Source organism: Lithobates pipiens, unplaced genomic scaffold, assembly GCF_037356315.1.
Source record: "Lithobates pipiens isolate NorthernLeopardFrog02 unplaced genomic scaffold, aLitPip1_a1.2 Scaffold_27, whole genome shotgun sequence".
In the NCBI taxonomy this organism is placed as follows: Eukaryota; Metazoa; Chordata; class Amphibia; order Anura; family Ranidae; genus Lithobates; species Lithobates pipiens.
In genome coordinates this window covers 177,878,576-178,022,754 of record NW_027507788.1, presented here as the reverse complement: position 1 = coordinate 178,022,754, position 144,179 = coordinate 177,878,576, and the positions used below count along the sequence as shown (strand labels likewise).

At 45.3% G+C, this 144,179-nt stretch overlaps 1 protein-coding gene and 1 long non-coding RNA gene across 2 annotated transcripts in view; both read left to right on the top strand.

Moving 5' to 3' along the window:
- LOC143933274 (uncharacterized) overlaps nt 1-2,116 on the top strand; it is a 2,821-nt gene extending 705 nt beyond the window's left edge. The window contains exon 2 of the long non-coding RNA XR_013263076.1: nt 1,931-2,116. This is a non-coding gene — a long non-coding RNA (uncharacterized LOC143933274). The remainder of the gene's footprint in view (nt 1-1,930) is intronic.
- A 25,731-nt stretch (nt 2,117-27,847) lies between these two features.
- On the top strand, nt 27,848-129,781 carry LOC143934382 (indolethylamine N-methyltransferase-like). Its single transcript, XM_077457951.1, has 3 exons — nt 27,848-27,998; nt 48,466-48,673; nt 129,269-129,781. Exons 1-3 carry the CDS (start codon nt 27,848-27,850, stop codon nt 129,690-129,692), a joined length of 783 nt encoding a protein of 260 aa, XP_077314077.1. The 3' UTR covers nt 129,693-129,781.
- Nucleotides 129,782-144,179: the final 14,398 nt, after the last annotated feature.

The window sequence follows — 144,179 nt, the reverse complement described above, 5'->3', positions numbered from 1 at the left end:
TACTCTGAATTACTCTGCCAATACTCTGAATTACTCTGCCAATACTCTGCATTACTCTGCCAATACTCTGCATTACTCTGCCAATACTCTGCATTACTCCGCCAATACTCTGCATTACTCTACCAATACTCTGCATTACTCTACCAATACTCTGCATTACTCCGCCAAAACTCTGCATTACTCCGCCCATACTCTGCATTACTCCGCCAATACTCTGCATTACTCTACCAATACTCTGCATTACTCCACCAATACTCCGCCAATACTCTGCATTACTCCACCAATACTCTGCATTACTCCACCAATACTCCGCCAATACTCTGCATTACTCCACCAATACTCCGCCAATACTCTGCATTACTCCACCAATACTTCGCCAATACTCTGCATTACCCCGCCAATACTCTGCATTACCCCACCAATACTCTGCATTACCCCGCCAATACTCTGCATTACTCCACCAATACTCTGCATTACTCCGCCAATACTCTGCATTACTCCACCAATACTCCGCCAATACTCTGCATTACCCCGCCAATACTCTGCATTACTCCACCAATACTCTGCATTACTCCGCCAATACTCTGCATTACTCCGCCAATACTCTGCATTACTCCGCCAATACTCTGCATTACTCCACCAATACTCTGCATTACTCCACCAATACTCTGCATTACTCCACCAATACTCTGCATTACTCCGCCAATACTCTGCATTACTCCACCAATACTCTGCATTACTCCACCAATACTCCACCAATACTCTGCATTACTCCACCAATACTCTGCTATACCCTGCCAATACTCTGCAATACATACCCTGCCGATACTTACTCTGCAATACTTACCCTGCCAAGACTCTGCAATACTTACCCTGCAATGCCCTGCCAATAATCTGCAATACCCAGCAATAATCTGCCATACCCTGCCAATACTCTGCAATACCCTGCCAATACTTATCCTGCCAATATTCTGCAATACCCTGCCAATACTTACCCTGCCAATACATATTCTGCTTATACCCAGCCATACCCATCCATGCTCAGCCAAAATATTATTGGGGGAGATGACGTGGATATTACAGTAGGGGAGATGTATATTGCAGTGGGGACTATATGGTGGTGACATTTTTCACAGGTTTTTGCAAATTCAATTATTATTTGCTGATCCGAAAAAAGATCCGATCTGTGACTCAGATCCAAGGAATGATCCGATCCGTGAGTTTTTTGATTCGTAGCCGATAATCTTGCACGGCAAGGGCAACGTTATTCCAGTTTGTGTGATATTTTCTAATTTGCTGTATTTGAATTTGAAACAGGGTGTATTTGTGTTAGAAATCCCTGCGAGGGAAAGATCATCACCCATTGTGTTGATTATTCTGTTTGACAAGTTAACTTATTTTGTATTTGTAAACTGGCACTTTACAATAAATGTACTGTATTTTCTGTGAAATATATATGCATATGAGCGTACCTTTATTTATTTTTATTTTGTTTGGTGGGGGAGTGGATCTTGGGTGAGAGTTCCCACACTTTTTTCCCCAGCACTTGACCCCTGCTATCTTCCCTCATCTGCTTTAATGCTTTTGTGCAGGATTTTTTTTTTCAAATCTGCTATCTTTACTATTGTTTTCTTTTCTCAAATAATGGACGCCTTGATATGGGGATATATACCCTTGTTGCTTTCTACAAATATTTATTACTTTTTCCTATTATTTTTTTTCTGTTTTTCTTTGTTTTCTAATTGGCACACCCCCACGTTCAACCTCAAATCGCCTGTTGCCTGTCATTTATGGGTATCTGCTGCATGTTTACCTTTTGGATGAATTCTGCTAAAAAATGTGCACACACTCTACCAATGTATGTTGTTAGATTATGTATTGTTTCTTGTATTTGTATATGCTTATATGTCTCTCCCCCCCTCTTTTGTAGAACAGCTACTAAGCTCCAGAGGAACCATTCATATGCGAAACATGTAGAGCAAGCATGTTACTACATTCTATACACTGTTGCAGGACTAATATGATGTTTGGTATCATTTTTCTGCTGTTTTAGAGAATTAAAGCAACAACACAGTTTTGCATGTATTGACTTTGCTAAATAAAATTTTAATGAATATTCCCTTTTGTATTTTGTATTTAATAAACGATTATGTTATTATTATAAGGGCCGGTTCACACAGCGAGGCGAGGCGAGGCGACACGGCTCGCCTCGCCTCGCTCCCGCAAGTCGCCCCCATTCAGTACTATGGAACCGTTCTGAGAGGAGCGACTCGAGTCGCTCCGACTCAGAAAAAAGGTTCCTGTACTACTTCGGGGCGACTTCGGGGGCGACTTGCATTGACTTCTATACAGAAGTCCTCTGCAAGTCGCCGCTGAGCTCCCCGCAGGTCGCGGCGAGGTAAGTCGGAGACGCCTCGCCGCGCTTCGCTGTGTGAACCGGCCCTAACTGTATGATACATTGCCGTATGGTAATTGTATCCAACTTATCTGGTAAGAGTGTTTTATCTCTCTATCTGATTTCCACCTGTGAAGCTACCGAGATTTTATTCAAGACTCACTCTGACTTCAATTTTGGGCAATTGAATCACAGATCACTTGATTGGACTATTCACTGTGTGGGACTTTTTATTTTAATATAATTGTGGGTTATCCCCTATACAGTTTATGCATGCATATTTGTTTATATACACTGATTTCTGATCTGGGATAAGCATTGCATATACTGCTGCTATTTACACATTGTCACTGTCTAAGCACATTGGCACTTCATTATTATTTTTTACAGTATTCACCATTTTATCATATCATCACTGTTTGAGTACTTTGAATATATTGTTTCCAGTAATTAGTACTACACTTTTTTTTGCTCTTGAATTTTTGAACTTTGTGCTGCTTTTTTCTGATATATTTCTTTGGGTTTAGCACAGTTTTTTCTATTTTAGTATTTGCCTGTTTAACAGGGGCCTGTAATTACAATTTTAGATGCAATACTTTGCAGCAGGGCTCATTCCTGCTCTCCAACCAGAGTATCTGTGAGGGGTTGCAGAGTTGTGGCACCAGTGTCTAAGGCCCAATTCTTCTGCCCCTGTTCATCAGGGACATGCAATTACAATTCTTGATATAATATTTCACAGCAGGGCCCGTTCCAGCGCCCACCAAGAGTAACTGTGAGGACTTACAGTGTTATGGCACCACCACCACCAAAGGTCCAATTTTTCTAACACTGTTCGACAATGGCATGTAATTACAATTCTTGATATAATAGTTCACAGCAGGGCGTTTCTGCGCCCACCAAGAGTCACTTTGAGGGCTTACAGTGTTGTGGCAACACCAACACCTTAGGCCCAAATTTCTGTGGAGCATATAGGGCAGGCCCCTATTTTCAAACATCCAACTTACAAATGTCTCCTACTTGCAAACGGAAGGGGACAACAGGAAGTGAGATGAAATCTACCCCTAGGAAGGGAAATTCTCTCCTGTAAGAGTTGATATGGGAAAAACGTCTCCTCTCCACTGATGCTTTATCCCAATCCTTGTTTTACAGCAAACAAAATGTCACAGGGCTGATAACCCCTCCCTATGTTATCCAAAAAGCTTAAAAATAGATTTTTTGACTGGAGCTACACTTCAAAAATGTACCAGTTCAAAATTACAAACAGATTCTACTTAACAACAAACCTACACAGTCCCTGTCTTGTTTGCGCCGCCTGTATATCGGGCCTGGGGGCCCCATGCCTTTCCCTTTTTTCATTTGGGTATGGGTTTCCCCTTAATATTCATACAAGACCCAAAGGGGCTGGTAATGGGCAGGCGGGGTACCCATGCCATTTTTCTCAATGATTTTCATACATATTGCCGAGACCAGACATTACATTAAAACTGCAAGCAGTTTTAAATTACCTTTTTCCTTTAGAAATATCATTTTGTGCAGGGACTGTTCTAAACAGGGGAAACACGTACCACTTCACAGGCATACTATAGACACCCCCCACCACGCCACACTATTTAAAGGAATATTTCACTTTTTTTCACTTTAAGTTTCATTAAAATCAGTGCTCCCAAAAAAACTTCAGTTTTTAAAACTTGATACATGTCCTCAAAACCCTTTTTAGGACAATAACTTGCATATTAGCCTTTAAAATTAGCACTTTTGATTTTGAATGTTTGAGTCCCATAGACTTTACTGGGGTTCTAAAGTTCGCACAAATTTTCGGTCCGTTTGCAGGAAGGAAGGGGTTCCTTGAGCTGTGGCTGATTTACCTCCTGTTTGATGGAATCTACATAGTTCTGAGTCAATGTGTCAGGGCTGGCTTAGCCCTTCCTCCTCTGGGCTGGCCGCTCAGCTGTCGGCTAATTGCCAGCTCTCTTCTCTTTCCACAGTTACCAGCTGTTTCCGATGATGCTCATCTGACCTGCCTATTTTAAGGCTTCCAGCTCACTCTTTCCTTTGCCTTTGCGTTGGTCACATCACAAGGAACCCTCTCCTGCTGTTTGTTTCAAGACTGGCTTGCTGACATCCCTCCTGGCTTCTTATCCTGCGTGCAGTTGCTCTCATTGGATCCCTGACTTCTGGCCTGGCTGATTACCCAATCTGTTTAATGAACTTTGGACTGGCTGACTACCCCATCTGGCTATGCTTGACTACGCTTTTTTGTATTTACCTTTTTATTTTTATTAATAAACAAGTGTGATTTGATTGTACTTCGGTCTCAGTCTGTTTCATGGTTTCTGACACAATGCCACTTTGAGAAGCCAGGGGTATGACACCAATGATCTTTATAGCTCTCTGTAAGGGGCCATTCTTACCACCACTGTAAAAAAAAGGGCATTCTTTTCACTGAAAACCAAAGTAAGGGACTTTGTTATCAATGACCCCCAATGAATGGGTTTTATCAGGGATTCCCCGAGACCTGAAAATTATTTTTAGGGTTTCCCTGGGGTAAAAATGTTGAGAAAGGCTATCTCATTGAGTTGGTCATGTCTGAGGTACTGCATTCAGCACCATCTTAAAAGACAGCACTGAAAATAAAAGCTACAGTCTTCGTTTTCTATAACCTATGGCGAGGCACAGGAGGATAAAAAGGCCAGCTAGGAAATGCAACACGAATCCAACAGTGTGGCCAAAGGAGTCTTGAGGAAAGAGGCTGACCATGCTGCAGCCTTTTCATAAATTGTGAACTAGCTCACAGCGACCTACCCACCCCTTGTCCCTGCTGTACTTATGGGTTGTGGGAACCTTCTCCCGTAGCCCACAACAGGTGGTGTAACAGCCCCACAACAAAAAAATGTCAATGGAGAGGCATCATTGGTCAGAACTTTGCCTATCCTGGTGGGAGGGTCATCTGGATGAAAAAAAAGATGATGGAAACACCCTCTCTGTTTCTTGGCCCTACTACAGATAAGAAGAACAAATCAGTAGGGATGAGCCCAATGTTTGAGTTAAACATAAGTTTGAGTCGAACATCAGGTGTTCGCCTGTTCCCCAAATAGCAAACATTAAGCAGTGTTTGCGGCAAATTCGAAAACCGCGGAACCCTGTTAAAGCCTATGGGACACTAACACGAAAAAACAAAATTTTAAAGGCTTACCGGTATATGCAAGTTATTGCCATAAAAAGTGTTTGGGGACCTGTGTCTTCCCCAGGGGACATGTATCAATGGAATAAGAAAGGTGCAGTGCTTAGATTATATGTATGATAATATCTATATAATCTTACACCAGTGAGAATAATATATAATGAATACAGTCAACTTCAATAGTGATTTTAAACTTCTTGTAAATTTACACCATTTGATAATTCTGTTTAAAACAACACTATATCAAATATATTAAATAAACAAATATATACATATATCCACCAAAGTGAATGTGTTAAAGTCCATAAATAAAACAAAATGGTGACGAAGTGCAATATCTTGAAAGATTATAGTGACTTCTGTGAACACTTTGCATAAATCCACCACCACTTGAGGGGAGGCTTACTAGATGTTATGGACCCAGTTAGGTATATACCTAATGAGTGACACGAGTTTATTGGTGTAGATCCACCCGAAAAAACAGCTGGCAAACTTGCAACTTCTCATGGTACTCACATAGTTCTAGGCAAATACAAGCATAGAGGTAAAATCTGGCAACGCAGTGGCATCAACAAGCCCTTCCCGACGCGTTTCTCCTAAACAGGCATCATCTGGGGACCCCCAGATCCTGCCCCCCCCCATGTGAATGGTTATCGGGTACACTGTACCCCTACCAATTTGCCAAAAAATCATCAAAAATATGAAAATAACAGGAGAAACTTTGGGACAAGTCCTTAATTAAAGAATAAAAATGTCCCGCGATGTAAATCCATCTTCGATGACAGCGCCCGATGGACCGAAAAAAAAGCCTGCACACTGCATCCTACCGATGTTAAGGGCATGTGGCCTGGTATGGTCAGGAGGGGGACGCTCTCTCATCCCCCCTCTTTACCTGCTGCCTTCCAGGTTGCGTGCTTGGATAAGGGTCTGGTATGGATTTTGAGAGGGACCCATATGCCTTTTTTTTACATTTTGGCGCAGGGTTCCCCTTAAAATCAGGTCTGATATGGATTCTGGGGGGACCCCTATGCCGTGCCCTGAAGGGTCTGGTATGGATTTTGAGGGGGACCCAATACGCCTTTTTATTTTGGTGCAAGGTTCCCCTTAAAATCCACACCAGACCTGTAGAGCCTGTTATGGATTTTGGGGGGACCCCCACACAATTTAAAAATTTGCTGCGGGGTTCCCCTTAATATCCATACCAGACCCAAAGGGCCTGGTAATGGACTGGGGGGGACCCATAGCATTTTTTTTAATGAATTTTATGTATATTGCCAAGATCCGACAATTCGTTACAGCCATCAGTTTTAACCACTTCACGACGGTAGGACGTCCAGGGACGGCCTTGGCTTTTGGTGGTTATATCTGAATGATGCCTGAGGCCACAGACATCATTCATATATCGGCATTTTCAGCCGGCGATTCCCTGCACCATAATAATGATCATAGTGGCTGTTTCGGTGCTTCTACCGACTCACCGCTTCCATCAGTGAGTTGGTCGCAGGATCCGCCGGCCCCCGGATGATACCATAGAGATTTCCGGTGGACCAGATGGTCCCCGGAGTCTCTATGATCGTGCGGAGGCCGGGTGCGATGTTATGATGTCAAGTCCGGCCTCTGCATTCAAAATAATGGCGCCGATTTGGCTGGGAAGCCATGATAATTTTTTTATTTTTTTTTAGGTTTCCCAGCCTAGAGGTGAGATATGGGGTCTTATCTCACTGTAAATAGGTCTGATCGTGCCATATTCCTATTACAAGGGATGTTTACATTCCTTGTAATAGGAATAAAAGTAATCCATTTTTTTTTAAGTGTCAACTAAAAAAATAAAAGTAAAATTAACAATAAAAAAATTAAAAAACTAAATCTCCCCGTCTCCGTGAGCTCGTACGCAAAAGCGAACGCATAGGAAAACGGTGTGCAAACCACTTTTTTTTTTGCATGAAACTGTTTTTTGTTCTGAAAAAAACGCGTTCGAAAAATTGCTGCGCAAATACTGTGCGAGCTAAAAAGTTGCAACAACCGCCATTGTATTCTCTGGGGTCTTTGCTAAAAAAACATATATAATGTTTGGGGGTTCTATGTAATTTTCTAGCAAAAAAATGATGAATTTTACATGTAGGAGAGAAATGTCAGAATTGGCCTGGATGGGAAGTGGTTAAATAACTTTTTTTCCTTTAGAAATGTCATTTTGCTGTGGTATTGTTCTAAACATGGGAAAATGAGCTACTTTACAGGCAGACTAAGGGGACCACCAGGCACGATATTTAACCACTTGACCACTGGGCACTAAAACACCCTTAATAACCAGACCAATTTTCAGCTTTCGGTGCTCTCACATTTTGAATGACAATTACTCAGTCATGCAACACTGGGCCTATATGAAATTTTTGTCCTTTTTTTCACACAAATGGAGCTTTCTTTTGGTGGTATTTAATAACTGCTGAGTTTTTTATTTTTTGTACAAAGTACAAATTGGTGAATATTATTTGGTCTTTGTGAAAGTTATAGAGTCCACAAGCTATGGTGCCAATATCTGAAAATTTATCACACCTGAAGTACTGACGGCCTATTTGAATTTTTGAGACCCTAACATGCCAGAAAAGTACAAATACCCCCCAAATTACCCCTTTTTGGAAAGAAGACATTCCAAGGTATTTAGTAAGAGGCATGATGAGTTTTTTGAAGTTGTCATTTTTTCCCACAATTCTTTGCAAAATCAAGATTTTTTTTTTCCTTTTTTTTTTTTCCACAAAATTGTCATATTATCAGTTTATTTCTCACACAGCATATGCATACCACAAATTACACCCCAAAACACATTCTGTTATTACTCCCGACTACGGCGATACCACATGTGTGAGACTTTTACACAGTGTGACCACATACAGAGGCCCAACATGCAGGGAGCGCCATCAGGCGTTCTGGAGCACCCAGGACAATTCTGACATTTCTCTCCTACATGTAAAAATCATCATTTATTTGCTAGAAAATTACATAGAACCCCAAAACATGTTATATGTTTTTTTAGCAAACACCCTGGAGAATACAATGGTGGTCGTTGCAACTTTTTATCTCGCACAGTATTTGTGCAGCAATTTTTTGAATGCTTTATTTTGGAAAAAAAACAGTTTTGTGCTTAAAAAAAAAAAACACAGTAAAGTTAGCCCAATTTTTACATAATGTGAAAGATGAAGTTACACCGAGTAAATCGATACTCGATACATGTCACTCTTCAAAATTGCACAGGCTCGTGGAATGGCGCCAAACGTCGCTACTTAAAAATCCCCATAGGCGACGATTGAATTTTTTTTTACTGATTATATGTTTTGAGTTACAGAGGAGGTCTATGGCTAGAATTATTGCTCTCGCTCTAACGTTCGCAGCGATACCTCACATGTGTGGTTTGAACACCGTTTTCATATGTGGGCGGGACTTACGTATGCGTTCGCTTCTGCATGCGAGCACATGGGGACAGGGGCGCTTTTAAAAAAAAAATTTATTGTTCATTTTACTTTATTTATTTTAGTTTGCCATTTTTTTCCCCAAAAATAATTTTTTTGATCACTTTTATTCCTATTACAAGGAATTGTTGCACGGTATTGGCGGGTGTTGCAGAGCATTGCAGAGTGTTGCAGGGTATTGGTGGGTGTTACAGAGCATTGCAGAGTGTTGCAGAGCATTGCAGAGTGTTGCAGGGTATTGGCGGGTGTTTCAGAGCATTGGCAGGTGTTGCAGAGCGTTGCAGGGTATTGCAGAGCGTTGCAGAGTGTTGCAGAGCGTTGCAGAGTGTTGCAGAGTGTTGCAGAGTGTTGCAGGGTATTGCAGAGTAATCCAGAGTATTGCAGAGTAATGCAGAGTAATGCAGAGTATTGCAGAGTATTGCAGAGTAATGCAGAGTGTTGCAGAGTAATGCAGGGTGTTGCAGAGTAATGCAGAGTGTTGCAGAGTAATGCAGAGTGTTGCAGGGTAATGCAGAGTATTGCAGAGTATTGCAGAGTATTGCAGAGTAATGCAGAGTATTGCAGAGTAATGCAGAGTGTTGCAGGGTATTGCAGAGTAATGCAGAGTAATGGCAGGGTATTGCAGAGTATTGTCAGGGAATTGAGGGATTAATTTTCGGTGAGCAGCGATGTGGGCACTGCAGATGCAGCCCACATCGCTGCTGACACCGATCTCTTCCCCCTCCACTGTTCCGATCGGTAGAGAGTGGGGGAGTGGGGGAGGGAGTGATCACTCCGTCATTTGACGGAGCAATCACGTGGTAAACGGCCGCTATGAGCAGCCATTTACCGTGATCTGTGATGCGCCGGGTCCATAGGACCCGGCGGTCACGGATGCTCTCAAGTGCACGCCCCAGGGGGCGAGCAAGAGCGGAATTCTGGGAGGACGTCATATGACGGCCTCCCAGAGTTAAGAAACCGCCCTGTAGCCGTCATTCGGCTATAGGGCGGTTGTTAAGTGGTTAAAGGAATATTTAATTTTTATTGTTTAATTTTAACCACTTGCCGCCCGCCCTATAGGGAATTGACGGCGGCAAAGTGGTTTCATAATCCTAACCGGACGTCATATGACGTGATTAGGATTATGAGCCGCTGCGCGCCCCCGGGGGCGCGCATCGCGGCGATCGTTGTTGCGGGGTGTCAGTCTGACACCCGGCAACTACGATCTCGGTAAAGAGTCTCCGACTGAGACTCTTTACCATGTGATCAGCCGTGTCCAATCACGGCTGATCACAGTGTAAATGGGAAGAGCCGGTGATCGGCTTTCCCTCACTCGCGTCTGTCAGACGCGAGTAGAGGAGAGCCGATCGGCTGCTCCTCTGACGGGGGGTCTGTGCTGATCGATTATCAGCACAGCCCCCCCGAGGATGCCCACACTGGACCACCAGGGACACCACTAGACCACCAGGGAAAAGGTAATAAAATCCATAATCCTCCCTAGACCACCAGGGATGCCAGTCAGCACAATGGGTGCCAATCAGTGCCCATAATGGATGCCAATCAGTGCCCACAATGGGCATCACTGATTGGCATGCATTATTGTTTGGCACTGATTGGCATCCATTACTATAACACCGATGCCGCCTATGAGTGCCCACCTGTGCCGCCTATGAGTGCCCACCTGTGCCGCCTGAGTGCCCACCTGTGCCGCCTATGAGTGCCCACCTGTGCCGCCTATGAGTGCCCACCTGTGCCGCCTATCCATGCCCACCTGTGCCGCCTATCTATGCCCACCTGTGCCGCCTATCCATGCCCACCTGTGCCGCCTATCCATGCCCACCCGTGCCGCCCATCCGTGCCAGCTATCAGTGCCAATTTGTGCCACCTATCAGTGTCCGTCTGTGTTGCCCATCCGTGTCGCCCATCCGTGTCGCCCATCCGTGTCGCCCATCAGTGCCGCCTATCAGTGCCACTTCATTGGTGCCACATTGGTGCCCATCAGTGCCACCTTATCAGTGCCCATCAGTGTAGCCCCATCAGTGCCCATCAGTGAAGGAGAAAACGTACTTATTTACAAAGTTTTGAAACTGAAACAAAAAAAACATTTTTTTTTTTTCAAAATTTTCGGTATTTTTTTATTTGTAGCGCAAAAAATAAAAACCGTAGAGGTGATCAAATACCACCAAAAGAAAGCTCTATTTGTGGGAAAAAAATGATAAAAATTTCATTTGGGTATAGTGTAGCATGACTGCGCAATTGTCATTCAAAGTGCAACAGCGCTGAAAGCTCAAAATTGGTCTGGGCAGGAAGGTGTTTAAGTGCCCTGTATTGAAGTGGTTAAGCATTCTTAAAATCGCTGCTCCCGAGAAAAACGCCCATTTTTAAAACTTTTTGTATTGATTCATGTCCCCTGGGGCAGGTCTCGGGTCCCCAAACACTTTTTATGGCAATAACTTGCATATAAGCCTTTAAAATTAGCACTTTTGATTTTTCATTTTCGTGTCCCATAGCCTTTAACGGTGTTCGCGTGTTCGTACAATCTTTTTCCTGTTTGCAAGTTCTGGTGCAAACCGAACCAGAGAGGTGCTCGGCTCATCCCTACAAATCAGACACACATATTTAGTATCACTGCGATTGTCAGGAGAAGGAGAATATATTTTGTGGGGTTTTTTGGTGGTAGATCATGGAAATAGCATAAAAATATGAAGCTAAATTTTTTTAAAAAATGTGTCAAGACCCTCTCGTCTCCTCCTCCCATGCTCATCTCCTGGGTTTCTCCAGAGCCTCTCCCATCCTCTGGAACTCGCTACCTCCACTGGTCCAGCTATCCACTACTCTTAGATTAGATAAGTGGTGTTGCGCTCCTAAAAACAATTTTTTTGCTGTCAGATACTTTAAAATATAAAATACGTAGGGTATCCAGAGGTATGGGCCACATACTATCTAAAATAAGAAGCTATTGCAGAATATATAAAAACATATAAAAGGGCAAAAAGTGTATAAAAAGCATGTATATAAATTATATATCATAGACAATAATACACAGTGTATAGAAAGTACCATAAGATAAATGTGCAAAAACGCAAACAGGTGCAAACAAATAAATCACTAGCTGTGCAACATATGCAATGTGCAAAAATATATATATAAATCCCAAAGTGGGATGTGGAGATTTAAAGTAGTCCACGGTTGTGAGTGGTGCAAGTGTGGCAGTGTTTCCAAAGACACTGAGTGTAGATCTAAAGCTCTCCAGGTGATACTGTGACTTTTGTGTGAAAATACACTCTTCAGTGTCAACTCACACTCGTGGCTGTACTAGATTATTACCTTACTGCTGTAAGGTAAACAGCATGTAGAAAAGGAGGAAGGGGTTAACACTCTTTCTCGCTGTGGTGTTGCTGCGCGTCCCTTATTGGGTATGCAGTAAAAGCCTGGGGGGTCCTTGAGCGGTCCTTCCGTTTTCTCTCACGCTGTATTGGTCTCATATATTCAGTGTGGTAAGGTATAAAAAAGGGAATACAGAGCCTACCATGGTGTAGTATTTTTCAAGGTGATAGCGGTTTATTAAATAAAAACAGTTGATTACTCACATTTCATATAAAAAGTAAATGCAATGTAAAAACGAGCGCCGAGCTCGTATCTGACCATCTCTTCTGGCTTCTCTATGCCTCTGTATCCTACACGTTACGTCACAACACACGTGACTTCGACTGGGATGAGGCTTATGGGCAATGTAGTGTGTTTATATGGACATGAAGGGTGGTGCTTCACATTGGTCGGCCATTTTCTAGAAGCCTGTGATTGGGATATGAACGGCGGCCATTTTCCTGAGGATCGTTGCGTGGGCTACGATCGCGGCCATTTTTTTGTAGATGTGTTGAACATGGTATATATGGATACAGTCCGAACGTGGACGTGGCGTACTGCTCCGCTGGCTAATGCAGAATAGACATATTTATATTTTGTTTGGGTGTCAGCAGAGGTGATTCAAACGCAGAAGCTGTATGTTAACAAGAGATGGCAATTATTAAATAAATACTGGGATTAGTAAAGTTAATATAGTTACCGGCGCCAGTGACTACAGTTCAAATAAATTTATTGGACATATTGCCACGGGTTGGTAAATAGAAAAAAGGAAAGGACAAAGTTTAAATTGCAGTAATCTCTTAGCACTATGAAGGTAGGAAGAACGGGGAGATGGATTTTCTTAAAAGTAAATTTCCCAGACGGTATAATTAAAAAAATGTAAAAATAGATTAAAACATTTTCCTAATTGGAAGTTAGATATATATATGGACACAGTGGTATGTATATGTGTAATGATATATACATAATAAATAGACTCCGGAAGGGATGTTCAGATACTTAATATACATAATAACCCAGAGATTGTTTCAAGCCAATGTGAAGAAAGAAAGGGATATACAGATTTATATAAAAATTAATAAAATTAATAAAAATACTAATAAAAAATAACAAAAATACAGGAGGAGAACAAGGGTCTTTAAAAGGAATGGTAGACGCTATATGGAAAAGGAGAGAATATAATTGGTGTTGGATACATTTTGTTTAAAAGTCACTAATGAAGCAATTCAAGTCAAATTCTATGTTTAGGCCGTGGGGGGTAAATGTGTCTAGAATAAAAATCCATTTTGATTCCATTTGGCTTAAAGTTCTGACCTTATGCCCCCCTCGTCAGTGTTTTTTCTATGGCTCGATCCCCCAAAATTTAAGGTGTGTGGGGTCTTTTTTATGGTGTGTTGCAAAGTGTTTGGACACACTATGCTTATCGAAGCCTTTTAGAATGTTTTGTACGTGTTCTTTAATCCTTACTTTTGAGGGGCCTTTTGGTGCGTCCAATGTACTGTAGGCCACAGCTACATTCCAATGCATATACTGCGCCTTCCATGTTGCAGCACACAAAGTCGCTTACTTCATATTCATTGCCCGTGCTAGTGGAAGTGAATTTAAATACCTTTTGTACTGGCTTTTTTGTTTTGGTGCAGGCGAAGCACCGTTTGCAAGGGTAGAAGCCCTTACCTGTGAAAAACGTAAAATTGTTGGTAGGCGGATCCGGTATGTTCTTTACAATTTTGTCTCTGAGCGTCGGGGCACGTCTGTAGATAAACTTTGGCATGGACGGAAGAATGGTTTTAAGTTGTGTGTCATTTAGTAGGATGTACCAATGTTTTTTTATAATGTTCTCAACTTTTTTATGTTGGGCATTATATTCTAATATGATTGGTATGTTGTTTGGCCTTGAATCTGTTTTTTCTTTGTCTTTAATCAGTACTTGACAGTTCATCTCACTGACTTCACGGATTTTATCTTTAATGTAGTTGTTTTTGTATCCCTTTTCTATAAATCTTTGACCTATTTTGTTAGCCTGATCAAGGAAATCATCTTTTTTGCTGCAATTTCTGCGTAGTCTCATCAACTGGCCCTTTGGTATGTTGAATAACCAATTGAGATGATGGCAGCTTGTTATCGGTAGATAGCTGTTTTTGTCCACATTCTTAAAATGCGTTCTTGTGCTGAGGGTGTTGCCATCTTGGATGATGTCCAGGTCCAGAAAGGTTACCTGTTTTATGGCTTATGTCCCACGTCAGGGTAATATTGCGGTAATTTTTATTTAAATTTTCCAGAAAGTTCACTAGGTTATTTTCTTCTCCTTTCCAAAGGATAAAGATATCGTCAATGTAGCGTTTGAACACTAGTAACTCTGTAGGTGTATCCGTGAAGACCGATTCTTCTTCCCATTTGGCCATAAATAGCCCTGCTATGCTGGGCGCAAATTTTGCGCCCATTGCTACACCTGTCTTCTGGTGAAAGTAGTTTCGGTTAAACCAAAAGTAACTCTTTTTTAAACAGAAATCTAGGCACTTGATAAGAAATTTTCTTTGAGAACAGGGTAGGTCTGAATGTTTCTTTAGGCCCCATTTGGTAGCTTCACAAGCTTGATGGTGAAGGATAATAGTGTATAATGAAGACACGTCTGCAGTGGCTAGAATAAGGGGACCTTCATAACTGGGTAGTTCCTCTATGATCTGCAATATTTGCTTGGTGTCTCGTAAATAAGCCTTGGTGTTTTTCACAGTAGGTTGTAGAAAGTTGTCTATGTATGCACCCATTTTGGAAGTAAGAGAATCTATTCCATTTACAATGGGTCTTGGTGGTGGATTGTCCTTGTTTTTGTGTAGTTTAGGTAGAGAATAGATTATTGGGGTGTGACATGACTCTGGGATGAGGTACTGGGCTTCTTTTTTATTCAGGATGTTTTTCTTCAAGCCAAGGTGTACTACTAGTTCTAATTGTTTTCTACATCTAAAGATAGGATTACTTCCTAGTTTTAGGTAGGTGTTGGCATCATTCAGTAAGGTCTCCATACTTTCATTGTATTGGTGTTTTGATAGAATAACGATTCCTCCTCCCTTGTCCGCTGGGCGGATGACAATATCATTTCTTTTGCTCAATTTCTTAATGCTGCATTTCATTAATTTGGGTTCCTCTCGCTTCCTAATATTGAGTGACTTGAGATCTTCAACTATTACTTTTTTTAAAACGTCTACATATTTGTTATTGTTGATCTGTGGGTTGAAGATGGACTTATTCCTCATTGAGCTATGCACTATTCCTTGTTCGGATGTGGTAGCTTGAGTTTTAATTGGATTGCTTGCAATGTATTTCTTTATGTTTAAATTTCTGACATATTTCTGTATGCCAATATAAGTTTGGAATTTATCCAGATTTTTAATCGGGGCATATTTCAGGCCTTTATCCAGAACAGCAATTTCCTCTTTTGTTAATGGTAGGCCACTTAGGTTAAAAATGCCTTCTCCCTTTACTCTCTTTTTCTCTTGTTCTCTCTTGCCTGCTTTTCTTCCTCTTTTCTTCCTGGGCTTCTTCGTATTTCTCTCTGATCCTCTGTTCGTCTTGGGCTCTGTCTTGTGTTCCTCTGGTCTTCCATCCGTCTCGGTGGATAATGTTCTGGTCCTCTGCCTAAAAAATCCCTGTTGTCTTGTGGTTCGGGATAATTTGTTCTATTATTTTTATCTTTCTGTGTTTCCTTTTTAGTAGGAACTGAATCAGTTCCAATCCTTTCTCATTGAAGAATTTTAACCCCTCCTCTATTGATTCCTGGTCCAGTAAACCATCATTTGGTGGGATGCCCCATCTGAGTCTCCTGGGCACTAGATCATCTTTAAGATATTGGTCAAAGGTGGTCACTCCCGCCGCCATCATGGAAGTATTCACTTTTATGGATAAAAGAAATATTAACCTTGACGAGGTTTTCAACATCACAGAACTTTGCCAAAAAAATGTAGATATAGAAAGCCTAATGAGAAAGTTAGGACAACATGGAAAAAAGAATTAGTTTATGGTGGGATACGACCACCTTTTGACCAATATCTTAAAGATAATCTAGTGGAAGAGTTAGATGGGACATCCCACCAAATGATGGTTTACTGGACCAGGAATCAATAGAAGAGTGGTTCAAATTCTTCAATGAGAAAGGATTGGAACTGATTCAGTTCCTACTAAAAAGGAAACACAGAAAGATAAAAATAATAGAACAAACAATTGGAGATATAAAGAAAGAACTTGAGGTACACAACGAGTCTACAGAGTTCATAACATTGACCGCACAACTAAATAAAGACCTGACAAAGAAGGATAAAGAAGTTCAAAATAGAAAAAGCAAGAAATATGTGAGAGATACTAATGACTTCAAAAATGACCAAGTTTTTAAGTGGCAAAGTAAATTGGGCCAACTGGACCCCATTTCTACCTATTCCACACCAGAGAAAATATCTAGAACAGGAAACCAGATCGCACAAAAAGAGACGGCCCAGAGTCGCAATGTCACATACAAACCCATTCAACCGGATGCACAAACCCACGAATCCCCAAGACACAAAGGACCGGCAGATGGATATAACAACCCCAAACATTCAACACCGCAACCTGAGAGAAGAGCACCGCAACATAACCAAACACCACGAAAAGATGGTAAGAAACCATACTGGAAGAACAATAGGAAACCCTCATATGCAAACAACTGGAATAGACCCCCATATGAACAGAGAGGCCCTCAATATGGTAGACAAGAAATCATACTCCATATCAAGAAAACAATTACAAAGATAGAGACTACTGGGGTCCCCTTCAAACATATAATCGCCCATATGAGCAATATCACATACCCACTTATAATCATTATGCCCCACTACGACATTACCCGGAGGATGCCAGAGACGACAGATACTACCAAACCTATTATCCCGAACCACAAGACAACAGGGATTTTTTAGGCAGAGGACCAGAACATTATCCACTGAGACGGATGGAAGACCAGAGGAACACAAGACATAGCCCAAGAAGAACAGAGGATCAGAGAGAAATACGAAGAAGCCCAGGAAGAAAAGAGGAAGAAGAGCAGGCAAGAGAGAACAAGAGAAAAAGAGAGTAAAGGGAGAAGGCATTTTTAACCTAAGTGGCCTACCATTAACAAAAGAGGAAATTGCTGTTCTGGATACAGGCCTGAAATATGCCCCGGTAAAAATTTTGATAAATTCCAAACTTATATTGGCATACAGAAATATGTCAGAAATTTAAACATAAAGAAATACATTGCAAGCAATCCAATTAAAACTCAAGCTACCACATCCGAACAAGGAATAGTGCATAGCTCAATGAGGAATAAGTCCATCTTCAACCCACAGATCAACAATAACAAATATGTAGACGTTTTAAAAAAAGTAATAGTTGAAGATCTCAAGTCACTCAATATTAGGAAGCGAGAGGAACCCAAATTAATGAAATGCGGCATTAAGAAATTGAGCAAAAGAAATGATATTGTCATCCGCCCAGCGGACAAGGGAGGAGGAATCGTTTATTCTATCAAAACACCAATACAATGAAAGTATGGAGACCTTACTGAATGATGCCAACACCTACCTAAAACTAGGAAGTAATCCTATCTTTAGATGTAGAAAACAATTAGAACTAGTAGTACATCTTGGCTTGAAGAAAAACATCCTGAATAAAAAAGAAGCCCAGTACCTCATCCCAGAGTCATGTCGCACCCCAATAATCTATTCTCTACCTAAACTACACAAAAACAAGGACAATCCACCACCAAGACCCATTGTAAATGGAATAGATTCTCTTACTTCCAAAATGGGTGCATACATAGACAACTTTCTACAACCTACTGTGAAAAACACCAAGGCTTATTTACGAGACACCAAGCAAATATTGCAGATCATAGAGGAACTACCCAGTTATGAAGGTCCCCTTATTCTAGCCACTGCAGACGTGTCTTCATTATACACTATTATCCTTCACCATCAAGCTTGTGAAGCTACCAAATGGGGCCTAAAGAAACATTCAGACCTACCCTGTTCTCAAAGAAAATTTCTTATCAAGTGCCTAGATTTCTGTTTAAAAAAGAGTTACTTTTGGTTTAACCGAAACTACTTTCACCAGAAGACAGGTGTAGCAATGGGCACAAAATTTGCGCCCAGCATAGCAGGGCTATTTATGGCCAAATGGGAAGAAGAATCGGTCTTCACGGATACACCTACAGAGTTACTAGTGTTCAAACGCTACATTGACGATATCTTTATCCTTTGGAAAGGAGAAGAAAATAACCTAGTGAACTTTCTGGAAAATTTAAATAAAAATGACCGCAATATCACCCTGACGTGGGACATAAGCCATAAAACAGGTAACCTTTCTGGACCTGGACATCATCCAAGATGGCAACACCCTCAGCACAAGAACACATTTTAAGAATGTGGACAAAAACAGCTATCTACCGATAACAAGCTGCCATCATCTCAATTGGTTATTCAACATACCAAAGGGCCAATTGATGAGACTACGCAGAAATTGCAGCAAAAAAGATGATTTCCTTGATCAGGCTAAATAAATAGGTCAGAGATATATAGAAAAGGGATATAAAAACAACTACATTAAAGATAAAGTCCGTGAAGTCAGTGAGATGAACTGTCAAGTACTGATTAAAGACAAAGAAAAAACTGATTCAAGGCCAAACAACATACCAATCATATTAGAATATAATGCCCAACATAAAAAAGTTGAGAACATTATAAAAAAACATTGGCACATCCTACTAAATGACACACAACTTAAAACCATTCTTCCATCCATGCCAAAGTTTATCTACAGACGTGCCCGGACGCTCAGAGACAAAATTGTAAAGAACATACCGGATCCACCTACCAACAATTTTACGTTTTTCACAGGTAAGGGCTTCTACCCTTGCAAACGGTGCTTCGCCTGCACCAAAACAAAAAAGCCAGTACAAAAGGTATTTAAATTCACTTCCACTAGCACGGGCAATGAATATGAAGTAAGCGACTTTGTGTGCTGCAACACGGAAGGCGCAGTATATGCATTGGAATGCAGCTATGGCCTACAGTACATTGGACGCACCAAAAGGCCCCTCAAAAGTAAGGATTAAAGAACACGTACAAAACATTCTAAAAGGCTTCGATAAGCATAGTGTGTCCAAACACTTTGCAACACACCATAAAAAAGACCCCACACACCTTAAATTTTGGGGGATCGAGCCATAGAAAAAACACTGGCGAGGGGGGCATAAGGTCAGAACTTTAAGCCAAATGGAATCAAAATGGATTTTTATTCTAGACACATTTACCCCCCACGGCCTAAACATAGAATTTGACTTGAATTGCTTCATTAGTGGCTTTTAAACAAAATGTATCCAACACCAATTATATTCTCTCCTTTTCCATATAGCGTCTACCATTCTTTTTAAAGACCCTTGTTCTCCTCCTGTATTTTTGGTATTTTTATTAGTAATTTTATTAATTTTTATATAAATCTGTATATCCCTTTCTTTCTTCACATTGGCTTGAAACAATCTCTGGGTTATTATGTATATTAAGTATCTGAACATCACTTCCAGAGTCTATTTATTATGTATATATAATTACACATATACATACCACTGTGTCCATATTTATATCTAACTTCCAATTAGGAAAAATTTTTAATCTATTTTTAAATTTTTTAAATTATACTGTCTGGGAAATTTACTTTTAAGGAAATCCATCTCCCCGATCTTCCTACCTTCATAGTGCTAAGAGATTACTGCAATTTAAACTTTGTCCTTTCCTTTTTTCTATTTACCAACCCGTGGCAATAAGTCCAATAAATTTATTTGAACTGTAGTCACTGGCGCTGGTAACTATATTAACTTTACTAATCCCAGTATTTATTTAATAATTGCCATCTCTTGTTAACATACAGCTTCTGCGTTTGAATCACCTCTGCTGACACCCAAACAAAATATAAATATGTCTATTCTGCATTAGCCAGCGGAGCAGTACTCTGTTCAACACATCTACAAAAAAATGGCCGCGATCGTAGCCCACGCAACGATCCTCAGGAAAATGGCCGCCGTTTGTATCTCAATCACAGTCTTCTAGAAAATGGCCGACCAATGTGAATCACCACCCCTCATGTCCATATAAACACACTACATTGCCCATAAGCCTCATCCCAGTCGAAGTCACGTGCATTGTGACGTAACGCGTAGGATACAGAGGCATAGAGAAACCGAAAGAGACGGTCAGATACGAGCTCAGGGCTCGTTTTTACATTGCATTTACTTTTTATATGAAATGTGAGTAATCAACTGTTTTTATTTAATAAACCGCTATCACATTGAAAAATACTACACCATGGTAAGCTCTGTATTCCCTTTTTTATACCTTACCACACCGAATATATGAGACCAATACAGCGTGAGAGAAAACGGAAGGACCGCTCAAGGACCCCCCAGGCTTTTACTGCATACCCAATAAGGGACACGCAGCAACACCACAGCGAGAAAGAGTGTTAACCCCTTCCTCCTTTTCTACATGCTGTTTACCTTACAGCAGTAAGGTAATAATCTAGTACAGCCACGAGTGTCAGTTGACACTGAAGAGTGTATTTTCACACAAAAGTCACAGTATCACCTGGAGAGCTTTAGATCTACACTCAGTGTCTTTGGAAACACTGCCACACTTGCACCACTCACAACCGTGGACTACTTTAAATCTCCACGTCCCACTTTGGGATTTATATATATATTTTTGCACATTGCATATGTTGCACAGCTTTACTAGAGATTTATTTGTTTGCACTTGTTTGCGTTTTTGCACATTTATCTTATGGTACTTTCTATAAACTGTGTATTATTGTCTATGATATATAATTTATATACATGCTTTTTATACACTTTTTGCCCTTTTATATGTTTTTATGTATTCTGCAATAGCTTCTTATTTTAGATAGTATGTGACCCATACCTCTGGATACCTTACGTATTTTATATTTTAAAGTATCCGACAGCAAAAAATTTGTTTTTAGGAGCGCAACACCACTTATCTAATCTATTCCTTTTACACATTTGGGCACCAGTTTGGCCCTGACGGTGTATGCAGCACCCATAGAAACGTATATAGTTTTTTCCCCCTTCCCTCTTAGCACAGGAGCACCTACCCTTACATACCACTACTCTTGCTACCTTCAGGCGATCCCTAAAAACTCTTCTCTTCAGGAGAGCCTATCACATCTCCAACTAATCTTCTACAACTTTCAACAGCTCATTCCCCACAGTTACAACCTTTTGTACCACCTGCCCCTCCCTATTAGATTGTAAGCTCTTCTGAGCAGGACCCTCCTTATCCTCTTGTATTTTATTGTATTATAACTGTATTGTCTCCTTTTTATATTGTAAAGCACTGTGTAAACTGTTGGCGCTATATAAATCCTGTATAATAATAGTAATAATAATAATGTCTTTACTCTTTTGAGACAGTTTTCCTTTCATAATAAAAAATTAACACTTCATACCAAAACCCAATCTGTCCTGAAAAAAACAAAGTATAGTCCACCTGGATACACGTAGTTGTGATGACAGTTTTACTAACACATGTCAAACTTGCAAAAATTAGGTTTGGGCATTAAGGTTTATTTTGACCCTAGTCATGAAGGGGTTACACAAAGAATACACATCAGTATCACATGCTTACCAACAAACTCAGAAAACATTGAAGAGATGACAGTGTATAAATATCAAGTTGACTTAATAGGCTTCAATATAGTCACATGCACATGCCCTGGGCAAAACAAATGACTCGCCTTTAAATATGTCATGTGAATAGATATTTACTTGCATCTTACTTGTGTTTTTGAATGTTATTACTGAAAAATAATGTATAAATGCAACATGGGCAACATAAGACCAGAGAAAGCATTTTCAAAAAACAGGACAGGCCAAGGACGTCAGACCCCAGTAAAAGCAATTTTCATAAAGGGCACAAAGAGGAACTTTTTTTGGCTAATAGAAATTACAGCAGGCATTCTGCGGTGTCTGCTTTTAGATAGGAATTTTAGGGCAAAAAGTTGGCATTACAAGCTTGCATTATGCCTAGGCACACATATATGCGGCACGGGAAACGCAGCGATCCCTTTGAGTTTTCAGCCCCACATTGCAACCGTATGGTGTTTGTTATCCGCTGCTGGTATCAATACAAAGTTAACCACTTAAAGAGGGGTTCCCATTTAAAGAAAAAATAAATTAAAAGCCAACAGCTACAAATACTGCAGCTGCTGACTTTTAATAATCGGACACTTACCTGTCCCAGGGTTCAGCGATGCGGGGGATCGAAGCCCCGCTCATCTCCCCCTCCGTTCAGCAGCACCAGCATTGTAACTGTGGGCACCCGGCTGTGACTTCACAGTCAGGCATCCACTGCACATGAGCGAGCGGCACCATGTGCTGTGATTGGCCGCGCAATCATCTGGGACCTGCCACGTGTCCCAGATGATTGACTAGAGGGAGGGGGCAGAGCTGAACCCTTCCTGCGCCGAGGGGAAAAAAAACCTAGATCTCTCCTCTGCCCTCAAAGCATCTGACCACACCAAGATCAGTGTAATAAAACGCTTTCCCAATTTCCCAATGGCGCTGTTTACATCCGGCGAAATCTAAGTGATGAAATGCTCTTAGCTTCTGGTTTCTTAGGCCATAGAGATGATTGGAGCCATTCTGGTCTCTGATCAGCTCTATGGTCAGCTGGCCAAATCAGGAGAGCCAGAGAAAAACATGGAAGATGGTGGGAGGGGAGGGGCATTCCCTCCCACTGCTTGTAAAATTAGTGTAGAGGACAATTAGCTGCTAGGATTGCATTTACATGAAAGCCGACCGCTGGCTGAAAAGAATGATACCAAGATCATACATAAACCTGCGGGCATCATTCTGGTATAGCCACTCAAAGTCCAGCAACATACAGTATGTTGCTGGTCCTTGTTGGGCATATATTGTAATCTTTTTTTTTTCATGCAGCCTGTGGGCTGAACGAAAAAAAAGAGATTGATCGGTGGGTATGCCCACCATTAGAATACCTCCCTTCAGCCATCTACTTCTAATTATGGGCATACATGCACCATTTATATATGCCGAAGCGTGGGGCATCCTCCCCAAAAGTTAGGAGCAAATCATTCCTCCTCCCCTGCTGCCCCCATGAGGACGTACACCCATTGGTCGGGGCCACTGTAGGACTGTTGAAAGTTTCTCTGGGTCTATCGAAAAGCCAGCAATGGAAATTACATAACCCAGGAATTTAACCTGTTCAAGATGGAATTCCCACTTCTCCAATTTACAATAAAGATTGTTCTCTCTTAGTTTCTAAAGCACAGGACAGACATCTGTGTGGTGGCTCTCCAGGGACTTGGAAAACATCGAGATAAACCACCACACATAACTGCAACAAATCTTGGAGGACATCGTTAATAAATTTCTGGAAAATTGCCGGGGCATTACAAAGGCCAAAAGGCATTATGAGGTAATGGCCTGTTGTGGTATTAAACGCAGTTTTCCACTCATCGCCCTCCTTAATCCTCACAAGATTGTATGCCCCTCTCAAATCAAGCTTTGTTTAAACCGTTGCTCCCTTAAGGCGGTCAAATAACTCCGCAATCAATGTACTTGGATAGGTATTCTTAATTGTGAAAAGATTGAGACCCCTATAATCAATACAAGGTCTCAGTTCACCACTCTTCTTCTTCACAAAGAAGAAACCAGCACCAGCAGGAGACAAGGATTTGCAGATGAAACCTTGAGAAAGTGTGTCTGCAACATACTCCTCCATGGCCTTGTCCTCCAAGACTGAGAAAGGGTAAACCCGGCCATGAGGGGGTATGGCACTAGGTTGAAGGTCAATTGCGCAATCATACAACCGGTGTGGAGGCAAACTACCGGCTTGACCTTTGTCAAAGACATCTCTAAAACCGCGGTACTCCTCTAGCAGGGAGGAGAGTGAAGAGGTGCACAGAACCTTGGCTATCTCCTGGAAGCATGTCTTACTGCATTGTGGCGACCAGGAGAGAGCCTCAGCACACAGCCAATCAAAAGTGGGGTTGTGCCTCTGTAACCAAGGATAACCAATAACCAACAGAAACTTAGATGAGGAAATAACTTGGAATTGTATTATCTCATGGTGAAGAGCCCCTATGGCCATGGACAATGGAACAGTCTCATGAGTCACATGGGCAGGCTGATGAGGTCTTCCATCAAGAGCCTCAATGGCAAGTGGAGTGTCACACAGCTGCAGCAGAATCGAGTGCTTTGATACAAAGGCAGCATCAATGAACAGGCCTGCAGCCTCAGAGTTGATTAGAGCCTGTATCTCAATGGATTACTCATCCCAAGAAAGGGTAACCGAAACCAGGGGCTTATCCTTCTGGATAACTGGGGACGAAACAACGCCAGCTAAGGTCTGTCCATGACAGGACCTCAAGGACAAGACTTCAAAAAGTTACCTGCCTGGCCACAATAAAGGCACAATCTCTCCCTCCTCCTAACGGTTCCCTCATCCACAGAGAGACACGTGAAGTCCAAGTGCATGGGTTCAACTTCACAGACCGACACGGTACCAGGAGGCATGGGAGGTGAGGGAGGCAAGGGTGGGACTGCAAAGTTCAGAGACAAATGTACAGGAGGCTTCCACAAGCACTCCTTAAAAGGGAGTCTCTCTGAGTCTGGAGTCAGTGAGGATGGCAAATGTGATCAACCTCTCCAGCTCAGTGGGTATATCTCGGGCTGATATTTCATCCTTGATGGTATCCGAGAGACCATGAAAAAAAGCCATGAGGGCCTCATTGTTCCAAGCAACCTCTGCTGCCAGAGTACGGAATTCAATGGCGTAATCAGCAACAGTTCTCATACTCTGTTTGATGGACACAGCCACACAGGCACTTGGCAGCAGAAGCGGGGTATGCAGGAATGTCAAATACCCTTTTAGAAGAAGTCGCAAACTCGCAAACCCCTTTAGAAGAAGTTCGCCCAGGCCAATGCTCTCTCAGAAAGCAAAGATATCACTAAATCTACTTTTCTTCTTTCCGTGGTAAATGCCTGGGGCAACATTTCAAAATATATCTCAACCTGGTTGAGAAACCCTCTGCATTGGACTGGATCACCCCCAAATCTCTGGGGAAGCGGAGCGGAACTAGACATACCTCTTATAGAGTTGGGTGCATGCCTGCACAGAGACTGGAGCAGCAGCAGAGATGGCCTGCAACACAGGCTGTATTGGAGCAGCCAGAGTGGGAGATTCCAGGTGAGTCGTGCGACTCAGGACTGTTTGTAATGCCATGGCAAACTGATCCATGTGGTGATCCTACTCATCCAATCTTGAAAAAATACTACCAAGTGGATTGACTGCATCTTCTGAATTCATGGCCTGAGGGTCTGGTATGGATTTTGGGGGAACCCCTATGCCATTTTTTTATTTTGGGGCAGGGTTCAGCTTAATTTCCATAAGGTATTGCATGGATGTGGCCCAGGGTACCTGAAGGAAAAATTCATCAAGTATGTGCCTACCTGATCCTTGAGATCAGCAAACTTGGCCATAATGAAGATTCCAAAATTCAAAAAGAAAATATGCGGAGGGAGAACAAGTGAAGTACAAGGAGCTGAATTTTGGACCTTCTTGCCTCTTTAACTGAGACATAAGAATGACTTTCTGAAATGCCAAAATAAATTGAAAACTGTACTTTTTGTACAAGCATTTGACGTCACCTAATTTTAATGGGGTGTGATGGACAGACCCCCAGGCTTTTATTCTGTATGTTGTCATGATGTTGGTTCTCCTAAGGTCTTTTAATGTCAATGTATTTTGTTGTGCACATCGAGGCCTTCGGATAAGACTGCGTAGGTTAAGCATTTTAATAAATAAATACATTTCCATACCAGACCTGAAGGGCCTGGTATGGATTTTGGGGGGACCCCCATGCAATTTTTTGGTCTGGGGTTCCCCTTAATATTCATACCAGACCCAAAGGGCCTGGTAATGGACTGGGAAGGGGGGGCCCATGCCATTTTTTAAATGAGTTTTATCAATATTGCTGAGACCCAACAATTCATTACAGCCGCGATCAGTTTTAAATGACTTTTTCCTTTAGAAATTTCATTTTTCTGTGGTACTGTTCTAAACACGGGAAAACTGTGCCACTTTACAGGCATACTATAGACACACCCCAGGCACAATATTTAAAGGAATATTTCATTTTTATTGTTTCACTTTAAGCATTAAAAAAATCACTGCTCCCCAAAAAATTGCTGATTTTTAAAAAGATTTTTGCATTGATACATGTCCCCTGGGGCAGGACCCGGGTCATCAAACACTTTTTATGACAATAACTTGCACATAAGCCTTTAAAATTAGCACTTTTGATTTTTCATGTTCGTGTCCTATAGGCTTTAACAGTGTTTTTGTGTTCTTCTGAACTTTTTGCCTGTTCGGATGTTCTGGTGCGAACCAGGGGGTGTTCAGCTCATCCTTACCTCACAGGACCCATGTATCGTGGATTGGTGAGCGGGCAGAATCCAATCTCTCTGACACTTAAACCTCAAAGATACCAGATAACCGAAAGGGATAGTCAGACAAGCCAGAAAGTCAAGAATTCAGGGAACAGCATAGTGGAACAGCAAGCAGGATCTGGAGGCAGAAGGAATGTCAGCCAAGCAAGTCTTTAACAGGAACGCAGGAGATAGTCTCTGTGATGTTGACCAAGGCGAAGGCAGAGATCATCTGGGCTGGATGGCTTACGTAGGTAGGACTGACGAGCAAAATATCATCAACAGGTGAGTCACTGTGGAGAGATAGGATTTGGCAATTAGTTAACAGCTGAGAGGCCAGCTGAGAGAAGGAAGGGCTGAGCCTAGCCCTAACATACATAGTTTGTATGTACAGCATTGTGTTTAGTACAGCACATTAATACACTACAGAGGTATTATTGTTTCTTTGCTTTTACCACAAAGAACCTCAAAAGACGCAAAACAAAACAATTATATATGTTTCTTTTTATTTTGTCCTGACACATACTTTAAGAAGTCTAGTCATAAAAAATGTGCAGTGCAAATGTCCCAAGCATTTGCACAGCCATCACAAAATAATTTGCTTAATACGTTTATTTCCTATGATCGTCGGCTCCATCTAGAGGCTATAATGCGGTATTTTTTGATTGAGGTACAATCATAATATAAATATTTTTTCCTTTTCCTTTCCTTTCCTTTATCCATTATTTAACATATGCAAACTCATATGGCAAACATAGTTCAGTCAGCTGTATCCCCATGACTGCTTTGTAAATATGTTTGTGATTATATTGAATCAAATGTAAAAACTTTATTTCGACTGAATATAAATTGAGCTGCGACATTAGTAAAGTTTAGTGGAAAGTAGAAGTCAAAGAGGTGACGTGTGGCTTGTTCAGCATTGCAAGACGATGGATTCCACAACACATCAATTCTATCACATACATGGAATGGATTCTAGAGATGATCTGGATTTATATTACTCTAATAAGGAGGAAATGGTCTTTGGAGAGGATTCTGTAAAATTTCCAATGGCAGCTCTTCACTATCAGCTCAGCAGCGGTATGTACAGCATATATTGATATTTTTAACAAAATATTAATTTTGTTAAAAACTAATCAGAGTATCGCTACCAAGTAAAACCTCCTACTTGTGTTTGGAATTACCTGGAGGAGCCAGGCAGGAGTGGGAGCCCCCATAGCTCTGTTCTCACAGCTTCCTATTGCTGGTAGAGAAGGAATGCTTTATTTATTGCTCAAAAATCAAACTGTTTCTATGGAAAAACATATTCACCCCACTTTGAGTTTTTCCACATTTTGTTGTTACAACCTGCAATTTAAATGGATTCGATCGAGATTTGATATCACTAATGTGCATAAAATAGTCTGTAGTTAAATAACAAAGATCAACATTTAAACAAAAAAGTTTGGGCTTCATCTGGAGCAACGAATGACCCTCTGAAGTTGTATAATTAGAAGTAAGAAATCTGCTTTTGGATAATTAATGTCCCTAGTATACACAAGTCCAGAATAAGGTTTTAGAAAAGTACTAATGAAGGTCTGGTTCTAAAAATAATTTTGAAAAACTTCTTCAGTGGGCTTTTAATAACATTTGTTATGGCTAATTTGCCTACCTCACTTATATACTTACCTATACATAAAATAAGTGATTAAAAACCTTTTATCTATATGAATCAAACCATGAAATTAAGAATGAATGATACCTGTGCGACAAGGGTAACAATCTAATTTATTTAAACTTACTGTACAGAAAAGAAACGTTGGAGATTACCCCATATAATGTGCAGGATACAACCTTAAAAACAACGATGTTAACAATGTTACCAAATATGGCTATAATGGTCATACACATCCTTTCAAGAGATTAATATTATATTAAGGCAAAGTCCTATGGCAGAAACGGTTACAGAAAAGGAAAGAGACATAATAATAATACAGACACATTATCTAGTTTTCCCCTAAGTTACCATTTTTGCAGGGGGGGGGGGGGGGCACACCGGGATGAAGAGAGATAAGGGAATACATTACACAGGAATCTTACGTGTCCAGGCCATGAGAGCTTAAGAGATTTAGCATCTCTAGGGATATTGGTTTTATGTTGTTAGAATACCCAACTCCTACCAATCAGAACTCAGGGTCACCTCATTGGTTCAGAAGTGGCATTGAATCCTGATTGCCTACCCCTGCAGCCTAATGTTTATTGGTTGAGTTGCCTCAAATTCTGATTGGTTTTATATATATATATATATATATATATATATATATATATATATATATATACAGACATATAAATACCTACACATAAACCTGAAAATATTAAGTCATACATTCATATATATATATATATATATATATATATATATATATATATATATATATATATATATATATAATGGGGCATGGAAATTTAATTAGAAAGTCCTCACAGTGGTTTCCTTGAGGTTCCTGCTTTAAATATTATATTTCAGATCTCCACCACAGTTCCCCCTGAAGTTCATTCTTTAACTTATATCCTTCTTCAATGATTTTGTACCCACCCACAACAGCCCAGAAGTCCCAACCCTTCCCCACCACCATGGCCTCCTCTTCCTTTCTTGAACACGCCGGAACTCCTCCAGGTAGGCTTGAGACAGCAAAGAAATCCTGGTGCCCTTGAGACTTCACATCAAAACCATGAGTGTCTGTACTGCAATGTTTCATCGCCCCTCTGCCTTGGAAGAGCAGAACTCCAACATTGATGGCGGGAGCCTGGCATATCTGGTCCTGTAACTTGGTAAAACCATGTAATGGTTGCTCCAATTGGATCGGACCGCGAGACAGCACTTTTCAGCATGGTGAAGGACAGTGCAGGTGTCAGGAAAGGTTCCCTCCATTGGTAATATCGATCATTTGGCGTGCAGTACTGAGATCCACCAGCAGGTGTCTCCTGCCAGTTTGGAGCTGTCAGAAGAGTTTTTCCCTGCTGGAATTATGTCATCTTTGGTCCGCAGTACTGGCGTCCACCAGCGGAGGGATCCTGGCAGTGTGGAGCAGGTATTACCTTCTGCAGTCAGGCATCACATGACTAATAGCAGCCATTGTAAAAATACCCGGCAAGTGCACACACACCTTGCCCTGGTATTGTCCTTGTGCCCTGACCTGCAGCCTGTTTACCTGATCCTGAACCTTGATTCCTGCCTCCTGAACCTGTTGTACCTGATCCTATCTATTCCTGCATCCCTGGAACCTTATCCTGCAACCTGATCCCTTTCTCCTTGTCCCCCTATCTGCTGACCTCCTATTTATGACCCTGGCCTGGCTTGACTACGATTCTGGTAGTCCCTTTTGCTACATATGTTGGTTGGTTTGTTTATCTTCACTGTTTGTTTGTTTGTTTGTTTGGTTTGTTCACTCAGTTTGTATTGGTGGTGTATTCACATGTATATGCATTTACTTTAATAAACTTACTTTCACCTATTTATGTCTGGTTCACTCTGTCACAGTCACATAGTTCCGGTCACTTCTAGTTCATGACAGAATACCAGGGCCATCCCTGACCAGAAGTGACTGCACAGGGGAACCATTTTGCTTCAGTTTGGTTGCAAACATGAATGCTGATGAGGTTATTTATTTTTCTCTGCTGGCATCTGAAAGTAGTGATTATTGCCACCAGGCTTTGAAAGGATGGTCTAGTGACCAGTTGTTTGCAGCTATTCGTTTGGCTCACTCCCTGGTCAATCAGGGTTATATATTGTTTGGGGAGGTGCAGCCTTTGATCAAGATCTGTACTGAGCTGGCCCTGCCCTGTATCCCAGGTGGCCATGATGATTTCACTCCTCCTTTTATGAATCAGGTTGTATCTTTAGTATGGCTTTTTGAAGATGATCCTGCTGATTTTTGTGAACACTACTCAGCCTGTTCCCCACAGGTGATTGCTGAGTGCATTGTGTCTGCTCAGTCTTTTTTTAGACAGGGGGACTTAAAACAACAGTTTATACAACCTATACTTTCAGCATGGTCTGACATGGTGCAATCAGCCCCAGCCAAACAATCTACCTCTGCCATCAGATATGAGCCTACCCAAAAGTATGTTTCCCCATCAGCCATGTCAACTTTAGTTGCAGCCCAGTATACGCTACTCCCAACCAAATACTCATATCCAGTCTCTGCTCCCTGTACTTATTCTGCATTCAACCCACCTGCCTCCTCTCTGCTGCCTACAAACCCACTAGATCTTCCCCCAGCTACTGTTACCTCTTCTCTGCCATATTACAATCCTCCTTTCCAGTCTGCTGCACCCCTTACCTACAGTCCTGCAGTCATCTTCAGAGCTTCAGTGGCTAAGCCAAAGAAAAAAATAAAGTTTTTCCCAACCAAAATGATCCTACCATTAACCCAACCTGCCTCCACACCCACCAATCTATCCCAGCTTGAAGTTCCAGAGCCAGAGTTCCAGCCTGGAGTGCCAGAGCCAGAGTTCCAGCCTGGAGTGCCAGAGCCAGAGTTCCAGCCTGGAGTGCCAGAGCCAGAGTTCCAGCCTGGAGTGCCAGAGCCAGAGTTCCAGCCCGTAGAGCCAGAGCCAGAGTTCCTCCCCGGAGAGCCAGAGTTCCAGCCCAGAGAGCCAGAGCCAGAGTTCCAGCCCAGAGAGCCAGAGTTCCAGCCCAGAGAGCCAGAGTTCCAGCCCAGAGAGCCAGAGCCAGAGTTCCAGCCCAGAGAGCCAGAGCCAGAGTTCCAGCCCGGAGAGCCAGAGTTCCAGCCCAGAGAGCCAGAGCCAGAGTTCCAGCCTGGAGTGCCAGAGCCAGAGTTCCAGCCCTGAGTGCCAGAGCCAGAGTTCCAGCCCGGAGTGCCAGAGCCAGAGTTCCAGCCTGGAGTGCCAGAGCCAGAGTTCCGGCCCGGAGTGCCAGAGCCAGAGTTCCAGCCCAGAGTGCCAGAGCCAGAGTTCCAGCCCGGAGTGCCAGAGCCAGAGTTCCAGCCCGGAGTGCCAGAGCCAGACTTTGCTCATGGCCCAGCTTGACGCAATGGACTTTCCCCAGCAACCGCTAGTTGGAGTGTCACTCCTTCGGGGGGGGGGGGGGGGGTACTGTCAGGAAAGGTTCCCTCCGCTGGTAATATCGATCATTTGGCGTGCAGTACTGAGATCCACCAGCAGGTGTCTCCTGCCAGTTTGGAGATGTCAGAAGAGCTTTTCCTTGCTGGAATTATGTCATCTTTGGTCCGCAGTACTGGCATCCACCAGCGGAGGGATTCTGGCAGTGTGGAGCAGGTATTACCTTCTGCAGTCAGGCATCACATGACTGATAGCAGCCATTGTATAAATACCCAGCAAGTGCACACACCTTGCCCTGGTATTGTCCTTGTGCCCTGACCTGCAGCCTGTTTACCTGATACCTGATCCTGAACCTTGATTCCTGCCTCCTAAACCTGTTGTACCCGATCCCTTTCTCCTTGTCCCCCCATCTGCTGACCTCCTATTTATGACCCTGGCCTGGCTTGACTAAGATTCTGGTACTCCCTTTTGCTACATATGCTGGTTGGTTTGTTTATCTTCACTGTTTGTTTGTTTGGTTTGTTCGCTCAGTTTGTATTGGTGGTGTATTCACATTTATATGCATTTACTTTAATAAACTTACTTTCACCTATTTATGTCTGGTTCACTCTGTCGCAGTCACATAGTTCTGGTCACTTCTAGTTTATGACATCAGGAGAGTCTTATTTGTTGCACATTTGTCTCAAGAGATGACTTGGTTGTCTTCCGGTGGTGGTTGGGTGGGCCTCCGGACAGTCGTGCATGAATACAAAAAAACAACAAAAAAGGGAGAATGTCAGTGTGCAGATAGTGGAGGAATGCCAGACAGGAGCAGCGGGTTGCCCATTAAGACTTAATACTTATAAGGAGTGCAATGTGGGCGAGTAAAGTGGGCTCCCCACATGGAATAGAGTCCGAGCAACAGCAAGTATCATCCATGGCCCTTGATGGTAGGGATAGTCAACACTGCCTGCTACTGCCAGGTCCCTGGGTTCACCACACCTGCTCGCGGGGCTCACGTTAAAGCAGGAGGTAGAATTACATTAAGTCAGGCAGAAACGGTAAAGCCATACAATTCACAGTTCATCTCTGCTATTCAAACTAAATTTCCAGAAGACTAATACATTTACTTTTAAAGATATAGAAGAACATTATCAGCTAATGGACTGGTACCATCACTTAAAGTAATTAAAGATAAGAATATGAAATAAAGAAAGTAGGAACAAGAAAGAAGAGGAAAAAATCAAATAAGCAAAAAAAAAAAAAGAACATATACAGGTTTAATGCTACTTCAACCCAGATGTCAAAGAACATTGAATCTGCATTCATAAAAACAAATGAAAAATAATACATTGCCGCTGTTACCGCAGCAACTTAGCAAAAAATTTAAAATAAAGAGGAACAAAAAAATAAAATTAGGTAACTCCTCTCCCATATTAGTGATCATCAGGTGAACAGGATCACTGTCACTAAAAACTTACAAGTCGGGTACAAAAACATAAAAAAAAAAAAAAAAAAGAGAGAGAGAATAAAACAATGGTTGCCAAAGACTTTTAGAATTTAGTCAAACCTGACTGCACTTTATTGCTAAAATTTTCTTAGAGGCTTTTTCCCAAACTAACAAAAAGAGAAAAAAATATAGTTCTAGGGTTCTCTTTTAAATGCGCACAGTACTCTACATCAGTCTCTTAATAGCTACTCACATCAGGACAGCAACAGGGGGGAGTTTACTAAAAGCTGTGGCCCCAAGACGGTACCTGAATAAATTTTTCCATTAAGAAACCATAGTTGGAGATATTTAGATTAACCTATTTTGATTGTGAGCTCACCCAAATCGTCCACTTCACTCCTCCTAAGACATCCTGATTTCCAGCTCTCTTGTTAACTCCTCCCATACTCAACATCAGGACCGCTCCAGAACCTCTCGAACTCCCCCACCCACATATGTCCAGCCAGCTCCTACCCTGACCACCACTAGGTGATCCTTAAAAAACATTTATTCTGGGAAGCTTACCCCGCCTCCACCTAAAATGTTACCTCAGCCAGCTCCATATTCCCAGCCGCTATTATTTTTGTACCACCCTCCTCTCCTTAGATCATAAACCCTTGAGCAGGGCCCTTCTATTTACACCCTGCACAGACTGTTGGCACTATCTAAATTCTGTTGCCCAAACTACCTAACTACCCAACTTTTAACTCCTCCTGAATCCCAATGGAAGTTTCTATAGGGGATGTCAGGTTTTCTACAAAACCTTTTCTTTGGGGTAATAGGGGTCCGCCCTTGTGGCCTGCTATATCTATTACCAGGACAGGGGAAGATGTGCAATAGACTCCCTGAGGTAGTGTACCATGCTGAGAACAGTTCAACCCGTATGCAGAATATAGGGCATCACTGGACGTTCGATACCAGCACCAATACCCTTGTCTCAGGTCTCGATTATTTTTAACTTTGTTTAAGACCAGTTGGGACACTACCCCGGCATCCATTGGACATGACCCCCTCCTGTGCCAGTATTGTTGTCTTTTCCCATAACACAACACCTTCCTTTCTCCAGCACTCATCAGTACCAGTCGTCTGAGGCTGTCCAGACTCAAACCATTAGAACAAGATGAACTCCAGGGTGTAACACAGTAGAGTCTCATAGGATAGCACCCAGATTGACCACGATATCTGCACAACTTTTCTCCAGACTCAACCAAAACTATACAATATGAGGCCAGACCTATACACTTTGAAATGGTATGCAATCTGGCAGGTCCTCGTACTTCACATCTGAAGGTAAAGCTACAGGAAATTGAAGAACAAAAAATTGTATAATGTGTATCCGGCTTGAGGAACTGCTGCTACCAGACACAACTGGCCAACAGCTGATTGGTGTGCCTTGAAACCCCCAGACACTTGGGGACACACAGACTGCTAAGGGACATTAACATACCTTAGCATTTGGCAATGAGCAGAGCTGGAACAGCCAGGCATGGCTGGGCGTGTAACTAATTACAATAACAGCAGGGGGGTGAAGCATCAACATGGCTAATCAGTGGCGCAAAGAAACTCCTTCACACCAGAGTTTCATACATGTTGGATCAGAACATACCACACACACTTACCTAGGTAGTCCAAAATACAGCCGATTGGGTTCACAAATAGAAGCACCAACTAGATAATGGTGCTGAAACCAGTAGAAAGAAAAAAATTGTCTATGGAGACGGTGATATTCTTTGTTCTATAAGCCACAAAACCCAATTATTGAATCTGAGGGATAAAACACCAATAAAATTTAATAATAAACATTACATTTTTCACCTGAAAAAAAAACAAAAAAAACACTGGTTATATACCTGTGATAAGACATTAGCGTGTGAAACAAATATACATTACATTACATAAATAGTGCACTTATTTAAAATACCAAAAATTATTGAGCTCAACTTATTATTAATACGTATTACTTAGTATATATTAATATCACGTGGATTTTTGTTTTATGGTATACCAATAATTCTCCCCAAAAAAATGTATTCACCACGGTGTGAGAAAAAAAACGTGTAATAAACCTTTTAGGGGGTACCATTTCCTCTCGCAGAACTGTCTTCTCTGGAAAACAAACACAATTTAGTAAATGCATCTTTCAATTCATTAGCACAGATCTTGGCTCAGGTCATTTGCATATCAATACAGTTTGCTTTACATTCTCACTGACCTGGTCAGAAAGAAGGGGGGTCATTTGGGTGGGCTGTCAGCAGCTGAGAACAAACTTCACATGACACAATCTATATTGCATACTCCACACCCACACTCACACAATTAACTAGGTCAAAGAGGACCTCTAGACATCACACATATCAACATGTTTTCTATCATAACCAGTACTTCTTGGTAAACCCATAACATCTGTTGATAAATTTGAAATTCTTTCAGAGATCCATCCCATTTCATTAGCCTCTTCTCCGCCCTTATGGGGGCAATTAAAAAAAAAAAAACTCTTACCTTCCCGGGATTTATTCTTGCAGAAACACCAGGGATGGAACATTGTTGGTACATAACTTAAGTGTGGAGGATGTCCCTCTGAATTCAGACATACCCAAATCCCTTGCTCTGTTATCTCCTCTATCTGACTGGGCTGCTGAAGTCATATGACCGTGTCTTGTTAGTGTGATGAGCACGGTACAGATCTTCCCGTACGTTAAGTTTCTTACAATACCTCTTTACAGTGCAGCGATCCCAATCTTGCATATATAACCCAGGGCCCATATTTATTAGACATGGGCGCCGTCAATAAATTTGTTTCGTTTTGTTCCGTTTCGATTCGTAATAAAATAATTCGTACTTCGTATTTCGTGTCCGAAATTCCGTTCTGTTTCATACGAAATACGAATTGTCGTTAGGTTCGTTAACGCGTACGAACGTTCTTTACGATGAATTTAAAGGCAAAAACATTGCTCATTATGCTTATTATGACTTGCAAAAGACTTCTGTAATAGAAGTCAATGTAATTTGCCTGAAGACATCAGTGAAGGACTTTCCTCCTCTCTGGGCAGGCTGCCAAGAAAAGATCAGAGTGATACAATGTTTCTTCTTCAATGGGCTGAACTCCCTGTGTAGAAGTTCTCAGTGTAACCATTTAAAGACTAAATCTTTTCTGACACTTGTTGCTTACAAGTAAAAATCCAGTATTTTCTGCTAGAAAATCACTCAGAAGCCCCAAAAATTATATGTATTTTTTTAGCAGAGACCCTAGGGAATAAAATAGCGGTTGTTGCAATATTTTTGCGCAGAGGTCTTTCAAACTCAAGTTAGCCCTTTTTTTTCGGTCGACCATTAGCAGCGTGACATACAGCAATGACACCTGCACCGTGATAGAGTGATCTGACACCAGCACCGTGATAGAGAGCACTGACATCAGCAGCGTGACATACAGCAATGACACCTGCACCGTGATAGAGTGATCTGACACCAGCACCGTGATAGAGAGCACTGACATCAGCAGCGTGACATAAAGCACTGACACCAGCACCGTGATATACAGCACTGACACCTGCAACGTAAGCAGCCCCCAGGACGAAGTCAGCATAGCACAGGGATGGTGGGAGCCCCTCATAATAAGCAGCCCCAGGAGGAAGTCAGCACATCACAGGGATGGTGAACTTTACAAACCTACAGGTCATATTTGCAGCCACAAAATAATTACTAGCTGTGCACACATAGTCCCACCACATGGCCAATGACATAACACATGTATGAGGTGAATCTGGGATCGACAACTACAAGCATTCTTTTTTTAGATGTGAAATTCTGAAAATTCAGGAATCTTGAGACAATGGAGGCGAGGGAAGGTGAGGGTAGGCAAAGAAGAGGGTGTAGGAGATGATCACCAGCACCAGCACTGTGATATAGAGCACTGACACCTGCACCGTGATAGAGTGATCGGACACCAGCACCGTGACATAACACATGTATGAGGTGCATCTGGGATCGACAACTACAAGCATTCTTTTTTTATATGGGAAATTCTGAAAATTCAGGAATCTTGAGACAATGGAGGCGAGGGAAGGTGAGGGTAGGCAAAGAAGAGGGTGCAGGAGATGATCACCAGCACCGTGATATAGAGCACTGACACCTGCACCGTGATAGAGTGATCTGACACCAGCACCGTGACATAACACATGTATGAGGTGAATCTGGGATCGACAACTACAAGCATTCTTTTTTTATATGTGAAATTCTGAAAATTTAGAAATCTTGAGACAATGGAGGCGAGGGAAGGTGAGGGTAGGGAAAGAAGAGGGTGCAGGAGATGATCACCAGCACCAGCACCGTGATATAGAGCACTGACACCTGCACCGTGATAGAGTGATCTGACACCAGCACCGTGACATAACACATGTATGAGGTGAATCTGGGATCGACAACTGACACCTGCACCGTGATAGAGTGATCTGACACCAGCACTGTGATAGAGAGCACTGACATCAGCAGCGTGACATAAAGCTGGTTTATCACTATAACCGGCCCGCATGAAATTAGCCTGGAGATTTTCCAAACTATAATAGTTCAATCTCCCCCGTGGACTTTTCTGAAGTATTCTAAAATAAATGCTTAATGAAGGGCTATTACTTTTGTTATCTCAATGATTAGCACAAACTTAGATAATCAGAACCCTGATGATGCTTGTAGTACAGGAGGCCGTCCACTGAGACACACCTAATTTCAATTTGATTTGTAGCATTTACAATGTTTACAGGTCTAATTACAAAGCTCACTATCCACAGTTTACAAAAATACAGATTCATACTAGGGCTGAAACAACTAATTGACAACCAATCGACCATGAACTCAATTGACTACTACCTTCACAGTCGTTCAATCGGCCAGTAACACAATGGGGTCAAAAAAACAAAATGAGCCCTCTATTGTACAAAAAAACAACAATCGCAAACGTAAATATAACTTTCACAGTTCTACAGTAAAAAATGAACCCCTTACAGTAGTGACTATCTGCTCCCCCTGCACCACAAAGGGCCAACCCTAGCCTCCTCAATAGTGATGGCCAAACGGTTCGCCCGGTGGTCGTTTTGCGGCGAATTTCGGCTGTTCGCAGTCCGCCCGATCGGTGGACTATTGCCGCCGTTCGCCCGGCGGACTTTCGTGTTTACTGTGTAAAAGAACTTTGACCTATGATGACACATCCATCATGGGGTACAGGACAGCCAATTGAGACATTACAGCACATGGACACTTGGAAATTCCCCCTAACTTATAAATAGACCCGATCCGGCGGCCATTTTACATTCTTTCTTCTGTCACTATAGGGAGAGGTTGCTGTGTGGAGCAGGGAGAGATTGCAGTGACCCAAATCGCTAGCTATTTGGTACACAAAAGTTATTTTCAGGACTGGTATAGGTGTTAGGTGTAGTTCAGGATATAGGTTTGAGGCAGTGCTGTGCTAGTGATTGTTGCAGCAGCCTAAGTGTCTTTTGTCAGTTTAGAGAAAGGGACAAGACGGTGTGTGCTGCAGGTACAGTTAGTTTAATCATTAGCTGTTACTATCAGGTCCACAAAAGTGCTATTCCCGTTATTGTTCCAGCAGCCTCTGTTTTGTCAGTTTATATAGGGACAGGCAGGAAGCTGTGTGTGAGGCAGTGAGGGTCAGTTTAATCAGTAGCTGTTACTATATTAGGTCCACAAAGGTTCTTTTCAGGACTGGTATCAGTGGTATGGTAATGGGCTTGTACACGTATAATATTCTTTCTTCCAAATATAGAAAGAATATTATACTTGACTGCTGCCTTTCTGCTGCAGTCTGCTAATCAGTCACAACCTACTTGTTCCACAAAGGTCCTTATAAGGACTGGTAATCTAGTGTAGGGTGCTACAGTACATAGGGTTGAGTGAGGTACAGTCTGCTATTCTATAAGGATTGGTATAGGTCCACAATACATAGGGTTGAGGTGCACTACTGCTGACCGCTGCCCTATACTGCAGCAGTCCTTCAACAGTATAGGGACTGACGTACAGTCTGCTAATCAGTCACACACAACCTACTTGTTCCACAAAGGTCCTTATAAGGACTGGTAACCTGGTCTAGGGTGCTACAGTACATAGGGTTGAGTGAGGTACAGTCTGCTATTCTGTAAGGACTGGTATAGGTCCACAATACATAGGGTTGAGGTGCACTACTGCTGACCGCTGCCCTATACTGCAGCAGTCCTTTATCAGTATAGGGACTGACGGTACAGTCTACTAATCAGTCACACACAACCTACTTGTTCCACAAAGGTCCTTATAAGGACTGGTAACCTGGTGTAGGGTGCTAAAGTACATAGGGTTGAGTGAGGTACAGTCTGCTATTCTGTAAGGACTGGTATAGGTCCACAATACATAGGGTTGAGGTGCACTACTGCTGACCGCTGCCCTATACTGCAGCAGTCCTTCATCAGTATAGGGACTGACGTACAGTCTGCTAATCAGTCACACACAATCTACTTGTTCCACAAAGGTCCTTATAAGGACTGGTAAGGTACAGGGTACTACAGTACATAGGGTTGAGTGAGGTACAGTCTGCTATTCCTTAAGGACTGGTATAGGTCCACAATACATAGAGTTGAGGTGCACTACTGCTGACCGCTGCCCCATACTGCAGCAGTCCTTTATCAGTATAGGGACTGACGTACAGTCTGCTAATCAGTCACACACAACCTACTTGTTCCACAAAGGTCCTTATAAGGACTGGTAACCTGGTGTAGGGTGCTACAGTACATAGGGTTGAGTGAGATACAGTCTGCTATTCTGTAAGGACTGGTATAGGTCCACAATACATTGGATTGAGGTGCACTACTGCTGACCGCTGCCCTATACTGCAGCAGTCCTTCATCAGTATAGGGACTGACCTACAGTCTGCTAATCAGTCACACACAACCTACTTGTTCCACAAAGGTCCTTATAAGGACTGGTAACCTGGTCTAGGGTGCTACAGTACATAGGGTTGAGTGAGGCACAGTCTGCTATTCCTTAAGGACTGTTATAGGTCCACAATACATAGGGTTGAAGTGCACTACTGCTGACCGCTGCCCTATACTGCAGCAGTCCTTCATCAGTATAGGGACTGACATACAGTCTGCTAATCAGTCACGGACAACCTACTTGTTCCACAAAGGTCCTTATAAGGACTGGTAACCTGGTCTAGGGTGCTACAGTACATAGGGTTGAGTGAGGTACAGTCTGCTATTCTGTAAGGACTGGTATAGGTCCACAATACATAGGGTTGAGGTGCACTACTGCTGACCGCTGCCCTATACTGCAGCAGTCCTTCATCAGTATAGGGACTGACGTACAGTCTGCTAATCAGTCACACACAACCTACTTGTTCCACAAAGGTCCTTATAAGGACTGGTAAGGTACAGGGTACTACAGTACATAGGGTTGAGTGAGGTACAGTGTGCTATTCCTTAAGGACTGGTATAGGTCCACAATACATAGAGTTGAGGTGCACTACTGCTGACCGCTGCCCTATACTGCAGCAGTCCTTTATCAGTATAGGGACTGACCTACAGTCTGCTAATCAGTCACACACAACCTACTTGTTCCACAAAGGTCCTTATAAGGACTGGTAACCTGGTCTAGGGTGCTACAGTACATAGGGTTGAGTGAGGTACAGTCTGCTATTCTATAAGGACTGGTATAGGTCCACAATACATAGGGTTGAGGTGCACTACTGCTGACCGCTGCCCTATACTGCCGCAGTCCTTTATCAGTATAGGGACTGACGTACAGTCTGCTAATCATTCACACACAACCTACTTGTTCCACAAAGGTCCTTATAAGGACTGGTAAGGTATAGGGTACTACAGTACATAGGGTTGAGTTAGGTACAGTCTGCTATTCCTTAAGGACTGTTATAGGTCCACAATACATAGGGTTGAAGTGCACTACTGCTGACCGCTGCCCTATACTGCAGCAGTCCTTTATCAGTATAGGGACTGACGTACAGTCTGCTAATCAGTCACAACCTACTTGTTCCACAAAGGTCCTTATAAGGACTGGTAAGGTATAGGGTACTACAGTACATAGGGTTGAGTGAGGTACAGTCTGCTATTCCTTAAGGACTGGTATAGGTCCACAATACATAAGGTTGAGGTGCACTACTGCTGACCGCTGCCCTATACTGCAGCAGTCCTTTATCAGTATAGGGACTGAGAGTTTTGTCACAGGGTCATTTAAAAAATGACAGGCAGAGGAAGAGGCAGGCCCTTCCGTAGGGGTGGTAGGGGTAGGGCAGGAGCAACAGGCTTGAGCCAAAGTGGGAAGTTGCAGAAGGTGCATTCTGTACTTTAAAGGACGCACCAGACTTGGTTGAGTGGCTCACTCAGCCTTAGGCCGCGTACACACGGGCGGACTGTCTGACGGACTTGGTCCGCTGAAACGTGTTTCAGCGGACAATCCATTCGTGTGTGGGCTTCAGCTGACTTTTTCAGCGGACAGTCTGGCGGACTAAGTCTTTCGGAATTTCCGTAATATTGTCCGTCCAAACTTGGTTTCAGCGGACAGTCCGCTCCTGAGTAGGCAAGTTGGACGGACTAAGTATGGCGCATGCTCAGAAAGGATTTACACGGCCGAAGGTTGCATTGCAGTGTATTGGACGTCGAATTTCTAGTCCCGTCGTACGTGCCGTACATGTCAGCGGACTGTCTGTTCGTCGTGTGTGGTCAAGTCCGTTCATTCAAAAGTAGGACGGACTGTCTGTCGGATTGTCTGATGGACTTAGTTGGACGGATAGTCCGCTCGTGTGTACGCGGCCTCACTCTTCTGCACCCTCCTCATCCTCTCGATCTGCACCCTCTTCTTCACTCTCTGCTATGTGCACCCCCCGGTGTTGCTGCCTACTCCGAGATCTCTACTTATAGCGTTGGGGAAGGTGACGTCGATGATGATGTGTCTAGTGATGTCACGTGGGTGCCCACAAGAGAGGAAGAGGAGGGGAGTTCAGTGGGAGATATGGACCAGCAGATAGGGAGGAGAAGCAGGAATAACTTACATTGCACAGGAGGGAAAAAGCAGACTGCAAATGTATCAGGAGCGAGTCATCGACCATGTACACATCTGGCGCTCCCAGGACACCGGCACATGGCTCCGCAGTGTGGGCTTTTTTAACGTGTCCGCTGCTGACAATAGCGTTGCCATCTGCAATCTTTGCAGTCAACGCATTAGTCGCAGTAAGCCCAACACTCACCTAGGGACGACCGCCTTAAGAAGGCACATGAGCAGCCATCACCGAGCCCAGTGGGAGCAATGGAACACACAAAGCCACACTCCAGGCTCTCACCGTCCAGCCTCGTCTTCTCCTTCTCCTCTCTGCTCACAATTGTCCTCCACTCCACCTTCCATCACGCCAAGCTCACGTTTTTCTGCAAAAAGGCAGGCTTCCGTGGGCCTAATGTTCGAGCGTAAAAAAATGATGACGCCGGATAACCCTCTTGCCCAACGGTTGACGGCTGGCTTGTCAGAACTGATAGCCCGCCAACTACTGCGATATAAACTGGTGGACTCAGAGGCCTTTTGAAAATTTGTGGCCATTGGAACACCACAATGGAAGGTCCCTGGAAGGAAGTATTTCTCAGAGAAGGGCATCCCAGAGCTATATGGCCATGTTCAGCGGCAAGTGAATGTATCTCTGGCACACAGTGTCGGTGCCAAGATACATCTGACCACAGACACGTGGTCTAGCAAACACGGACAGGGAAGGTATATCACTTTTACTGCCCACTGGGTGAACCTTCTGACGGCCGTCAAGCATGTAACCCGTGGCATCCGTGTAGATTTGGTTTTACCGCCACGGATTGCATGCAGGCCTGGCTCTTCTTCTCCTCCTCCTCCTACTCCATTCTCCTCCCTCTCCTCCTCGGCTGACTCCTCCTTTTCCGCTGCTAGCGTCTCTTCCGCTGCGCCGCCCAAGCTCCCCAGAACCTATTCGACATGCCAGGTGAGACGTTGCATTGCCGTGCTGCGTCTGTTGTGCCTGGAAGCCAAGAGCCACAGTGGCCCAGCACGCCTTTCAGCTTTGCGTTCACAGGCAGATCAGTGGCTAACACCGCTCAATTTGACAGTTGGTAAAGTGGTGTGTGACAACGGTGCCAATCTGCTTAGCACATTGAAACAGGGCAAAATCACGCACGTGCCATGCATGGCACACGTCTTAAACTTGGTCATGCAGCGATTCATTGTCAAATACCCTGGGGTCCAGGACATCTTGCGGCAGGCAAGGAAAATCTCGGCCCATTTCAGAAGATCTTACACGGCCATGGCTCACCTTGCTGACATTCAGCGGTGACACAATCTGCCGGTCAGATGTCTTATTTGCGATTGCCCGACGCGATGGAACTCAACCTTCTATATGCTCCAGCAGAAACGTGCAGGTAATGTCTACCTGTATGAACTCTGCGGCAGAACGGGTTCTGGGGAGCTGGGGTTTTTTTACCGCGCCAGTGGCTGCTCATGCGCGATGCAGGCAGACTTCTGCGGCCATTTGATGAGATCACCAAACTGGTCAGTCGCAGCCAAGGCGCCATCAGTGACATGGTACCTTATGCCTTCTTTATGGAGCGTGCATTACGGCGTGTCATTGATCAAGCTGTGGAGGAGCAGGAGCGGGAAGATGAGGAAGTCGCAATGCCCAGGGGGGGCTACTCTATCTGAGACAAGTCAAAAACAGGAGTCTGAAGAGGAGTCAGAGGAGGATGGTGCCGGGGCGGATGAGGAGGAGCAAGAAGAGCATGCTTTAAACCTTTCTGGGACCCCTGTTGTTGTGTGTGGATGAGGAGAGGAGAATGAAGAAGACGACATTATCCTGGATGATGAGCAGGAGCCAGGCCACCACACCGCTTCCACTTTAGTGCAAATGGGGGCCTTCATGCTCCAGTGTTTTATAGGGACCCCCGTATAAAAAGCATAAGGGTCAAGGACCAGTACTGGGTGGCAACGTACTTAGACCCCCGGTACAAACACAAAATGGCGGAAATGCTACCGCCGTCACAGAGGGCTGTCAGAATGCAGCACTTCCAGGCCTTGCTTCGAGAAATGCTGCATTCTGCTTTTGCGTGCGCTGGCAGAGGAGCACATCCCACTCCCAGAGAAGGAGTTGCGGGTACCAATCGAACAGCGCCTGCAAGAAGAGGCCGGTTTGAAGATGTGTTGGTGACTTCGGATATGAGGTAATTCTTTCAGCCGACCCATCGACAGGTGACATCCAGATCCAGCATCAGGGAACGCCTAGACCGTCAGGTGTCCGACTACATCGGGTTAACGGCCGATGTGGACGCTCTGAGGAGTGATGAACCCCTGGACTACTGGGTGGGCAGGCTTGACCTCTGGCCAGAGCTTGCCCAATTTGCAATCGAACTGTTGGCTTGCCCCTCGTCCAGTGTCTTGTCCGAAAGGACGTTCAGTGCAGCAGGGGGGATTGTGACTGATAAGCGTACTCGCCTAGCTCACGACAGTGTTAACTGCCTCACATTTCTAAAAATGAATGAGGCATGGATCTCGGAGGAATTCAACACATGTGACCAGTAGACCATGTATATGTCTATAAACAATTTTTTTAATCGAGCACACAGACCTTCTTTCTTCATTTGGCTCACTTCCTTGTCCAAAAAAAGCACACCGTACTATATGCCCATACCCTCCTGTTTGAAGAGGTTGAGCGGTGTCATATTTCTACTGGGGCTGCTTATTATGAGGGGCTCCCACCATCCCTGTGCTGTGCTGACTTCCTCCTGGGGCTGCTTATTATGAGGGGCTCCCACCATCCCTGTGATGTGCCGACTTCCTCCTGGGGCTGTACCTCTGCTGTGCATATTATGAGGGGCTCCCATCATCCATGTGCTATGCTTATTATGAGGGGCTCCCACCATCCCTGTGCTGTGCTGACTTCCTCCTGAGGCTGCTTATTATGAGGGGCTCCCACCATCCCTGTGCTGTGCTGACTTCCTCCTGGGGCTGCTTATTATGAGGGGCTCCCACCATCCCTGTGCTATGCTGACATCCTCCTGGGGCTGCTTATTAGGAGGGGCTCCCACCATCCTTGTGCTGTGCTGACTTCCTCCTGGGGCTGTACCTCTGCTGTGCATATTATAAGGGGCTCCCACCATCCCTGTGCTATGCTCATTATGAGGGGCTCCCACCATCCCTGTGCTATGCTCATTATGAGGGGCTACCACCATCCCTGTGCTATGCTCATTATGAGGGGCTCCCACCATCCCTGTGCTATGCTGACTTCCTCCTGGGGCTGCTTAAGGTGCAGGTGTCAGTGCTGTATATCACGCTGCTGATGTCAGTACTCTCTATCACGGTGCTGCTGTCAGTGCTGTATATCACGGTGCTGGTGTTAGTGCTTTATGTCACACTGCTGATGTCAGTGCTCTCTATCACGGTGCTGTTGTCAGATCACTCTATCACGGTGCAGGTGTCATTGCTGTATGTCACCCTGCTGATGTCAGTGCTCTCTATCATGGTGCTGGTGTCAGATGACTCTATCACGGTGCAGGTGTCATTGCTGTATGTCACGCTGCTGGTGATCATCTCCTGCACCCTCTTCTTTGCCTAACCTGACCTTCCCTCTCCTCCATTGCCTTCATGCGCTCCACAGTCCTGAATTGTCACAACAATTTCCCATGTAAAAAAAGAATGCTTGTAGTTGTCGATCCCAGATTCACCTCATACATGTGTTATGTCATTGGCCATGTGGTGGGACTATGTTTGCACAGCTATTAATTATTTTGTGGCTGCAAATTTGACCTGTAGGTTTGCAAAGTTCGCCTCCCATTGAAGTCAATGGGGCCCACCATGAACGTTCCGGTTTGTCAACTATCGGCCGGGTTCGCGGTCCGCGTTCGCGAAGCGTCCCGTTGGAAGTTCATCCATCACTACTCCTTAACGCCATTATGTTAATAAATGTCCTAGACCTGGCTCACATCCATGTGCCCTCTCCCTCTGGTGCTTCCTGAAGAAAAGCACCACAGTTCACCTACATGGCTTCCCATGAGACACATTCACATCTATGCTCTCTTCAGCCGTAGCATACCTGAAAAGGGTCAGGGACTCCTCCCTCAACGCAAAAAGGTCCCTTTTGGTTTAACACACTTTAATGGAGAGGCAGCAGAAAAGCATGCAATGCGCCCCTGCAGCAACCCGTGTCCTCCAAGCTGACCTACAACAAACTGGCAAAAAGAAAATGCAAATCGCAGCAAAATCACATGCGTAAAAATCTAAAACATACAGCAATCATAGCTCAGGCTGTGCAGTACACGCCCCACACTATATAAGCCCGCCAACGCGGAAGCCTTGTGTATTGTGTTGACGTCTGTCATGTCTCTCCTCGCTACCGGCGCTGTGATTGGCCAAGCATGTGGGGTCACAGTGCATGCTTGGCCAATCATGAGCCAGCAATGCACTGTGATGGCGCAGTGCATTGTGGGCCATGAGCGCCACACGAATTTGATGCGAACGGCCCATAACGTTTGGTATTCGCCAAACGTGTTAACAGCCGATGTTGGAGTCGAACGTATGTTCGAGTCGAACATCAAGCTTATCCCTGCTCCACATTATTTGGGGTAATCTCTAAGGCCGCGTACACACGCGGGGACTGTTCGCCCAACTTTGTCCGTCAAACAGTTTCGGCAAACAGTCCGCTCAAAATTAGCATGGACGGACATGGCCACACACGACGAACGAACAGTTTGCTGAAACCGTGCGCGATGACGTGAACGGCACGTACGACGGGACGGAAAATACGACGTCCTATACACTGCATTATAACTTTCGGCGTGAAAATCCTTTCTGAGCATGCGCGCAACTTTGTTTGACGAACAAGCCTACACACGAGCGGACTGTTCGCTGAAACAAGGTTTCAGCGGATAGTTTTACGGAATTTCCGAAAAACCTTGTTCGTCAAACTGTCCGCTGAAACTGTCCGCTGAAAGCCCACACACGAGCGGACTGTCCGCCCAAACACTGTTCAGCGGACAAAGTTGGGCGAACAGTCCGCCCGTGTGTACGCGGCCTAACATTTCTTTTCTGTACAATAGTAAGTTTAAATAAATTAGATTGTTACCCTTTTCGCACAGATATCATTCATTCTTAATTTCATGGTTTGTTTCATATAGATAAAAGGTTTTTAATCACTTATTTTATGTATAGGTAAGTATTTAAGTGAGGTAGGCAAATTAGCCATAACACATTTCATTGTGAAAAATTGTCTAGGCCAGTGATGGCGAACCTTGGCACCCCAGATGTTTTGGAACTACATTTCCCATGATTCTCAAATACACTTCAGAGTGCATGAGCATCATGGGAAATGTAGTTCCAAAACATCTGGGGTGCCAAGGTTCGCCATCACTGGTCTAGGCCATGGCCATGGGAGGCAAATGACAAGATTAAGCCTCTTTGCCATTTACTCCATCCAATGGCACAATGAAGGGATGGAAAACTACAACTTGAGGTGGGGAGGTTAGCAGTGGCAGCCTGATCCAAAGAAAATTATTTTTTTAAACGATCAATTCATAAACTGTTACCACATCATGATGAATCAATAACAAAAGATAGCTGATTTTCTTGACTCTTATTTGGTGAATGTGTTACTCTTTTTTGTTATATTATAATATTATAACTCTGTATGCATTAGCTTGTAAAGTTCATTTCACAAACATTTCTATCTTTAAATGATCTGAGAAAAAGTAGAGCAAAGTGCTTATGTGTCTGCAAATAGTCCCCTGCCCCCTTTATACTCACCTTATCTGCACTCCCTTTCAGCTTCTTACTCATCTGGGACTTTTATATATGGAGGATAATGTAAAATATAATGGTGGCTGAGCCTAGCAACCAATCCAATGGCCATATCAAACATTGGAGGGGAACAATTTTTTAATCTATATTCGCCATTAGATGCCCATTTTAATGAAAAGGTAAAATCTCTTTTTTAGTGGTGAAATTAAGTAACATCTGAATCTCCTGCAGGTCAAGTGAAGGGTACATTTATGCTTGACATTAGCCTTGGATCCTTCATTCACCATCTCCTTTCCGCCTCCAATTACTTCCAAAAAATAATCGTATTAAAAATGCAAGAGAAATGTATCATGGAACTGACCAAATGGCTACATGACCGTACAGGAGCATATGATTGGACACACGCATCAGGAGCTGCAGCTGAGTTAGAAGGAACCAGGTACCTGTTCCCTTAATGATTCTTTAGCTTTTAAGTTGCAGAGGATTGTTTCCGTACAAGCAAATACAATTGTTTTGTTTTTGTGTATATTTAATGCATTGGGTTGTTTAATAAACAAACATTTTTTTCATTGTTTTAGTCAGGTAAATTTGAAATATTGGATTTGAAAATTTCAAATCTATATTTTCAGCTGGCAGATAGAGCTATTGGCTTCCACTAATGTTTTATTCAGGCTGCCTGCTATGCTGGAAAAAGTCTGTTCACAGAGTTTAAAGAAGTCCAGTCAAATCTTATCTAAACTTAAACCTGCTCCCATCCCCATTCCATGCCCTATACTTACTGCCCCTTAAAACAGTGGTCCCCAAACTGCAGCCCTTTTCTTGCCTTTATCTGGCTCTTGGGGTACTATTTCTCCCACTGACATTAAAGGGGTTGTAAAGTCAGAAGTTTTTTTTAGCTTAATGCATTCTATGCATTATGTTAAATAGCTTCTCGTTCAAAAGTTTTTATTTTATATTAAAATAAATTACATGTACAGAATATAAGACAAATTATTTGATACCAGAAATAAAAAGTAGACATATTGAAGTACGGATGATACAAAGCAAAGAAGAATTTCAAGATATTCTCGTGGTAATGACAATAAATGGCCTTATATATTTTAGAATTTGAAAACATTCTGATAGCTGAGTTTTAAACATTTTAATCCCAAGAAAATATAAATATGTCTAAAAGAAAATATATGATTTTAAAGTTTTGACCATAACTTCTAAAGTATGTTTATAGTAAGTATTATATAGTAGGGGAAGAACATAAAAGGTATATAGGAGGGGAAGAGGATGGAATAATTCTCCGGAGGAGGTTTTATATATCAGCTAATGTTGTAATTCTATAAAAAATCTTAATCACCATAACAACCAAAACTCAGTTATCAATATTATCTAACGTATAATATTTAATCCAGGGTTTCCATATGATATCAAACTTTGTCATCTTTTTTTTATCTATAGCGTCCATTTTACCATGGATGAAAGATTGATTCATTCTACGTTTGGTTTCTGCAATATTCACCACATCTGTTTTCCACGCATTGGCTATAGTCTGCTTTGCGGCTATCAGGAGTGTAAGAACTCATTTGAATTGTTTCTGATTGAGAAAGGCTGGTTTTAAATTAAGGAGGGCTATAATTGGGTCTGGAAAAATTGGACGATCAAAAAATTTTGTAATTATCAGAAAGATCTTTTTCCAAAATGATTGTACAATTGAGCAATGCCACCAGGTATGTATATAGGTACCTTTTTCTGGACAGCCACGAAAGCAGAGGCCAGTGTTGTCTGTTGAGAATTTGGTGATTCTCGCAGGAACCAAATACCAGCGTGTGAGAACTTTATATCATAAATACATAAAACATGAAACAAAAACTAAAAAGTCCACTTTTTATGTATAGCAGCGCATGCACATTTTTTCAGAATATGCGTAAGAGTTCAGTTCAGTGTTCAGAAGATAGGGTGCTTTATTCAGTCGACTTGCGTTTGTGATTAAAACACAGCTTCCACCATACAGATCACCACTTGTGGTACCAAGGCCGACCCCCTATGGGAATGCACTCACCAAACGTATGAAACCAATAAGCCTTCAGAATGCCATTGCAGCTCTCTCCTTTTACCACCAGTTATCTCCTTTGTGGGAAACGGCTTTCACATATAGGAAACAAAAATGCCCAGACATAGCATAATACTGTATAACAATATTTATTATGTAAAAGCAAAATCCATATATGCGTACCAAATAAAAAACTGTTTAAGCGTTTAAAAATACTGTGCTTTATTCCGCTGTGTTGAATCCGTCCGAGGAGAACCGACCGTTTACAACGTGCACCTAAAAAATATGTGCTTCCGTATTTCCTCGGATCGTTGGAACGCAGGGATTGAGGCGCACTTGTCACTTCCGGTATAGTTACGCTCTGACGTGTTTCGTCATTTCCGACTTCATCTGAGGGCGTAGCTGTAGATACCGGAAGTGTTCTTTTATTACCATCATTAACCAATCAAAACTCGATGCAACATGATCTGCGGGGCACCCCACCAATCGTCAGCCACCCATAGGACTTAACTATACCTCAGGTAGCCACGAACGGTGCAGACCCATCGCAGAATGCAGTAATCTGTAGACTCATCTGCATCGTGTCTAGAACAATATGCATAAAATACAATGTTACAATAATAAATACACACTGCATAAAACACCGAATCACAAATCGATCGTGATCAAGGATAATTGAGAACTGTTAATAAAGGTACAATAAGTTACCGTATACAGTTATCCATGTACCATTATATATTTATCCCCATACAGATACAATCCGAACGGTTAATATAATAGATCATCTTATGCGGGAACAAAAGACCATTCCCCAATCACTATTAAAATTCTCAACTGATTGTTACGCAAATATAAATATATTCTTATGTGTAAAACTTTAGGGCAAACATGAATCAAATTAGGTAGATCGATATTTTCGCGGTACCATACACGTCCGATCCGCACGAACGGATCCGATTTCGTTTTTTTTTTTTTTTTTTCCACTAATATTATTTCTTTATTTCAAAAGAAAAATTATGACACTTACTACTGATGATTGATCATCTAGAAGCTTAAGGATCCAATGTACGTTGCGAAAATATATGTACACAAAATTATATATATTTTAAAAATCTATATATATGTTTAAAAGATGTATACTTTTAGAAAAGATATCTTTAAAAATTACACAAACAACTATGTCAGAGATCTGTATATATTAGGCTTGACCAAAAAATATAATAAATTATATATATCTGAAAATTATAAAAGATGTGTATATTAAAAAATGTATCTATTAAAAAATATATATATATAAAAAAATCTCTACATATATATATATAGTGTGTAAACAACAGGCACCGACCGTGCATGGAGTTACTAATAAATATGGTCTTTATAGCTTGTTTTAAAATTAATTAGTACTAAAATGAAATGAGATAAAATGCGACTTCAATGTATGATTTTAAGTATCACTTATAAAACAATTAATGTCAAGTTCTATGTTTAAGCCTTTTGGACTGAGAGTATCTGTGGAATATATCCAATGAGTTTCACGTTTGGATAATTCACGTACTAAATTCATACCCCTCCAGTGTGGTTTAACTTGTTCAAGTCCCCAAAATAGAAGGCCGGTAGCATCCCTATTATGTTTCAGCTTAAAATGCAATGAAACATTGTGATCCTTATATCCAATTTTTATATTGTATATGTGCTCTGCTATTCTGACTCTTAGTTTCCTTTTGGTTCTGCCGATATATAATAAACCACATGGGCACATTAATGCATATACAACATGTGTACTATTACAAGTAATAAACTGCTTAATCGGGAAACTACGATTATTGGACGGTGAGCTAAAATTGTCCAGGGATCTAATTGGTTTTGCTACCTCACGACACGCCTTACATTTACGGCAAGCGAAAAAAACGTTTCTGTCCCAAAAAGTGGGAGGAGGTTTTGGAGGGTCAATGACTTTTTTTTACGATTTTATCGCCAAAATTTGGAGCCTTTCTGTATAAAAACTGGGGTTGATCGGGTAATACGGAATGCATTTTTTTATCTAATAACAGAACATGCCAATGTCGTTTGAAAATAGTTTCTACTTCTTTATACTGTGAGTGAAAGTTGGAAATAAAACCCCATTCTTTGTCAAATTTCCCCTTTGTAATACTCTCACCATCTGCACACGATTCTTCTTTTCTTTTATCAACCAAACAAAGTGCTCTGGGCATATTACCGACTTCCTGAATCACTTTCTGTAATTCCTGATAGTCGTACCCCTTTAAGGAAAACCTTTCAGCCAAGACATTGGCCTGCTTGATATAATTCTCAAACACTTCCGGTATCTACAGCTACGCCCTCAGATGAAGTCGGAAATGACGAAACGCGTCAGCACGTAACTATACCGGAAGTGACAAGTGCGCCTCAATCCCTGCGTTCCAACGATCCGAGGAAATACGGAAGCACATATTTTTTAGGTGCACGTTGTAAACGGTCGGTTCTCCTCGGACGGATTCAACACAGCGGAATAAGGCACAGTATTTTTAAACGCTTAAACAGTTTTTTACTTGGTACGCATATATGGATTTTGCTTTTACATAATAAATATTGTTATACAGTATTATGCTATGTCTGGGCATTTTTGTTTCCTATATGTGAAAGCCATTTCCCACAAAGGAGATAACTGGTGGTAAAAGGAGAGAGCTGCAATGGCATTCTGAAGGCTTATTGGTTTCATACGTTTGGTGAGTGCATTCCCATAGGGGGTCGGCCTTGGTACCACAAGTGGTGATCTGTATGGTGGAAGCTGTGTTTTAATCACAAACGCAAGTCGACTGACTAAAGCACCCTATCTTCTGAACACTGAACTAAACTCTTACGCATATTCTGAAAAAATGTGCATGCGCTGCTATACATAAAAAGTGGACTTTTTAGTTTTTGTTTCATGTTTTATGTATTTATGATATATTCTTGTTTTTTAAAGCAGCAGCTGTTTGAAAGATGACACATTGAGTTAATATTGTAGTTAAACACCCAGGCGCAGAGCAGTGTGCTATAGGGGTCGGCGAGAATTAGTGTTTTTAGCACAACTTTTTACATTGTTTTACTATTTTCTCTGCTGCTATGGATGTTATACAATTTTTAAGGAATAGGAGCATTGACATACAGTCTTTGTTCACTAGTTTAGAGCCAATAAGCACGGTAACCAATTATAATGGAGCAATGTCTGCACTGGGTAATATATTGGAAAAACAGGTACGAACCTGGTGGGATATTTGTATCCTTGAACAATATGCTAAAGAAAATATAATTTTAAGGAGTTTAAGGTGGGATGTAGCCCCACAGGATGGTCTAGTAGATATAGACTCCAATCAGGAGTGGCTAGACTTTTTTAACGGTGTTGGTTTTAAATTGCAACAGCTGGTTTTACAGCGTAAAAAGCGCAAAATTATAAATATTGAAAACAAAATTAGGGACTTACATGAACAATTAGAACCAATTAAAGATTCTCAGGAAATTAAGGATTTTAATGATAGAGTACAAAAGAGATTAGAAAAGGTAGACAGAGATACACAAAAAAAGAAAATAAAAAAAATATTATAGGGATTTGAATGATTTTAAGATAAATGTAATATACGCTTGGCAGCAACAAACTGATGGCTCTGACCGTGGATGTGAGGGAGTGGATTTGCCACCCCCTCTTCCACGACCAGGTAACCAGGCCAGCAGAGTAGGATTAATTAATTCACAAACTATTGTGAGGGACGGGAATGTTCGGAATGATTCATTTTTGAACTCTCCTGCTCATTCCTCTACGCCGTTTAAACAAACAAAGAAAAAGGCTAAGGGAAAAAGAGGTGAAACTAACCAACGTTTTTTTGAAAATCCTCCTGGGGCAGCACCCCCGGTATCTAATTATGGACCACATGGTGATACCCCATACGGATCCTACAATGTCCCCGTTTATAATAGATTCCAACCGCTTCAAACACATAATCAGGGAAACTTTCCCCCACAGCGCCCTTTTTTAGGGAGAGGGAGAGGGAGTCACTGGAGGGGTCGTGGGTTCCATCCGCACAGGGGAAAACCACCATACCATCAGTACACATACAACCATCAAAGTGGGATGGAATATTTAAGACCCCCGACTTATCCCCCCCAGAAAGAGGACCCAATGCTAAACAGCAGGGGTCCACCTATGCGAAAGGAAGGAAATCTAGGGGTTGCAGGGCTGGTCACAGGGTCCAACAAAAGAAGGAGGGAGTCAGAGTAGAAGGTATCTTTAATCTAACACAAGTAGACTTGTCTCATAAGGAACGAAATATTTTAAATTTAGGCTTGAAATGTGGTATGAAAAAACCGATGAATAAATTTAATGTATTTGTGGACGTACACAAATACATTCGTAAATTAAACATAAAAAAGCATTTTATAGGGAGCCAACCACGGGTAGGACCACCGGTTGCGTACCGTATATGAATAAACCAATTAATAGTGGTTTAAAAAATAAATCCCTTTTTAATCCCTCTAATTTACCTAATCACCACGTAGAGGTCTTTAAAGGTCTGGTCTTGAATGACCTGGAAAAGTTAAAACCAATTAAATTACCGCAACATCGTCATATAAGCGATGGCATTGAGATGTTGGAAAAACGGAAGGATATTATTATTCGTCCAGCGGATAAAGGGGGGGGTGTTGTTATTCTCACCAAAGAATTCTACCATAATCAGATCACAGAGATGTTATCTGATGATCTAACATATGCAAAGTTAGATTCTGATCCAACAAGAGCTTATCAAAACCAGTTGGAAAATTTGGTTAGGTCTGCAGTAGGGAAGAAAGTTCTCACTAATAAGGAAGAAAAATATCTTCTTCCTGTGAGTAATAGGATACCTACATTATACACCCTGCCCAAAATACACAAAAATCCGATAAATCCACCAGCTAAGCCTATAGTAAATAGTATTGGCTCAGTGTCATCAAGACTGGGTCAATATTTAGACACGTTTTTACAAAAAAGCGTGGTGAGTACGAGATCATATTTGAGGGACACAAAAAGTTTTTTTAATTTTTTACATAAAGTAGATTTGAAAGATAGAGGTGAAGTTTTAATGGTGACATCGGATGTAGCATCACTTTACTCAGTAATACAGCACGATGATGCTCTTTTAGCATTGAATTGGGCACTGAGTAAAAGGGAAGATCTTCCACATAGTCAAAAAATATTTTTAAGGAATGTATTAGATTTTTGTCTAGGGCACAATTATTTTTGGTACGATGGAGTGTTTTATTTGCAGAAAAGAGGGGTTGCAATGGGAGCAAAATTTGCACCCAGTATTGCCAATCTATTCATGGCGGAATGGGAGGACAAAGTAATTTTCAATGACCCTCCGTCAGAATTAATCTTTTACAAAAGATTCATCGATGATTTGTTTTTAATTTGGGAGGGGAATGTTGAGCAATTAAATGTATTTATTAATAAGTTGAACAACAATAACCGTAACATTAGTTTGTCCTCAGAATGGAATAGGAATGAGATAAATTTTCTGGATGTAACAATCTACAGAAAAGGGGATAAATTGGAAACTAAAGTATTTTTTAAAAATACAGATCGTAATAGCTATCTACCCATTTCCAGTGGCCACCACCCCCAGTGGCTACGCAACATACCAAAAGGACAAATAACTCGCGTACGGAGGAATTGCTCAGAATTTGAGAATTATATCAAGCAGGCCAATGTCTTGGCTGAAAGGTTTTCCTTAAAGGGGTACGACTATCAGGAATTACAGAAAGTGATTCAGGAAGTCGGTAATATGCCCAGAGCACTTTGTTTGGTTGATAAAAGAAAAGAAGAATCGTGTGCAGATGGTGAGAGTATTACAAAGGGGAAATTTGACAAAGAATGGGGTTTTATTTCCAACTTTCACTCACAGTATAAAGAAGTAGAAACTATTTTCAAACGACATTGGCATGTTCTGTTATTAGATAAAAAAAATGCATTCCGTATTACCCGATCAACCCCAGTTTTTATACAGAAAGGCTCCAAATTTTGGCGATAAAATCGTAAAAAAAGTCATTGACCCTCCAAAACCTCCTCCCACTTTTTGGGACAGAAACGTTTTTTTCGCTTGCCGTAAATGTAAGGCGTGTCGTGAGGTAGCAAAACCAATTAGATCCCTGGACAATTTTAGCTCACCGTCCAATAATCGTAGTTTCCCGATTAAGCAGTTTATTACTTGTAATAGTACACATGTTGTATATGCATTAATGTGCCCATGTGGTTTATTATATATCGGCAGAACCAAAAGGAAACTAAGAGTCAGAATAGCAGAGCACATATACAATATAAAAATTGGATATAAGGATCACAATGTTTCATTGCATTTTAAGCTGAAACATAATAGGGATGCTACCGGCCTTCTATTTTGGGGACTTGAACAAGTTAAACCACACTGGAGGGGTATGAATTTAGTACGTGAATTATCCAAACGTGAAACTCATTGGATATATTCCACAGATACTCTCAGTCCAAAAGGCTTAAACATAGAACTTGACATTAATTGTTTTATAAGTGATACTTAAAATCATACATTGAAGTCGCATTTTATCTCATTTCATTTTAGTACTAATTAATTTTAAAACAAGCTATAAAGACCATATTTATTAGTAACTCCATGCACGGTCGGTGCCTGTTGTTTACACACTATATATATATATGTAGAGATTTTTTTATATATATATATTTTTTAATAGATACATTTTTTAATATACACATCTTTTATAATTTTCAGATATATATAATTTATTATATTTTTTGGTCAAGCCTAATATATACAGATCTCTGACATAGTTGTTTGTGTAATTTTTAAAGATATCTTTTCTAAAAGTATACATCTTTTAAACATATATATAGATTTTTAAAATATATATAATTTTGTGTACATATATTTTCGCAACGTACATTGGATCCTTAAGCTTCTAGATGATCAATCATCAGTAGTAAGTGTCATAATTTTTCTTTTGAAATAAAGAAATAATATTAGTGGAAAAAAAAAAAAAAAAAACGAAATCGGATCCGTTCGTGCGGATCGGACGTGTATGGTACCGCGAAAATATCGATCTACCTAATTTGATTCATGTTTGCCCTAAAGTTTTACACATAAGAATATATTTATATTTGCGTAACAATCAGTTGAGAATTTTAATAGTGATTGGGGAATGGTCTTCGGTTCCCGCATAAGATGATCTATTATATTAACCGTTCGGATTGTATCTGTATGGGGATAAATATATAATGGTACATGGATAACTGTATACGGTAACTTATTGTACCTTTATTAACAGTTCTCAATTATCCTTGATCACGATCGATTTGTGATTCGGTGTTTTATGCAGTGTGTATTTATTATTGTAACATTGTATTTTATGCATATTGTTCTAGACACGATGCAGATGAGTCTACAGATTACTGCATTCTGCGATGGGTCTGCACCGTTCGTGGCTACCTGAGGTATAGTTAAGTCCTATGGGTGGCTGACGATTGGTGGGGTGCCCCGCAGATCATGTTGCATCGAGTTTTGATTGGTTAATGATGGTAATAAAAGAACACTTCCGGTATCTACAGCTACGCCCTCAGATGAAGTCGGAAATGACGAAACGCGTCAGCGCGTAACTATACCGGAAGTGACAAGTGCGCCTCAATCCCTGCGTTCCAACGATCCGAGGAAATACGGAAGCACATATTTTTTAGGTGCACGTTGTAAACGGTCGGTTCTCCTCGGACGGATTCAACACAGCGGAATAAGGCACAGTATTTTTAAACGCTTAAACAGTTTTTTACTTGGTACGCATATATGGATTTTGCTTTTACATAATAAATATTGTTATACAGTATTATGCTATGTCTGGGCATTTTTGTTTCCTATATGTGAAAGCCGTTTCCCACAAAGGAGATAACTGGTGGTAAAAGGAGAGAGCTGCAATGGCATTCTGAAGGCTTATTGGTTTCATACGTTTGGTGAGTGCATTCCCATAGGGGGTCGGCCTTGGTACCACAAGTGGTGATCTGTATGGTGGAAGCTGTGTTTTAATCACAAACACAAGTCGACTGAATAAAGCACCCTATCTTCTGAACACTGAACTGAACTCTTACGCATATTCTGAAAAAATGTGCATGCGCTGCTATACATAAAAAGTGGACTTTTTAGTTTTTGTTTCATGTTTTATGTATTTATGATATATTCTTGTTTTTTAAAGCAGCAGCTGTTTGAAAGATGACACATTGAGTTAATATTGTAGTTAAACACCCAGGAGCGCAGAGCAGTGTGCTATAGGGGTCGGCGAGAATTAGTGTTTTTAGCACAACTTTTTACAGTGTGAGAACTTTATATGATGATTCAGATGCCAATATATTTATAGAGGAAGATTTTGTGAAAGACCGTATGTTGGACCAAGACCTAGAATCGATCATACAATCCAAATCTTTTTAGTTAAATAGCTTCTGTGCATAGTTCCCAACTGTTCCTGATTTGGAGGGACTGTCCCTGATTTGGAACAATGTCCCTCTGTCCCTCATTCCTCCTCATTTGTCCTTCATTTTGGTCTGATCTATATAGATGTATATGAAATTCACTTTTCATCTTTCAAAAAGTGTTTCCCAGTGCTAAACCTTTCACCCAAATTCTAAATTGCTGCATTTGTACATTTTAAAAGTCAATATAAAGGAATAGTAGTAGTAAAAAAAATTTTGTGGATTTAATTAACTTTTTTGGGGGTTAATTCTCCTTTAAGGGGGTGTAGCAGGGGGAGTATCCTATGCCTACATACATTTGTTAGTAGGTGTCCCTCATTTCCATCTCGAAATGTTGGGAGGTATGTCTGTGTGTAGCAGCCACCCCAGAACCCCCCAATTACTTACTTGAGCCTCATCTCTCTGCAGCGATGTCCAAAATTGGCTGAGACATAGCAGCGGCGCCATTGGCGCCTGCTGTTGTCAATAAAAGTCACTTAGCCAATCAGGAGAGAGAGGGGCCGGGGGCCTAACCGGGGCTCTGTGTCTAAATGGTCACAGGGAGCTGGGGCTTGGCCCAGGTGCCCCCATAGCAAGCTGCTTGCTGTGGGGGCACACAACAGGAAGGAGGGGTCAGGAACACTGAAGAGAGACCTGAGAAGAGGAGGATCCAGGCTGCTCTGTGCAAAACCCTTTTTCAGAGGCGGTAAGTATAACATGTTGTTATTTTTAGAGAAAACAATTAGACTTTATCACTTTAACAATGGGCCATAATTCCTGTCAATGACACCAACAGTGGGGCACTATTCGTCCCATTGACAGCAAGGATGGAACCAGGGCCATAGATAAATTTTTTTCCGGGGGGCTCAGGTCTTTCAAACGTAAAGGCATCATTTACACTTTTATGTTGTGGGAGATACGTACGGTAAAAACATATGACAGCAGAGTGGGACCATGAGGCTTTGCAATGCAGTGCAGCAAAAATGATCCCCATTCAACTGAACAGAACGCAATGCACGCAGTTGTGGTGTGATAGTGTACTCATTAGTACAGTGAGCTCCCCCTAAGCTCCCTAGTTTTTTTTATTCTGTCAGCCCACTGGGTTGAATTAAAAAAAACTTACTGTGTGAACCAGGCTTTGAATCTCATTCATATTCTAAATGGCCATGGAATGGCAAATATACCATGAATACCTACAGCCAGAATCCAAGATGTTCCAATTTTTGTCAGCTACTCTGCACAATGGGCTGAAAAGAACCACTGCTGTTAACATATATCTGCACATGAAGTGGGCCCCATGTTTAAGCTCCAGGGGACAAAGCAAAACATTGGGGTGTGACCTGGCAGGGACCCAGGCTGATCATCACTACTACTGCATTACCATAGGACTCCGTGGATGTTCGGCAACAGGGATTTTTTTCTCTCTGCCCTTCAGTGACTACAGGAGCTGGGATGAGCTCCATCCATTGCTGGCACTCCTGCTGCACATTCAGTATCATCTACATTACTCAAATTGATTGAGCCTGATCCACACATTAACAAACCATGGGTCACAGTCAGGGCTGGTGCAAGGATTTTTGACACCCTAGGCCGGTGATGGCGAACCTCGGCACCCCAGATGTTTTCAAACTACATTTCCCATGATGCTCATGCACTCCTCAGTGTGGTTAAGCATCATGGGAAATGTAGTTCCAAAACATCTAGGGTGCCAAGGTTCGCCATCACTGCCCTAGGCTAAACCTCATTTTGCCGCCCCCCTTGGCTCCACCCATGACTCCACCACTTTTGCCCTGCCCATGTATACCCAACCTTTTTAATGAAGCTCCCATCAAATGCACCCATCAATGCAGCCTCACCAGCACCCATCAATGCAGCCTAGCAGTGCCCATCAATGCAGCCTCACCAGTGTCCATCAATTCTGCCTCACCAGTGTCCATCAATACACCCTCCCAGTGCCCATCAATGTAGCCTCACCAGTGTCCATCAATGCATGCTACCAGTGCCCATCAATGTAGCCTCACCAGTGTCCATCAATGCACTCTACCAGTGCTCATCAATGCAGTCTCATCAGTACTCATCAATGCAGAATACCAGTGCCCATCAATGCAGTCTACCAAGGAGGGAGGGGAGACTGGGGGGCAGGAGCAGCATTGGCTCTTTTCAGCCCATCACTCAGGTGTACAGGCTGAGCAGAGATTGGAACATCTGAGATCCCAGGTGCAGGTATGTGCAGTATACTTGCTGCACCATGGTCATGTAGGAAGAATGAATGGGACCCAAGACTGGATTTTAGCTAACCTTACTGTGCAAAGTGAGCAGGTGCAAAGGGGCAACATATTGTGGTAGGCAGTAAATTTAGTGATTTATTTAAACCTTAAAAAACTGTGTCCTGGGGCGTCTCCTGGCACCGGAGGAAGATGGCAGCATAGTCAGAGCGCTCCGCCATCCAGGACTCCTATTAAGCTACCATTAGCGGGAAGAATCCTCCTATCACCCTGAGAGAATGACCGAGAGAAGCTTGTCAACCTCCCGGTCGGCGCAGGACCTGTCCACGCAGCTCAGCCGCAATATCCCGGCGATGTTCCGCTCTCAAACGGCGGACGTGCAGGCCGCATCTCAGACCGTGGAGCGCAGTACACCAGCTACCCCAGCTACGCCAGCAGACATCCAGGGAGCCTCCGCGGCAGCAGGTATGCACAGTACACATGCCTCTCCCCCTTTAAGCTTGGCAGACTTACACCTAGTGGCCACAGACATTAAAAATACTCTTTTTACGGCTATATCTGATCTCAGATCAGACATTAGAGCAGTGACTTCTAGAGTGGAACATGTAGAGGCCACAGCCATAACACATGGAGCAGCCATACAGCAAGTGCAGCAGGTCTCCAGTGTACATGCTCAACATCTCATGGACATGCATAGGCACATGGAAGACCTGGATAACAGGGGGCGCAGGCGTAACCTGCGTGTGAGAGGCATTCCGGAATCGGTGGAGGGACCCCAATGCAAGCTGCCATTTGAGCTATCTTTAACACCCTATTAGGCAGACCTCCAGATGCGCCAGTGGAGATGGAGTGGTGCCACAGAGCGCTGAGGCCAAGGGGTAGGGATACGGACCCCCCCAGAGATGCAGTGTGCTGCTTAGTGAGCTTCACTCAAAAAGAAGAAATATTGAGGTTCGCACGTAGCCATGACAGCCTGGAATACGAAGGGGCACGCATACAGTTGTTCTAAGACTTGTCAGCCATTATGCTGCAACACAGATGGGATCTCCGGCCCTTGCTGCAAGCCCTGCATGATAGACGCATTCCCTACAGGTGGAAATTTCCCTTTTGCTTACAAGCCACGGCAGGAAATCGCACAGCTCATCTGAGAGTCCCAGCCGACCTAAGACCCTTCTGCGATACTCTGGGCATCCCATTAGTGGAGGTCCCGGATTGGTACAGTGCCTTTTTGCAACCAGAACCATGGATACCCACACAGCCTGACTCCACACCAAGGTCGCATAGGCAACGGCAGAGACAAAGAAGAAACTCTACCGCCTCACCACAAAGAAATCATGGTGACATGGAAATGGAAGACAGTCCACGAGAATCCCCATCATCAGTACGACGCAGAACTGATCATTAATCGTGTAAATGGGTGGGTCAGTAGATTTATGCCACTCCTTTGCTATTACCCTGATCACTGAAATTTGACTGTACATCTAGTCATCCACAAGGGCTATATGGGTTGCCACATGCCTGGGAGACCAAAGTGGGATAGAGACTATGTAGCAGCACCGAATATCCTTAGACTGAGATCACTGTGGAAGCCGATCATAAGGTATTACCCCCAGGCTTGGGGATGAGACTGGTACCATTATGGCTCAGTTGGCAGGGCATCTACGATACTTTTTGAACTATAAGGGCAGGCTTGTCTCCTGGCTATCAGGACAGACTACACAAAAGCTGAGGGAAGCGTCCCCATACTTGTAGGGAGTGACACTTGCACCTGCAACAGACAGAGAACTAGTAGCAGCGATCGCTCTTTCTAATTGCCAGGGAGTGCTTCCAACAGATGAAAGGGGGGCATTGCAGTGCTTCCCCGGCTGGGCTCATGGGTCAGCCTGCCAATGCAATTTCACATGCCCTACACAGACCTCCTTGCAGCCCTGGCACCCGGCTGTTATATCGTGCGCTGGCGTATATGAACTATGACTCATCCAGAGATCATTAGCAGTCTCCGTGAATAACAGACAAAACCAACATGCCCATGCTTGTTGATCAGGGTGAATGTCCAGGTTATATCGTTAGGCCGTTTATGTTTTAGTGTGTTCACGGTTAACGATTCAGGTTACTTTGTTAAAGGTTTAATATGTAGTGATCCCCCCATCTCTACACACACTCACCCTCGGGGATCACTGGGCATTGCTTACTAAGTATTGCCCGGGCCCCCCGAAAACCGACCCAATCAGCTCTGAAGTGGGGGGACCCTATTAAGGGTTGAAGTGTCTTATGACACAAATCTGCCCTTTAAATAAACAGCTTGTTGATTCGCAGGCTCGCAAGCTCCAATGAGGCACATAACGTTACAGGCTCCCCAGAGGCCATGGACACTGAATTTAGGCTTTCATAAATGGATTCCTGGTTACATGGTTTGTTATATGTTAAATCTTTAATAATGGCCTCATTTACGGTTAGAGTATGGAAAATTGATGCATTTTATTCCGTAGTGGTAGTTTTTTTTTTTGTTAGGTGAAAGGCGAGAAATTGAACTACCGGAGTCTGGTGGGAGGGCCCAATTGGGTTAAACAGTCTACAGCAACCCTGGCCCCACAGGAAGGAGGTACTTCCCATCCTATTCAGGCCATATAGGGAGCTCCATGCATGGTGATAGCTTCTTGACTCTCTCTAGTGTTAGGCTTCGTTCCCACCTCAAGGAGGCAGGTTTCCCCCTTGAAGACATCGGGAAAAGTTTACCTTGCTTCACTTACCCCTGTCACGGTGAGAATAGGTGGGTTAGCAGGCCTATACCTATCCCTGGTTATTACAACCTTTGGCCTATTCCTAGGGCACACACCTCATATCAGTCGGTGGCTCCGGTGGCAGCTGGAACCCCCCTCTGACCGCTCTCAGGCAGAGGTCCCCCTCCTTCCTGCAGGGGATCTAATCCCCTTCGTTCCTCTAGATTGCATACCCTAACTTTCCCATACCCCCCCCCCCCCCCCCCGGATTTATCTCTTTATTTGAATTTTTTTTTTTTTTTTTTTGCCTGAGCCATATATTTTTGCTTTTCAGATCTACCCTCTATGTCTCGCTGCTTAAGGGATTGGGCAGGGCAGTAACACAGCTTGGTTACGAGACCACTGGGCTTTGCTTACGTATTCTTCCTGCATCTGACAATGTCGTAAATAACGCATACCTCAGCTCCTCTAACACTCAAAGTTCTCTCTTTGAATGCGAAGGGGCTCAATGTACCGGAAAAACGGAGTAGCGTTTTGGCAGAAGCTCATCTGCATAGAGCCCAAATTATCTTTTTACAATAAACCCATTTTAAGACTGGATCAGTCCCCTGGTTATCGGACAGATGCTTTCCGACAGTATTCCATGCGACCTGCTCTGATTCCAAAACTAAGGGAGTCTCCATCTTAGTAGCTAAGTCCCTGATTGACCAGCTGGCTGACCCTGAGGGCAGGTATCTCTTCCTGAAGGGCACCTGGAAAGCCAAAACAGTGACACTGGCCCAACACTAATAGAGTACCCTTTCTGAAAAACACTCTCTTGAAGCTGGCAACTTTCCAGGCAGGCCTCCTGATACTAGGGGGAGACTTCAACCTAGTGCTAGACCCTTTACTAGATACTTCTACTGGCACCTCCACGCTTCCTTACTCGGCTTTACGACAAGTGAAACTTCAAATAGCATCTCTTGCGCTCCATGATATGTGGCGTACGCTTCACCCCAGTGAGAAGGACTACACCTTCTTTTCACACCCGCATAACCGCTATTCGCGGTTGGACTATTTATTCATACAACAGACTGACCTATCCCACCTCGTTAACGCTTCAATAGAAGTCATGATCCAATTACTCTGACTTTACAATTCCCACAAAGAGAGAGACAAACCAGGATGTGGAGGCTGGATGCGTCCACCTTGGCAGACACTGGGGACTCGGAGCGCATTAAACAGGCCATACGGGATTTCTTTGACATGAATGATATGCTGGATGTGACTCCCATGGTGCACATAAGTGTGTAATTCGGGGGCCACCTTCTAGCGATTGGAGCCAGGAAAAAAAGGGAGCATCAAGCGTTGATAAAGGTCCTTACCGGAAAAAATTACCAAGTTAGAAATGCAGCACAAACGAACTGGAGCCACTCAGGTGGCACAGGAGTTGTCTGATATACGGGTGCTATTGGTGGAGGAACTTTTTAGAAGGGCACGAAAACGCCATATGCTTTCGCAGAAATTATTCTACGAACAAGGTAATAAGCCTTGGAAGTTACTGGCGCGGTGCTTACAGAAACGCACTTTAGCCTCTACTGTCCATCATGTGACGGACCGTGTGGGACGCTCTTTTACAAAAAACGAGGACATTGTGCAGCAATTCCTTCAATACTATAGTGAACTATATAGTCTTGAGTCTTGAGGGTGTAATTCGTAACCTCGCGGAGGACAGGGTGCGCTCGACCCTGATCCAGGAGTTCCTGGATAAATACAGCCCAAAGGCATTGTCGGGCCGACGATCGCACTGGCCTGGAGGCCCCCCTGTCCTCCGAGGAGTGGGAAGCTGCCCTGAAATCTATGAAGCCGGGCAAAAGCCCGGGTCCGGATGGCTTCACAGTACAATATTATAAAAATTATGCTGACCTGCTGGCTCCACGGTTCCTTAAAGCTTTTAACACGCTAGCCAAGGCCCCCAACCCTCCAGATACGCTTCTAGAAGCATACATAACAGTACTCCCCAAATAAAACAAGGACCCTACAGATGTGAAGAACTATTGGCCAATTTTGCTCTTAAACGTAGATGTCAAGTTGTTTGCGAAAATTATAGTAACTCGCCTAGCATATTATGTTCCAGCATGGGTAGGGAAGGACCAAGTAGGCTTTGTCCGGGGGATGGAAGCAAGGGACAAAACTATTAAGGCTTTAAACCTTCACCACTGGCTGACTTCCACCCAAGAAGAAGGACTCTTTTTAGCAATGGATGCGGAGAAGGCTTTCGACAGGGTGGCCTGGGATTACTTGCATGCAGTGCTAAGGGCCCTGGGCTTGGGAAACACCATGTGCTCCTTTATTGGGGTGTTGTACTCGAATCCCAGGGCCAGAGTCAAGGTCAATGGCCACCTGTCGGACGCCTTCCTGATCCATAATGGTAACAGGCAGGGTTGCCCTCTTTCACCCCTCCTGTACATTCTCACCCTGGAACCCCTCTTGCGTTGCATTAGAAATAACCCGAACATAAAGGGTATCACAGTCCGCCACAAGGATTACAAGATTGCGGCCTTCGCGGACGACATCTTGCTCTTCCTTACATCCCCATTAATGTCCCTACCAAATCTGATGCCAATACTAGAACAATTTAAACGCATATCCAATCTCAAAATAAACTACTCCAAATTGTTTGCGCTGAACGTCTCGCTGCCAAATTGCCTTGCACAGCAATGCCAAGTGAATTTTCCCTTTAAACGGAAGTCTGATGCGATCACATATCTTGGTATACAACTGCCTGGAAAGCTTAGTTCCCTCTATGAACTAAAGAATATAAAACAAGAACTGCAGAGGTGGGATGTCCCGACTCTATCGTGGTTTGGGCGGGCAGCTGCCCTCAAGATGACAGTCCTCCCACAAATTCTATATAAAATGCAAACTCTCCCAATACGCCTGCCACCAACCTTCTTTGCAGCTTTTAAAAAGGAGTGTAGGTCTTTCCTCTGGGGCTCCAAGCAAGCTCGTATCGGATGGGCAAACCTAGTTTTACCCTAAGCAAAGGGGGGAATTGGCCTACCAGACCTAAAGCGTTACTACTGGGCAGTACACATGGCCCGGGTAGTTGACTGGAAGATTCACACACGCTACAAAGACTGGGTAGAGCTTGAACGACTTGTCGCAGGCTACGACTTGCGAGCACATCCCTGGAGTAACAAGCAGCCCAGTGGGCTCCAACTTCATACACACCCACTCATTGGGGAGAACCTTCAGGAATTTACCAGGGCCTGCAAAGCGCTAGCGCTTTCAAACACGGAGTGCCCGATCACCCCTATTAGGGGAAACCCTGACTTTCCCCCGGGGATATCCACCAGCTTTCTAGCACAGGAATAGCCGTATACAGAGATGTTAGCGAAACAGTTTTTCCGGAGAGGCAAATTCATGAGTCATCACAACTTAGCCACGTTGTCCAACACAAAGTCGTTCCCGTACTGGTCCTACATGCAGTTAAAGCACTTTTCAGATGACCCGGGGAGGAGACCTGGGTACCTGACAAAGCCCACGGTGTTTGAAGCCCTGTGTTCAAGTACGACTCCCCAGAACCTTGTGATCTCAATTCTGTATGCATCCATGATTGACACACAACATTCTGGCTTGCGCTCAGATCAGGCTTTCTGGGGATCCGTGCTGAACCAGGAGGTCACAGATGAGGAGTGGGATCGCATACATTTATACATTCACAAAGGGTCCCTCAACGTAAACACACAGGAAAATGGTTATAAAATAAAAATGAGATGGTATAAAACTCCGGATTTGCTCCATAGAATCTTTCCGACTGTGTCAAACCAATGTTGGAGATGTGGTAAGGAGCCCGGCACCCTCCTACACATATGGTGGGAATGCCCTTTAATTCAGCCTTATGAGTACACGAGGTAACTACTGGCATTTCGTCCCTATCTTTGGAATTCTCACCAGCCCAATATTTACTACATCTATCTAAAATTCCCCCAAAGAAGTACTTTAAGTCCCTGGCGATGCATATGATCAATGCCACGAGGCTCTGTATTCCGGTACATTGGAGATCTGTGTCTCCCCCCTCAATTAAAAGCTGGATTCAACGCATTAACCATATAGAGGCAATGGAGGAGCTGATTTACACGGCACAGGACAGAATAGCCAGTTTCTCAGTGGTCTGGGAAGCATGGTGGACCTTCAAATCGTCCCAACGATACCTTACCTTGATGCAGAATTAAGAGAAACTAGAACCTTAAAAGAGAGGACTCTCTAAATGGAATGCCTCTGGCGGGTAGTGCTCATGGTGCTGCCTACCTGGGCATAGCTGGAGCTATGGAGTATAAAGTCACTTTCCCCTAGGGTGCTATGTTGAGACGGAGAGGGCAGCTGGTGGACGATCCCACCCCCACTCTGTCCGAGGGCTTGTCCCCGCTTCCTCCCCTCACCCCCCAACCCAGTGCCTTCGCCCCTAATTCCCAGTAAAGCAGTAATTTCATGCTTTTCAGGGGGACCCCTTATTAAACTGAGAGGATGGGACACAACAGAAGGGGGGCTGGCTGATGTACTCAGAAACTCTGATTGCTTCTACTGTGCTGATTCTGAGGCTAAACAGCAGGGACACTATCTGGGCATGTTGCCAGGATGCTCTTGGGGAGGATTAAACACCCCTGACCCCCCTTGTCTATGCCCCTGAGTGAGACACTATTCCTCCCACTGAGACCAATGATGGGTCAATAGTCCTCCTACTGACCCCAATGAAGGTTTACTATTCTTCTCATGGACAGGAGTGAAGGGACATTACCAGGACATTTTCTATTCCTTCTGACCACAGTCTGGCCCCTCTAAAATCAGAAGGATAATAAACTGGCTCTTTGTTTAGAAAGTTTGGAGACTCTTGCCATATAGCAAAGATATCTATACTTTCCTATTCTGAGGACCCCCTGGTACGTTCTCATGATCGGCTCCCAGAGCCAGCTTCAGTGTAGAGGAGGGACAGTTGACAACAGAAGCCCCATAGTAAGCCTATGGGTGATGTCATCACCCAGGCACTGCAGCCATTGTCAGCACTCTCTCCTCTTCACTCAAGCTAGCTGCTAGGAAGTTCATGTGACAGAACTGGATTGCCAAAATTGATAAATATAGACATCTTTCCGTGAAGGGTGTCATGGCCACCGTAAGGTTCCCAACAACATGGCCGCTAGCTACAGCTTTTCGTGTGTCCATGGCGGGTGAACTCTGGAGCCTGTAGCACAGAGGCAGTGGCCAGTGCCTCCTTCAAGGCCTAAAATGCCTGCTCACATTCTGGTGTCCAAGACACCACCTTGGGCAGTTTATTTTTGGTTAGGTCAGTCAGAGGTTTCATCAGGCCACTATAGTTACATACAAACATCCTATAGAAACCAGCTGTCCCCAAGAAAGACATAACCTGCTTCTTTGGTTTGGGGGGTAGACCAGGCCAGGATGACCTCAACCTTCCCTGTCTCAGGTGTTAGGGTGCCTCCTCCTACCTGGTGTCTGACACTTACTGGGTTTGACAGTCAGATTGGCAGCTGTCAGTTGGTCCAGGTCCTGTGAGAGGTGCACCAGGTGTTCTTCTCAGGTAGGGCTGAACACGGCAATGTCATCCAGGTAGGCTACTGCAAAGGTTTCCAGCCCCTCCAGTGAGTCATTCATGACTCTCTGGGAGGTAGCTGAGGCACTTTTCATCACAAGCAGTATGACGGTAAATTCGAACAAGCCGAATAGGGTGACGAAGGCCAAATTTTCCCGAGCCTCAGGGGCCAGAGGAATTTGCCAGTACCCTCTGCTCAGATCCATGAATATGATATAGCGGGCATGCGCCAGCCTATCTAGCAACTCATAAAGCCAGGGCATTGGGTAGGCATCTGCAGTGGTGATGGCATTCAGCTTCCGGTAGTCCACACAGAACCTGGTCGCCTGATCCTTTTTGGGGACATGGACTACTGGGGACGTCCAGGCACTGTGGGACTTCTGAATCCCCCCCCTAGCTGAAGTATTTCCTCCTCCCCCCTTTTCACATTGGCAAGCACCTCCAGGGAGACACGATAGGTCAACTGTTTAATGGAAGGATGTGCCCTGGTGTCCACCTGGTGGACCGCGAGGTGCATCCTCCCAGGTTTTCCCATAAACCTGTTACCATGTACTGCCAGCACTTTCTTCAGCCCAGGATTGGAGTTTATCAGGAGTTCTGAGTCTAACTCCCTGGTGTCATCTAGCAGGTCTAAAAGTGGATCAGCCTCTTAGGCTCCGGCCTGCTGCAGACCAGCATGTCCATAGGTCGTGTGCTCAAAATGGGCTTTGATCCTGTTCACATGAATGGCCTTCTGCTGTCTACTCCCTTCTCCCAACCTGACCAATTAGGTGACATCATTCAGACACTGGGCAATGGTGTATGGGCCTTCCCATGCTGCTTGGAGTTTGTTTTGCTGCAGGGGAAGCAGAACATATACCTGCTGACCAATGTTATATGTCTACTTCCTAGCATTACGGTTATACCAATGTTTCTGCCTGGTCTGGGCCAGGGTCATGTTTTCCCGCACAATTCCCACCAGCGTCTCCATTTTATCTCTGAATTTTAGGATGTAATCCACAACAGAGACCTCTGGCTTCTCTTACCCTCCATCCGTACAGAAGTTCAAATGGCTAAAAGCCTGTGGACTCCTGAGGCACCTCTCTGTAAGCAAACAGGAGATGAGGCAGATAACATTCCCAGTCCTTGCCCTGGAAGTGCAGAAAGGTGCACAACATTTGTTTTAAGGTGCCATCGAAACGCTCGCTTAAGCTATTTGTTTGTGAATGATAAAGACTGACCATGATATGCATCATCTATATTTACAGAGAGCTTGCATCAAGTCGAACACAAACTGGCGGCCTTGATCGCTAATGAGCTTGGCCAGGAATCCCACTCTTGTGAAGATTCCCAGCAGAGCATCAGCGACCTTGTCTGCTCGGAGGGAGGAGAGCCACTACCTCCGGTTAACACGTGGCATAGTCGACAACTGTCAGGATATAATGTTTGCATGAACTGCTAAGGATGGCTAGAGGCCCAACGATATCCACTGTCACCCCCACTTCCACCCTCTTAAAAGGTTTGTCAATCACAGGCATAGGTTTTAGCGGAACCCTGTTTACATCCCCAACCTTGCCTACTTGCTGGCAGGTAACACAGGACCGACAGTAGTCAGCTATGTCAGTGAGTAGAGATGGACGAACTTCCGACGGGATGTTTCGCGAACGCGAACTGCGAACACGGTCGAAAGTTCGCAAACCGCAAAGTTCACGGTGGGCCCCATTGACTTCAATGTCAGGCGAACTTTAAAACCTACAGGTCATATTTCCAGCCACAAAATAATTACTAGCTGTGCACACATAGTCCCACCACATGGCCACTGACATAACACATGTATGAAGTGAATCGGGGATCGATAACTACAAGCATTCTTTTTTTTATCTGTGAAATTTTGACAATTCAGGACTCAGGAGTGCATGAAGGCAATGGAAGAGAGGAAAGGTCAGGGTAGGCTATGAAGAGGGTGCAGGAGATGATCACCAGCACCGTGATATAGAGCACTGACACCAGCACCGTGATAGAGTGCACTGACACCAGCACCGTGATATAGAGCACTGACACCAGCAACGTGATATAGAGCACTGACACCAGCACCGTGATATTGAGCACTGACAGCAGCACCGTGATAGAGTGCACTGACACCAGCACCGTGATAGAGTGCACTGACACCAGCACCGTGATATATAGAGCACTGACACCAATACCATGATATAGAGCACTGACACCAGCACCTTGATATAGAGCACTGACACCAGCACTGTGATATAGAGCACTGACACCAGCACCGTGATAGAGTGCACTGACACCACACCAGCACCGTGATATAGAGCACTGACACCAGCACCGTGATAGAGTGCACTGACACCAGCACTGTGATATATAGAGCACTGACAGCAGCACCGTGATATCGAGCACTGACACCAGCACCGAGATAGAGTGCACTGACACCAGCACCGTGATAGAGTGCACTGACACCAGCACTGTGATATAGAGCACTGACACCAGCACCGTCATATAGAGCACTGACAGCAGCACCGTGATAGAGTGCACTGACACCAGCACCGTGATAGAGTGCACTGACACCAGCACCGTGATATATAGAGCACTGACACCAATACCATGATATAGAGCACTGACACCAGCACTGTGATATAGAGCACTGACACCAGCACTGTGATATAGAGCACTGACACCAGCACCGTGATAGAGTGCACTGACACCACACCAGCACCGTGATATAGAGCACTGACACCAGCACCGTGATAGAGTGCACTGACACCAGCACCGTGATATATAGAGCACTGACAGCAGCACCGTGATATAGAGCACTCACACCAGCACCGTGATAGAGTGCACTGACACCAGCACCGTGATATATAGAGCACTGACAGCAGCACCGTGATATAGTGCACTGACACCAGCACCGTGATAGAGTGCACTGACACCAGCACCGTGATATAGAGCACTGACACCAGCACCGTCATATAGAGCACTGACACCAGCACCGTGATAGAGTGCACTGACACCACACCAGCACCATGATAGAGAGCACTGAACCAGCACCGTGATAGAGTGCACTGACACCAGCACCGTGATATAGAGCACTGACACCAGCACCGTGATATAGAGCACTGACACCAGCACCCTGATATAGAGCACTGACACCAGCACCGTGATATAGAGCACTGACACCAATACCATGATATAGAGCACTGACACCAGCACCGTGATATAGAGCACTGACACCAGCACTGTGATATAGAGCACTGACACCAGCACCATGATAGAGTGCACTGACACCACACCAGCACCGTGATATAGAGCACTGACACCAGCACCGTGATAGAGTGCACTGACACCAGCACCGTGATATATAGAGCACTGACAGCATCACCGTGATATAGAGCACTGACACCAGCACCGAGATAGAGTGCACTGACACCAGCACCGTGATAGAGTGCACTGACACCAGCACTGTGATATAGAGCACTGACACCAGCACCGTCATATAGAGCACTGACAGCAGCACCGTGATAGAGTGCACTGACACCAGCACCGTGATAGAGTGCACTGACACCAGCACCGTGATATATAGAGCACTGACACCAATACCATGATATAGAGCACTGACACCAGCACTGTGATATAGAGCACTGACACCAGCACTGTGATATAGAGCACTGACACCAGCACCGTGATAGAGTGCACTGACACCACACCAGCACCGTGATATAGAGCACTGACACCAGCACCGTGATAGAGTGCACTGACACCAGCACCGTGATATATAGAGCACTGACAGCATCACCGTGATATAGAGCACTGACACCAGCACCGAGATAGAGTGCACTGACACCAGCACCGTGATAGAGTGCACTGACACCAGCACTGTGATATAGAGCACTGACACCAGCACCGTCATATAGAGCACTGACAGCAGCACCGTGATAGAGTGCACTGACACCAGCACCGTGATAGAGTGCACTGACACCAGCACCGTGATATATAGAGCACTGACACCAATACCATGATATAGAGCACTGACACCAGCACTGTGATATAGAGCACTGACACCAGCACTGTGATATAGAGCACTGACACCAGCACCGTGATAGAGTGCACTGACACCACACCAGCACCGTGATATAGAGCACTGACACCAGCACCGTGATAGAGTGCACTGACACCAGCACCATGATATATAGAGCACTGACAGCAGCACTGTGATATAGAGCACTGACACCAGCACCGTGATAGAGTGCACTGACACCAGCACCGTGATATATAGAGCACTGACAGCAGCACTGTGATATAGTGCACTGACACCAGCAACGTGATAGAGTGCACTGACACCAGCACCGTGATATAGAGCACTGACACCAACACCGTCATATAGAGCACTGACACCAGCACCGTGATAGAGTGCACTGACACCACACCAGCACCATGATAGAGAGCACTGAACCAGCACCGTGATAGAGTGCACTGACACCAGCACCGTGATATAGAGCACTGACACCAGCACCGTGATATAGAGCACTGACACCAGCACCGTGATATAGAGCACTGACACCAGCACCGTGATATAGAGCACTGACACCAGCACCGAGATAGAGAGCACTGACACCAGCACCGTGATATATAGAGCACTGACACCAATACCATGATATAGAGCACTGACACCAGCACTGTGATATAGAGCACTGACACCAGCACTGTGATATAGAGCACTGACACCAGCACCGTGATAGAGTGCACTGACACCACACCAGCACCATGATATAGAGCACTGACACCAGCACCGTGATAGAGTGCACTGACACCAGCACCGTGATATATAGAGCACTGACAGCAGCACCATGATATAGAGCACTCACACCAGCACCGTGATAGAGTGCACTGACACCAGCACCGTGATATATAGAGCACTGACAGCAGCGCCGTGATATAGTGCACTGACACCAGCACCGTGATAGAGTGCACTGACACCAGCACCATGATAGAGAGCACTGAACCAGCACTGTGATAGAGTGCACTGACACCAGCACCGTGATATAGAGCACTGACACCAGCACCGTGATATAGAGCACTGACACCAGCACCGAGATAGAGAGCACTGACACCAGCACCGTGATATATAGAGCACTGACAGCAGCGCCGTGATATAGTGCACTGACACCAGCACCGTGATAGAGTGCACTGACACCAGCACCATGATAGAGAGCACTGAACCAGCACTGTGATAGAGTGCACTGACACCAGCACCGAGATAGAGAGCACCACACCAGCACCGTGATATAGAGCACTGACACCAGCACCGTGATAGAGTGCACTGACACCAGCACCGTGATATATAGAGCACTGACAGCAGCACCATGATATAGAGCACTCACACCAGCACCGTGATAGAGTGCACTGACACCAGCACCGTGATATATAGAGCACTGACAGCAGCGCCGTGATATAGTGCACTGACACCAGCACCGTGATAGAGTGCACTGACACCAGCACCATGATAGAGAGCACTGAACCAGCACTGTGATAGAGTGCACTGACACCAGCACCATGATAGAGTGCACTGACACCAGCACCGTGATATAGAGCACTGACACCAGCACCGTGATATAAAGCACTGACACCAGCACCGTGATATAGAGCACTGACACCAGCACCGTGATATAGAGCACTGATACCAGCAACTCGCTACTGGGCCCCAAAAATAGGACACAGCTCAACCTCTTCAAACAGAAGGGTACGGGCATATAGTACGGTGTGCTTTTTTTGTATAAGGAAGTGAGCCAAATGTAGAAAAAAGGTCTGCGTGCTCGATTAAATAAATTGTTTATAGAGATATACATGGTCTACTGGTCACATGTGTTGAATTCCTCCGAGATCCATGCATCATTCATTTTCAGAAATGTGAGTTGGTCAACACTGTCGTGAGCTAGGCGAGTGCGCTTATCGGTCACGATCTCTCCTGCTGCGCTGAACGTGCTTTCGGCCAGGACTCTGGACGAGGGGCAAGCCAACAGTTCCATTGCAAATTGGGCAAGCTCTGGCCAGAGGTTAAGCCTGCCCACCCAGTAGTCCAGGGGTTCATCACTCCTCAGAGCGTCCACATCGGCCGTTAACCCGATGTAGTCGGACACCTGCCGGTCTAGGCGTTCCCTGATGCTGGATCCGGATGAGACCTGTCAATGGGTCAGCTGAAAGAATGACCCCATATCAGAAGTCACCAACACATCTTCAAACCGCCCTCTTCTTGCAGGCGCTGTTGGATTGGTACCCACAACTCTTTCTCTGGGAGTGGGAATTGCTCCTCTGCCAGCGCACGCAAAAGCAGAATGCAGCATTTCTCGAAGCAAGGCCTGGAAGTGCTCCATTCTGACAGCCCTCTGTGACGGTGGTAACATTTCCACCATTTTGTGTTTGTACCGGGGGTCTAAGTATGTTGCCACCCAGTACTGGTCCTTGACCCTCATGCTTTTTATACGGGGGTCCCTGTTAAAACACTGGAGCATGAAGGCCCCCATTTGCACTAAACTGGAAGCGGTGTGGTGGCTGGGCTCCTGCTCATCATCCAGGATAATTATGTTCTCCTCGTTCTCCTAACCTCATCCATGCACAACAAGGATCCCAGAAAGGTTTAAAGCATGCTCTTCTTGCTCCTCCTCATCCACCCCGGCACCATCCTCCTCTGACTCCTCTTCAGACTCCTGTTGTTGACTTGTCTCAGATAGAGTAGCCCCCCCTGGGTATTCATCCAGCATTGCGAGTTCCTTATCTTCCCGCTCCTGCTCCTCCACAGCTTGATCAATGACACAACGCAATGCACGCTCCATAAAGAAGGCATAAGGTACCATGTCACTGATGGCGCCATGGCTGCGACTGACCAGTTTGGTGATCTCATCAAAAGGCCACAGAAGTCTGCATGCGTCACGCATGAGCAGCCACTGACGCAGTGAAAAAAAACCCAGATCCTCAGAACCTGTTCTGCCGCAGAGTTCATACAGGTAGACGTTAACTGCACGTTTCTGCTGAAGCAGCCTATCAAGCATACAGAAGGTTGAGTTCCATCGTGTCGGGCAATCGCAAATAAGATGTCTGACCGGCAGATTGTGTCACCGCTGAATGTCAGCAAGGCGAGCCATGGCCGTGTAAGATCTTCTGAAATTGGCCGAGATTTTCCTTGCCTGCCGCAAGATGTCCTGGACCCCAGGGTATTTGACAAGAATCGCTGCGTGACCAAGTTTAAGATGTGTGCCACGCGTGGCACGTGCGTAATTTTGCCCTGTTTCAATGCGCTAAGCAGATTGGCACCGTTGTCACACACCACTTTACCAACTGTCAAATTGAGCGGTGTTAGCCACTGATCTGCCTCTGAACGCAAAGCTGAAAGGAGTGCCGGGCCAGTGTGGCTCTTGGCTTCCAGGCAAAACAGACGCAGCACGGCATGGCAATGTCTCACCTGGAATGTCAAATAGGTTCTGGGGAGCTTGGGCGGCGCAGCGAAAGAGACGCTAGCAGCGGAAAAGGAGGAGTCAGCCGAGGAGGAGAGGGAGGAGGATGGAGTAGGAGGAGGAGGAGAAGAGGAGCCAGGCCTGCATGCAATCCGTGGCGGTAAAACCAAATCTACACGGGTGCCACGGGTTATATGGTTGACGCTCGTCAGAAGGTTCACCCAGTGGGCAGTAAAAGTGATATACCTTCCCTGCCCGTGTTTGCTAGACCACGTGTCTGTGGTCAGATGTATCTTGGCACCGACACTGTGTGCCAGAGATACATTCACTTGCCGCTGAATATGGCCATATAGCTCTGGGATGCCCTTCTGTGAGAAATACTTCCTTCCTGGGACCTTCCATTGTGGTGTTCCAATGGCCACAAATTTTCAAAAGACCTCCGAGTCCACCAGTTTATAAGGCAGTAGTTGGCGGGCTATGAGTTCTGACAAGCCAACCGTCAACTGTTGGGCAAGAGGGTTATCCGGCATCATCATTTTTTTACACTCAAACATTTGGCCCACGGAAGCCTGCCTTTTTGTAGAAAAATGTGACCTTGCCGTGATGAAAGGTGGAGTGGAGGACAATTGTGAGGAGAGAGGAGAAGGAGAAGTAGAAGACGAGGCTGGATGGTGAGAGCCTGGAGTGTGGCTTTCTGTTTTCTGTTGCTCCCACAAAGATTGCAGATGGCAACACTATTGTCATTAGTGGACACGTTAAAAAAAGCCCACACTGCGGAGCCATGTGCCGGCGTCCTGGGAGCACCAGATGTGACCGTACATGGTTGATGCCTTGCTCCTGATACATTTGCATTCTGCTTTGTCCCCCCTGTGCAATCTAAGTTCTTCCTGCTTCTCCTCCCTATCTGCTGGTCCATATCTCCCTCTGAACTCCCCTCCTCTTCCTCTCTTGTGGGCACCCACGTGGCATCAGTAGACACGTCATCATCGACGTCACCTTCCCCACCGCTATAATTAGAGATCTCGGAGTAGGCAGCAACTGCGGGGCAAACCTCCTCCTTGGGCTGATCTGGGTACTGTTGTCAGACTGCTGAGCAGCGTTTCTTGCTACCTACTCTTCTTGATCCAATGCCAAGAGTGGCTGCGCATCGGAAATGTCTTGATTAGGGATGGCCGAACGGTTCGCCGGCGGTCGTTTCACGGTGAATTTCGATTGTTCGCGGTCCGCCCGATCAGCAGACTATTGCCACTGTTCGCCCGGTGGACTTCCGTGTTTACTGTGTAAAAGAACTTTGACCTATGATGACACATCCATCATGGGGTACAGGACAGCCAATTGAGACATTACAGCACATGGACACTTGGACAGGTTGCTGTGTGGAGCAGGGAGAGACTGCAGTGACCCAAATCGCTAGCTATTAGGTCCACAAAAGTTCTTTTAAGGATTGGTATGGTATAGGTGTTAGGTGTAGTTCAGGATATAGGTTTGAGGCGCTGCTATTCAAGTCATTGCTGCAGCAGCCTGTCTTTTGTCAGTGTAGAGAGAGGGACAGGACGCTGTGTGCAGCAGGGACAGTCAGTTTAATCATTAGATGTTACTATTAGGTCCACAAAAGTCCTTTTCAGGACTGGTATGGTAAAGTAGTACAGGATATAGTTTTGAGTGCTCTTCGAGTTATTGTTGCAGCAGCCTGTGTTTTGTCAGTTTAAATAGGGACAGGCAGGAAGCTGTGTGTGACAGTGAGGGACAGTCAGTTTAATCAGTAGCTGTTACTATTAGGTCCACAAAGGTTCTTTTCAGGACTGGTATGGTAATAGGCTTGTACACGTATAATATTCTTTCTTCCAAATATAGAAAGAATATTATACTTGACTGCTGCCCTTCTGCTGCAGTAGTCCTTTATGAGTATAGGGACTGAGGTAATCACAACCTACTAGTTCCACAAAGGTCCTTATAAGGACTGCTAAGGTATAGTGTACTACAGTACATAGGGTTGAGTGAGGTACAGTCTGCTATTCCTTAAGGACTGGTATAGGTCCTCAATATATAGGGTTGAGGTGCACTACTGCTGACAGCTGCTCTATTCTGCAGCAGTCCTTTATCAGTATAGGGACAGAGGTATAGTCTGCTAATCACAACCTACTAGTTCCACAAAGGTCCTTATAAGGACTGGTAAGGTATAGTGTACTACAGTACATAGGGTTGAGTGAGGTACAGTCTGATATTCCTTAAGGACTGGTATAGGTCCACAATACATAGAGTTGAGGTGCACTACTGCTGACCGCTGCCCTATACTGCAGCAGTCCTTTATCAGTATAGGGACTGACGTACAGTCTGCTAATCAGTCACACACAACCTACTTGTTCCACAAAGGTCCTTATAAGGACTGGTAACCTGGTGTAGGGTGCTACAGTACATAGGGTTGAGTGAGATACAGTCTGCTATTCTGTAAGGACTGGTATAGGTCCACAATACATAGGGTTGAGGTGCACTACTGCTGACCGCTGCCCTATACTGCAGCAGTCCTTCATCAGTATAGGGACTGACCTACAGTCTGCTAATCAGTCACACACAACCTACTTGTTCCACAAAGGTCCTTATAAGGACTGGTAACCTGGTCTAGGGTGCTACAGTACATAGGGTTGAGTGAGATACAGTCTGCTATTCTGTAAGGACTGGTATAGGTCCACAATACATAGGGTTGAGGTGCACTACTGCTGACTGCTGCCCTATTCTGCAGCAGTCCTTTATCAGTATAGGGACTGAGGTACAGTCTGCTAATCACAACCCACTAGTTGCACAAAGGTCCTTATAAGGACTGGTAAGGTATAGTGTACTACAGTACATAGGGTTGAGTGAGGTACAGTCTGCTATTCCTTAAGGACTGGTATAGGTCCACAATATATAGGGTTGAGGTGCACTACTGTTGACTTCTCCCCTATTCTGCAGCAGTCCTTTATCAGTATAGGGACTGAGGTACAGTCTGCTAATCACAACCTACTAGTTCCACAAAGGCCCTTATAAGGACTGGTAAGGTATAGTGTACTACAGTACATAGGGTTGAGTGAGGTACAGTCTGCTATTCCTTAAGGACTGGTATAGGTCCACAATATATAGGGTTGAGGTGCACTACTGCTGACTGCTGCCCTATTCTGCAGCAGTCCTTTATCAGTATAGGGACTGAGAGTTTTGTCACAGGGTCATTTAAAAAATGACAGGCAGTGGAAGAGGCAGGCCCTTCCGCAGGGGTGGTAAGGGTAGGGCAGGAGCAACAGGCTTGAGCTAAAGTGGGAAGTTGCAGAAGGTGCGTTCAATTACTTTAAAGGATGCACCAGACTTGGTTGAGTGGCTCACTCAGCCCTACTCTTCTGCACCCTCCTCATCCTCTCGATCTGCACCCTCTTCTTCACTCTCTGCTATGTGCACCCCCAAAGACACTACCCACCAACAACACCACCACCACCACATACCTTCCGCTTGAGTCACAGGAATTATTTTCCGATCCATATGAAGACATTTCTGATGCGCAGCCACTCTTGGCATTGGATCAGGAAGAGGAGGTAGCAACAACCGCCACTCAGCAGTCTGACGACAGTACCCAGATCAGCCCAAGGAGGAGGTTGGGCCCCGGTGTTGCTGCCTACTCCGAGATCTCTACTTATAGCGGTGGGGAAGGTGACGTTGATGATGACGTGTCTAGTGATGTCACGTGGGTGCCCACAAGAGAGGAAGAGGAGGGGAGTTCAGAGGGAGATATGGACCAGCAGATAGGGAGGAGAAGCAGGAATAACTTACATTGCACAGGAGGGACAAAGCAGACTGCTAATGCATCAGGAGCAAGTCATCGACCATGTACGGTCACATCTGGCGCTCCCAGGACGCCGGCACATGGCTCTGCAGTGTGGGCATTTTTTAACGTGTCCGCTGCTGACAATAGTGTTGCCATCTGCAATCTTTGCAGTCAACGCATTAGTCGCGGTAAGCCCAACACTCACCTAGGGATGACCGCCTTAAGAAGGCACATGAGCTGCCATCACCGAGCCCAGTGGGAGCCACAGAACACACAAAGCCACACTCCAGGCTCTCACCGTCCAGCCTCGTCTTCTACGTCTCCTTCTCCTCTCTCCTCACAATTGTCCTCCACTCCACCTTCCATCACGCCAAGCTCACGTTTTTCTGCAAAAAGGCAGGCTTCCGTGGGCCTAATGTTCGAGCGTAAAAAAATGATGACGCCGGATAACCCTCTTGCCCAACAGTTGACAGCTGGCTTGTCAGAACTGATAGCCCGCCAACTACTGCCATATAAACTGGTGGACTCGGAGGCCTTTCGAAAATTTGTGGCCATTGGAACACCACAATGGAAGGTCCCAGGAAGCAAGTATTTCTCAGAGAAGGGCATCCCAGAGCTATATGGCCATGTTCAGCGGCAAGTGAATGTATATCTGGCACACAGTGTCGGTGCCAAGATACATCTGACCACAGACACGTGGTCTAGCAAACACGGGCAGGGAAGGTATATCACTTTTACTGCCCACTGGGTGAACCTTCTGACGGCCGTCAAGCATGTAACCCGTGGCACCCGTGTAGATTTGGTTTTACCGCCACGGATTGCATGCAGGCCTGGCTCCTCTTCTCCTCCTACTCCATCCTCTTCCCTCTCCTCCTCGGCTGACTCCTCCTTTTCCGCTGCTAGTGTCTCTTTCGTTGCGCCGCCCAAGCTCCCCAGAACCTATTCGACATGCCAGGTGAGACGTTGCCATGCCGTGCTGCATCTGTTGTGCCTGGAAGCCAAGAGCCACACTGGCCCGGCACTCCTTTCAGCTTTGTGTTCAGAGGCAGATCAGTGGCTAACACCGCTCAATTTGACAGTTGGTAAAGTGGTGTGTGACAACGGTGCCAATCTGCTTAGCGCATTGAAACAGGGCAAAATTACGCACGTGCCATGCATGGCACACGTCTTCAACTTGGTCGTGCAGCGATTCGTTGTCAAATACCCTGGGGTCCAGGACATCTTGCGGCAGGCAAGGAAAATCTCGGCCAATTTCAGAAGATCTTACACGGCCATGGCTCGCCTTGCTGACATTCAGCGGCGACACAATCTGCCGGTCAGACGTCTTATTTGCGATTGCCCGACGCGATGGAACTCAACCTTCTATATGCTTGATAGGCTGCTCCAGCAGAAACGTGCAGTTAACGTCTACCTGTATGAACTCTGCGGCAGAACAGGTTCTGAGGAGCTGGGTTTTTTTTCACCGTACCAGTGGCTGCTCGTGCGCGGCGCATGCAGACTTCTGCGGCCATTTGAGGAGATCACCAAACTGGTCAGTCGCAGCCATGGCGCCATCAGTGACATGGTACCTTATGCCTTCTTTATGGAGCGTGCATTGCGTTGTGTCATTGATCAAGCTGTGGAGGAGCAGGAGCGGGAAGATGAGGAAGTCGCAATGCTGGATGAATTCCCAGGGGGGGCTACTCTATCTGAGACAAGTGAACAACAGGAGTCTAAAGAGGAGTCAGAGGAGGATGGTGCCGGGGCGGATGAGGAGGAGCAAGAAGAGCATGCTTTAAACCTTTCTGGGATCACTGTTGTCGTGCGTGGATGGGGAGAGGAGAATGAAGAGGACGACATTATCCTGGATGATGAGCAGGAGCCCGGCCACCACACCGCTTCCAGTTTAGTGCAAATGGGGGCCTTCATGCTCCAGTGTTTTAATAGGGACCACCGTATAAAAAGCTTAAGGGTCAAGGACCAGTACTGGGTGGCAACTTACTTAGACCCCCGGTACAAACACAAAATGGCGGAAATGTTACCGCCGTCACAGAGGGCTGTCAGAATGGAGCACTTCCAGGCCTTGCTTCGAGAAATGCTGCATTCTGCTTTTGCGTGCGCTGGCAGAGGAGCAATTCCCACTCCCAGAGAAGGAGTTGCGGGTACCAATCCAACAGTGCCTGCAAGAAGAGGCCGGTTTGAAGATGTGTTGGTGACTTCTAATATGAGGTCATTCTTTCAGCCGACCCAACAACAGGTGTCATCCAGGTCCAGCATCAGGGAACGCCTAGACCGCCAGGTGTCCGACTACATCTGGTTAACGGCCGATGTGGACGCTCTGAGGAGTGATGAACCCCTGGACTACTGGGTGGGCAGGCTTGACCTCTGGCCAGAGCTTGCCCAATTTGCAATCGAACTGTTGGCTTGCCCCTCGTCCAGTGTCCTGTCTGAAAGGACGTTCAGCGCAGCAGGGGGGATTGTGACCGATAAGCGTACTCGCCTAGCTCACGACAGTGTTAACTACCTCACATTTCTATAAATGAATGAGGCATGGATCTCGGAGGAATTCAACACATGTGACCAGTAGACCATGTATATGTCTATAAACGATTTTTTTAATCGAACACACAGACCTTCTTTCTTCATTTGGCTCACTTCCTTGTCCAAAAAAAGCACACCGTACTATATGCCCGTACCCTCCTGTTTGAAGAGGTTGAGCATTGTCATATTTCTACTGGGGCTGCTTATTATGAGGGGCTCCCACCATCCCTGTGCTGTGCTGACTTCCTCCTTGGGCTGCTAATTACGAGGGGCTCCCACCATCCCTGTGCTGTGCTGACTTCCTCCTGGGGCTGTACCTCTGCTGTGCATATTATGAGGGGCTCCCACCATCCCTGTGCTATGCTCATTATGAGGGACTCCCACCATCCCTGTGCTATGCTCATTATGAGGGGCTCCCACCATCCCTGTGCTGTGCTGACTTCCTCCTGGGGCTGCTTATTATGAGGGGCTTCCACCATCCCTGTGCTATGCTAACATCCACCTGGGGCTGCTTATTATGAGGGGCTCCCACCATCCCTGTGCTATGCTGACTTCCTCCTGGGGCTGCTTACGGTGCAGGTGTCAGTGCTGTATATCACGGTGCTGTTGTCAGTGCTGTATATCACGGTGCTGGTGTCAGTGCTTTATTCACGCTGCTGATGTCAGTGCTCTCTATCATGGTGCTGGTGTCAGATCACTCTATCATGGTGCAGGTGTCATTGCTGTATGTCATGCTGCTGATGTCAGTGCTGTATATCACGGTGCTGGTGTCAGTGCTGTATATCACGGTGCTGGTGTCAGTGCTGTATATCACGGTGCTAGTGTCAATGCTTTATGTCATGCTGCTGATGTCAGTGCTCTCTATCACGGTGCTGGTGTCAGATCACTCTATCACGGTGCAGGTGTCATTGCTGTATGTCACGCTGCTGATGTCAGTGCTCTCTATCACGGTGCTGGTGTCAGATCACTCTATCACGGTGCAGGTGTCATTGCTGTATGTCACGCGGCTGGTGATCATCTCCTGCACCCTCTTCTTTGCCTACCCTGACCTTCCCTCTCCTCCATTGCCTGCATGCGCTCCACAGTCCTGAATTGTCACAATTTCACATATAAATAAAGAATGCTTGTAGTTGTCGATCCCAGATTCACCTCATACATGTGTTATGTCATTGGCCATGTGGTGGGACTATGTTTGCACAGCTAGTAATTATTTTGTGGCTGCAAATTTGACCTGTAGGTTTGCAAAGTTTGCCTCCCATTGAAGTCAATGGGGCCCACCGTGAACGTTACAGTTCGCGAACTATCGGCAAATCCATCACTAGTCTTGATATGGATCAGAAAATAATTCCTGTGACTCAAGCGGAAGGTATATGGTAGTTATGGTGTTGGTGGTAGTGTCTTTGGGGATGCACATAGCAGAGAGGGAAGAAAAGGGTGCAGATCAAGAGGATGAGGGGGGTGCAGAAGAGTAAGGCTGAGTGAGCCACTCAACCAAGTCTGGTGCGTCCTTTGACGTAATCACACACACCTTCTGCAATTTGCCACTTTGGCTCAAGTCTGTTGCTCCTGCCCTACCCCTACCATCCCTGTGGAAGGGCCTGCCTCTTCCTCTGCCTGTCATTTTTTAAATGACCCTGTGACAAAAGTCTCTAGAGAAGTGCAGTATGTATGTGGAAGAAGGTATATAACACCCCGCTTCAACCTGTTGTTTTTGGGGGACACTGGTCTATAACACCATTTATAATAATTTTTTTTATTGCGTTTGTCGCTCTCTGTAGTATCGCTGCAGAGCCGCTCAGCAGTCACAATGCTACACAGTGGAAATGCACTATACTATGCTTTCTATATGTGCAAGTATTTTATACGTGTATTACACACCTATATACTGTACACCAAATAGTAAACCTATACCAGTCCTTACAAGGACCTTTGTGGACCAAGTAGCTAGTGATTTGCAGACTGTACTTCAGTCCCTACACTGATAAAGGACTGCTGCAGAATAGGGCAGCAATCTGCAGCAGTGCACCACAACCCTATATATTGTACACCTATACCAGTCCTTACAAGGACCTTTGTGGACCAAGTAGCTAGTGATTTGCAGACTGTACCTCAGTCCCTACACTGATAAAGGACTGCTGCAGAATAGGGCAGCAATCTGCAGCAGTGCACCACAACCCTATATATTGTACACCTATACCAGTCTTTACAAGGACCTTTGTGGACCAATTAGCTAGTGATTTGCAGACTGTACCTTAGTTCCTACACTGACAAAGGACTGCTGCAGAATAGGGCAGTAATCTTCAGAAGTGCACCACAACCCTCCAAATAGTACACCTATACCAGTCATTACAAGGACCTTTGTGGACCAAGTAGCTAGTGATTTGCAGACTGTACCTCAGTCCCTACACCGATAAAGGACTGCTGCAGAATAGGGAAGCAATATGCAGGAGTGCATCACAACCCTATATATTGTACACCTATACCAGTCCGTACAAGGACCTTTGTGGACCAAGTAGCTAGTGATTTGCAGACTGTACCTCAGTCCCTACACTGATAAAGGACTGCTGCAGAATAGGGCAGCAATCTGCAGCAGTGCACCACAACCCTATATATTGTACACCTATACCAGTCCTTACAAGGACCTTTATGGACCAAGTGGCTAGTGATTTGCAGACTGTACCTCAGTCCCTACACTGATAAAGGACTGCTGCAGAATAGAGCAGAAATCTGCAGCAGTGCACCACAAACCTATATATTGTACACCTATACCAGTCATTACAAGGACCTTTGTGGACCAAGTAGCTAGTGATTTGCAGACTGTACCTCAGTCCCTACACTGATAAAGGACTGCTGCAGAATAGGGAAGCAATCTGCAGAAGTGCATCACAACCCTATATATTGTACACATATGCCAGTCCTTACAAGGACCTTTATGGACCAGGTAGCTAGTGATTTGCACACTGTACCTTAGTCCCTACACTGATAAAGGACTGCTGCAGAATAGGGCAGTAATCTGCAGCAGTGCACCACAACCCTCCAAATAGTACACCTATACCAGTCCTTACAAGGACCTTTTGTGGACCAAGTAGCTAGTGATTTGCAGACTGTACCTCAGTCCCTGCACTGATAAAGGACTGCTGCAGAATAGGGCAGCAATCTGCAGCAGTGCACCACAACCCTATATATTGTACACCTATACCAGTCCTTACAAGGACCTTTGTGGACCAAGTAGCTAGTGATTTGCAGACTGTACCTCAGTCCCTACACTGATAAAGGACTGCTTCAGAATAGGGCAGTAATCTGCAGCAGTGCACCACAACCCTCCAAATAGTACACCTATACCAATCCTTACAAGGACCTTTGTTGACCAAGTAGCTAGTGATTTGCAGACTGTACCTCAGTCCCTACACTGATAAAGGACTGCTGCAGAATAGGGCAGCAATCTGCAGCAGTGCTCCACAACCCTATATATTGTACACCTATACTAGTCCTTACAAGGACCTTTGTGGACCAAGTAGCTAGTGATTTGCAGACTGTATCTCAGTCCCTACACTGATAAAGGACTGCTGCAGAATAGGGCAGCAATATGCAGCAGTGCACCACAACCCTATATATTATACACCTATACCAGTCCTTACAAGGATCTTTGTGGACCAAATAGCTAGTGATTTGCAGACTGTACCTCAGTCCCTACACTGATAAAGGACTGCTGCAGAATAGGGCAGTAATCTGCAGCAGTGCACCACAACCCTCCAAATAGTACACCTATACCAGTCCTTACAAGGACCTTTTGTGGACCAAGTAGCTAGTGATTTGCAGACTGTACCTCAGTCCCTGCACTGATAAAGGACTGCTGCAGAATAGGGCAGCAATCTGCAGCAGTGCACCACAACCCTATATATTGTACACCTATACCAGTCCTTACAAGGACCTTTGTGGACCAAGTAGCTAGTGATTTGCAGACTGTACCTCAGTCCCTACACTGATAAAGGACTGCTTCAGAATAGGGCAGTAATCTGCAGCAGTGCACCACAACCCTCCAAATAGTACACCTATACCAATCCTTACAAGGACCTTTGTTGACCAAGTAGCTAGTGATTTGCAGACTGTACCTCAGTCCCTACACTGATAAAGGACTGCTGCAGAATAGGGCAGCAATCTGCAGCAGTGCTCCACAACCCTATATATTGTACACCTATACTAGTCCTTACAAGGACCTTTGTGGACCAAGTAGCTAGTGATTTGCAGACTGTATCTCAGTCCCTACACTGATAAAGGACTGCTGCAGAATAGGGCAGCAATATGCAGCAGTGCACCACAACCCTATATATTATACACCTATACCAGTCCTTACAAGGATCTTTGTGGACCAAATAGCTAGTGATTTGCAGACTGTACCTCAGTCCCTACACTGATAAAGGACTGCTGCAGAATGGGGCAGCAATCTGCAGCAGTGCACCACAACCCTCCAAATAGTACACCTATACCAGTCATTACAAGGACCTTTGTGGACCAAGTAGCTAGTGATTTGCAGACTATAACTCAGTCCCTACACTGATAAAGGACTGCTGCAGAATAGGGCAGCAATCAAGTATAATATTCTTTCTATATTTGGAAGAAAGTATATTATACATGTACAACCCTATATACTTTACACCTATACCAGTCCTTAAAAGGACCTTTGTGGACCTAATAGTAATAGCTAGTGATTAAACGAACTGTCCCTGCTGCACACAGCGTCCTTTCCTTCCCTGCACTGACAAAAGACAGGCTGCTGCAATCACAAGCACAGCAGTGCACTTAACCCTATATACTGTACACCTATACCAGTCCTTAAATGGACCTTTGTGGACCTAATAGTAATAGCTAGGGAGTAAACTGACTGTCCCTGCTGCACACAACATCCTGTCCCTCCCTACACTGACAAAAGACAGGCTGCTGCAATCACCAGCACAGCAGTGCACTCAACCCTATATATTGTACTACACCTATACCATACCAGTCCTTAAAAGGACTTTTGTGGACCTAATAGTTAGCAATTTGTGTCACTACAGTCTCTCCCTGCTCCACACAGCGTCCTGTCCCTACACTGAAATAAGACAGAATGTAAAATGGCCGCCAGATCATGTCTATTTATAAGGTAGGGGGAATGTCCAATTGTCCATGTGCTGAAATGTCTCAATTGGCTGTCCTGTACCCCGTGATGGATGTGTCATCATGGGTCAAAGTTCTTTCACACTGTAAACACATATGTCTGCCGGGCGAAAAGTGGCAATAGTCCGCCGATCACGCAAATCGCGAACACGCAAAATTCACCGCAATACGACCACCGGGTGAACAGTTCGGCCATCCCTATCAGCGAGCATCAAAGGCCAATAAAAGTTGTATATCAACTGCCCCTGGGTCTTAGTGATATCAAGTGCCCTGCTAGGGGACTCTCATGAGCCACATTTAGCAGCTGTCACCTAAATTGACTGGGTACAACAAGCTGCCTGCTACCTATGCCAGCCTCATTCCCCTCTGCAGGCAAACCTTCTCCATACAGATTTCCTTGGTTCCAGTAGACCTTTTGCTTGTCATTCTCTGCAGGATTGCGATCAGATAGACTCCTGAGCTGTGCTAGTGTTTGGATTGTCTGCAGTGCTGTTTCAAAGGTGGAACAACAAGTCCCAGACAGTTGTCCTGTGTTAAACAAGGATGGCTGCTGAGGCTCAACAGAGGTGGAGTCACTGGGTCAGAACAGGGATAGAGCCCAAAGACCCAGAGACCTCCTCCTGCTGTTCTGTGACCAGGGCCTGCACCTCGGCTGTCATTTCCTGCATCTGAGGAGAGTCTATGCTGGTTTCAGGTAATCTCATGCTGGCCTGTTCATGCAGTGTTTTGAAGGTAACAATCAGTGGTATTCCAGTGTCAGACTCTGCTTGCCCCTCCGGTGAGGCCCCCTCTGAACCACTGGGCTCTAGAGTAGCGGAAACCCTTTCTGGTTCAGTTTCCCCCGGTTTCTGGTCTGCCCGGATATCAAACTCCTGTTTCATGCCTTCACGATTTTTGCCACTGACATCAATTCCTCTTACTGTACACTCAGCAGTCAGTTAATTTTTCCTCCTCTTTCTATATACCGACAACTCAGACATTTTGCAAGCAGAAAAGATAGAACAGAAAGCAAAGATAGAAAGAAGGTGTAGGAAGAAGCTGTTGCTGTATGTCTCTCTTAAAAAAAAGGACTAAGGTTACAATCCTTCAGTGCAGAACTAATTCCTAACAATGCACTGAATGCTCTAATGAAAAACGATCCCACTACGTTGCCAGCCAATAATGCAGGTGTCAGATCCCTGCCCTCTTCTCTCACTTGACAAAGCACCGGCCAACCTCAAACAACGCTGTCACTTACGTAACAATACCACTCTCAGCTGCACCCAGCACAAAGATTTTCCAGCTTGCAGGACCACAAACTAGGTGCCAGCAGCCTGAGAGTGATTGCCTTTAACTGCCATCAATGATATTTGTGAAGTGTCAGAACTTCTATCAATTTAGCAATAACAGTTATGACTTTAGAATAATGGGATTTTTATATACAGCTTACCTGTAAAATCCTTTTCTTGAGAGTACATCATGGCACACAGGAACTTCATTACATAGTGGGTTATATAGGCACCTCTGGTGATTAAACACTGGTTGACCCCAATTAAGGAGAATTCCTCCCCTATATAACCCCTCCCATATGGGAGGCACCTCAGTTTTGTAGCAAAGCAATAAGAAACCACGTAAAACCCAAGAGGGGCGGGAGCCCTGTGTCCCGTGATGTACTCTGAAGAAAAGGATTTTAAAGGTAAGCTTTATATAAAAATCCCATTTTCTTGATCATACATCACGGGACACAGGAGCTCATTACATAGAGGGATGTCCCAAAGCAATGCTCAGATTGAGGGGAGGGAGACACAGATCATAATTATAGACCGCCAGGGACCGGAGGACCTAAACTGCAGCCTGCAGTACACTGCGCCCGAAGGCGATATCCTCTTGCCCTCTGACATCCACCTGATAGAATCTGGTGAATGTGTGGACTGATGACCAAGTTGCAGCCTTACAGATCTGAGCCAGGGAGGCCTGGTGATGCACTGCCCAAGAAGCACTTACAGCCCTCGTTGAGTGCGCTTTCACTTGAAAAGGAGGAATCTTCCCCTTTACACTAAAGGCCTGAGAAATAACCTGTCTAATCCACCTTGAGAGAGTGGATTTTGACGCCGCCTGGCCTTTCCTAGGGCCTTCTGGCAAAATAAAAAAGCAATCAGTTTTCCTTATCTGAGCAGTTGCTCAGGGGGAAGGCATAGATCAGATTGTACTGATCCCAGGGAACTGTCAGAGCATCTGACCCCTGAGCAAGTGTATCTCTTGTCCTTGACACAAAATTGTCCAGTTTCCTGTTTAACCTGGATGCAAACAGATCTACGTCTGGAGTACCCCACCTGTGACATATGTTCCGAAAGGTCGGGGTGAAGAGCCCATTCTCCTGGGCACAACTGCTGGCAGGTCAGAAAATCCGCCTGCCAATTTTCCACTCCTGGAATGAAGACTGCAGAAAGACATGGAACATGCTTTTCTGCCCAGACAAGTATGCGATTCACCTCTTTTTGGGCCACCAGACTCCTGGTACCGCCCTGGTGATTGATATAAGCCACTGCTGTGGCATTGTCGGACTGCACCCGAACAGGGAGACCTCGTAGTCTGTAAGACCACTTTATGAGAGCCATATAAACTGCCCGGATCTCCAAGACATTTATGGGCAATAGCCTCTCGATCGCAGACCATTTCCCCTGCGAGCACGTCTCCTCCAACACTGCTCCCCAGCCTGTCAGGCTGGCATCTGTCGTGATAATCTTCCATGGAAGAGGAAGAAAAGTTTTGCCCTTCAGCAAATTCTTGGTTTGTAACCACCAGACGAGAGTCTTGCGTGTCCCTGGGGATAGACACATAGGAAGATCCAAGGATTGGGGCTTCCTGTTCCAAGCTGCAAGGATGCATCTTTGCAGAGGCCTTGAATGGAACTGGGCAAATGGGACTGCCTCGAAGGAGGCGACCATTTTCCCTAACAGTCTCATGCACAATCGAATGGGGGACAATCTCCTGCCCAGAATTAGGCGCACCAGATCCCCAATGGCCAAGGCTTTTGGCCTTGGAAGAAACACCTTGCCCTGAGCGGTGTCGATGACCATACCCAGGTATTCCAACCTGGTGACAGGCTGTAGGGGCGACTTTTCTAGATTTATAATCCAACCTAGGCGTTCCAGGTGTTCTAGCGTTCTGGTAACGCTGAGGTTCAGGAACGCTACTGTTTTCTCCATGAGAAGTAAATCGTCTAGATAAGCCATGACGGCTATACCCTGAGCTCTTAGGTTTGCCAAGAGAGGGTCCAGAATCTTTGTGAAGACTCGAGGGGCCGTAGCAAGCCCGAACGACAAGGCCACAAATTGAAAATGGTGCCGCTCTACCGCGAACCTTAGAAGTTTTTGGTGTGCGGGAAAAATTGGCACATGAAGATATGCATCTTTGATGTCTATTGATGACATAAACTCTCCCCCTTGCAGGGAGGAGACTACAGTGCGGATGGACTGCATTCAGAAGGACCGGACGCGTAAAAACCGGTTCAGATCCTTCAGATCTAGGATAGGTCTGACACTTCCATTTGGCTTCGGAACGGTGAAGAGATTCGAGTAAAATCCTGAACCCTGTTCTTTTGGGTCCACTTCTACAATCACCCCCTGGGATAGTAAGTGATCCAAGGCCAGAAATAGCGGTTTTTGCTTTACTGGATCCCTGGGGATCCTTGACCTTAGGAAACGAGAAGGTGGAATCTCCTGAAACTCTAGCCTGTAGCCCAGAGATACCGAAGAGATCACCCACTTGTCCCGGATCTCTTCCCGCCAGGCTCCTGCAAACTGCAGGAGCCTTCCCCCCACTCGGCCAAGCGGGGGCGCCCCTTCACAAGGAAGCTTTTGGGCTCTGCTTGGCAGGCTTTCGCCCCAAGTCTTTTTCTGCCCCTGGGCTCGGCCCTGAGCCTTTCCTGTAGAGGAGGGCTGAGAAGGCCATCGCCACTGCTTAGAGCTTGATGCTCCGGGAGAGAGAGCACGCCTAAATGAAGGACGCTTGCTCCTTTTGACTGGAAGGAGAGTAGATTTACCTCCTGAGATTTTTTGGACGAATTTGTCTAATACTTCTCCAAACAAACGTTCCCCTTTAAACGGGAACCCAATCAAATGCTTCTTGAATGACAGCTCAGCTTCCCAATTCTTTAGCCATAGGGCCCTTCGCATGTGTACCAACATGAGAGACAAACGAGATGCTTGTTGGACAGAATCCAAAATCGCATCAATCGTGAAACACAGAATATGAGGCAATTCTGCATAATTTTCTACTTCCTCACTGGGAAGGAGCCCAAGCATCTGCTTAACCTGTTCCTTGAGGAACTGACACAACCCCACGGCTGCGACTGTAGGTTGCACTACAGCGCTAGCCATGGAAGAGGAGGCTTTTAATAAGGTTTCCAGCTTTTTATCAGTTGGATCTTTAAATACCTGCGCATTATCCAAGGGACAAGTCAGGTTTTTATTCACGCAAGAAACAGCCGCATCAACAGATGAGACCCCCCACTTCTTGGTGAAACTTTCTTCCAGAGGATAATGCATAGAAAACCTTTTAGGAGGAGCAAACAGTTTATTGGGATGTCCCCAATCCTCATACAACAATTCTTCCATTAAGGGATGAATTGGGAAGGAATAGGCAGTCTGTGGGGCTTTCCTGACTCCCAGGGAAGAAACAGAGGACGTAGCGACTTCAGCAGCAGGCATTTTGAATGTGGTACGCACCAATTCAGTATAATACTGCACCTGTTTTCTGAGTGCCTGGGAGGAGGGGACTCTCTCCTCTTCCTCTGATTCACCCGACTGCTCATGATCCCTGTCCCAAGACAGGGATCTCTCCTCATTTTCAGAAAAATCATCTGAGAGAGGAATTTCAGCAGAGGGAGGGGATCTACCCCTTTTCCTGCTATCTTTCAGGGAAGCAGAAATAAAATTCATTATTCTCCCTTCAAAACCCTCCAATGTAGCCCTAAGGGAGTCCTCAGTGACATAAACCGGGGCTGGGACATTAGGAGGGGCTGCAAAACCTGACAGGGGCACTGACTTGTCTTGAGAGGCTGGCTCCAGTCTTGCAGGGGGGGTGGTAACTTACAGGCACTTTTAGAACCCCTGGACCTAGGCGGTGATCTAGCAGTGCATTTGCTAGCTCCCCCTGAGACCCTCTTACGAGGAGACATAGTCCTAAGCTACAAAGCAGAGGTACTAGTGCAATCACTGTTGTGCTTAAAGCGGTAGTAACCCCGCACATTTTTTATTTATTTTTTTAAACCTGCAAAGCAAAAGGCATAATGAGCTAGTATGCACTGCATACTAGCTCATTATGAAATACTTACCTTAGAACGAGGCCCCGACATCTGGCCCGATCCACGCCGAGGGAGCTGACACGCTCCCTCTGCGTTTCTTCCGGGTATCGCGGCTCCGGCGCTGTGAGTGGCCGGAGCTGCGATATCGTCACTCCCGCACATGCGCGCGGGAGATTTCATTCCGGCCGCCGGCCACTGCCGGATTTTCAGGCCGAGAATCCCCTTGTGCGCATGCGCCGCTGCAGTCAGCGGCGCATACCGAGGGGGATATCTCCTAAACCGTACAGGTTTAGGAGATATTTTTTTTACCTACAGGTAAGCCTTATTATAGGCTTTCCTGTAGGTAAAAGTTTAAAAATCGAGTATACAACCACTTTAAAGTCTCACAGTAAATATTTATGCTTAAACTGCACAACCTGATGCTGAGTAGGTGTCTAAGGTTTGCCTGGATCCAATCCCCACGGATGCCTACTGCCCACAGCTCCTGTGTCTCCACTTACAGCCCCCTGACGCTCTGGGCTTTTTAAATCTGCCGCCTGGTGCCTGCGCAGTACAGCGCCGTGCACACTGACGTGCACAGCTCACATCCACACTCCCCCCTCCTCCATTAGGCCAGGAACGCGCTCGGTGCGCGATGCTTGAGGACCGCGGGATCCAGGGGGGGAAGGAGAACTCCACCGGAGCTGCGTGGGACCCCCAGACTACGTGGGACCCCTGTGTTACCTTGTTGTGGCAGGGACTGCAGTGGAGACATGAGACAGCTGGAGAACCAGGCTTCACTGAGCGTGTGTACTGAAAGGCATGTAAGTATGCATCAGGCTGCTCTTACTCCCTCTAGTGGTGGAAACCAGGTAAGACATACAACTACTCAAAATGAAGAAATCCATCATATAATTATATAATTATATATATAGGATTAACTTCCCTTACCTGTCCTCGCCGCAGGAATTGCTGAAACAGACAAATTCCAGCCTTCACCCATCACGGCGGGCAGAGTTAGCCAACCTTCAGGTTTATCTGGAGCTCTTTCTCGGAAGAGCCTCCTACCTGGACCATGTAAAAGACTCTGCCAGAAACTTTCTGTATAAACAGTACACCAAGTCTGGTTTTCCCAGAGCCCAGTCTTCCAATAGGAGAGGACTTACAGGCCAATCCTCGTTTCTTCGGCTGACGAGGCCCGAGTACCATAACATCTTGGGAGTCAAATATCGGCCCGAGGTATGGATCCGGTTTGTTGTAGCCCTTAGGCCTCCGCAGGGACCTGCATAGAGCTAAAGTTTTTGACCAACCACCATAGACACTGGCGAAAAAACTGAGGTGCCTCCCATATGGGAGGGGTTATATAGGGGAGGAATTCTCCTTAATTGGGGTCAACCAGTGTCCAATCACCAGAGGTGCCTATATAACCCACTATGTAATGAAGCTCCTGTGTCCCGTGATGTATGATCAAGAAAAGTGTTTGTAACACACACTGCCACCACAGACAGGTCTGCTCAGAGGCCTTACTCTACAACAGTAGTGCTCTTCAAGAGGCAGGCTTGTTTATAGCTTGCATTAAGAGCTTTAGAAACAAGACTAACACTTTTCAAAATAAGGGTTTAATAATGAAAAGGTCAAAATTGGTGCAAATAAAATATTTACAGAAAAGATGTTTCAAAGAGATAAAGACAATATGCAGCTGCAAAGAAAGAAGGTACTATTGGGGAGGAAGAATACTTGCAATTAATGTCCAAGGGTTGATCAGAGTTTGATTGATGAGCTGGGTAATAATTAGTTCTCATACTTGGCAGATGTTCCTGTTTCGATGTTAAAAGGAGAACAGACCATTGCCTTGGCATCTCCTCTTTTCTGTCAGATCAAAGAGGTGTTGACAGCTACCAGTGACCAATCGCCTGGTCATCTTGTTTAGGGGTTGGTTGCTGGGAGGTCTCTACATTCATGACCATGTCCCAAGTACACTTTGTGATAAATATTGATATCTCTGCATCTCTAATGTTTACAGACTGCTAATATCCAGATTATTGTTCAGCGTGACATTTGCTTCAAAACAAATATAAATGTAGTGCTGACATATTTTTGCCTATTAATGTGTGTTTCCATGCTATAATCACAAGTCTGTGGACGTTTCTTTGGTTTAGTATTTGGCGCCATCTAGCGGCCGAATACTGGTACTGAATTTGAATGTTTAATGCTTTGAAGACAGCAAAAAAAGACATATACAGGAAGTGACTGTTGTTTTGATTAGAAGGTTGACCCTTTTACCCAGGAGGCTTGATGACCTACCCATGAACACTTTCTCTCATGGTGCATGCTGGGTAGGACATAAAAGGAACCGGAGCGGCCATTTTACGTCTCTTGGGATCGCATGGACTGCCTGTGAGGATCTGTGAGGAGGTTTCCCATGAGAAGGGGCCTATAGCCATCACTGAGTACAACTCCTACAGTTTGTGTGAGTGACCTGACAGTGTCAGAGACATAGTGACTGGATTGGGGAAATCCAGAGACACTCGTTTTGAGCATCGTAGGACCGGGTTCACTCAGCATAGCAGAACAGAGTGACGGAGCCAATTGACGGGGATGCAAGTTGCAGTCACCGGATCAGAGCTACTACATGGAGTTCCAATCCAGTTGGTGAGCGGGTTACGGCCCACAGTTTGTTAACTTTCGCACTCAGTTAGACTAATACACAGGCCTCACTGGGATTTATAGTTCCACAGAGGAGGAGCAGAGCAACTGACACTGAGCAGGATTGAGGTCTATCTATTCTGACGTTCTGAGCCTTGTGACATAGTTACTGAAATTACACCAGGAGCACCTTTACCTCAACTTAACTTACTTTAAACTGTGGATTACAAATCACAAGGAGTTACTTTAGCTAGTGAAGACAAGAAGATCAAAGACTAAGTACTTTAAGTGAGATCTCATGTATAGCTTTAAAAGTAGGGGGAGCTCCCGGGGGTATATATATTGTGACAGAGCGAGGCTCTGTCCTTATGAAATTGGAGGAAAAAAAGACACAGACACAGACTTTGCATATCTGCGGACTGCAAGACTACAGAGTGTAGCGTTTAAATGGAGAAAACTGCTCTGTCAGTTTTCTCCAGGTTTTGCTAGCTCCAAATGGGATTCTGTAGTTTGGAGATCCCTGAGAGTCATGGGTGGGACGGGATCTCCAACCCTGTGTCCGGGTCTTGACGATAGCGAGCAGGGTGTGTGCCCAGCTGCACACAGCCCATATAACGAGGGGCTGTTGGGAGTAGAGTGTGGAGGATGGTGGAGTTTGAGCAGCTTGAAGACAAGCCTGGGTTTGGAGAGTGGTCTGCCCCGTGGGAGACTGTAGTCCGTGTAAGGGACTGGAAAAGGCTGACAGCCTTGAGAGTCAGGAAGACTACGAAAGCCAGTGAGTCCAGGGGGGGCTGGAAAGAATCGATAAGGATGTTGGGAGCAAGCAGAAGAACTGCTGACAATTGAGAACCAGGTGGCTTGGTATGTTTTCATTTGTGTGCTGAATGAAGTTAAACCCCTGCGTGGGATTCCTGGATGGACTATTGTTTTGTTTTTTCCTTTAATAAACGTGGGCTACCAGGCCCTTAACTATAAATGCCTGCCTGATGTGGACTGAAAATGCATCTAACTACTTGAGCTAAACACCCCAATGTCACAAGTGGTGCTCGAATGCGGGCATGTAGACGGTGGAATCCGGGTCCTTGCTCCATGGTGAGTCGCATCAGGAACTACTGCTAGCTGTGTGTGGTAGCCAGGCAAACAGCATTGTGCATAGGTATTTGATGGACTGTGTTGCATGCAGGTTGTGTACCTGTGAAGGAAGAATCAAACATCATATTTTTTTTTCCTCTGCTGAGAACTGTTACAAGCTGCTGTGTGCATGTGATTGCAAAGATGAGGCAGTCAAAAAGCAAGAAGTTCATGTTTAATCAAGTTAAAGAGGAAGTGAGCTCAGCATGGCCTGAGAAGATGTCTCCACCTTGTAGGGCCAGTCAAAAGGGGCCAGTGATGTGTGAGACAGTGAATGAATGGTTCAAGCCGAATCGCAAAGAGTGGGGCGCAGTGCAAGGGGCATGGATCTTGGCCTCTGACTATATGCAACCCATGCTGCCTACAGAGGAGGTTGGGGACTTCCTTGTAAGATTTGAAAAAGTGGCTGTAAAGAGAAAATGGCCTAGGGACCGGTGGCCAAAATTGTTGCAAACCTTATTGCAGATAGAATTCCGGTCAGTTTACCATTTGATGGATGGGGACCAGGATGACTACTGCAAGTTTAAAGAGGAAATACTTTTTAGAGGGGAGTTCCATCGTATCATGGGCCGCCAGCAATGCTCCAGGACGGGAGAAGTGTCACCGGAAGATATAGGTCTTGGAAATTCAGAGAAACATATGGTGTTGTGTCCTGACCGCTTAGGCAAAGGGGTCAGTCCAGAAAGGAGAGTACATCAGCCTGAATCCTGCATGAGGTATAGCCAACCAGATTTGAAGTGCAAGTCTGCAGTTACCCCTAGCAACAGGGATCTTGTGTTACCTACAGGGGGTGTCAGTGGGTCCAGAAAGGCTGCAGTGTTGCTCCATGGCCACATGGGGGAGTCAGCCTGTGGAGACACCACACCAGTGAGACAACGCACTCAAGTGATGGTTATGACATCAGCTGCAGGAACTGGTAAGACTGTTTCAGTTTATGATGCTGAACCCAGTGAAGTGGGAGTATGTCCAGTGAGGAGATCCGCAGTACAAATGGACATAGAGTTGCCGCAGTGTGCTACCCAGAGCAGTGGGGAGGCGCAGCGTAAAGCCCAACTAGACGCAGGACTAAAGACTGAAAAGGACATGGGGACTCTGTATGTGCCTGCTATAATCCAGCAGATGGCTGGGAAAATTGAGCTAGGGGTGATCAAAAGATTGCTGGTACCATGTTCCCTAGTGACAGCTGCTGCAGGGTTGCCCAGGGAAACTTCCGAGGAGCTTGCAGTGATGGAGCAGAGAGTTTCCCAGGTCAGCTATGGAGCTGCCCAAATAGGCAAAAGTGCCCCTTTACAGAGTGTGGGTGCTGTGAAGAGTCGCTCAGAGGTTATGGTGGCTCATAAACAATCCACAAAAACTGCAGTTGTGTCTACATGCAATGAGAATGCTAATGATTGTACTAACAAAAGTGATACTATTGGTAAACGTGATGAGTGTAATGATATTGAAACATGTATTTCTTGTAATGTCATATCTGAGAGTGAGGTTGGTAATGTGTTCACTACCAGTGATGAGAGTAGGAGATCTCCCATGACAGGCAGAGGCACAGGATTGTCCATGGAAGTCTCATGGGGTCTCCATGTGTTGGAGTCAGAGGCTGTCCAGGATGGCTCTGGTGCTATGCTGGTGGAACAAGGGGGGACTAATTCACACAGTGAGAGCGTGTGGGCACAGCCCCACAACCCTACGTGTATCCTGCAAAAGCTGAGTGTACAAAGCTGGATGTGTCTGTAGTGACACCAGAAAAAGGTGTTCAGAATGGTGTGCTGCACCAAGCTTTAGGTGACGAAGCATCACCCCAATGCAACATTGGTAAAAGTGTGGTGTCACAAAATGATATATATAGAAGTGACGAATGTGCAGTTGAAGCTAATGAATCCCAGGTTTCTGTGCGGCCTTCTACAGCAGGTGATGCAATGCTGTGGAACACCCATGAGGGAACCACAATAGACTGGGACAGCTGGGCCAAACAATTGCTAGCCATGCTGGGTAAGGCTAGCTTAAGTAACAAGGGTGTGGACACAACTGCTATGTCAGACAGGGGGATCGCAGAGCCGCCAGTGGTTGAGGGCGTCTTGGTTCCCTGAAAAGGTTGCTGCCCTCCAGTCTGAAGAAACAGTTCAGGGCACTGGCATCGCAGATGTGTTGTCCACAGCCCCACAGCTAAATGATGTTGAGTATCAAAGTGATAGTGTGACTTTTAATTACCTGCAGCAGCTCACCGACACTGGTGCAGAAGGGATAAGTGTGAGACATGTGTCTGACAACGCTTCAGGGGAACAACAAGCTGTGATGATGGGTACCTCCAAGGAGGATGAGGTCTCTTCAAATGTCTCACCCTCTCAACCTGCAGTCGATGAGCCCCTCCATGTCTTGGACAGGGTAAAAGACCCTAGAAAGTTCTGGTGTTTAGACATGGGATGTTTAGAGATGACAGCAACCTTACTGGAAATGCTAGAGTTGGTAAAAATGAACTTGCTGTATACTTGGGTATCTCCACCGCAGTTGGACCAGGTGGTGCTGCGTAGCACCAAATGGGTGGAGCCAGGTGGTACAGGCGGTGCTGGGAAACCTTGACCAAGAGTGGAATTGGTGGGACCAATGGTTAACCATTTGGCACAGGATCTCCAGATTCTCTGTGAGCGTACTTCTAGTTATTGATTGGTATGGAAGGCACGCGGGAGAACTGCTTGAGATATCAGAGGTCTCGCCGCCTGATGTGGTGACTAGAAACATCTCTGCTGGTGTGGTCCGAGGTGCGGCTGAGCAGTGGTCAGTAGAGGGCGCAGATACTGCCTTACCCGCTAGGCCTCATGAGAAGGAAGGGCCCAGAATGGACTCAGCAGTAGCAGAGATGCTTTCTGTCACTGGCCCAGAGGTACAAGTTAAGGTGCCCGGAGACACTGTGGGAGAAAGTGTTAATGTTGGTTGCCATAACAATGTAATGTGTACATCTGAAAAAAATGGTTTATGCTTGGGTCAGGGTAGTTCGTTAGAACAGGTACCCATGGAGTTTTGGACAACGGGTGAGGTGGAGCTGTGCTATAGTCCCGTCGGATGTAGTCCCTCCTCAGGTCTTCTTCTAACAAACACTGAGCTGGAAAGCACTGATGATATGGAAAGCTGTGATCTGTTAAGAGTTCATTCTGCAAACAATGATTTGGTTGCAGTGGGTAACAAGAGAAACTGTTTTGAACCTGAAATACCGATGGTGAAGGGTAAAATGGGTATTTGTAAGTTGAAAGGAGGGCTCAAGGAAGACAGAGTTCCCCCAAGAAAAGTGAATAAGCCCAGGGACCCCAAAAGAAGAGGAAGGCTGAGTATAGGACAATATAGGAACCTGTTAAGATCCAGGGGGGAATGTTCCTGGAAGCGCACCTGGAAAAAGGGTTGGGCCTACGTGGCTGACAGCCAGCACAGAGGTGTCCCAACCATCATGATGGGTGCTGGTGTTCCTTCCTCTGGATCGAAACAAAGGGGGGGGATATGTGACAGAGCAAGGCTCTGTCCTTATGAAATTGGAGGAAAAAGAGACACAGACACAGACTTTGCATATCTGCGGACTGCAAGACTACAGAGTGTAGCGTTTAAATGGAGAAAACTGCTCTGTCAGCTTTCTCCAGATTTTGCTAGCTCCAAATGGGATTCTGTAGTTTGGAGATCCCTGAGAGTCATGGGTGGGACGGGATCTCCAACCCTGTGTCCGGGTCTTGACGATAGCGAGCAGGGTGTGTGCCCAGCTGCACACAGCCCATATAACGAGGGGCTGTTGGGAGTAGAGTGTGGAGGATGGTGGAGTGTGAGCAGCTTGAAGACAAGCCTTTGTTTGGAGAGTGGTCTGCCCTGTGGGAGACTGTAGTCCGTGTAAGGGACTGGGAAAGGCTGACAGCCTTGAGAGTGGGGAAGACTATGGAAGCCAGTGAGTCCAGGGGGGCTGGAAAGAATCGATAAGGATGTTGGGAGCAAGCAGAGGAACTGCTGACAATTGAGAGCCAGGTGGCTTGGTATGTTTTCATTTGTGTGCTGAATGAAGTTAAACCCCTGCGTGGGATTCCTGGATGGACGATTGTTTTGTTTTTTCCTTTAATAAACGTGGGCTACCAGGCCCTTAACTATAAATGCTTTCCTGATGTGGACTGAAAATGCATCTAACCACTTGAGCTAAACACCCCAATGTCACAATATATATATATATATATATATATATATATATATATATATATATATATATATATATATATATATATATATATTGTTGCAATTGTTTATGTTGAAATCCATTGTACTGTCGTTCTATGTTGGGATGACAGCACAATTACCGTAATCACCTTTTGAAACATATTCACAGTAAAACATTTTTGGTTAAGTATCCAGTTGTGTGCAGTGTGTTTTCTCCCAGCAGGTGGAGCCAGTGGATCCTGAGGTTACAATACAGGTATATTGTATTATATTGTACTGTACTGCACCACAGCTGTGTCAAGGGGACTGAGACAATTCAGGGGGGTTCATTGGCAGAGTGCAGGCCCGAACCAAATTCCAGCAGCTCCTTCGGGGATTAGTGCTACATGTAGGGGCTTGTCCAGGATAACTGTCACTCTGCATTCACACCCTCCCTTATAGAGGACACCCCTATAGTACCAGAATGGATTCAGTAACAGCTACCCAATGGAGCCAAGAATATGGGAGTAAATTGGAGAGTTCTGAAGTTGCCAGGAGATCAGTGGTTTGAGAAAGAGGTTGATCAGGAGGGCGGTACCAGACTAAGGGTCTTACTTTTTGGACCTGAAACAAGACGTGCAGGAGGATTTCACTTACGTCCTCCTAGAATGGAAAGAGTACACTCGGGTAGAGTTCAGAAAGGGAGTCTCAATGGTCAGGTGATTCCACTACAAGAGTCAGTGGAGGAAGAAGAGAAACCACCGGGTACACCACCAGAGAGTCCCCCGGCAAGAAACTTGACAGGGGAAAGCCTAAACCTCATGTGTCAGGCCACTGGAGAAAGCCCTGTGACTGGGATGCCACCGGCATCATTCTACCTGGACATGAGGCGCCTAGTTGATAGTCTAGTACATAGCCACCAGACGTCCATCAACGAGAGATATCGGAAGTTACCGACCTTCTCAGGTCGGTTACCAAGACCTGAAGGGGAGAAAGGATTTGAGAGTTGGAGAGATCAGGCCATGCAAGCTCTAGAAGACTGTAATGTGCCAAACCTAGTGGGAAGACGGCAAATTAGTGAAAGCCTGTTGTGCCCAGCAGCCGATGTCATCAGAAACTTTAGAAGGGGAAAACCAGATTGTGAAGCCAAGGATTACATCGAAGCCCTTTATGCCGTTTATGGAACAGTGGAAAAACTATCTGAAAAACTATCTGATTTGATGTATCAGTTTGAGCATACCTATCAGATGAGAGGAGAGAAGCTATCGGCTTACATTTTTTCCGCATAGACCAGATCCTGCACCAGATCATTTTGAAGAAGGGCATTGATCCCAGGGAGGTCGACAAAACCAGGTTGGACCGGGCTCTACAAGGAGCTAGCCCAAATCACCCCATTGCTCTTCGATTACTCCTGAAGGGCACCGAAGAGGCCCCTTCTTACCCAAAGTTGATCCGGCTGGTGAGGGAAGAAGAGGCTATTCTAGATGAGAAGGATAAAGAGGCTCGGCTCGCCACAGGGGTCATTGCAAAGAAAGAGAAGGTTGCTGCACAATTAGTACAGGTAGAAGAAGGTGATGAGGAATATGAGTGGAAGGAACACCCCAAGAGTCCTATTGAGCAGTCCACCCCAAGGGTTACCCTGGAACAAGCCGTAGTTCAATTGGCACAATCACAGGCTCAGTGTTACAAAAAACCTTCTGTGGGTTTCAACAGGAAATTGATAAGGTGATGAAAACTCAAGCTGACATACAAAAGTCACTCTCGGAAGCGAAACACGCTGTACCCACCTCTATGGTTGGAAGACGTAAAGTGACCCCCCCAGCTCCGAAGTACTATCAATGTGGAGAAATGGGCCATTTTATCGCACAGTGCCCGAATAAGGGAAATTTAGCAGATGTAACAGTGGAAGTTGCCAAAGTCCTGAAGAAACAATCTGCCAAGAAGCCGGCGGAAAACTTCAGAGGGCCCCAGTGAAGGAGTCAGCTGGGCACTCTGTCACAACTGTCAACTCCAAACCCACCTGCCAGACCCTTCTGACCTCGGCTGAGCCAAAGCAAAAGAAAGAGAGTCCCTGGAAGCCAAGGGTGAAGGTACAAGCCACCAAACAGGCAAAAAGTACCACCTCCCATAGACTTCCTCCCAAGCTGGTGGGGCCTTCCCCGATGGTCCCTATCTAGGTAGAGGGGATATACACAAGAGCCCTGTTGGACACTGAAGCTCAAGTGACATTGCTCTACAGGGACTTCTACGACAAACATCTCAAGCACCTGCCATTACAAAAATTAGAGGAACTAGAGATATGGATGTTGGGTACTCAAAACTTCCCATATGATGGCTACCTGCCGGTCAAGCTCACTTTTGACCCAAGTACAGCAGGAGAGGCTGAGACCAGGGGCGGACTGACCATTAGGCCACTCGGGCACTGCCCGAGGGCCCGGGGCCAGCAGGGGGCCCCATGAGAGGCTCCTGGTAGTCTGTGTTGATCATGGAGCCCAGTGCTGTAACAAGTTCCAGCACTGAGCTCCGGTATCTGTTCCGACAGGGGCACGCTAGCGTGAGCACTGAGAGTCAGGACACCTCCCCCACATGTGTTTCAGGGTGCCCGGGTTCCCCACACAGCGATCATTCCTCTCCAGCACTAACAGCTGACACTGGCATCTCTCCCCACTGAGCCTACACACATCACACAGAGAGCTGACAGAGGATCCTCCTCCTTGGCTCCGGTGTACACAGACAGGAGGTGGGAGGAGCCGGGGAGGAAAGACATCCACTGCAAGAGCTGTGCTGGTCATCTGCGGTGTGTATATAGTTTGATAGGGGAGGGGGACACACTGTGACCGTCCCAGTAACCAAGAAGGGGGGGGGGGTCAGGATGCATACACTGAGAAGTGATGGTTGGGGTTGCTTTTGGAGAGCAGCAAACTTGTGCTGCAAGGTGGGGTGGTGTGGGGAGATTACAAATCCGATCCCCCTATTAGGACAAGTCCTTTACCCAATCCCAATCCAAAAGTATCCCGCAGCACATATCCTGTTAAACTCCCCAAAACCAAAGAGATGCTGCTTGCCTCTTGTCCCAGGACCCCCCTCTCTGCTGTCATCCAGGACACCCCCCCCTGCTGTCATCCAGGGCCCCCCCTCTGCTGTCATCCCAGGGCCCCCTTTCTGTTCTCATCCCAGGAACCCTCTCTGCTCTTGTCCCAGGACCCCTCTCTGCTCTCGTCCCAGGACCCCTCTCTGCTCTCGTCCCAGGACCCCTCTCTGCTCTCGTCCCAGGACCCCTCTCTCTCTGCTGTCATCCCAGGACCCCCTCTCTGCTGTCATCCCAGGACCCCCTCTCTGCTGTCATCCCAGGACCCCCTCTCTGCTGTCATCCCAGGACCCCTCTCTGCTCTCGTCCCAGGACCCCTCTCTGCTCTCGTCCCAGGACCCCTCTCTGCTCTCGTCCCAAGACCCCCTCTCTGCTCTCGTCCCAAGACCCCCTCTCTGCTCTCGTCCCAGGACCCCCTCTCTGCTGTCATCCCAGGACCCCCTCTCTGCTGTCATCCCTGGGCCCCCTTTCTTCTCTCATCTCAGGACCCCCTCTCTGTTCTCATCCCAGGACCCCTCTCTGCTCTCGTCCCAGAACCCTCCCTCTCTGCTCTTATCCCAGGACCCCTCTCTGCTCCCATCCCAGGACCCCTCTCTGCTCCCATCCCAGGACCCTCTCTCTGCTGTCATCCCAGGACCCCCTCTCTGCTGTCATCCCTGGGCCCCCTTTCTTCTCTCATCTCAGGACCCCCTCTCTGCTCTCTTCTCAAGACCCCCTCTCTGCTGTCATCCCTGGGCCCCCTTTCTGCTCTCATCTCAGGACCCCCTCTCTGCTCTCATCCCAGAACCCCCTCTCTGCTCTCATCCCAGAACCCCCTCTCTGCTCTCATCCCAGAACCCCCTCTCTGCTCTCATCCCAGAACCCCCTCTCTGCTCTCATCTCAGGACCGCCTCTCTGCTCCCATCTCAAGACCCCCTCTCTGCTGTCATCCCTGGGCCCCATTTCTGCTCTCATCCCAGGGCCCCCTCTCTGCTCTCATCCCAGGACCCCCTCTCTGCTCTCATCCCTGGGCCCCCTTTCTGCTCTCATCTCAAGACCCCCTCTCTGCTCTCATCTCAGGACCCCCTCTCTGCTCTCATCCCTGGGCCTCCTTTCTGCTCTCATCTCAGGACCCCCTCTCTGCTGACATCCCTGTGTCCCCTCTCTGCTCTCATCCCAGGACCTCTCTCTGCTCTTATCCCAGGACCCCCTCTCTGCTCTCATCCCAGGACCACCTCTCTGTCCTTATCTCAGGAGTCCCTCTCTGTCTTCATACCAGGTGTCCCCTAAACACCAACTCTGATAGGGGGCGCAGGACAGTTAGGGATTGTCTACATTCACAGTTTGGGGGTGGTAAAACCTCATAGTTGAGCACTGTTTTTTTTCTCACCCCCCAACCACACCCCCTTTAACTGTAGTGGCCAGGGGTTTACACGTGTTGCATTTGCAGCAGGAATTATACACCCTGTCACACTTAACCAGTGTAGTGCCTGCCAAGCGTAACTCATTCAAGTGAATGGGGCTGCTTTGCAAAAGGCCGTGCAACCTTGTGCAGTACAGCCAAAAAAAAGGGTTAAGATTTGTATTGCCTCTTCATCACCTGCTTTAACCACTTGGATCCCACACTAGCATGCTGCAACTTCGTGCATTGCACAAAGTTGCAAGGTGTTTGCAGAGTGGTCCTATTTACTTGAATGGGTCAAAATCACCCACCAAAAGCAACAGGAGGTATAATTCCTGCTGCAGCATGTGTACATCCTTAGCTGCAGCCACTGTAGCTAAAGGGGGAAGGGACTAATGTATGTAATGTGGGCGCTGTGCAATAAGTTGGTGTTTTGTGTGGTTTGCGTATGGACAGGGACACAGGGGGCCCCATGATCTCCTATTGCCCGGGGGCCCCATAAGTTGTCAGTCCGCCCCTGGCTGAGACCTTTGACACCTTGGTCGTGGTGTGCCCTTGTCCCCCAGGGGCTGACAAGAGCTCCCTCATTATTGGGACAAACACTGACTTGGTGAGGAAACTACTTACACTGCTTGTACTGCAGGGAAGAAGCCCCCCACAAAAATACACCCTATGCTTGCCCAGGTGTATCGAGATCTCAAACAAGAAGAGAAGGCCCCAAAAGAGGGAGTAGGAAAAATCTGGCTTCTGGATAAGAAAGAGAGACTGGTCCAGCCAGGTGAAGTACTCTGAGAGCCTCCATCAAGTTAAGCTGGGAAAAGCCGGGACCATTCATTGTCCTCGAGACTTCAAGTCAACATAGAGGACTGGAACTTATCCCTGAAGTATTGCCAACTAGAGCATTAAAGAGGAACTGAGGCAAGATTTCAGTCAGCGTCTGCAACACAGCAGCTGTGCCAGTGAGGGTACCAGCCAGGACACTGTTAGGGCAGGCCAGCCCAGCCACCCCAGTCTCTGCATGTGATTTAATGGGAGAGCAAGCAGGAGAGATTCCGCCAGAAGAATTCTGCCTGAAAAACACACCTCTTACTCCGGCATGAATGGAGAGAGCTAAAGCCCAACTCTTGAGATGGAGGTCAGTTTTCTCAAAAAGTGAGTTTGATGTGGGGCGTGCAAAGAGTGCCGAACATTAAATTTGGTTGGAAGAGGACAAATCCTTTCGGGAGAGATTCAGGTGAATCCCATTGGGGGATCTGGAAGACCTGAGGGAACAACTGGCAGAACTTAAAAGGATGGGCATTATCAGAGAGTCCAGGAGTCCTTTCACCTCCCCAATAGTGGTGGTAAGAAAGAAAAACTGATCCCTACAAGTATGTGTCGACTATAGGACCCTGAACCGGAGGACTATTCCTGACCAGTACACCACACCTCGGATAGAGGATGCCTTACAGAGCCTCTCGGGGGCGAAGTGGTTCAGTGTGCTGGACCTAAAGAGTGAATACTATCGGATCCCCATGTGCCCCGAAAACAGAGAGAAGACCGCTTTTATCACCCCTGTGGGCTTCTTCGAGTTCAATCGGATGGCCCAAGGTCTGTCTGGGGCCCGAGCAACCTTCCAGAGATTGATGGAGAAGACAGTGGGTGACATGAACCTGACTGAAGTGCTGGTGTACCTGGGTGATGTCATAGTGTTTGGAAGAACACTAGAGGAACACGAAGAGCGCCTGGAGAAGGTCCTGAAAAGGCTTCACAATGAAGGCCTGAAACTCTCAATGGAGAAATGCCAATTCTACCAACCTTCAGTGAACTACTTAGGGCACATTGTGTCTGAAGAAGTAGTAGCAACAGATCTCAAGAAACTGGAGGCTGTCACTTCTTGGCCCAGACCCACAAATGTGACAAATGTGGAGCAAGCATATCACTGCACTGGTCCATGCCTACAATAGTACCAAGAGTGATGCTACTGGATATTCGCCCTACAGACTAATGTTCGGCCGTGAAGCCAGGCTACCAGTAGATCTAGCTTTTGGGACTTCCTTGGACCACAAATCAGAGACCTCTCATCGAGCATATGTGGACAGAACAGCGGAGGAATTTGAAGATAGCTTACGAACAGGCTAGAGCCACCTCGAACTCCAGAGAAAATAGGAACAAGAGGAACTTTGACCTAAAAGTAAGAGTTCAGGATCTTCAACCAGGTGACCGGGTTTTGCTGAGGAATCTAGGCATCCCAGACAAGCATAAGTTGGCTGATCACTGGAGATCACAGCCTTCTGTTGTGTGTAGGAAGCTTCCAGGGCTCCCATTGTATGAAATCAGGCCAGAAGGAAACACTGGGCCAGTGAAAACTTGGCATCAGAATCACCTCTTACCTCTCACAGAGGCAGTCAGGAAAAGTCGAGAGGAGGAACTCCCCTCCACAACCACTGTTGTGCATAGGCCAGTAACCAGATCTCAGCCTGCACCCTCTACAGATGAAGATGAGGAAGTGGAGATGAGTTGGCTGTGGCCCCCAGAAACTTCAGAGACAGATGCTGATATCTCCTTAGAAGTAGGGGAGGATAATGATGGAACTCTTAGGGCAGAGGCCTCAGAATTTGTGCCGGCAACTCATCACACAGGGGGGCCCAGTACTCCTGTTTACTCTCCATCCTTAGCTCCTGAGAGGAGGGAGGAAGACATTTGTTCAAAAGGAGTGGATACCCCGAAAATGCAAAGAACAAAGAGACATTCGCCCACCACAAAGACTGACTTATGATACATTGGGCCAATGCTCTGAAGCATCTCAGTTTGTCAGCAAAAGAAACCCTGAACTGCCTGGTCCCTCTACTTCTGATTCAGTGAGTGACAACCCCAACTCACTCCTTGGTACATCTGTACCAGACGCTATAGTGTCAGCTGTGAGTGCACAGGACAGCTCTCCATCATATGTGAATTGATGGGAAGCTCCTCTGTCAGATTTGTGTTGTAAGATGAACCATTTGAGTTTAGACTACTGGTACTGAATTTGAATGTTTATTGCTTTGAAGACAGCACAAAAGACATATACAGGAAGTGACTGTTGTTTTGATTAGAAGGTTGACCCTTTTACCCAGGAGGCTTGATGACCTACCCATGAACACTTTCTCTCACGGTGCATGCTGGGTAGGGCATAAAAGGAACTGGAGCGGCCATTTTAGGTCTCTTGGGATCGCATGGACTGCCTGTGAGGATCTGTGAGGAGGTTTCCCATGAGAAGGGGCCTATAGCCATCACTGGTCGCAACTCCTACAGTTTGTGTGAATGACCTGACGGTGTCAGAAACACAGTGGCGGATTGGGGAAATCCAGAGACACTTATTTTGAGCATCGTAAGACCAAGTTCGCTCAGCATAGCGGAATGGAGTGACGGAGCAAGCTGCAGTCACCGGACCAGAGCTACTACACGGAGTTCCAATCCAGTTGGTGAGCGAGTTACGGCCCACAGTTTAACTTTCACACTCAGTTAGACTCATACACAGGCCTCACTGGGATTTATAGTTCCACAGAGGAGGTGCAGAGCAACTGACACTGAGAAAGATTGAGGTATATCTACTCTGACGTTCTGAGTCTTGTAACACAGTTACTGAAATTACACCAGGAGCACCTTTACCTCAACTTAACTTACTTTAACCTGTGAATTACAAATCACAAGGAGTTACTTTAGCTAGCGAAGACAAGAAGATCAAAGACTAAGTACTTTAAGTGAGATCTCACTTATAGCTTTAAAAGTAGGGGGAGCTACTATATATATTGTTGCAATTGTTTATGTTGAAATCCATTGTACTGTCGTTCTATGTTGGGATGACAGCACAATTGCTGTAACCACCTTTTGAAACATATTCACAGTAAAACATTTTTGGTTAAGTGTCCAGTTGTGTGGAGTGTTGTTTTCTCCCAACAGGTGGAGCCAGTGGATCCTGAGGTTACAATACAGGTATATTGTATTATATTATATTGTACTGTACTGTATTGCACCGCAGCTGTGTGAAGGGGACTGAGCCAATTCAGCGGGGTTCATTAGCAGAGTGCAGGCCCGAATCAAATTCCAGCAGCTCCTTCAGGGGTTAGTGCTACATAAACATGGCAGGTTTCCAATGTCTAATTTACCTTTGAGGAATAAGGGGTACCAGTGGTTTCGCATATGATCTGTCATAGGGGTGTCTGGACTTAAAACGTTACAAGTTATCTGAGGAAACAAAATATGTGCATGTTATGATGGTGCTATTATTAATTTGGAAGTTATGAAAAATGCTGAAATTTCAGAACTATTTCAGAAAAATGCTGAAATTTCAGAACTATACTAAACTGTTTGAGCTTTATGTGGATTGAGGTATTTACGACCGGTACCTGTGTGTTCTCTGAATTGAGAGGGTGATGGTTTTACGATAGGCCTGGACATCCTGCCAGGCCTACATTAGTTGTTTCCACAGGCCTAATCCTGGTTTGCTTCTCTATGTTGAGATAGCAACTCTTTTGAAGTGTTAAGCCTATGAATTCCTGGAAATAAGAGAGGAGGGAGGGGGGTTCAGATTTCTACTGCAAGGTGTAACTGTTAGCCAAGATTGTCATGGCTGCCGTAAGGTTCCCAACAACATTTTCGCAAGCTACAGCTTTTGTGTGTCCAGTATGTGATATAATTACACAGGGGTCTCACACTGGCAGCCCTCCAGCTGTTGCAAGTCCCATGAGGCAATGCAAGGCTGACAGTTACAAGCATGACTCCCACAGGCAGAGGCATGATGGGAATTGTAGTTTTGCAAAAGCTGAAGGGCCACCAGTTTGAGGCCCCTGCTTTACAGGGTAGATAAAATAGGGCTTAGAATGGGGGTGGGAGCAGGTTTAAGTCTAGATAGTATTTGACTGATCTCCTAGTAGTTAAATTTGCAATTTATATATAGAACTTAGATCAGTGAGACCTTGCAGTTCAAGCTCTCTCTAGTCTTGTAGACATCAGCTTGGGTGTCGCCAATGTAGTCAATGAAATTCAACTGTGTGAAGTCAATAAGGGTCAATGTGGTCACTTTTGGCCCTTTGATAAGGGAGGTGTAATAGAAAATCCCAACACCTCTGTGTTTCATAAGCAGCTGGTATTGAGTACAGAGATCTTGTACTTACTGTAATTGTTCATGACGTGTTTTGTTGCTACCAGCCACTTGAAAAAAGATGTCTTATCATAATAAGTAAAACTGTGTGAGATCCATATTGATTTAAAAGTTACAATATATCGGTGAGGGACAAGGAAGATTGCTAAAAGGTTTGATCATGCTGACACAATGAGACTAATAAAAGTTGAGAATCTTCACAAAAAAATTTCTGTTCACTTTTCAATCACATGCAGATCACGTAACTGGATAATTGAAGCGAATATTTATGCTTTTTTTTTCAGTGAAGATTGCTAACTTCCTTAGTAAATCAACCAAATTAAAAGGGGTTGTAAAGGTAAATATTTTTTCACCTTAATGCATTCTATGCATTAAGGTGAAAAAACATCTCACAGTGCCAGCACCCCCAGTCCCCCCATTTCACTTACCTGACCCCTCGAAAGTCCCGCACTCGCCCCCAACGTCCTCTTCACCGCTCAGCCTGGCCGCTGATTGGCTGGAGTGGATGGATTGAAAGCAGCGCAGCCATTGGCTCGCGCTGCTGTCAATCACATCCAATGATGCAGCGTGTTGGGGGTGGGGCCGTGTGATAGAGCGATCGGCTATAGCCGCCGGCTGTATCACGGGAGAGCGCCCACAGGTGCTTCTCACCATGTGAGGGAGCTCGCATGAACGTGAGAAGTATTTGCGGGAGAAGCCGAGACAGCTGCCGAGAGACCCGAGAAGAGCAGGTTCGGGGCCACTCTGTGCAAAACGAGTTGCACAGTGGAGGTAAGTATGACATGTTTGTTATTTAAAAAAATATATATATATTACTTTACAACCCCTTTAGCTAACATATATGTGAAAACATATGGTGATTATTATTGTGGGTAAAAAGAGAAAGATAATGATAATATTGTATAACAAGATATATTATATATTTATTAAAACTGAACTCTAGGCAGATATAAATTAGGCACAAATTAATTAGGCAGGAAAGTACCTGAATCTCACGTGATATCAGCTTCTTGCAATCTCTGTTCATGTTCATGTGCTGACAAATAGCATGCTGATAAAAGGAGAGAGCAGAGTGACAGAGAGACAAGACCATCACAGCGGTGCTTCTCATATCACTGTCCAGTCACAGATTGGGGAGGGTCCAGGACAACCTGGGCCTAGAAGAAGGGGGTTTTAATAATCCCGGCCATCAGACCGAGGACATCAAGCAGCAGAAAAAATGGTACTATGGGGGGCATCTCTGGACTGAAAGTGAATATTGCATAAAAAGCTGGTTGTATTATTTTATCTTTTAACATGCTATTCATCTTGCTTTTTGTATCTGGAGTTCTGTTTTAAAAAGTTCCTAAAATTTATAGATATAGCATATATAAAATAAATAATGTTTATTTATATTTCATCAAAAATTTGTGGATGTGCTTTCCAAATATTTTGGAGTAGCTGATGGGTATTATAGTGGTGTATTAGGCTGCTCATAGATAAGTCAGTTTTTTGCATTTAAACCAGCGAGTAGAATGAAAAAAAATTGACTCGATTTCCCCATCTATGCATTTCAGGTGGATGAGGAAATCCTCTCCACTGTGTCATTCAGTGGTGGCTTGTGATCGGTCGATCATCCCACCCTGCTTACCCCATCCAGGTTGCGGACGGCTTCGGTGGCTTCCCCCCTGCTTCTCCTCCTCAGCGGCTTCCCAGGAGTCTTCAGCTGCTTCCCAGCTGCTTCTCCTCCTCAGCGGTTTATCCACTGATTCTCCCCCCTCCAATCGGGTCTTAAGACTCACTTCCTGATTGGCCGGGAGGAGAATCAGGAAGACAACGGAGAATATTAATTTGCAAGGGGGTTGGCTCAGGGCGCATTGCTTTATGCACGAGCCCACCCATTTTGAAGCCAGTTAGAGCCTAATGCCATGTACACACGACCAGACTTTTCGACAGCAAATGTGGAAGACCCCACAAATAAGTATTTTTACAATGAAACATACGTCGGATGGAAGAGGTGCTGATGTGATACAGCGCAATACAGCGTAGGTTGGACAGGCGATGCATGCCGGCTGGCATTTTTTATGGGCGTTTTTACTGCTTTCTATGTAAGTGTCTTTACTTTTATTAAATTTGTTATATGGAATTATGTTATGGTGAGTCTTCTTCCCATTTCTGCTTCACGTGCTGCGGTTGATCCCAGCCTGTTTCATTCAATAAGGGAGCCTACTGTGATCATGGTCTGAGGAGGTGCTGTGGAGCTTGACTATGGGCATGAAATCGCTTGCCTTTTGGTAAGCGCATATTTTGTGTGGTGGTGGTCACAATCCTTGGTGTTTTTTGGTTGCACAGAAGATTGGACACTTTTTATTTTTTATTTTTACATTATTATTACAATTACCAATTTTTTATTTGTTATTTTTTCCATGAATTCTTATGAAATGTAGGTATTCATTTAGTTTTCACTAGACTATTTTTGATTTGTATGTTTGATTTATTAGAGGGGTAGATCAATTTTTTTCACTACTATTGCAATCAATCAATTAATCACTCATAGGTGTTTATATTTAATTTTATTTACAGTATTTATGTATGTGCGCGGCTTTTTCATTTTGTTATGCCATAGATTAAGACAACGCTCTCATGAACATTCTTTAATGCCCAATGAAACTTCCATACCCTCGACAGTATCTATTTAGGATATCAGTATTTCTGATGATTTTTTATTAGCCCTTCAGGTCTGCCGTGGATTTTAAGGGGAACCCTGCACCCAAATAAAAAAAAATGTCATAGGGGTCCTCCCAAAATCCATACCAGACCCTTATACGAGCACACAACCTGGCAGGCTGCAGGAAAAGAGTGGGGGGCGAGAGAGAGCCCCCCTCCTGAACCATACCAGGCCAAATGCCCTCAACAGGGGGGGGTGATTTGGAATCGCCCCCAAAGCACCTTTTCCCCATGTTGATGGGGACAAGGGCCTCACCCCCCACAACCTTTGTCCGGTGGTTGTGGGGGTCTGCGGGCAGGGGGCTTATCAGAATCTGGAAGCCCCCTTTAATAAGGAGACCCCCAGATCTCAGCCCCCTATTTGAATTGGTAACGGGTACATTGTACCCCTACCAATTCACAAAAAAATTTAAAAAATCGTCAAAATTACAAGAGACACTTTGGGACAAGTCCATCTCACGCTGCACGACAAACCAAAAAAAAGAAAAAAAAACGTAACAGCTCCACCTCCATTGGAGGCTCCTGCACACTGCACGTTTCTTCTCGATGAAAGCTGTTATTTAGCTGAGGGCGGGCCACCCGGTAGCATAAACAGGTGACTCCGCCTTCCACTGATGTCACATGGCCAACATTTTTTACATTTTGGTTCGGGGTTCCCCTTAATATTCATACCAGACCCAAAGGGCCTGGTAATGGACTGGGGGGGGGCCCAATGCCGTTTTTTTTTTTTCAATTCATTTTATCTATACAATTTATTACAGTCGCAATCAGTTTTAAATGCCTTTCTTTCCTTAGAAATTTAATTTTGCTGTTGTACTTTTCTAAATACAGGAAAACTGTGCCACTTTACAGGTATACTAAGGACACCCCCAGGTGCAATATTTAAAGGAATATTTCATTTTTATTGTTTCACTTTAATCATTATTAAAATCACTGCTCCTGAAAAAACTGACTTTTTTAAAACTTTTTTTTGCATTGATACATGTCCCCTGGGGCAGGACCCGGGTCCTCAAACACTTTTTATGACAATAACTTGCATAAAAGCCTTTAAAAGGAACACTTTTGGTTTTTCATGTTAGTGTCCTATAGACTTTAACAGGCTTTTGAGTTTGCCACAAACACTGCATAATGTTTGTTGTTCGTCGAACAACCAAAGTTCGGCACAAACTTATGCTTGGGCCGAAATGTTCGCCCATCCCAAGTGGCTAACAGAGGCTGGATTAAAGAAAAAGACTGGATAAGCTTAACACAAATGAATTAGACCAGATGGCTTACACCCGAGAGTCCTCAAAGAACTCAGTCAGGTTATAGCCTAATGGTATAGAATAATGGTATATTATTCCTAATCTTTGTGCATAGTATACTGACAGGATTGGTACCGGCTGATTGGAGAAAAACCAATGTGGTACCAATATTCAAAAAAGGGCAGAGACATATTCCTGGAAACTACAGGCCAGTCAGCGTAACATCAATAGTAGGTAAATTATTGGAGGGGTGATAAGGAGCTATATCCAAGAATTTGCTGAAGATAACAGTATCATTAAGAGTAACCAGCATGGGTTTACGAAGGATCGTTCTTGCCAGACCAATCTGTTAACATTCTATGAGGAAGTGATTTGCCATCTAGAGGGGGAAGCCTGTGTATGTGGTGTATCCGGATTTCGCAAAAGCATTCAATACAGTTCCCCATAGATGCTTAATCTACAAGCTGAGGTCTGCAGGCATGGACCATAAGGTTTGTACTTGGATAGAAAACTGGTTACAGGGGCACGTTCAAAGGGTAGTGATAAATAACATGTGCTCAGACTGGTCTGTAATGGTAAGTAGGGTACCCCAAGGCTCTGTCTTGGGACTAATTCTGTTTAATTTATTTGTAAATAATATAGAGGATGGGATAATTAGCTCAATCTCAATTTTTTCCAATGACACAAAAATAAGCAGGGCAATAACTTCACAGCAGGATATAGGAATTTTACAAAATGACTTGAACAAAATAATTGAGTGGGCAATTACATGGCGAATGAGGTTTAATGTGAAGAAATGTAAAGTAATGCAATTGGGGGCTAAAAACATAAAAGCAAACTACTCACTACGAGGAGAACCTCTGGGGGAGTCAAGGATGGAAAAAGATCTGGGGGTCTTAGTAGAAGACAGACTGAGCAATAGCATGAAATGTCAAGCTGCAGCTACCAAAGCCAGCAGAATATTAAAGCGGAGTTCCACCCAAAAGTGGAACTTCCACTCATTTTTTTCCTCCCCCTCTGGTGACACAATTGGCACCTTTTGATGTGGAGAGTGGCACAGGATACGTCTTTGACAGGTATCCTGTTCCCACTTCCGGGTGCCACAGCCATGGATATTGACAGCACGGCTCAGCTCCCTCCTCTTCCCCCTGTTGCCAGGCAAATAGGAGAGAGGAGCGGAGCTTCGCTCATGCACAGTAGGGTTCCCAGCGTTAAGCCGTAGTGTCATAGTGTCCTACTATTAAAGCCAGCAGCTGCAGTATGTGTAGCTGCTGGTTTTTGCAGCGGTGGACGGGCCTCTTTAACATGCATAAAAAGAGGATATTCTCCAGAGATAAAATTATAATCTTGCTACTTTAAAAAAAAACTCTGGTTAGGCCACATCTGGAGTATTCCGTCCAGTTCTGGTCACCAGTCCTCAGAAGGGATGTGCTGGAGCTGGAGAGAATCCAAAGAAGGACAACTAAATTAATACTGGGATTGGAGGACTACGAATACAAGCACTTCATTTATTCTCGCTGGAGAAGAGACGTATGAGAGGGGATAAGATAGCGATTTACAAATACCTTAATGGTGATCCCAGCTTAGGAAAAAAATGATTCAGTCTCAAGGAGTGTAAGAGGACACAGGCCACAAAATGAGATTGGAAGAGCAGAGGTTTAACCTAAAGCTGCTCACTTTCACATTTGGTGGACGTGCTCGGTTGTACAACAATTTTGGACAGTAATCTTCCGGTCTGATATGGATATTGACAGATATTGACAGATATGGATATTAAGGGGAACCCCGCATCAAATTTAAAAAAAAATTGACGTGGGGGTCCCCCTAAAAATCCATATCAGACCCTTTATCCAAGCACGCAACCTGGCAGGCTGCAGGAAAAGAGGGGGGGACGAGAGAGCGGTCCCCCCCTCCCTCCTGAACCGTACCATGCCACATACCCTCAACATTGGGAGGATGCTTTGGGGGTCTGTGACCCCTCAAAGCACCTTGTCCCCATGTTGATGAGGACAAGGGCCTCATCCTCACAACCCTGGCCGTTGGTTGTGAGGGTCTGCGGGCGGGGGGCTTATCAGAATCTGGAAGCCCCCTTTAACAAGGGGACCCCCAGATCCCGCCCCCCCTGTTTGAAATGGTAAGGGGGTACAAAAGTACCCCTACCATTTCACAAAGAAAGTGTCAAAATGGTTAAATAAGACAAACACACTTTTGAAAAATTCCTTTATTAAAAATAAAAAAAATTAAAAAAAAGATTCCAGCGTTGCTAATCCACTCTTGCTATCCAGCGACAGGTCTCCGGGGTCCAGCGATGGATGATCATATCCAGCGACAGGGGATCTCTCAGTCCAGCGCTGTCCATACATCCTTCTTCTGTCTCCACTCCGGAGACACTGCAGAGATTCCAGCGCTGACGTTTCTTATATTAGGAGGGCGGGGCCACCCGTCACCTGACCCCGCCCCCTCTGACGCTGGTGAAGGGAGCCAGGGGTTCCCCAGTGACGTATGGGTGACCCCGCCCCCTCTGATGTAACGGAAACCTGCGTTACATCAGAGGGGGCGGGGTCACCTACATGTCACTGGGGAACCCCTGGCTTCCCTCTCCAGCGTCAGAGGGGCGGGGTCAGGTGATGGGTGGCCCCGCCCTCCTAATATAAGAAACGTCAGCGCTGGGATCTCTGCAGTGTCTCCGGAGTGGAGACAGAAGAAGGATGTATGGACAGCGCTGGACTGAGAGATCCCCGTCGCTGGATATGATCATCCATCGCTGGACCCCGGAGACCCGTCGCTGGATAGCAAGAGTGGATTAGCACCGCTGGAATCTTTTTTTTATTTTATTTATTTTTAATAAAGGAACTTTTCAAAAGTGTGTTTGTCTTATTTAACCATTTTGACACTTTCTTTGTGAAATGGTAGGGGTACTTTTGTACCCCCTTACCATTTCAAACAGGGGGGGGGCGGGATCTGGGGGTCCCCTTGTTAAAGGGGGCTTCCAGATTCTGATAAGCCCCCTGCCCGCAGACCCTCACAACCAACGGCCAGGGTTGTGAGGATGAGGCCCTTGTCCTCATCAACATGGGGACAAGGTGCTTTGAGGGGTCACAGACCCCCAAAGCATCCTCCCAATGTTGAGGGTATGTGGCCTGGTACGGTTCAGGAGGGAGGGGGGCCGCTCTCTCGTCCCCCCCCCTCTTTTCCTGCGGCCTGCCAGGTTGCGTGCTCGGATAAAGAGTCTGATATGGATTTTTAGGGGGACCCCCACGTCAATTTTTTTTTAAATTTGATGCGGGGTTCCCCTTAATATCCATATCAGACCTGAAGGGTCTGGTTATGGATATTTAGGGGGACCCCCACGTCAATTTTTTTTTTTTATTTGACACGGGGTTCCCCTTAATATCCATGTCAGACCTGAAGGGCCTGGTAATTGAATTTATGGGAACCCCCACGCTTTTTTTTTTTTTTTTATCAATGAATGAATGAATTGTCCGCTAATGCAGAGAACACTCATTGAGTGTTCTCTGTATTACGGGACCCGACAATAGCCGCAAGTGATTTTAAAAGACTTTTTTTCCTGCACAAATGACACTTTGTGCAGGGACAGTTCTAAGCACCAGAAACATGCGCCCCTTCACAGGCATACTATAGATACCCCCCAGCTACGAAATTTAAAGGAATATTACACTTTTATTGTTTCACTTTAATCATTATTAAAATCACTGCTCCTGAAAAAACGGCCATTTTTAAAACTTTTTTTTGCATTGATCCATGTCCCCTGGGGCAGGACCCGGGTCCCCAAACACTTTTTAGGACAGTAACCTGCATATTACCCTTTAAAATGAGCACTTTAGATTGTGAACGTTCGAGTCCCATAGACTTTAATAGGGTTCTAAAGTTCACACAAAGTTTAGGTCTGTTCGCAGGTTCTGGTGCGAACCGAACAGGGGGGTGTTCGGCTCATCCCTAGTAACAAGTAATAACACAAAAGGGAACCACAGACAGAAAATAACCAGTGGAGGAGGAAGAGGTGGAATGAAGGGGAAAAAACAAAACAAAAAGGGGGAGCAGGAAAGGGGGGGATAAAAACAACAAAAAGGAGGAAGGAAGGTGAATATGAAAAGGGAAAGGAAGAGGGGGGAGAGAAAGGAAGGGGAGAAAGCAACAATAAGAGAGGGTCAGGGAACAGAAGGAGGGGAGAAAGGGGAAGGAAATAGTACATAATTGTTGGCAAAGATAGATTAACCCACCATAAACTGACCTGGAAACGAGCAGGGTGGTATAAGATGCCAGGGGGGATTCAAGGCTCAAGAACCACCCCAAAAAGGGGAGGAAAAAACACGTACCTAGAAGTGTAGCAAACCATACATGACATAAGTACCAAGGTCCCAGGCCTCCTTTGGTCTAATTAGAACCCCTAGGGCCACAGATAGCTAACATCCTTCTGAATGAGATGGGTTGTAAGGCATAGTGTGTGCAAGGTAGTTAAAGTTATTGGACGCCAGACACTTCTTGAATGCAAAAGAGATTTTTATTTCTCTTAACAGAAGTTTTGGGAGATAAGGTTAGGGCCAACACACCCTTAGGTAGTTGCAAGTTTAATTGACAGACTCTGAGACTTCAACAGGAGGACAGCCATGCAGGGAAAGGCATCCAGCAAGACGCCACATCTGCATGTGCAGGAATGCTGTCTACTATGGAAACAGTCTTTAACAGTTCTCAACACAAAGAGTAACAGTTCTTTCACTTTCACTACAATCGCTTCTTGTAATTCTTCAGCCCACTGAGCGCCCAGTCTCTTACTAGACTAGATGATTCCCTGACACTGAATCCCTGGAGCTCCTCCAATCTTCGTGGTGGTATCTTCCTCCAGCGTCCCCCCGCTTCTCTGCTGGGTCCCTAGCTTGGCACTCAACATACCTCTCAAGCTTCACCCCACTGACCTGCTCGTCCCTAGCTTGACACACAAGGCTTCTCTGCAAGCGTCACCTCCACTGGCTGGGTCCCTGGCTTGATACCCTTTATTCCCTGGCCTGATTCTTCACTGTCCCCGGCTGGTGAGAATACTGCTCCAGTACTTGCATCAGTTACTCTCTGTGGTTCCTGGTAATAAGGTGATTGGTCCTGTTTTGGCGACAGCTTCACCTCTACCTCTGATCACGTCAGGTTCTCTGGCCAGCAGAACCGTCACTTCTGGTTGGATTGCAAGCCACAATCCAAATTCTGTGCTGCTCTCTTACTTCTGGATAGGCCCTCAGACAGCCTAGCAGCCAGATGTGCCCGTGATAGGCCCAATCTCCGGTCTAGCAGCCCAGGCAGTACAATACACTTCCACCCAGACAGCTGTCCAGGTGGCACAGAACACAGATCACCTGACTCCACCAGAATATATAGGCTCTCCCAGCAGGCCAAGAGATTTAAAAAAAAAAACCTGCCTATTGGCACGGACACCCCACATACCCGTAATGTAACCCTGCATGCCCTTCCTGTACCAAGTGCAAAAAGGTCAGACTTAGGGAAAAATCAATTAATCTCTTACAATTAGCCAAGATGACTATTCCTGGCAGGCAAATTTTGGGGAGTAACCATGCCAAAACTCCAGGATGCTACAGGTATATACAGGGCCGTTTTTAAGGCAGGGAAAAAGGGGTCACTGCCCTGGGCCCTGTCATTCTTGTGGGGCCCAAAGCAGCTGCCTCATACTACCCAACTATCCCAGTTTAAATTCCCTTGCCCCTAAAGTTTTAGTCGCGTGCTGTGTCTGGATGTCTCAGTGTGAAGTGCTGCTACTAATGCTGCCCAGCTCTGCCCTATTGTTTTGTACAAATGACCCACCTACAGACCCTGTGTTTACATGTAAATAACCAGCATTCATATGTAATAGCAGCGACATTCATATGTAAATAGCTGCATCGGGTGGCATAGATATGTAAATAAAGGCAGCTTTCATGTATATCATACAGTGAGGAGATGATGTGCTGTAACCTCTAGCAACCAATCAGTGAGCAGTATTACTGTACAGTAATCTCTAGCAACCAATTAACAAGCAGAAATCATGTGCTGTAACATCTAACAACTAATCAGCGAGCCTTAATGTGTGCTGTAACCTCTAGAAACCAATCAGTAAGCAGTAATGATACACTGTAACCTCTGGAAACCAAAACTCAGTCGCTGCCTGATCTGATACAGTAAACTGATTTTAAGTCTAGCTGCTATTTATTGTATGTCTCAGAGCAGGTGGAGAGCAAAACTGTATGGGGGGCGAGAAAACATTTGCCCAGGGTCCAATCAATATTAAAGTTGGCCCTGGGTATATATATACAACCACTTTAAAGAAACAAAAAGAAACCACAAGCATGCCATTTCACTGACAATAGCTTTTGTAGTAGCCTTCCAAAGGACCTAATTTAAACATAAAATATAACCTCCTCTTGACTTCAATGCAATTCAAGTTTAAAAAGAAATTCCTAAACTAGGATTTTTATTTGCCAAATTACAGCCTAATGCCACGTACACACGATCGGACATTTTGACAACAAAACCATGGATTCTTTTCTGACAGATGTTGGGCTCAAACTTTTCTTGCATACAAACAGTCACACAAATGTCAGAAATTCCGAACTTCAAGAGCGCGGTGAAGTACAACACGTATGATGTAAATATGGTGAATGGTGTTGCGCTCCACTAAAAGTACAAATAAATAAATAGAGTAGATAAATATGGATATAACTATCAATATACAATGTGCAAATAATCATTCAATAACTGTTATCTTGTTCAATAATAAGTAGATGCTCTTTCAGAAACTTATTTTGATTCTAAACGCATGCAAACTATCATAAAAAAACTTCTTCCACAAAAGTGCATCTAGTGACAATAAGCAATAAAGTGCATTCAGTGCCAAAAATTGTTTAACATATAATCAAAAAAGAATATATATATATATATATATATATATATATATATATATATATATATATATATATATACGATGTAATTCAGTCCATAGTGCATAAAAGTGTAAAACTCAAAAAAAAAAAAAGAAAAAAAAGTAACAAAGTCTGAAAAAAAGCCAAATAATGAATCGTTCAATGTCCAATAAGGTGCAACGAAGCAATAGTGAAAGTGTCTATTTCTATATAAAAAAGCTCTCAGGCCGCGTACACACGGGCGGACTGTTCGCCCAACCTTGTCCGCTGAACAGTGTTTGGGCGGACAGTCCGCTCGTGTGTGGGCTTTCAGCGGACAGTTTCAGCGGACAGTTGGACGGACAAAGTCTTTCGGAAATTCCGAAAAACTGTCCGCTGAAACTGTGTTTGAGCGAACAGTCCGCCCGTGTGTGGGCCTGTCCGCTGTACTTTCGAAATGAGCGGACTGTTCCCGCTCGGAAAGTCCGCCCATTTCGAGCGCGTGTACAGGTAGGCGGGGCCCGCGAAGGAGACGTCGCGGGCTCCGCCGCCTGGAATGGGCTTAAAGGGGAACCCCAACGCCGAAAAAAATCGGCGTGGGGGTTCCCCCAAAGTCCACACCAGACCCTTGTCCGAGCACGCTACCCGGCCGGCCAGGAAAGGGGGGCGAGCGAGCGCGCCCCCCCTCCTGAGCCGTACCAGGCCGCGTGCCCTCAACATGGGGGGGTGCCTTGGGGAAGGGGGGGCCGCGCGGCTCCCCCACCCCAAAGCACCTTGTCCCCATGTTGATGAGGACAAGGGCCTCTTCCCGACAACCCTGGCCGTTGGTTGTCGGGGTCTGCGGGCGGGGGGCTTATCGGAATCCGGGAGCCCCCTTTAAGAAGGGGGCCCCCGGATACCGGCCCCCCACCCTAAGTGAATGAGTATGGGGTACAATGTACCCCTACCCATTCACCTGTGAAATAAAGTACAAAAAAAAACACAACACAGGGGAAAAAATATTTTATTGCACAGCTCCGGGGGTCTTCCGTCTTCGGGGGTCTTCTCGCCGGACTCCTCCGCTATCTGTGTGTAGCTCTTTTACTAGCGGAGGAGTCCGGCTTTCTTCCTCCCCGCCGCCGGCCTCTTCTCCCGACTTCGGGGGTCTTGTCCCCCTCTTCGGTTCTTCTGCCGGGCCACCGCGCCTTCTTGTAGCTCTTTTGCAGGCGGTGGCCCGGTCTTCTGTCGCCGCTGCCTTCCGTTCTTCTGTCGCCGCCTTCGGTTCTTCTGCCGGGCCACCGCGCCTTCTTGTAGCTCTTTTACAGGCGGTGGCCCGGTCTTCTGTCGCCGCTGTCGCTGTCGCCGCCTTCCGTTCTTGTTCTTCTTCTTGTTCTTCTTCTTCTTCTCCAGGCGATGTTGACACGTCGCTCCCTCCGGCCGGAATGCCAGGGACACGCTCCGCTGCCACTTATATAGTGACAATGGGGCGGTGTCACATGGTATATGTCACATGGGTTGGTCACATGGTGACCCCGCCCCCTTACGATGTCATAGTCCCCATGTGACATCAACCCATGTGACCAACCCATGTGACATATACCATGTGACCCCGCCCCATTGTCACTATATAAGTGACCGCACAGCGCGGCTCTGGCATTCCGGCCGGAGAGAGCGACGTGTCAACATCTCCTGGAGAAGAAGAAGAACAACAAGAAGAAGAACAAGAACGGAAGGCGGCGACAGCGACAGCGGCGACAGAAGACCGGGCCACCGCCTGTAAAAGAGCTACAAGAAGGCGCGGTGGCCCGGCAGAAGAACCGAAGGCGGCGACAGAAGAACGGAAGGCAGCGGCGACAGAAGACCGGGCCACCGCCTGCAAAAGAGCTACAAGAAGGCGCGGTGGCCCGGCAGAAGAACCGAAGAGGGGGACAAGACCCCCGAAGTCGGGAGAAGAGGCCGGCGGCGGGGAGGAAGAAAGCCGGACTCCTCCGCTAGTAAAAGAGCTACACACAGATAGCGGAGGAGTCCGGCGAGAAGACCCCCGAAGACGGAAGACCCCCGGAGCTGTGCAATAAAATATTTTTTCCCCTGTGTTGTGTTTTTTTTTGTACTTTATTTCACAGGTGAATGGGTAGGGGTACATTGTACCCCATACTCATTCACATAGGGTGGGGGGCCGGTATCCGGGGGCCCCCTTCTTAAAGGGGGCTCCCGGATTCCGATAAGCCCCCCGCCCGCAGACCCCGACAACCAACGGCCAGGGTTGTCGGGAAGAGGCCCTTGTCCTCATCAACATGGGGACAAGGTGCTTTGGGGTGGGGGGGCCGCGCGGCCCCCCCTTCCTCAAGGCACCCCCCCATGTTGAGGGCACGCGGCCTGGTACGGCTCAGGAGGGGGGGCGCGCTCGCTCGCCCCCCTTTCCTGGCCGGCCGGGTAGCGTGCTCGGACAAGGGTCTGGTGTGGACTTTGGGGGAACCCCCACGCCGATTTTTTTCGGCGTTGGGGTTCCCCTTTAAGCCCATTGCAGGCGGCGGAGCCCGCGACGTCTCCTTCGCGGGCCCCGCCTACCTGTACACGCGCTCGAAATGGGCGGATTTGCCTCCTCCTTACGTGGGCGAGTCCGTTCATTTCAAAAGTTGAGCGGACTGTTTGGCAAACAGTTCGTTGAAACAGTCCGCTCGTGTGTGGGCAAGTCCGCTCATGCAAATTTTGAGCGGACTGTTTGCCGAAACTGTTTGACGAACAAGGTTGGGCAAACAGTCCGCGCGTGTGTACGCGGCCTCAGTCCATATCAGAACGTGCACTTTATATATCCACTCTGTGTTATCAACATATGATGGCTCAGCGAGTAAACAGTAACTCCACCAGTGATCATGTGAGTAGGTGTCCACACACTAGGTGCAATGGCTACCTTACCTTACTGCTGTAAGGTAAACAGCAGATATTCCTTTCAACAGGCAGATGGTATAGGTAGTATGGGTGGTCCCCTCTAGGTCCTCAGCCCCAAGCCAACATTCACATCCATAGGAGAAAAGAAGGAGCTCCAATAGTGAAGTATGTAATAAAATCAAACTTTATTCTAAAAAGGACATGGGTACTCACATTTAACCAGTTGCCGACCGCCGCACGACGATGTACGTCGACAGAATGGCACGGGCAGGCATATGGGCGTACATGTACGTCCCTACCTTCCCGCGGGTGGGGTGCCAGCGGCGGTCGGAATCCGTTCAGGAGCGATCCGGGATGAGGGGGCGGCCATTCGTTCATGGCCACCCCTTTGCGATCGCTCCCGACGAATGGAAGTGCAGCGTGACATCACTTCCTCTCCTGTAATGTAAACACAGGCAGAGGAAGTGATGTAATCTCTCCTCCGTGTCGGTATTTTTCGTTCCGGCACCGAGGAGAGAGGATCGGTGAGTTGCACCAACACTACACAATACAGTAGAACATGCCAGGCACACTCTCACCCCCCCTTCACCCCCCGATCACCCCCCCAATCACCCCTGCACCCCCAGTCACAGTGACACCAATTGCTTTTTTTTTTTTGCATTGGTGTCATTTGTGACTGTAATAACTGTTAGGGCAGTTAGGGTTAGCCCCCTTTAGTTCTAGGGTACCCCCCTAACCCCCCCAATAAAGGTTTAACCCCGTGATCACCCCCGTCGCCAGTGTCACTAAGGCTGGGTTCACATTGCAGCGGTTTATGAGAACGGATGTGATTCGCACCGCACTGCAGTGCAAATCACATCCGATCTCTGTGCAATTCAAGTTCAGCCATACAGATAGTATGGCTGAATTCGCATCGCACCCGCCGCAAACTCGCACAGGACCCTTTTTTTGGTCCGCAGCAGAATCGGATCGCATGGGTGTTCACACTATGCGATCCGATTCCTGTCAGAGTTTGCAGATCACACTGCGATATGCGAACTGATCTGGGGGTGTCATTAACATTTCACTGACACTCCCAGCAGTTCGCATAGGGCAGTGTGATGCGGGAACCCGCCGCGGATTCGTGGCGTTCCCGCATCGCTCCAGTGTGAACCCAGCCTAATAAGCAATAGTTTTTCTGATCGCTGTATTAGTGTCACAGGTGACGCTAGTTAGGCAGGTAGGTATTTAGGTTCGCCGCAGCTTTTTATAGCGCCTGGGACCCCCATATACTACCGCATAAAGCCCCCTGATTGCCCCCTAGTTAACCCTTTCACCAGTGATCACCATATAACTGTTACAGGTGACGCTGGTTGGTTAGTTATTTTTTTATAGTTTCAGGGCACCCGCCATTTATTACCTAATAAAGGTTTAACCCCCTGATCACCCGGCGGGTGATATAAGTTTGAGGGTCAGATAAGGTCTGCGTCGCCCCAGGCAGCGTCGGGTTAGTGCCAGTACCGCTAACACCCACGCGCAAAGCATACACCTCCCTTAGTAATATAGTATCTGATCAGATCTATATTAGCGTCGCCAGCAGTTTAGGTTTCCCAAAACGCATTGTTAGCGGGATCAGCCCAGATACCTGCTAGCACCTGCGTTTAGCCCCTCCGCCAAGCCCAGCCCAGCCCACCCAAGTACAGTATCGATCGATCACTGTCACTTACAAAACACAACACACATAACTGCAGTGATCGCAGAGTCAGGCCTGATCCCTGCGATCGCTAACAGTTTTTTTTGTAGCGTTTTGATACAGTCGCTGACAGCCTAGGTGCTTTTTTACCTGTGAGTCTCACTAGTGTACCCCTAAATTTAGGGGTGTCTACTTTCCAAAATGGGGTCATTTGGGGGGGGGGGGGGGTTGTGCCATCTTGGCATTTTATGGCCTTCAAAACTGCGATAGGTAGTGAGGAGTAAAATCAAAAATGTACACCCTTATGCCGCGTACACACGAGCGGACTGTATGGCGTACTTAGTCCGTCATACAATCCGACGGACAGTCCGTCATACTTTCGACTGAACGGACTTGACCACACACGGATGCACAAACAGTCCGTCGAAAGCTTGCGCGATGACGTGTACAGCACGTACGACGGGACTAGAAATAGGAAGTCCAATACACAGCAAAGCACCCTTCCGCCGTGTAAATCCTTTCTGGGCATGCGCCATTCTTAGTCCGTCGAACTAGCCTACTGATGAGCGGATTGTCCGCTGAAACCAAAGTACGAAGGACAGAATTTCGAAAAATCCGAAATACTTAGTACGCCAGACTGCACGCTGAAAAAGTCCGCTGAAGCCCACACACGAGCGGACTGTCCGCTGAAATGTGTTTCGACGGACTAAGTACGCCATACAGTCTGCCCGTGTGTACGCGGCATTAGAAATCCTGAAGGCAGTGCTTGGTTTTCGGGCCCCCTGTACGCGGCTAGGCTCCCAAAAAATCCCACACATGTGGTATCCCCGTACTCAAGAGAAGCAGCAGAATTTATTTTGGGGTGTTATTTCACATATGCCCATGGCATGTGTGATCAATATATCATTTAGTGACAACTTTGTGAAAAAAAAAAAGTTTGTAATATTCCCGCAACTTGTGGCAAAATATAAAATATTCCATGGACTCAACATGCCTCTCAGCAAATAGCTTGGGGTGTCTACTTTCTAAAATTGGGTCATTTGTGGGGGTTTTGTGCCATCTTGGCATTTTATGGCCTTCAAAACTGTAATAGGTAGTGAGGAGTGAAGTAAAAAATTTACGCCCTTAGAAAGCCTGAAGGCGGTGCTTGGTTTTTCGGGGCCTCGTACGTGGCTAGGCTCCCAAAAAGTCCCACATCTGTGGTATCCCCGTACTCAGGAGAAGCAGCAGAATTTATTTTGGGGTGTCATTTCACATATGCCCATAGCATGTGTGAGCAATATATCATTTAGTGACAACTTTGTGAAAAAAATAAATAAATAAATAAATAAATAAAAGTTTGTAATTTTCCCGCAACTTGTGGCAAAATATAAAATATTCCATGGACTCAACATGCCTCTCAGCAAATAGCTTGGGGTGTCTACTTTCTAAAATGGGGTCATTTGTGGGTGTTTTGTGCCATCTTGGCATTTTATGGCCTTCAAAACTGTGATAGGTAGTGAGGAGTGAAATTACAAATGTATGCTATGCCCTTAGAAATCCTGAAGGCGGTGCTTGGTTTCGGGGCCCCGTACGCGGCTAGGCTTCCAAAAAGTCGACCACATGTGGTATCCCCGTACTCAGGAGAAGCAGCAGAATGTATTTTGGGGTACAATTCCACATATAACCATGGCATGTGTGAGCAATATATCATTTAGTGACAACTTTGTGTAAAAAAATAAATAAAAATGTATTCAATCGCTTGAGGTAAAAAAATAAAATATTCAATGGGCTCAACATGCCTCTTATCAATTTCCTTAGGGTGTCTACTTTCCAAAATGGGGTCATTTGGGGGGGGGTTTGTACTGCCCTGCCATTTTAGCACCTCAAGAAATGAGATAGGCAGTCATAAACTAAAAGCTGCGTAAATTCCAGAAAACGTACCTTAGTTTGTAGATGTGACAACTTTTGCGCAAACCAATAAATATACAGTTATTGACTTTTTTTTTACCAAAGACATCTGGCTGAATACATTTTGGCCTAAATGTATGACTAAAATTGAGTTTATTGGATTTTTCTAATAACAAAAAGTAGAAAATATAATTTTTTTCAAAATTTGCGGTCTTTTTACGTTTATATCGCAAAAAATAAAAATCGCTGAGTCAGTCAAATACCTTTAAAAGAAAGCTCTATTTGTGGGAAAAGAAGGACGCAAATTTTGTTTGGGTACAACATTGCATGACCGCGCAATTACCAGTTAAAGCAGCGCAGTGCCAAATTGTAAAAAGACCTCTGGTCATTGACCAGCAAAATGGTCCGGTCTGAAAGTGGTTAAAATGAAGCATATAGGCAAACTATAAACAAGGCAGCAGCATCAAAGGAACGGAACACACGTTACATATATACAGCTTATCGATTTAGGGGAGGGTTTGAACCCTTGTCGGTGTTTTGCTGCAGCCATACTTTCTTGTTTTTATTTTTGCTTTACTTTTCTTTATCTGAAACATTGTGGCGCGAGGATAATCTGTAATTACTACAGCACGTATGATGAACCAAGAAAAATTAAGTTCAATAGCCAGTGCGGCTCTTCTGCTTAATTCTGAGCATACGTGGAATTTTGTGTGTCGGACTTGGGTACATATACACTCGGAATTTCCGACAACAAAATTTGTTGTTGGTAAATTTGAGAACCTGCTCTCAAGCCTTTGTTGTCAGAAATTCCGACAGCAAATGTCCGATGGAGCATACACACGGTCAGACTTTCCGACAACAAGCTCACATCGAACATTTGTTGTCGGAAAGTCCGACCATGTGTATGCTCCATCGGACATTTGCTGTTGGAATTTTTCAGTGTATATTGGAAACTTTCCTGTAATGTCCATACTATGTTTTTTTTTTTTTTTTCAGAGAACAACTTCAGGAGAAAGAAATGCGCCTAAGGTCATCTGTCAAGCAAATTTTGAAATGTGATTTTGACAAGCAAAACATAACTTCCCCGGTGCTACTACCACTTGCTGATTGCATTATCAGTGCGTTGATACTGGAATCCATCAGTAAAAATGAAGATGAATACATGAAGAATCTGGAAAAGATCTTAAAGATGCTAAAATGCGGAGGCAAACTGTTACTTTTTGGGGTATTAGATACAACCTACAAGATTGTGAAAGGGAAACGGATGCATTTTTTTAAATATAATGAGGAGTTTGTGAAAAACGCCCTCGGTAAGCTGGGTTTAGTCATTGATTACTGTGCAGTGAAGACGAGAAGCAATGTAAGCAATCTCACTGATTATGGCGCCATTTTATTTATTGTAGCAAGCAAAGGGGAGTAGATGATTGGTACCAATAGCATTTTTCTCAAAGACATATCTACGGGCAACACATAGAATTAATCATCGACCTACTAATGTCAATCAGAAATCACAGCTGTGCTAAATCAGCAATGTTATTTTGCATTAATCTGTGTTAAATTGTGTTAACAAATGTTCCTATCTTAATAAAGATCATTCAGAATTTAAATGTGTGTTGACTTGTCTTGGAACAAAATTGTAAAACTTTCATGCGTAAAACATCTTTTATCTATATATCAATATAGTTCAGAACATTTACAGTGTCTCTTTCATCAGAATATGGTTGATTATATAAAAGTATACTTTTAGATAGAATGTATGGATAATATTTAAAAAAAAGATAAAAAAATAACATTATCAGGTTCAATACTTTATTTGTTTAAAAGGAGATAAAACATAGGGCGATTAACCACTTGCCTACTGGGCACTTAAACACCCCTCCTGCCCAGACCAATTTTCAGCTTTCGGTGCTCTCACACTGTGAATGACAATTACTCAGTCATGCAACACTGTACCCAAATGAATTTTTTGTCCTTTTTTTCCCACAAATAGAGTTTTCTTTTGGTGGAATTTGATCACCTCTGGGTTTTTATTTTTTGCGCTATAAATTAAAAAATACCGAAAATTTCGAAAAAAAAGCATTTTTCTTTGTTTCTGTGATCATTTTTCTTCATAAATTTTGGCCACGATTTATACTGCTACATATCTTTGGTAAAAATAACCCAAATTAGTGGATATTATTTGGTCTTTGTGAAAATTAGAGAGTCTACAATCTGTGGTGCGAATCACACAAAATTGATCACATCTGATGTACTGGTGGCCGATCTCATTTCTTGCGACCCGAACAAGCCAGGAAAGTACAAATACCCCCCAAATGACCCCTTTTTTGAAAGTAGACATTCCAAGGTATTTAGTAAGAGGCAATGTGTGCTTTTTGATATTGTCATTTTTTCCCACAATTCTTTGCAAAATGAAGATTTTTTATTTTATTTAAATTTTTTCCACAAAATTGTCATTGTAATTATTTCTCTCACGTGGCATGTGTATACCACATATAATGGCCCAAAATAAATTCTGCTACTCCTCCTGAGTATTACAATACCACACGTGTGGGACTTTTCCACAGCCTGGCCAGGGAGCACCATCACGTGTTCTAGGAGCATAAATTACACATCTAACTTCTTAACTACCTATTACACTTTTGAAGGCTCTGGAGCATCAGGACAATGAAACGTGACACCGACGTGGCACTGATGACAGATGGCACTAATACGTGGCACTGATGACACGTTACACTGACAGATGGCACTAATATGTGGCACTCATGACAGATGGCACTTATACATGGCACTAATACGTGGCACTGATGACAGATGGCACTAATACGTGGCACTGATGACACGTGACACTGATTACAGATGGCACGTGACACTGATGACAGATGGCACGTGACACTGACAGGTGGCACTGATGATAGATGCACTGATACGTGGCACTGATGACAGATGGCACTAATATGTGGCACTGATGACACGTGACACTGATATGGCACTGATGACACGTGGCACTGATGACAGATGGCACTTATACGTTGCACTGGGGATAGATGGCACTGAGGACAGCTGGTACTGGGGACAGATGGCACTGATGACAGGTGGCAGTGGGGGCAGATGGCACTGACAGGTGGCAGTGGGGGGAGATGGCAGTGGGGACAGATGGGCACTTTATTTTCATTTTATTTATTTATTTTTTATTTATTTTTTACACACTGGGGACAGATGGCACTGGCACACTGGGGACAGATGGCACACTGGGGACACTGGGGACAGATGGCACACTGGGGAGATATTTTACTTACGTCCTCTGCAGCCGTTCATCTCTCCCTCCTCACATACTGTTTGTGTGAGGAGGGAGAGTGGCGCTGAGAGATGATCTCATATGTTTACATATGAGATCATCTCTCATTGGGCACGCAGTTCGCGCTGTAAACGGCCGCTGTGAGTGGCCCTTTACAGCGATCTGTGACTGGCTGTGTCCGGGGGACACGGTCAGGACAGAACTTCCCCGATGCGCGCAGAGGGGAAGTTAAAGGGAGGATGTCCAGGGATGGCCTCCCGGCAGATAGCGTTCGCGCTGTAGCCGTCTTTTGGCTATAGCGCGGGCGCAAAGTGGTTAAAGTGGTTGTATACTCGAATTTTTAACTTTTACCTACAGGAAAGCCTATAATAAGGCTTACCTGTAGGTAAAAAAAATATCTCCTAAACCGTACATATTCCCCTCGGTATGCGCCGCTGACTGCAGCGGCGCATGCGCACAAGGGGATTCTCGGCCTGAAAATCCGGCAGTGGCCGGCCGGAATGAAATCTCCCGCGCGCATGCGCGGGAGTGACGATATCGCGGCTCCGGCCACTCACAGCGCTAGAGCCGCGATACCCGGAAGAAACGCAGAGGGAGCATGTCAGCTCCCTCGGTGTGGATCGGGCCAGATGTCGGGGCCTCGTTCTAAGGTAAGTATTTCATAATGAGCTAGTATGCGGTGCATACTAGCTCATTATGCCTTTTGCTTTGCAGGTTTAAAAAATAAAAAATAAAATTTGCGTGTTTACTACCGCTTTAAAGGGGTTGTAAACCCTCGCAGTTTTTTTACCTCAATGCATTGAGTAGTGCACCAGCCCCCCCCCCCCCCCCCAGAGCCCCCCTTTTACTTACCTGAGCCAGATCGTTCCTGCAGCCTTGACGAGCACACCCGCTCCAGCCAGTGTCTCGGGTCCTGATTGGATAGATTGATAGCAGTGCAGCCATTGGCTCCCGCTGCTGTTAATCAAATTCAGCGATGCAGGATCCAGGGGGGTGGAACCGAGTCCTGTTGTCTGTGTCAATGGACACAGCAGCAGAACATGGGAGCGCACCCACACGAGTGCCCCAAGGGAGAGCGCATCTCTGATGGGGCACTTGAGAAAAGGAGAAGCCAGGAGTGCTGATGAGGGACCCCAGAAGAGGAGGATCGGGACCACTCTGCAAAACCAACTGCACAGAGGAGGTAAGTGTGACATGTCTGTTTTGTTTTTTTTATTAAAAAGGAACCTTTAATTATCGTTTAAAGTACTGAGTGTTGTACAGGCTGGCAGGCATGGGTCCTGGGTGGCAGGTTTATTTCCCCACTGTTTGGGTTGTAGTCCCTTTAAAGTGGTTGTATAGTCAAATTGGGGACTTTTACCTACAGGAAAGCCTATAATAAGGCTTACCTGTAGGTAAAAAAAAATCTCCTAAACCTGTATGGTTTAGGAGATATTCCCCTCGCAATGCGCCGCTGACTGCAGTGGCGCATGCGCACAGGGGATTCCCGGCTGGAAGCCCGGCAGACGCCAGACCCTGCCGGAGAGAAATCTCCCGCGCGCATGCACGGGAGTGACGATATCGCGGCTCTGGCCACTCACAGCGCCGGACCCGCGATACCCGGAAGACATGCTGAGGGAACATGTCAGCTCCCTTGGCGTGGATCGGGACAGATGTCGGGGCCTCGTTCTAAGGTAAGTATTTCATAATGAGCTAGTATGCGGTGCATACTAGCTCATTATGCCTTTTCCTTTGCAGGTCAGCAAAAAAAATTCAGTGGGTATACAACCGCTTTAAGGGATAGCTTAACCACTTAAGCCCCGGACCAATTGTCAGCCTAAGAACCAGAGGTCTTTTTACAATTTTGCACTGCACTGTTTTAACTGGTAATTGCGTGGTCATGCAATGTTTTACCCAAACGAAATTTGCGTCCTTTTCTTCCCACAAGTAGAGCTTTCTTTTGATGGTATTTGATTGCCTCTGCGATTTTTATTTTTTGCGATATAAACGGAAAAAAAAATGAAAGGTTTAAAAAAAAAAGATATTTTCTACTTTTTGTTATAAGAAAAATCTAATAAACTCTATTTTAGTCATACATTTAGACCAAAATGTATTCAGCCACTTGTCTTTAGTAAAAAACAATGTCAATAAGCGTATATTTATTGGTTTGTGCAAAAGTTAAAACATCTACAAACTAGAGTATATTTTCTGGAATTTACACAGCTTTTAATTTATGACTGCTTACAGTGGTGTGAAAAAGTGTTTGCCCCCTTCCTCATTTCCTGTTCCTTTGCATGTTTGTCACACTTAAGTGTTTCGGAACATCAAACCAATTTAAACAATAGTCAAGGACAACACAAGTAAACACAAAATGCAATTTGTAAATGAAGGTGTTTATTATTAAAGGTGAAAAAAATCCAAACCATCATGGCCCTGTGTGAAAAAGTGATTGCCCCCCTTGTTAAAACATACTATAACTGTGGTTGTCCACACCTGAGTTCAATTTCTCTAGCCACACCCAGGCCTGATTATTGCCACACCTGTTCACAATCAAGGCATCACTTAAATAGGAGCTGCTTGACACAGTAAGGTCCACCAGAAGATCCTTAAGGCCGGGTTCACACTATAGCGATGCGGGAACGCCGCGAATCCGCGGCGTTTACCCGCATCGCACACCTCCCGCCGGCAGTTCACACTGCCCTATGCGGACGGCTGGGAGTGTCAATGTTATGTTAATGACACCCCCAGATCCGTCGGCATATCGCAGTGCGATCTGCCGACTCGCACAGGAATCGGATCGCATGGTGTGAACCCCCATGCGATCCAATTCTGTTGCGGACCCAAAAAAGGGTCCCGTGCGAGTTTGCTGCGGGAGCGCTGCGAATTCAGCCATACTATCTGTATGGCTGAACTCGCATCGCTACGGAGATCGGATGTGATTTGCTGTGCGAATCACATCCGGATCTCCCCCCGCAGCGGTGTGAACCGGGCCTTAAAGCTACACATCATGCCGAGACCCAAAGAAATTCAGGAACAATTGAGAAAGAAAGTAATTGAGATCTATCAGTCTGGAAAGGGTTATAAAGCCATTTCCAAAGCTTTGGGAATCCAGCGAACCACAGTGAGAGCCATTATCCACAAATGGCGAAGACATGGAACAGTGGTGAACCTTCCCAGGAGTGGCCGGCCGCCCAAAATTACCCCAAGAGCGCAGCGACGACTCATCCAAGAGGTCACAAAAGACCCCACAACAACGTCCAAGGAACTGCAGGCCTCACTTGCCTCAGTTAAGGTCAGCGTTCATGCCTTCACCATCAGGAAAAGACTGGGCAAAAATGGCCTGCATGGCAGAGTTCCAAGGAGAAAACCACTGCTGAGCAAAAAGAACATCAAAGCTCGTCTCAATTTCTCCACAACACATCTTGATGATCCCCAAGACTTTTGGGACAACATTCTGTGGACCGATGAGACAAAAGTGGAACTCTTCGGAAGGTGTGTGTCCAAGTATATCTGGCGTAGAAGGAACACTGCATTTCATAAAAAGAACATTATACCAACAGTAAAATATGGTGGTTGTAGTGTTATGGTCTGGGGCTGTTTTGCTGCTTCAGGACCTGGAAGACTTGCCGTGATAAAAGGAACTATGAATTCTGCTGTCTACCAAGAGATCCTGAAGGAGAATGTCCGACCATCTGTTCGTGTACTCAAGCTGAAACGAACTTGGGTTCTGCAGCAGGACAATGATCCTAAACACACCAGCAAGTCCACCACCGAATGGCTGAAGAAAAACAAAATGAAGACTTTGGAGTGGCCTAGCCAAAGTCCTGACCTGAATCCTATTGAGATGTTGTGGTATGACCTTAAAAAGGCCGTTCATGCTCGAAAACCCTCTAATGTAACTGAATTAGGACAATTCTGCAAAGATGAGTGGGCCAAAATTCCTCCAGGACGCTGTAAAAGCCTCATTGCACGTTATCGCAAACGCTTGGTTGCAGTTGTTGCTGCTAAGGGTGGCCCAACCAGTTATTAGGTTTAGGGGGCAAACACTTTTTCACACAGGGCCATGATGGTTTGGATTTTTTTTTCACCTTTAATAATAAACACCTTCATTTACAAATTGCATTTTGTGTTTACTTGTGTTGTCCTTGACTATTGTTTAAATTGGTTTGATGTTCCGAAACACTTAAGTGTGACAAACATGCAAAGGAACAGGAAATGAGGAAGGGGGCAAACACTTTTTCACACCACTGTATCTCATTTCTTGAGGTGCTAAAATGGCAGGGCAGTACAACCCCCCCCCCTCAAATGACCCCATTTTGGAAAGTAGACACCCCAAGAAAGTTGCTGAGAGGCATGTTGGCCCATTGAATATTTTTTTTTTGTCCCAAGTGATTGAATAATGACAAAAAAAAAAACGTTTACAAAAAGTTGTCACTAAATGATATATTGCTCACACATGCCATGGTTATATGTGGAATTGCACCCCAAAATACATTTTGCTGCTTCTCTTGAGTACGGAGATACCACATATGTGGGACTTTTTGGGAGCCTAACCGCGTACGGCACCCTGAAAACCAATCACCACCTTCAGAATTTCTAAGGGTGCAAATTTTTTATTTCACTCCTCACTACCTATCACAGTTTCGAAGACCATAAAATGCCAAAATAGCACAGAACCCCCCCAAATGACCCCATTTTGGAAAGTAGACACCCCAAGCTATTTGCTGAGAGGCATGTTGAGTCAATGGAATATTTTATATTTTGCATTAAGTCACGGGAATATTGCAAACTTTTTATTTTTGCACAAAGTTGTCACTAAATTATATATTGCTCACATGCTATGGGAATATGTGAAATTACACCCCAAAATACATTCTGCTGCTTCTCCTGAGTACGAGGATACCACATGTGTGTGAATTTTTAGAAGCCTAGCCACGTACGGGACCCTGAAAATCAAGCACTGCCTTCAAGATTTCTAAGGGCATACATTTTTAATTTCACTCCTCACTACCTATCACAGTTTTAAAGGCCATAAAATGCCAAGATGGCACAAACCCCCTCCCCCCCATGACAAATTACCCCATTTTGGAAAGTATACACACCCAAGCTATTTGCTGAGTGGCATGTTGAGCCCATTGAATATTTTTTTTTGTCCCAAGTGATTGAATAAGGAATAATGAAAAAAAAAGGGATACCACAGGTATGGGACTTTTTTGGAGCCTAGCCGCGTACAGGGCCCCGAAAACCAATCACCACCTTCAGGATTTCTAAGGGCGCAAATTTTTGATTTCACTCCTCACTACCTATCACAGTTTCGAAGGCCATAAAATGCCAAAATAGCACAAAACTCACCCAAAAGACCCAATTTTGGAAAGTAGACACCCCAAGCTATTTACTGAGAGTCATGGTGAGTATTTTACAGCTCTCATTTGTTTTTGAAAATTAAGAAAGTAAAGAAAAATACTTTTTTTTTCTTTTTTCAAATTTCAAAACTTTGTGACAAAAAGCGAGATCTGCAAAATACTCACCCTACCTCTCAGCAAATAGCTTGGGGTGTCTACTTTCCAAAATGGGGTCATTTGGGGGGGTTTGAACTGTCCTGGCATGTTATGCACAACATTTAGAAGCTTATGTCACACATTACCCACTTTTCGAACCCAGCCTTTCTCAACCTTTTCAACACAGAGGAACCCTTGAAATTGTTCTACAGTCTCGGGGGAACCCCTGCTAAAAATGAGAAATCTACAACTTATGATATATTAGTGTGATGGTCAGTGGGAAGAATGATCCTTACACTTGTGGTCATTGGGAAGAATTACCTCCTTACAGATGGCTAACAAGATCAATGGTGTCGGTGGGAACTTATCCAAGAGGCAGAAATGTCCCAGTGCTGAAGGAACCCCTAGCAACCTCTGGAGGAACCCTGGTTGAGAATCGCTGTTCTAACCACTTGAAGACAAAGCCCTTTCTGACACTTTTTGTTTACATGAAAACATATTTTTTTGCAAGAAAATTACGTTGAACCCCCAAACATTATATATTTTTTTAAAGCAAAGGCCCTACAGGTTAAAATGGTGGGTATTGCATTTTATTTTCCACACAGTATTTGCGCAGCAATTTTTCAAACATTTTTTTTATTTTAATGCACTAAAACACACTATTTTGCCCAAATTTTTGATTAAATAAAAAAGATCATCTTAGGCCGAGTACATAGATACCAAACATGACATACTTTAAAATTGCGTACAAATGCGCAGTGGTGACAAACTACATACATTTTTAAAAGCCTTTAAATGCCTTTATAGTTTACCACATTAGATTTACAGAGGAGGTCTATTGCCAAAATTACTGCCCTCGATCTGACCTTCGTGGTGATACCTCACATGCATGGTGCATTTGCTGTTTACATATGACGCCAGACCGACACTTGTGTTTGCCTTTGTGCAAACAGGGTTTTTATTTATTTATTTATTTATTTTTTAAACTGTTCCTTCCATTTTTTTTTTTTATTGTTATCTTAGGGAATGTAAATATCCCCTATGATAGCAATAGGTAGTGACGGGTACTCTTTTTTTTTTTTTTAAATGGGGTCTGTTAAACCCTAGATCTTTCCTCTGCCCTCAAAGCATCTGACCGCATCTGCTTTACCAATTTCCCAATGGCTCTGTTTATATCCGGGAGGGGGGACATTCCGTCCCACTGCTTGTAAAAGCAGTCTAGAGGCTAATTATCCGCTAGGATTGCTTTTGCATGAAAGCCGATCACTGGCTAAAAAGAATGATACCAAGATGATACCTAAACCCGCAGGCATCATTCTGGTATGTCCATTCAAAGTCCAGCAACATACCAGTATGTTGCTGGTCCTTGTTGGACATACTGTATATTGTAATCTTTTTTTTCATGCAGCCTGTTGGCTGAACAAAATAAAGAGATTCATCGGTGGGTATGCCCACCATTAGAATACCTCCCCATCCACCCACTTCTACCGTATGTACGCGACATTAGGAGCAAAATCGCTCCTCTGCCCCTGCTGCCCCCATGCTTCGGCATATATGCTTTTTTTTTTTTAACTGTGGTGGTGAAATCACCTCCTACAGCATTGGAGTCACGGCTTTATGTAAGGTGGGAGCAAATGCTGTTGCTGTCAAGATAAATAAATCCGCGTTGTAACTGAATGGCGTATCTGCTAAGCAAATTATGGTTAACATTAAAACACAGTAACATTACAGTGTAACAGTAAGACCTTACCATACCATACCTGCAAAGCAAATACCAAAAAAAAAAGATAGTAAAAAATAAAAAATTTTTTAACGCAACCTGTGCCTAAAATATATATATGCCGAAGCATGGGGGCATCCTCCTGCAAAAAAATTATGCCGCGTACATACGGTCAAACTTTTCTATGGGCAAGCCCTCCATTTTCGAGTATGTACACGGCATTAGGAGCAAAATCGCTCCTCCACCCCTGCTGCCCCCATGCTTCGGCATATATGCTCTTTTTTTTAAACTGTGGTGGTGAAATCACCTCCTACAGCACTGGAGTCACGGCTTTTTGTATCGTGGGAGCAAACGCTATTGCTGTCAAGATGAATAAATCCGCGCTGCAGCTGAATGGCGCACCTGAAAACCAAAAAATGGTTAACAATAAAACACAGTAAACAGAAAAGTATAAAAAAAATTACATATCTGAAAAGCAAGCATGATAACACATAATAAAATATTGCAGAATAGAATACAGTAAAAAAGAGCAACAAGAGAGAGAGAATAGAGAGAGAAAGAACAATAAAAGTATTTTTGGTTTTTATATTTTCAATTTTTTTGTGTTTTTTTTACATTTTTTGATTTATTTTTTTACACTTTTTTTTGTAACTGTAACAACTATAACGGTTTGGGTCTCTCAAAATGCGATGGCAGTGTGCGGGGTAGCGTTCAAAACATTCACCAATGCAAAGACCAGGATTGCCAGGACAGTGTAGACAATAATAACAGGTGTCATGCCTATATCCGCGTTTGGTACAGACACGACATCTTCTTACTCGGGATGACATACGGAAAATGCCTCTCATGCAGAAGGCTTACTGCATTTGGTTGGGAATGGTGAGGTGCAGAACCTTCTGGATACAGAAGGTCTGTGACAATCTCTTTCTGGAATAAAAGAAAGGATAAAGTCCCGCCTGAAGCTCTGTATAGCACATGAGCGTTCAGCAAAGCCAATTGAAATAAGTAAACAGACACTTTTTTGTACCAGCGTCTGGCCTTATGGGCAACTAGATAACAATTGGTCATTGAGGTCCACCCCTCCCATATTTTGGTTATATTCATGGAAACAGAGGGGTTTCTCCACAACACCAGTCGCCGTATGAATTTGGACTGTCGTGTCTGCATGAAGGGAGGTAAGAACGAAAACATTCTTATCCCTCCACTTCATAGCAAGCAAGTTATTACACTGCAAGCAGGCTCTCTCCCCCAGCCTAAGACGAGAATCTACAAGCCGATGGGGAAAGCCCCGGCGATTATGTCACACTGTGCCACATGCTCCAATCTGCTGATCAAACAAATGACTAAACAGTGGCATGCTCATGTAATAATTGTCCACGTACAAGTGATACCCCTTTTCCGAATAAAGGTGACACCAAGTTCCACACTATCTTGCCAGCGCTCCCTATGTAATCTGGGCAGTTCTCCGGCTCTAGGTAACTATCTTTTCCCTCATAAACCATAAAGCTCCATGTATAGCCTCTTGCCCTGTCAAAGAACTTATAAAGCTTGACCCCCTATCTGGAACGCTTGTTGGGAATGTACTGTTTGAATGACAAGCGGCCAGAAAATTGAATCAGGGACTCATCAACGCAGACAACTTGATGGGGAATAAACAAGGCTGCAAAATGTTGGTTGAAGTGGTTTATGAGGGGCCGAATTTTGTAGAGCCGATCATATTCAGGGTCTCCACGAGGACGACAGAGTTCATTGTTGTTGAAGTGCAAAAACCGCAAGATCTGCTCATATCGTTTCCTGGACATGGAGTTAGAGAACACGGGCATATGGTCATTCGGATGCTTGGACCAATACGTCCGCAACGTCATGAATTCATGTGTGCCCATGTTGAGGGAAAGGCCCAGAAAGGTCTTAAATTAAGAAACCATAATTGGTTTCCAATCTCTGGCAAGGGAAGGCAACTGGGATTAGCGGCGATGTGTTGACCAGCATATAAATTAGTTTGGTGCCACAATAGATCTATAGAGATCTTCCGTGAAAAAGAGCGAATTAAAAATCTAGTGGTGTAAATTCAGCTGTTTCCACCTGAATACAGGGTTGGCCAGTGAATGGGGGAAGTACGGGTTCTGCAGAAGTGGTGAGCACCCAATCAGGATTGGTCAATTCTGCAGGAAGGGCACTATGGGAACGACAGGCCTGCCTTTGTCTTCTTCTTAGTGGCAGCGGAACACTACTTCAGCTTGCCACCTCGCCAGCTTGAACTGCACTTATGGGACTCGCCACGTCACCACGTGTTATTGCAGTGCTGGATGTACGTTCAGGGTGTACTAGGCCGCTGGTGCTTGCCAGTTCACCAGAAGGATGAACGGCGCTGGTACTGGCTCTCTGGTCCATATGAGGGACCTGCGGTTCTTGCACCTCAACCACATCAGAAGATAGGGGTCTGGTATGCCTGACCTTAGCAGGGACCTCACCTTTGTCGTCAGAGCTATCCGTCATGGAGCCACTGTCCTCTACAAGATCGTATTCTGAGCCTGAATCTGACAGATGAGTGACTTCCTCTTCACTATCTATCATGCTCAGAAACGTGTAGGCCTCTTCACTAGTGTATCTTCGATTTGCCATTTTGGGCTCTAAATTTAGTAGTACACTAGTGAGATTCACAGGTAAAAAAGCACCTGGACTGTCAGCGACTGTATAAAACGCTACCAAAAAAAAAACTGTTTGCGATTGCAGGGATCAGGCCTGATACTGCACTTGGGTGGGCTGGGCTGGGTGGAGGGGGAAAACGCAGGTGCTAGCAGGTATCTGGGCTGATCCCATTAACAATTCTTTTTTTGGAACCCTAAACTGCTGGGGACGCTAGTATAGATCTGATCAGATCAGATATTGATCTGTTCAGATACTATACCACTAAGGGAGGTGTATGCTTTGTGCGTGGGTGTTAGCAGTACCTTTATTAACCTGGCGCTGCCTGGGGCGACACAGACCCTATCTGACCCTAAAACTTAATTGATAATCACCCGCCGGGCGATCAGGGGGTTAAACCTTTATTGGGTAATAAATGGGGGGTGCCCTGATGCTATAAAAAGCAAACTAACTAACCAGCGTCATCCGTAACACTTATATGGTGATCACTGGTGAAAGGGTTAACTAGGGGCAATCAGGGGGTTAAAACGCTATATAACTAAATAACTAAATGACTAACCAGCATCACCAGTGACACTTATACGGTGATCACTGGTGAAAGTGTTAACTCTAGGGGCAATCAGGGGGTTAAAACCTTTATTAGGTAATATATGGGGGTACCTGACGCTATATAAAAACCTGACAGGGAACCTAAATAACTAAATAACTAACTGGCTAACAAGCGAAATGGACCGCCAGTGGGAGGGCACGGACAGACACGTACAGGTACGTGGTTGTGCCTGTCCGTGCCATTGTGCCGACGTAAATGTACAGGCAGCAGTCCTTAACTGGTTGAGACATTTATTAGTACTCAGGGATTCTCATCCATGCAGGGTAAGGGGTGCTGGAGTAGTCCGATCAGAGAAGAGAGGAATACGTTACAATACTCTCTGGATTGATAAGTCCTCATTTGGAACATGAAATTAAGAGGTTCGGAGAGAGAGAAATTTGGGTGGGAAAGAATCTATAAACCTGGCTACAGGAAAGCTTTCCCTGAAAGGGTTAACCCGTTTGCATCAGCGTCCGGAAAGGGAAGAGGAAGCTTCTTTTCTGTAAGGTGGAGTAGAGCAGAACACAGCTAAATGAGCAATGTGGGCTAGCGGCTGAGACAAGGTTGCTGAACTCTGGTGACCTCCTCCTTGGGACCCTTTAGGTCAGCCTTTCTCAACCTTTTCAACACAGAGGAACCCTTGAAATAGTTCTCTGGTCTCTGGGAACCCCTGCTAAAAATTAGAAATCTACAACTCATGATACATTAGTGTGATGGTCAGTGGTAAGAATGCTCCTTACACTTGTGGTCATTGGGAAGAATGATCCTTACACTTGTGGTCATTGGTAAGAATTACCTCCTTACAGATAGCTAAAAAGATCAATGGTGTAAGTGGGAAATTATCTGAGAGGCAGAAATTGTCCAATGCTGAAGGAACCCCTAGCAACCTCTGGAGGAACCCTAGGGTTCCACGGAACCCTGGTTGAGAATCACTTAGGTAGACTTTCAAACACCCAGTTAAGGGACAAGTGTGACTGTCAGTGAGCCGAGCATTTGTGTTTTGTACCAACAATAATGGACAAATTTTGCTTCCTGAGGACAAGATGTTTTTTTCTGTTAGCCTATTTTTCACAATTATGGGAACTGTTTGCTTTTACCAACATGCTTGGCTGATGATCTCGGGCTCCAATATCACAGTGTATATAAAATAGGTAAATACTTGTTGTAATCTAATAGCATGAAAAATAAATTACTTTAACCACTTGGGATCCGCGCTATTGCAAAATGACGGCAATAGCGCGGACCCACATTTTCGGGACTACGTCTATTGACGTAGTCCCGGTTACGAGCGGCCTGCGCGCCCCCTGAGGGGCGCGCGCGGCGCGCTCTGTGATCGGCGAGTCCGTGAGACTCGCCTGATCACCGATCCGTGTAAGGGGTCGATCCCGACCCCTTATCACGTGATCAGCTGTCAGCCAATGACAGCTGATCATGTGATAAAACGGAGCCGGTAATCGGCTAGTATTCCTCCTCGCGCTGACAGCGCGAGGAGAAAAAAAAAAAGCCGATCGCCGGCGGCCGTGTTCGGGACATCAGTCCCGATCACGGCCAGCAATTTAAAAGGACACCTGCCCCCTGCCAGTGCCCACCTGCCACCCGCAGTGCCATCCTGAAATAAAGTAAGTGCCCCCCTGTCAGTGCCACCCAGCAGTGCCCATAGTGCCCACAGTGCCACCCAGCAGTGCCCACAGTGCCACCCAGCAGTGCCCACAGTGCCACCCACAGTGCCACCCAGCAGTGCCACCCACAGTGCCACCCAAAATCTGCCTCAGGTGCTGCACCCCAGTGCCGCCCATCAGTGCCCAGCAGTGCCGCCCATCAGTGCCCAGCAGTGCCGCCCATCAGTGCCCAGCAGTGCCACCTATCAGAGCCACCTATCAGTGCCACCTATCAGTGCCCATCAGTCCCATCTATCTGTGGTACCTATCAGTGCCCATCCGTGCCACCCATCCGTGCCACTTATCCGTGCCACCCATCCGTGCCATCTTATCTGTGCCCATCTTTGCCCATCAGTGCCGCCTTATCTGTGCCCATCGGTGCCGCCTTATCTGTGCCTATTAGTGCCGCCTTAACTATGCCTATCAGTGCCCACCAGTGCAGCCTATCAGTGCCCACCAATGCAGCCCATCAGTGCCCACCAATGCAGCCCATCAGTGCCCACCAATGCAGCCTATCAGTGC

Bases quoted from the DNA above. Each gene is read 5' to 3' on its own strand.
- LOC143934382 (XM_077457951.1), top strand. From the start codon at position 27,848: ATGGATTCCACAACACATCAATTCTATCACATACATGGAATGGATTCT. The intron at 27,999-48,465 runs GTATGTACAGCA...AATCTCCTGCAG, and splicing joins TCACTATCAGCTCAGCAGCG to GTCAAGTGAAGGGTACATTT. The intron at 48,674-129,268 runs GTACCTGTTCCC...TTTTTTTTTCAG, and splicing joins GCTGAGTTAGAAGGAACCAG to AGAACAACTTCAGGAGAAAG.